The sequence below is a fragment of the Ahaetulla prasina genome, chromosome 1 (genome assembly GCF_028640845.1).
Source record: "Ahaetulla prasina isolate Xishuangbanna chromosome 1, ASM2864084v1, whole genome shotgun sequence".
NCBI classification, from domain to species: Eukaryota; Metazoa; Chordata; class Lepidosauria; order Squamata; family Colubridae; genus Ahaetulla; species Ahaetulla prasina.
The window spans coordinates 342,094,651-342,238,829 of record NC_080539.1 but is presented as its reverse complement, the minus strand read 5'-3'; the positions used below and the strand labels follow the sequence as shown (position 1 = coordinate 342,238,829).

General features: G+C 40.7%; 1 protein-coding gene across 7 annotated transcripts; it reads right to left on the bottom strand.

The window, feature by feature from the left end:
• Positions 1-32,274: 32,274 nt before the first annotated feature.
• On the bottom strand, positions 32,275-125,296 carry INF2 (inverted formin 2). 7 transcript variants are annotated; one of them, XM_058162833.1, is made up of 23 exons: positions 125,033-125,296; positions 77,612-78,020; positions 76,340-76,455; positions 74,624-74,783; positions 73,415-73,448; positions 72,155-72,296; positions 70,210-70,351; positions 65,428-66,402; positions 63,606-63,745; positions 58,782-58,843; positions 57,616-57,718; positions 57,163-57,248; positions 56,153-56,253; positions 50,460-50,530; positions 50,196-50,303; positions 48,997-49,067; positions 48,538-48,658; positions 47,955-48,119; positions 43,694-43,796; positions 41,957-42,109; positions 38,368-38,796; positions 37,522-37,599; positions 32,275-34,851 (listed from the first exon to the last, which is right to left on the bottom strand). In XM_058162833.1, the coding sequence occupies exons 2-22, from the start codon at positions 78,003-78,005 to the stop codon at positions 37,523-37,525; spliced, it is 3,753 nt and encodes a 1,250-aa protein (XP_058018816.1). In that variant the 5' UTR covers positions 78,006-78,020; positions 125,033-125,296; the 3' UTR covers positions 32,275-34,851; position 37,522. The 7 variants fall into 7 exon arrangements, with proteins under 7 accessions (XP_058018816.1, XP_058018813.1, XP_058018814.1 ...); XM_058162830.1 differs by having other exon boundaries at positions 38,368-39,147; positions 125,033-125,294; XM_058162831.1 differs by having other exon boundaries at positions 37,522-37,596; positions 38,368-39,147; positions 125,033-125,293.
• Positions 125,297-144,179: the final 18,883 nt, after the last annotated feature.

The following is a 144,179-nucleotide window of genomic DNA, read 5'->3' as shown; positions in this document are numbered from 1 at the left end:
ACCTCAAACTGGACCCAGAAGCAAATTGGCAAATTGACAGGAGAGATGACATGTACACATCTAGGCTTGCACAAAAGTATGCGGGCCAGGAGTGAAATGCTCCCGGTTCAGACTGGATTGCCTGATCTGGTAGGAATGGTGGTGGGTGGTTCAGAGAACCAGAAGCAAAAATCCCTGCCCCCCTGCCCATGCCCACCCAATCACCCGGTTGCCCGCTTGCCGCTTCTTTTAAAAAATGTTTTTAAAAGGTAAAAAAAGGTTCTGACAATCACAGCTGAGCTGCTTGATCATCAGAGCCTTTTTTTAACTTTTAAAGGCATTTTTAAATAACCTATTCAGCTGAATAGATTGTAAAAATGCTTTTAAAAGTAAAAAAAAAAGATTGTGCGCCACAGCTGATCACCCCCTTGTGCGCGCTATTCTACTTACCCCATGCCTCCTTTTGGCATGCACTGCATGTGGGCACACCTTGCATTTGGTGCATGGCACTCACTGTGCATGTGCGTGCAGCGCGCAGCCAGCGAACCAGTAATAAACCAGTTCAGATTTCACCACTGATGCGGGCCACTGCATTTTGAATCAATTGATGCTTCTGGATCATGGTATCATGTACATTGGCCCATGTAACCCCATTCTCTTTCAGGGATAAGCTGGTGTTTATCTAATAGCTGTTGAATACCTTCTTCAAGGCCATCTCTGTATTCTAAAACAGAAAGGTGAGAACCCAGTCCAATGACTAACATGGAAAGAACTAGGGATAGCCATATGGATGTTAAAAAAAGGGGGGGGTTTTTTGGAATGGAGGCTACAACTTTGTGATTGAAGTCAGTCTTAGTGGCACGTTAATTACCCCAATACCTGGATAAAACTGTCTATCTAGACCCGTTCCAGTCCGGCTTTCGGCCCGGATACAGTACGGAGACGGCTTTGGTCGCGTTGGTTGATGATCTCTGGAGGGCCGGGGACAGGGGTTATTCCTCTGCCCTGGTCCTATTAGACCTCTCAGCGGCTTTTGATACCATCGACCATAGTATCCTGCTGCACCGGCTGGGGAGTTTGGGAGTGGGAGGCACCGTTTATCGGTGGTTCTTCTCCTATCTCTCTGACCGGTCACAGACGGTGTTGGCAGGGGGCAGAGATCGACCGTGAGGCGCCTCACGTGTGGGGTGCCGCAGGGGTTGATTCTCTCGCCTCTCCTGTTCAACATCTATATGCTGCTGGGTGAGATCATCAGTGGTTTTGGGGTGAGGTATCACATGTACACTGATGATACGCAGCTGTACTTTTCCACCCCAGGCCACCCCAACGAAGCGGTCGAAGTAATGTCCCGATGTCTGGAAGCCATACGGGTCTGGATGGGGAGAAACAGGCTCAAGCTCAATCCCTCCAAGATGGAGTGGCTGTGGATGCCGGCACCCCGGTACAGTCAGCTGCAGCCGCGGCTGACTGTTGGGGGCGAGTCATTGGCCCCAATGGAAAGGGTGTGCAACTTGGGCGTTCTCCTGGATGGGCGGTTGTCTTTTGAAGATCACTTGATGACCGTCTCCAGGAGAGCTTTTTATCAGGTCCGCCTGATTCGCCAGTTGCGCCCCTTCCTTGACCGGGATGCCCTATGCACGGTCACTCATGCTCTTGTTACCTCTCGCTTGGATTACTGCAATGCTCTCTACATGGGGCTCCCCTTGAAGAGCACCCGGAGGCTCCAGTTAGTTCAGAATGCAGCTGCGCGGGTGATAGAGGGAGCCGTTCGTGGCTCCCATGTAACACCACTCCTGCGCAGACTGCACTGGCTACCTGTGGTCTTTCGGGTGCACTTCAAGGTTCTAAGCGCTCCATGGCTTAGGGCCGGGTTACTTACGGGACCGCCTACTGCTACCGATTGCCTCCCACCGACCCGTGTGCTCTCACAGAGAAGGACTCCTCAGGGTGCCATCCGCCAAGCAATGCTGGCTGGCGGCCCCCAGGGGAAGGGCCTTCTCTGTGGGGGCTCCCACCCTCTGGAATGAACTTCCCCCAGGACTCCGTCAACTGCCTGACCTTCGGACCTTCTGCCGCGAGTTGAAGACTTACCTATTTATTCGCGCAGGACTAGCATAGAAATTTTTAGTAGCTTTTAATATTTTGATATAAATTATATGGGGTTTTATGGTTTTAAATGGTTTTAATTTGTCCTGATATTTAATAAGTTTTTTAATAATTGTTTTATTGTGTATATAATTATTGTTTTTATTCTGGCTGTGAACCGCCCTGAGTCCTTCGGAAGAAGGGCGGTATAAAAATCTAAATAAATAAAAAAAATAAAATAATAATAATGCATGTAAAAAATGGAATTGCTTTGCTTGCATACTGATTGCATCTTGATTTTTTTCTTTAAAAAATGTCTCCTCACCCCCCCCACCTCCCAATGGATACCCTGATAAGAATGTTATACATTCCTCTTGGTTGGTATTTAAAGCTTTACTGGAAGCTATGAGAGTCTTGCAACCATTCTGTTCTCAGAATGGGGAACAGAGTGGGCAGCTGTGAAGGAAAGGAAATTAGCCTAACTTGAACCCATGGAGCTACTACCATAACATCTGGGCATAGATTCATTGCCAAGCATGCCAAGAGCTAGGCATGGGTGAGTACGGAGGATGAAGTACGTGGTTCTGGGAGAGCAGCCATCATAGCATTGATGGGGAGGAAGAGAAGGAAGATTGTCAGAATAAAAGGTTTTCCAGTGCTGACTCTGATTACCTCAGCCAGAAATTTGGTCTCTCACTACCTGGCTTATTCTGTTGCTCCCCTTTGTATCCTTCCTCTGCATTCTCCGTTTCTTTTCTTGGCATGAGGAAGCTGCAGTGGAGACTTGGAAGTCACATTTCACTTGAGTCCAGGAGCTGGAAAGCATTGTGAAGCAAGAGCAAAGCCAATAAAAAATGATTTGCCCGCAAAGCTCAGCACTGGGGAAAAAAATCCAGCTTTCTCTGGTTTTGAATAAAATGGTGCAGAAGCAGAAAAAAGCTGATTCATCCATCAAAATATGCTGATGCCGTGGGACTGGAGAAGACCAGAGCTACTGCAGGAGCAACCCTCGTTGACTTGCTTGGTAATTACCCATTTATTAGAATGTATGTTGACCACAAGAGTCTTTCCTGAAGTGAAATAAGCCTATGTCATCATATCATTAAAATATTATTCATCTGGACCATCTTTTTAAATTATTGCCCTTCTGTTTGGTTTCTTGTTCTTCTTGATTTTTTTAATCCTTTTTTCTCAGATTTCAAAAAAGACTCTTCTTAATTCTCATGAAGATAAATGGAAGGAGGTGGAAAGTGCATTTAGACATGCTAGATTCTGCTACTATAAACTTATAATAGAAGTAGTTAGTATTAGGTGCATGACTTTGGTTTCCTGGTTTGCTCCACCTTGGATGATTGAGAGAGAATGAAGATCCTTAGTGATCTTCTGAGTGAGAATGCATAGAACAGTTCTCTTAGTTCTATTTCAATTCCAGAATAACAGAGTTGGGAGGGACCTTGGAAGTCTTCTAGTCCAACCCCCTGCTCAAGCAGGAAACCTATAACATTTCAGACAAATGGTTTTCTAATCTCTTCTTAAAAACCTCCAGTGTTGGAATACCCACAAATTCTGGAGGCAAGTCGTTCCACTGGTTACTGTACTTTTTGGAGTATATGACACACTCCCCCCCCCTAAAAGAGGGTGGAAATGTTGGTGCGTCTTATGCACCGAATACAGCCATTTTTGGCCCCCCAAAGCCCCACCCCCACGCTTCCCATTTTGGTAAAAAGTGGGCCTGTTTTTCATGAAAACAGGGCAGGTAGAGGCTTTGGGAGGCCTACAGAGTGATCCTGTGGGTTGGGTAGGGCAAAAACGTCTCCATTTTTGCAAAAAATGGGCATGCAAAGGCTTTGGGAGGCCTGCAGAGTGTTCCTGGGGGCCAGGGAGGACAAAAACTTTTTCTTCTTCTTTACTTCTTTGAAAACTTGGTGTGTTTTATAGTCTGAAAAATATGGTAATTGTTCTGTCAGGAAATTTGGTAATTGAAAAATATGGTAATTGTTCTGTCTGGAAATTTCTCCTTAATTCTAGGTTGCCTCTCTCCTTCCATCTATTGCTTCTTGTTTTGACTTGGAGAATTGGATGACTCCCCCCCACCTCTTCTTTGTGGCAGCCCCTTAGATATTGGAATACTATTAGCATGTCATTCCTATTCCTTCTTTTCATTAAACAAGACATACCCAATTCCTTCAACCGTTCATATGTTTTAGCCTCCAGTCCCCTTGCTCTTCTCTGCACTCTGTTGTGGTGACCAAAACTGGATGCAATATTCCAAGTGTGGTCTTGCCAAGGCATTATAAGGTGGTAATAACATTTCACGTGATCTTTATTATATCCCTCTGTTAATCCAGCCTAGTACTGCATTGGCTTTTTTGGCAGCTGCAGCACATTGCTGACTCATATTTTCAGTAAGTGATTGTTCACTACAATTCCAAGATCCCTCTTGCAGTTACTATTATTAAGCTAGGTGTTAAGTTCTGGAAGTAACGAGGCTGGAGACCAGGGTAGTGACAACAGCTCTTTAATATAGGGTGAACCCAGCAACAGGCTGGGGGAACAAACCTCTCCTTTTATACAGTTCTGCTGGAGGCTTCGTCCAATCAGCAACGTGCTGATTTCCCGCTCAAATATTTAAAGGTACAAACGTTAATACATAACACTCCTCCCCTCCCAGAAAACACTTTGTCTCTATTTACATATTTATTTACATGTTATTTTTTAACTTTTGTTGCAAACCTTAGTTCATTCTGAGTCTTTGGTTTCCTGACCTCATCTGTACAGATTCAGGCTACTGGCTGATATTCTGCCTTAGTTATGTGCCCCTCTTTCCACCTTTCATACTTGTCCTTTTGTCTTTCAGTTTATCAGAAAGTTCTTTGTGCAACCATATTGGTTTCAATTCCATTGAAATCTATGGATGGTAAACTAGCCGCAATAAAAATTCTCATTCAATACTGTCTACGTCTCATCCCACCTGAACTCTGAGAAACAGTTTCAAGTTGACCGACTGTCAACTTCAAAATGCTATGAACAAGAAGCAAGGAATATCAGGCACTGCCTCATTTTAAGCAATTGCAGCTTAAACCAAGAAGGTCATGATTCTACTCCCGCTCAAAAAAAGAGGTTAAAGTGGGAACCAAAAGAAATGGCTAGCACCACCTTTCCATATTCTCAGTACATATTGTAAAAACAACCAAACACACAACATTGAGTAGTTGCACTACAAGGCTATTGAGCTAATATTCCTTGTGAAAGATTTACTAGGATAATTGCAATTCAGACACCAGGATGTTGATTGAGGTAGAAGTTAATCTGTAATGAGAAAATGGATCGCTACTGAGCTCCATAAAGTTGCCACATTTTAGTGTGTTGTAAAAGAAAAAAAAACACACACCACTGCAGTTTCAATCATGCTATATAGCTGAGTCAGAAATTAATCAATTCAGCTCTCCAGCACTCTTCATGGGTAGAGAACTTTGGAACTGTTTTTAACCTGGTGGTAAAGAACCATTATTTGAAATTTCCTTAGCTTTTAAGACTCTTGGATCCAGCAATGTTGAGTTTTGCTTTTCAAAATTAAGACAATGAGGGCAATTACAAAAAGGCCAAACAAAAGTGAACTCAGCTATCACTTCTGCTTTCATAAAATCAGTCCCATGACACATGTTTATTTTCAATGTTATTTTGGGAATAATCAACTTTCAGCCGCCAATCAGGAGATGCAGATAAACAAGACCTTCAACTTCCATGGATGAATTACATTAGTGTTCAGTAAGCAGGAAAAATATACATATATATATATTTGTTTTTCTGCAGCAACAAAGTCAACTACTGTCTGAGCCTCAACCCTGTTCTTATAAACATTTTTATGCTTTGTTAAAGAAGGAAGATTTTCAATCTGGTATCTGTTCAATTACTCAAATGATAGGATCTCTCTACTTCCAAGTTTTTAAAGAATTTAATTTCTCTTTGGGATGAGGGATTTGGATTGATTTCCTATGATGCCCAATCAGGGATGACAGACATGTCTGGGGCAGCACTTGGAGGTCATATGATGCCCAATCCAGGCATGGCAAGCATTTACGTCTGGGGTGACACTAGAAGTTGCCCTGAGCAGAGAGGACTGTAGGATGATGCAAAATATTCAGATGTGAACCCTGTGTGTGATATATTGTTTATTACCAGTTATTTTTAGGAGGCAGTTCAGAGGCCATAGCTTAAACTAAAGCATGGGTGTCAAACTGGTGGCCATGGCCTAATCAGCCTTCTGCACCACAGCAGGGGGGGCATTTTTGCTTTCCCCAGGCTCCTGTGGCTTTTCTTGAGCCTCTGGGAGGCAAAAAGGCCTCCCAGTCTCTGGACCTGATGGCGTCGCTGGAACTCTGGGACCTCAGCTAAGTCTTGCGCCTCCCCCGGGTCAGTGTCAGCTGTGGATTCAAAGTGGTATTGGTCATTATCTGTCTCTTTTGGTTCGGTTTGGTCAGTTATTCGTTTCCTTAACTGATCTATGTGGCGGCGCCACACTCGGTTGTCTGGTAGCTCTACCACGTACGATTTTGGGCCGGTTATCTTTATTATTTGTCCTGCGAACCAACTCGGCCGTCCCCATAGTTTCGGGCCCACACCCGGTCGCCTATGCTCATTTCCCTTGTCTTTTCTAGTTCCCCCTTGTAACCCTCGGGTGTGTAATGGGGGTTCAAGCGGTCAAGTGGGCACCGGAGTTTCCGTCCCATTAGCACTGGCTGGGCTTTTCCCAGTGGCCGTGCTTGGGGTTCTGTGCTGGACGGCTAGGAAAGTCTATTTTGTTTGCCAGTCACCTGGCTTGAGCCTGGACAATGCCTCCTTAGCGCCCGGACGGAACGCTCTGCAAGGCCATTCGACGCAGGGTGGAAAGGCGCAGAGGGCATGTCGGATGCCTCCTCTGCCAGGTATTCTTCAAACTGGGCTGCCGTGAATTGGGGCCCATTGTCGGACACCAGAGTGTCCGGCAACCCGTGAGTTGCGAATAGGTGGCGCAGGGTTGCGATTACTGCTTCGCCGTAGTGGATTTCATGAGTATGATCTCCAACCATTTGGAAAATGCATCCACCACCACTAGGAACGTTTGGCCGTGGAAAGGGCCAGCAAAATCAATGTGGATTCTTGACCAGGGCCCTTGGGGCTTTTCCCATTCTCTGACTGGGGCCGTTGGGGTAGAGGTCTGGACTCTTGGCAAGCTTGGCATTTCCCTACCCTCTCAGCAATTTCTGCGTCCATGAGTGGCCACCATACATAGCTTCTAGCTAACCCTTCATCCTTACGATCCCTGGGTGACCTCGTGGAGGAGGTCCAATACCTTTCCCTTAGCTTATCAGGAATTATTACACGATCACCCCATAACAGGCACCCCTTGAGCCGAGAGCTCATCTCGTTTTTAACAAATTCTTGAACTTCGCCCGGCGCGCAGCGGCCACCCTCTCTGTACCCAACCGAGTACAGTCCTTAACACAATGTCGGTATGATGCCCGAGCCACTTCCTTAGATGTGACTGGGCCAGAGTCCAAAGAGTCAATAAGTAGGATGGGCGTCCCCGGAGTGGGGTCTTCGGTCGCCCCTGGTAGTGGGCATCGGCTTAACGCGTCTGCATGCCCCACTTCTTTTCCTGGTCGATGCTGCAGCTTGTACGAATAAGCGGCTAAGAATATAGTCCATCGGGTCAAGCGTGGCGAAAGTGCCACAGGCGTTGGGCGGTCGCCAGCCAGTATCCCTAGTAGCGGTCTGTGGTCAGTCACGATTTCAAAATTCCGCCCAAAAACATACTCGTGGAATTTTTTGACCCCTGACACAATGGCTAGTGCTTCTTTGTCTAATTGGCTGTAGTTCCTCTCTGGGGAGGACATCGTTCTAGAGTAGAACGCTATAGGGGCTTCTGTGCCGTTTGGAAGTCTATGGCTGAGTACAGCCCCCACCCCATAAGGGGAGGCATCGCAAACCAGCACTAGGGGTAATGAGTCGTGATATTGGATGAGCAGGCTATCACTTGAGAGCAGGTTCTTTACTGCTTCAAAAGCCCTATTTTCTGACTTTCCCCAAGACCAAACAGTATTTTTTCCTAAGAGCCTATGCAGCGGTTCCGCAACGGTCGCTTTGTTCTTTAAAAAGACCGCGTAAAAATTAACCAATCCCAGGAATGCCTGCAGCTCTGCTTTGTTTTTGGGCGCTGGAGCCTTCCTAATTGCCTTAACCTTGCTCTCAGTAGGGTGAATTCCTTTCTTGTCTATCCGGTAGCCCAAGAAATCGACGGATTCGACCCCAATCTGGCATTTGCTTGCCTTGACTTTTAATCCGGCTGTCCGGAAAATGCTCAAGACCTTTCTTAACGCCCCCAATTCCTCCATGTTTTCCCTGAAATGAGGACATCATCAAAGTAGGGAACTACCCTGGGAGCCCTTGCAGTAGTCGCTCCATTAGGTTTTGGAACAACCCTGGTGCCACACTGACCCCAAATTGCAATCGGGTGCACTTGAATGCCCCCTGTGCGTTACAATCGTTTGGGCTTCGCCAGCGGGCGCTCACTGGCAGTTGTTGGTAGGCTTGGGCCAAGTCTAACTTTGCAAAGACTTGCCCTTGCCCCAAAGAGTGCAGTAAGTGTTGCACCACGGAACCGGTAAGCGCTTTTCTGTAAGGCTTTGTTAAGTGTCGCCTTGTAGTCAGCGCAAATTCTAATTGACCCGTCCGACTTTATTGGGTGACGATTGGTGTCTCCCACTTTGCGTGATCGACTGGCACCAAAATCCCTGATTTATGAGCTTGTCCAGCTCCTTATCGATTTTTGGTTTTAGGGCAAAGGACTCTCCTCGCCTTAAGCCTAATGGGGGCTACCTGGGGGTCTAAGTTGAAGGAAATAGGGGTTCCCTTGTACTTGCCCAGGCAGTCCTTGAAGACATCTTCGAACTCGTTAAAGAGAATGTCTTTCAAGTTGCAGTCACTTCTGTAGATGCCAGTCACTCCCATGCCCAGGGCACGAAACCAGTCTAGTCCCAACAGACTGGGCAGAGTTCCTTCGACGATCGTGATGGGCAGGGTCTTCTTGTGAGGGCCGACCGACTCGGACGGAGGTGGTCCTCGAACAGGGATGCGATTCCCCTGGTAGTCGTGGACTCGTAGTCGTTGTGCTTGCAGGTGGCGCTTCGCGACGGACGGCAGCGACTTCATCAAAGTGTCCCAGGACATGATGGTGATCGCTGATCCCATGTCTACTTCAAGCCGGCACCGCACTCCCTCTATTTTTGGCCTGGTGAAGATCTTCTTCTCCACTTTGGTCGAGGCGCGCCTATGACCACAGTTGTTTGGTTGAATCACGCTTTTTGTTTGAGCCAATCGCGGGTCGCCTTGCCGATTCCGCGCTCTGATTGGCCGATTTGAATTTTCGGCGGGAAGGTTGGGCGCCGACAAACTTGAGCTAGGTGCCCTTTCTTCCCACACACCGACATGTCGCATCTTTAAATTTGCAGCGTTGGCGCTGGTGTTGACCCCTTCCAGCATTCGCTCGGGTCCCCTTTGTCGCTGCGCGGCAGACCCTTCCTCGTCTTCACCGCCGGATTCGGTCTGAACCTCCTCCTGGTGCACCGGGTTGCCTTCGCGCCGCCTTTTGTGGAACCGGCTTCTGTAGCGTCTCTGCCGCTTGGGATGACATTTCATGTGCTCTGGCTTCGTCCCAGAGCGCTGGCCAGCGTTAGGTTGCTCTTTGCTAGCAGCCGCCGCCAGAACGGATGTCTTTGACCTCGGATGAGTTGCTCGAGGAGCACCTCATCTAGGTCACGGTATCCGCAGTCCTTGACGCCTTCTCAGGGCGGCCATGTAGTCACCGATAGACTCGCCTCCATCTGCCTTCGCTCCCGAATTCAAACCGCCGCACGATTTGGACGGCGCAGCGGCGGTTCCTTAGCAAAGTCTGTAAAGTTGGCCACGACACCGACTGCAACGGCGTTGGCTCTGCCAGGGCTTCCGCGATGTCGATGGCCTCCGGACCGCAGTGGCTTAAGAAATAAGCCCTTTTCCGGTTGTCTGGAACTCCGTGCAGTTCGTTGGCTTCTAGGAAACTTTCGAAACGGGTCATATACGTTCCCCATTTCTCCTTAGCCGGGTCGAACGGTGCGGGTGGAGTGTAACTGGCCATCTCGCCCTTTCTGCCCTGGATTTGCTGGGTTCGGGTCTATCGTGCTTCAGCTCGGTTCTGGTTCTCCTCAGCCTCGATATCCCACCCTCGTCGCCAATGTTAAGTTCTGGAAGTAACGAGGCTGGAGACCAGGGTAGTGACAACAGCTCTTTAATATAGGGTGAACCCAGCAACAGGCTGGGGGAACAAACCTCTCCTTTTATACAGTTCTGCTGGAGGCTTCGTCCAATCAGCAACGTGCTGATTTCCCGCTCAAATATTTAAAGGTACAAACGTTAATACATAACACTAGGTACCACCTGTTCTATACCTTGCATTTAGTTATTCTTGCCTAAATGTAGAATCTTATTTTTCTCACTACTGAATTTCATTTTGTTAAATAGGGCTCAATGTTCAAGTCTGCCAAGTCCCTTCTGCATGTTGAGCCTATCTTCTTGAGTGTTGGCTATTCCTGACAGCTTGGTGTTCTCTGCAAATTTGATGAGTTTCTTTTTCATCCCTCCATTTAAATCATTGATGAAGATATTGAAGAGTACTGGGCTTAAGGCAGAGTCTTGGGGTACCTCACTCATACTTCCCTCCATGTAGATGCAGTTCCATTAAGGATTATAGTGTGGTTGGTCAGCTAGTTACAAATTTGTTGGAGGTGATGATTTTTAACCTACATTTTTATATCTTGTCAAGTGGTAGGTTATGGTCTACTTTATAAAATGTTTTACTGAATTTAAAGTAAATTATATCCATAGCATTTCTCTGATTCACTAATTTTGTCACATTGCATATGTACCAAGACTAATTCTTTGGGTGTCCAATCACACTTGGCCAATAAAAAATTCTATTCTATTCTATTCTATTGTCAAAAATGCAATAAGATTTGTTCTGGCATGATCTGTTTTTTACCTTTTTACCTTATTTTGCCTTCTGGTTATGACTTTTTTTGCCTCTTGATTATTTGCCTTGCTTGATTATCTTTTCCAGGATCTTCCATGGTATTGATGTCATACTGATAGGTCTGTAGTTTCCTGGATCCATAATAGTTTGGATTGTTTTTTCCTTTTGTGTAAAAACAGATGCAAAAAATGTTAAGCATTTCTGCTTTCTCCCTGCTACTTGTCACCTTCTGACCATTTTCTCCTATTAATGGACCTATTGTTTCCTTGACTTTTTTTCTGGTTTTTTACTCGTTGAAAGAAGCTTTTTTGATGTTATTTTTTAACTTTTGTTGCAAACCTTAGTTCATTCTGAGTCTTTGGTTTCCTGACCTCATCTGTACAGATTCAGGCTACTGGCTGATATTCTGCCTTAGTTATGTGCCCTCTTTCCACCTTTCATACTTGTCCTTTTGTCTTTCAGTTTGTCAGAAAGTTCTTTGTGCAGCCATATTGGTTTCAATTCCATTGAAATCTATGGGTGGTAAACTAGCCGCAATAAAAATTCTCATTCGATACTGTCTACGTCTCATCCCACCTGAACTCTGAGAAACAGTTTCAAGTTGACCGACTGTCAACTTCAAAATGCTATGAACAAGAAGCAAGGAATATCAGGCACTGCCTCATTTTAAGTAATTGCAGCTTAAACCAAGAAGGTCATGATTCTACTCCCGCTCAAAAAAAGAGGTTAAAGTGGGAACCAAAAGAAATGGCTAGCACCACCTTTCCATATTCTCAGTACATATTGTAAAAACAACCAAACACACAACATTGAGTAGTTGCACTACAAGGCTATTGAGCTAATATTCCTTGTGAAAGATTTACTAGGATAATTGCAATTCAGACACCAGGATGTTGACTGAGGTAGAAGTTAATCTGTAATGAGAAAATGGATCACTACTGAGCTCCATAAAGTTGCCACATTTTAGTGTGTTGTAAAAGAAAAAAAAACATACACCACTGCAGTTTCAATCATGCTATGTAGCTGAGTCAGAAATTAATCAATTCAGCTCTCCAGCACTCTTCATGGGTAGAGAACTTTGGAACTGTTTTTAACCTGGTGGTAAAGAACCATTATTTGAAATTTCCTTAGCTTTTAAGACTCTTGGATCCAGCAATGTTGAGTTTTGCTTTTCAAAATTAAGACAATGAGGGCAATTACAAAAAGGCCAAACAAAAGTGAACTCAGCTATCACTTCTGCTTTCATAAAATCAGTCCCATGACACATGTTTATTTTCAATGTTATTTTGGGAATAATCAACTTTCAGCCGCCAATCAGGAGATGCAGATAAACAAGACCTTCAACTTCCATGGATGAATTACATTAGTGTTCAGTAAGCAGGAAAAATATACATATATATATATTTGTTTTTCTGCAGCAACAAAGTCAACTACTGTCTGAGCCTCAACCCTGTTCTTATAAACATTTTTATGCTTTGTTAAAGAAGGAAGATTTTCAATCTGGTATCTGTTCAATTACTCAAATGATAGGATCTCTCTACTTCCAAGTTTTTAAAGAATTTAATTTCTCTTTGGGATGAGGGATTTGGATTTATTTCCTATGATGCCCAATCAGGGGTGGGCTTCAAAAATTTTAGCAAGGGGTTCTCTCCCTGGTTGCTGGGTGGGCGTGGCCATGGTGGCCATGGCCTAATCAGCCTTCTGCACCACAGCAGGGGGGGCATTTTTGCTTTCCCCAGGCTCCTGTGGCTTTTCTTGAGCCTCTGGGAGGGCAAAAAAGACCTCCCCAGTCTCTGGAGGCCGGAAACGGGCCCGTTTCTTCCTGAATTTCTGATAGGACTGGTTTTCACCCTCCCCGAGCTTCTGCGTATGCCCTGCACTTACCTGCATCCAAAACGGGCCACGTGGGGATTTCTGGGAGAGAAGGGGTGGGAGGTGGGAGAGGCCAGCCAGGAGTGGGATTTGGGGGTTCTCCGAACTGCACAGAATCTTAGCTAGAGGTTCTTCAGAACCCCTGCGAACCCCCAGCAGCCCACCCCTGTGCCCAATCCAGGGATGACAGACATGTCTGGGGCAGCACTTGGAGGTCATATGATGCCCAATCCAGGCATGGCAAGCATTTACGTCTGGGGTGACACTAGAAGTTGCCCTGAGCAGAGAGGGACTGTAGGATGATGCAAAATATTCAGATGTGAACCCTGTGTGTGATATATTGTTTATTACCAGTTATTTTTAGGAGGCAGTTCGAGAGGCCATAGCTTAAACTAAAGCATGGGTGTCAAACTGGTGGCCCGCAAGCCGGGTGCGTCACACGCTGGTGATGCCTATCCCAGGTTTAGCGAAAGGGAAAAAAGTTGTGACATGTCACGCGACAACAACATGACGCCACAAGTTTGACACCTCTGACTAAAGGATAGAAAATTATAGCCCCAGTATTTTCTTTTAGTTGAAAACATAACTGATTCTCGGATTGACATGGGCGGTACCTACTTTTGACAAATAAATACAAAAAAATAACATAGCTTCCTATTATTTTGAATACAGTCTAAAACAGGTACATCACAATTAAAAATTATGTTTAACTTCCTGCTTTTGTGTGGCCTTCAGTCTCCTGCTGAATCTTGAGGTCTGAGAGGAAAATCTTGCCAAGTGTAATCCCAATAAAGCTTGGCATGTCACACAAACCAGCTCATTTTTATTAAAACAATATAGATGATGGATATGCATCAAGTCTTCGGTGCCCTTGAAATATAGGCATAAGAGGCATCCATACTGACAACATATTTATAAAAGTCTTCAGTGCTTAAGAACTTCAGAATTGCTTGTTTGCATCTCCACCTCCTAAATCTCTTTACAGGATTAATCATCCCAATCTTTGCCAAAATTATGTCATCCACCAAATTGGAAGAAAAGACATATACCACAGAGGTGGGTTTCAGCAGAGTCTGACGAGTTCTGGAGAACCGGTAGCGGAAATTTTGATAGTTCGGAGAACCGGTTGTAAACATTCTTACTGGCCCCACCCCATCTATTCTCTGCCTCCCAAGTCCCAGCTGATGGGAAGGAAATGGGGATTTTTCAGTAACTTTCCCCTGGAGTGGGGTGGGAATGGAGATTTTACAGTATCCTTCCCCTGCCACGCCCACCAAGCCACGCCTACCAAGCCATGCCATGCCCACCAAGCCACACCCACAGAACCGGTAGTAAAAAAATTTGAAATCCACCACTGATATACAGGTAGTCCTCGACTTATAACAGTTTATTTAGTGACTGTTCAAAGTTACAATGGCACTGAAAAAAGTGATTTATGACCATTTTCCACATTTATGACCTTGCAGCATCCCCATGGTCACATGATTTACATTTGGATGCTTGACAACTAATTCACATTTATGACAGTTGCTGTGTCTCAGAGTCATGTGATCCCTTTTTGTGACCTTCTGACAAGCAAAATCAAGGGGGAAGCCAGATTCACTTAACAACCATCTTACCAGTTTAAGAACTGCAGTGATTCACTTAACAAATGTTGTGAGAGAAGTCATAAAATGGAGCAAACTCACTTAACAAATTTCTCACTTAACAACATAAATTTGGAGCTCAATTGTGAGAGTAAGTTGAGGACTATCTGTATTAGGATCCTCTTTTTCAACATGGGAGTCACTAAATCAAGTAGAAACCAAAATGTTTGCCTGAAAATCATGAGAACTGTAGTCTAAGAGATTCAAATCAAGGAAGGCTGTCACACTATAACTTTGCAGTATGAAGTGAGGTCCAGGAAACATTTCAATCTGGTAAAGGAAATTGTCAGGTTAAAGGAGATCTCTGACAGTAAAAATGTTCAAAATGACTCCCATAACTAAAAGCAAAAAGAGAAACTCTTACTCTAAGCACTCAGTAATAGGAATCTCCCTTATATCAGATCACTCAGATCAGGGATCTCCAACCTTGGCAACTTTAAGACTTGTGGACTTCAACTCCTAGTATTCTGGGAGTTGAAGACCACAAGTCTTAAAGTTGCCAAGGTTGGAAACTCCTAACTCAGATGATCACTATAGTGTTCTCTTAATCACTATAATTGATCAAGGGAGTATAGTGTCTGATTAAATGATTATAGTGCTCAAAATCACTATAATCACTATATTCTGAGCTTCCTGCATTAACTCAGAGACTGCTCCCAGGAGCTGTTGAGACAGTTCTACAGAAGAATTATTGAGTCTGTCATTTGTACGTCTATAACTTCCCTAGTGCCGCGTAATGGGGTGAGCTCCTGTTACTTGTCCCAGCTTCTGCCAACCTAGCAGTTCAAAAGTACGTAAAAAATACAAGTAGAAAAATAGGGACCACCTTTGGTGGGAAGGTAACAGCATTCCGTGTGCCTTTGGCATTTAGTCATGCCGGCCACATGACCACAGAGACGTCTTTGGATAGCGCTGGCTCTTCAGCTTTGAAACTGCCCCCTAGAGTCAGGAACAACTAGCACATATGTTCAAAGGAACCTTTACCTTTTTGACTTCTATAACCAAACAGGACAGGTACAGGCTTCAGTGATTACTTAGAATTGCAGAAAAAACAATTGCAACTAGCCTGCCTTCCATTGAGAACCTGTATACTGCACAGGTCAGAAAGAGCGCTGAGAAAATATCTACAGACCCTTCACATCCTGGACATAAACTGTTTCAACTCCTCCCCTCAACCTGCTGCTATAGGGCATTGTATGCCAAAACAACTAAACATAGATATTGTTTCCCCCCCATGCTGTCACTCTGCTAAACACCTAATTCCCACAGCACTGTTTTATGCCTAAGGATATTTTACCCATGTAGTAGGATAATTTATTACTATTATCCATCTCATATTTCCTATTACCTACTCCTATTGGTAGCTTTTGATTTATCATTTTGTTATTTGCATGTACACTGAGAGCTTATGCACCAGAGACAAATTCTTTGTGTGTCCAATCACACTTGACCAATTATGAATATTCTAATTGGCAATAGTCTCCAGAAAGTCTGGTAGATACTTTTTCCATCTCTTCTCTGATGGTTATCATCAAATATTCAGGTTAAAATTTGTGACATTTTATACATAAATCAAGTTGTCTCCTCCAGCTTCATGATAGGTAAACAAAAAGAATTGTGACAGAAGTTAATTTGCCATCATGTTTAACATTTTATCTTCCCATTCAGTGGTAGGATTCAAATTTTTTTACTACCAGTTCTGTGACTGTGGCTTAGTGGGTGTGGGTGTGGCTTGGTGGGGATGGCAAGGGAAGGATACTGTAAAATCTTCATTCCCATCACTCCAGAGGACGGATACTGTAAAATCTCCATTCCCTCCCCACTCCAGGGGAAGGTTACTGCAAAATCCCCATTTCCTCCCAATCAGCTGGGACTTGAGAGGCAGAGAATAGATGGCCAGTCAGAGGTGGTATTTACCGGTTCTCCGAACTACTCAAAATTTCTGCTACCAGTTCTCCAGAACTGGTCAGAACCCGCTGAATACCACCTCTGTTCCCACTGCTTATGAGGAAGAACATACTCCATCCTCCCCTGCTCCTTCCCATATCCACTTCCTTCTGCCACTTGCCTTCAAACAACTGCCTCAAAGACATCCTTCTGGGTGCCTTTGGTAACATGCCATTGGGACCATGAAATGGCTGCTCTAGGTGTGCCTTTGATCACAGCCTCTTGCAGTCCAACATCTATAATAGCTGCTTTTTTATTTGATGTAGAATTGAAGGACCTTTGGCCCAAATTTCCCCATAGGATTTTTCTCCCTAAATGTCAGCAGTTTAATTCGTTAGTCAGCAAACTAGAGATTATGCTTTGTTTTGTATTGGATACCAAATACAGATTTTTCTGGAACTGATGCAATGTTTTGAAATGTTTTTAACATTTTATAATGAAAGGTTAAAGTATTTTATATTTGTTGGACTAAGCAGCTGATTAGATTTCGTTCTTGATCCCTGACAAAATCAAATCTGATGGTAACATTTGAAATTTGGGCATATATTCATTCAGGGGCCATGAAAAACTATAGGCTCCGCCATACAAGCAAGGAAAATAAATTAAACTGTAAGAGGTCAGGAAAGAATTTAACACCAACAAGGACTTCTCAGAGAGAAGAAGAAAATTAATACATATATTGACTGTGTTCATACAGCATAGAACATCATAGTTGTTTAACCATGATTTATTAAATAAATCACAATTGGCTGTGTTCACACAATATATTAAGTTATAAGGTATATAGTTTGCAACCACAGTGGCTCAATTACAAAACATACTAAGCCACAGAAAAACCAGACCATGTTAATGGTTTGCCATGTTTCAAATCAAGCCACTGGGATGCACAAATGAATGAAATACTGTAATTGCTGAAAGAACTGGGCAGAAAGAGACCTTCCTATTTCATCTACTGGGTTTCTCTTTTCACTTTGTCCCTCTATTCCACAGCCCACTCAATTTAGTGGGGTCCTGTGATGCCTAGAAGAAACTTTCTTGGGACATCTTAAAGGTTGCTTCCTTCAGTAATTTTCAAGAACCATTCACACAACTCTAGATGGAGTCATAACGAATATAATGTAGGAGATGACCAGGCTGAGCTTGAGGGAGGTGTAAAACATATAATAAGTCACAAGTCCAGGGGTGAAATCCAGCAGGTTCTGACAAGTTCTGGAGAACCGATAGTGGAAATTTTGTGTAGTTCGGAGAACTGGTAAATACCACCTCTGGCTGGCCCCAGAGTGGAGTGGGAATGGAGATTTTGCAATATCCTTCCCCCAGGAGTGGAGAGGGAATGGGAATTTTGCAGTATCCTTCCCCTGCCACGCCCACCGAGCCACGCCCACCGAGCCACGCCCACCAAGCCACACCACGCCTACCAAGCTGGTAGTAAAGAAATTTGAATTTCACCAATGCACAAATTCTCTCTTATCTCTCACTCGTTTCACTTCACTGCTAGTTGGTCAGATTCTTGTAGAGAGCTTAAACTTGCAATAAATCTTTATACTCATTTGAACTGCCTGAATGTCCTGATTTTCACAGTGCTTGACATATAAAGTGGGTTGATTTGATCAAGATTAAAATAGATAATTGGTTATTTGTGGTAACTCTTAATAAATGTGCTGACCAGGATGGAATGACTAGAATTTAGAATAGAATAGAATTCTTCATTGGCCAAGCGTGATTGGACACATAAGGAATTTGTCTCCAGTGCATAAGCTCTATAAACATATGATAACTTATCTTTAAAAACATATCCATAAACAGATATAAAATATAAATATAATTATAATAATTTTAATTTATAATCTTATAAATTTATAATCTATAAACTAAGATTTATAATTTATAAATGTATTAATTGTCATTTTAATAAATTTTAATAATTTTATAAATATAAAATAAAATATATAAAAACGTATATATAAACAGATTAAGGATTTGTTTACAGAGCCACGGAGACACAGTGGTTAGAGTGCAGTACTGCAGGCTACTGCTGCTGCCTGCTGGTTGCCTGCAATTTGACTGTTCAAATCTCAGCAGGCTCCAGGTTGATTCAGCCTTCCATCCTTCCGAGGTGGGTAAAATGAGGACCCAAATTGTTGGGGGCAATATGCTGACTCTGTAAACCGCTTAGAGAGGGCTGTAAAGCACTGTAAAGTTGTATATAAGTCTAAGCACTATTGTTATTGCTATAAGAGAGGAGATATGAGGGGAAAAGATTATTTGTTGTATTTTAAGAGAAGGTGATAGGTTGTTGAGATTGTTTATACTTGTGATGAAGGGAAGTTTCATTTCCTTACATATTTCTTTTCTTATTTGTGATACTCTTATTTTCCTTTCGTTTTTGTTTTTCTTTTCATATTATTTCTTCTTTTTTCCTGTGCTATTTCTTATCTTTATTCTTTTATATTTTGTAGTTTGTATTAGTTTTTATCTCTTTAACTGTAATGCTCAATAAAATAATTATGTTAAAGGAATACCGAATAGAATTATAGCTCCCTTGCATTAGATGTGGAAACACACAATCAGAAGAGCCATCATTTTTGTGAAAAGGCTCTTGGTTTTTCTTTTGTTGCCTAATAATCCATAAGTCACTGTATCAAGAGATTCCTAGTAAAGTTTTATTTTATTATTCCAAAGACTCTTGCCTATTAATCCCTGGGTATACTTTTGGCAGTCTCGGGAAGAGTATTTTTTTTTTTTTTTATTCAAAAAGTTTTACAAAATTTTTCCCCCTTTCCCCCTCCTCCCCCTCCTTCGCAACCCTCCCCGACTTCCCGGAACAAGCACAAGGTATAGTTAAAAGTAAAACAAACATATGCTAAAAATTTTCGTCCCAACTTAATTATACCCCTACAATCATCAATTCCTAACTTCCCCAAAGCAATCAAAATAATACATCATAATCATTCAAAACAGTCTGATAACTCTTAGTCTGATATCTACGTTGAATATAGTCAATCCATTTTTCCATTCCTTTAAGTATCTTTCTTGCGTATTGTCTTTCAAAAGGCTGATATCTTCGCCATCTCAGCCAAATTGGCAACTTTCAATATCCATTCTTGTATTGTTGGTACTTCTTTTTTCTTCCAATATTGTCCTATTAGTAATCTTGCTGCAGTTATTAGATTTAAAATCAATTTAGTCTCAATTACTGTACAATCCGTAATAATTCCCAACAAGAAAAATTGCGGCAGGAACTTTATCTTCTTTTCAGAACATTTTGTAAAATCCACCAAATTTTTATCCAAAAGGCCTTTATGTCCTTACAAGTCCACCAAATGTGAAAATATGTAGCGTCATCACAATTACATCTCCAACATTTTGCTTGCATTTCTGGATACATACACGATAATTTTTAGGATCTAGATGCCATCTATAAAACATTTTATAAAAATTTTCCTCAGATTCTGTGCCTGCGTGAATTTAACATTTCTAACCCAAATTTTTCCCACGTTTCCAATAATATTGGCTCCTGAAAATTTTGTGCCCACTTTATCATACAGTCCTTTACCAAGTCCCTTTCTGAATCTATTTCAAGTAACACATTATACAATCTCTTTATATGCTCCTGAGACTGATTTCTAATTTGGTTTACCAAATTTCCCTCGTTCTGCTCTATACCAATTTTCTGATCTCCCTTCCATCTAGCACGTAATTGCTCATATTGAAACCAAGTATAATTTTTCCCTTCCTCTCTTAATACTTGCAGAGATTTTAACTGCAAATTACCTCTTTCAGTATACAAAAGATCTTTATATGTAATCATTTCCTGATTCTGTTCTATGTTTATATTTTCTACTGTATGTCTAGGACATGCCCATATAGGAACCTTATAATTTAGTTTATAAGAGTATTTTTCCAAACACGCAGAAGGGCATTTCTTAGCACATGATTTTTAAAGGCCTTATCCACTTTTTGTCATAAATTAAATATGCATGCCATCCATATAACAAATCATAACCTTCTATATTCAAAATTCTGTCCTCTGTTAAATTAAACCAATCACTTATTGCAGAGAGAGCAGCTGCTTCATAATATAATTTAAAATTAGGCATTTTAAACCTCCCTTTCCGAGAATCTTGAATTATTTTCATTTTAACCCTAGCTTTTTACCTTCCCATATAAATTTGTTAATTCCTTCTGCCATTCCTCAAGATTCTTATCTTTCTTAATTATTGGTATCATCTGAAAGAGGAATAAAAATCTAGGTAAAACATTCATTTTAATAGCAGCAATTCTCCCAGCAAAGATAATTGCAATTTTTCCAAACAATCAACTCCTTCTGAACTTTTGCCATAAAACCTCATAGTTATTCTTATACAATTTCACATTTGATGACGTAATATAAACCCCTAAGTACTTAACCTTCTTTACAATTTCAAATCCTGTTACTTCCTCTAGTTTTTCTTTCTGTTGTCTGGCCATATTTTTATTATCACTTTTGTCTTTTCTGATTTACCTTAAACCCTGAGACATTCCCATATTGATCAATTATTTCCAACAAAGATTTACTAGAATTTATAGGGTTTGTTAAAGTAATCACCAAATCATCTGCAAAAGCTCTTAACTTATATTCATACTGTCTAACTCTAATTCCTCTATCTCCTTTACTTCTCGTATTTTATCCAATAATGGTTCTAGAGTTAAAATAAACAATAATGGTGATAAAGGACATCCCTGTCTTGTTCCTTTCGCAATCTTAAAAGGTTCTGTTAAGCTACCATTGATTATAATCTGTGCTGTTTGCTCTCCATAAATTGCCCTAATTATTCTTAAAAAACCATCTCCAAATTGCATCTTTTCTATTAATTTAAATAAAAAATCCCAATGCAATCGATCAAAAGCTTTCTCTGCATCGAGAAAAATAAATGCTGCTGGAATAAAATTTTTCTTTTCTAAGTACTCCAGTAAATTAACAATCTGCCTAACATTATTCCTCATCTGTCTCCCTTTTATAAATCCAGATTGATCATTATGAATTCTTCGCTGCAGAATCAACATTAATCTATTAGCTATTATTTTAACAAAAATCTTATAATCATTATTTAAAAGTGAGATTGGCCTATAGTTCCCAGGTTTAGAACAATCCTGTTCCTCTTTTGGTATCAATGAAATAAAAGAGGTTCTCCATGAGGGGGGAATTCCCCCTCCTAGTTGTATCTGATTAAATAATTCCTTAAGTGGACCTAACATCTCATCCTGTAAATTCCTATAATAACTAACTGCAAGCCCATCCGTACCAGGAGTTTTCCCATTTTAATTGTTTAATTACCAAGATAATTTCTTCCGAGGTTATAGGCCGATTCAATTCATCCGTTTGTTCTAAAGTTAAATTTTAACCTTATATTCCTTCAAATATTTATCAATATCCCTATTCAATATATTATCTTTAAGATATAAATTTGTATAATATTCTAAAAAAGCTTTTTAATTTTATCCTGTTGATATCTCTTTACCTTTGTATTCTATTTTTCTATAGTACGTTGTTTTGTCTTTTCCTTAAAGTGTATGCTAACCACCTACCAGGTCTATTTGCGTTACAAAAAGTATTATGTTTGGCATATTGTATATTTGTTGCCACCTGATCAGCCATTATCATATTAAATTGATTCTGTAGTAACTTTATTGCATCTTTAAGTTTTTGATCATGTGGGTTATGTATTAATAATTGTTGTTTCTTATAAATTTCCTCTTCTAAATACCTACGCTGTCTTTGTTGCTTATTTCTCTGTCTATTATTAAGATATATTAATACACCTCTCATAAAAGCTTTACTGCAGTCCCAAACCATTTCTATCGATGTTTCATTATTCAAATTATAATCAAAAAATTCTTTCATCTGCTTTTTACATTGATTTACATTATCCTGATATCTAAACAAATTTTCATTTAATCTCCAAGTTCTTCTACCCTCTTTTCCATATTGCAATTCCATCCAAACAGGACTATGATCAGACAAACATCTTGGAAATATCTTAGTTTTCTTCACCCTAAAAAGCAAATCATTAGAAATTAAAATAAAATCAATACGTGAGAAGGATTGATGCCTATCAGAGAAAAAAGTATAGTCTCTTTCCTCCAAATTCCGCAGTCTCCATACATCTCTTAACTCAAAATCTTCTATCATATCAAAAAAGGATTTAGGCAGCTTTGCATGTGCAGGTATCTTCTTGGAAGAAGTTCTCTTGTCCTTTCGTGTATCTATTACTCCATTCCAATCTCCCAATATAATACACGATTTATAATCCCATAGAGTCAACTTATCATATAACATTCTATAAAATTTTTCTTGTTGCTGGTTGGGTGCATATATACCAAGCAAGAGAGTCCTTTTTGTTTCTATTGTAAGTTCAATAGCAATATATCTTCCATAAATATCTGCCTCTATTAACTTGGCTGGTATATCTTTTCTCAAATAAACCACTATGCCATGTTTTTTCTCCAAAGCTGAAGCAACAAAATGTTTACCTAACTTTGAGTTTATTAGGTACTTTTGATCTGATAATTTAATATGCGTTTCTTGTAAGCAAATAACATCATTTTTAAATTGTTTCAAATAATGAAATATTTTTCTTCTCTTCTGAGCTGAGTTCAAACCATTGACATTCCAAGTCAAGATTTTATTTGCCATTACTGGGCTGCTGAAGCCTTTGGGCAATCAACTGAAGATCGTCCTCCCGTATCTTCGGCCGTGCTCCTCCCACCGCTTCTGTAGCAGAGTCCTGAACTTTACTTTGAGTTTGTTGCTCCTTTTCTTTACGCTTAAGGGCTCCCCTCGTCAGTCTTTGTTCTTGTGGTTGTTCCTCTGATGGTAACATCACTGGAATCACCTCAGCTTCCACACCCATTTGAGTCTCTTGAATTCTTTTTTCTATTATTTTATTTCAAATTTCAGCACTGTAGAAAGAAAATCGTTGGCCTTAAGCACTGTGTCAATACGATATCTTCTTCCTGATAATACACTGTCAAGCCAACTGGAACCTCCCATCTAAATTGAATCTGGTATTTCTTAAGTTCTTGTGTAAAAATGTAAAGTCTTTCTATCCCTTAACATCTTGGGAGGATCTCTTTCAAAACCTTCAACTCCTGTTCCCTATTTTCAAATTTTTCTGAAAAGCAACTTGCAAAATTTGATTCCTCACTGTTCTTTTCAAAAATAAACCACGATGTCTCTAGGAAGTTTCTTTTGCCTAGCAATCCAAGAATTAACTCTATAAAATTTTGTCAATTTGATAAGCAACCTCTTGTGGATCAAGTTCAATAAATTCAGCCAGAGCTTCTGATAAAGTTTTTTTTAAATCTTCCCCTTTTTCCTCATTCAAACCCCTAATTCTCAGAGCTCCTTCCATCATTCTATACTGCATCACCACCACTTGATCTTCATTTTTATCCAATTTGATTTGCATTCCCCCCATTCTATTTTCTATTTGTTGATTTGACTGAACAATTTCTTGCACCTCCTCCTCCACCACCTCCAATCTTTTTGCCAAACCTTGAAAAGCCATCAGGATATCTTCTCTTATTTTTTTATTATTCTCTTTTATTTCTTCTCTTATTTTCTCATTATTATCCATAATCTCCTTAAACCTTTCTTCAGACACTTTCCCTTGCTCTTTAATCAGATCTTCTAAAGCTAGTTCAGAACCCCTTCTACCCCCAGTCTTATTTATTTATTTATTTATTTATTTATTAAATTTGTATACCGCCCTTCTCCCGAAGGACTCAGGGCGGTTCACAGCCAAGTAAAATAGACAATACAATATAAATACAATTAAAATACAATTAAAAAACTTATTAAAATTGGCCACAATTAAAATTTGAGACTAAAACCCATTAAAATACCTATAAACTTAAAAACTACCCCAGGCCAGCGCAGATAAATAAGTAAGTTTTAAGCTCGCGGCGAAAGGTTCGGAGGTCCGGAAGTTGACGAAGTCCTGGGGGGAGTTCGTTCCAGAGGGCGGGAGCCCCCACAGAGAAGGCCCTTCCCCTGGGTGCCGCCAGACGACACTGTCGCGCCGACGGCACCCTGAGGAGTCCCTCCCTGTGAGAGCGCACGGGTCGGTGAGAGGTATTCGGTAGCAGCAGGCGGTCCCGTAAGTAACCCGGCCCTATGCCATGGAGCGCTTTAAAGACGTTCACCAACACCTTGAAGCGCACCCGGAAGGCCACAGGCAGCCAGTGCAGCCTGCGCAGGATAGGTGTCACTCGGGAGCCACGCGGGGCTCCCTCTATCACCCGCGCAGCTGCATTCTGGACTAACTGTAGCCTCCGGATGCCCCTCAAGGGGAGCCCCATGTAGAGAGCATTGCAGTAATCCAGACGAGACGTCACAAGGGCGTGAGTGACTGTGCACAAGGCATCCCGGTCAGAAAGGCGCAACTGGCGCACCAGGCGAACCTGGTGGAAAGCTCTCCTGGAGACGGCCGTCAGGTGATCTTCAAAAGACAGCCGTTCATCCAGGAGAACGCCCAAATTGCGCACCCTCTCCATCGGGGCCAATGACTCGCTCCCGACAGTCAGCCGCGGACTCAGCTGACTGTACCGGGATGCCGCATCCACAGCCACTCCGTCTTGGAGGATTGAGCTTGAGCCTGTTTCTCCCCATCCAGACCCGTACGGCTTCCAAACACCGGGACAGCACTTCGATAGCTTCATTGGGGTGGCCCGGTGTGGAAAAGTACAGCTGGGTGTCATCAGCGTACAGCTGGTACCTCACACCGTAACCACTGATGATCTCACCCAGCGGCTTCATATAGATGTTGAACAGAAGGGGCGAGAGAATCGACCCCTGCGGCACCCCACAAGTGAGGCGCCGCGGGTGACCTCTGCCCGTCAACACCGTGTGCGACGGGCGGGAGAGATAGGAGGAGAACCACCGATAAACGGTGCCTCCCACTCCCAATCCCCCCAACCGGCGCAGCAAGATACCATGGTCGATGGTATCAAAAGCCGCTGAGAGGTCTAATAGGACCAGGGCAGAGGAATAACCCCTGTCCCTGGCCCTCCAGAGATCATCCACCAACGCGACCAAAGCCGTCTCAGTGCTGTAACCGGGCCGGAAGCCGGACTGGAACGGGTCCAGATAGACAGTTTCCTCCAGGTGCAGGGGGAACTGATATGCCACCATACTCTCTACAACCTTCGCCGCGGGCGGGTTGGAGACCGGACGATAATTACCTAAAACAGCCGGATCCAGGAAGGCTTCTTGAGGAGGGGTTCACCACCGCCTCTTTCAAGGCGGCCGGAAAGACTCCTCCAACAAGGAAGCACTTGTAATCCCCTGGAGCCAGCCTCGTGTCACCTCCTGAGTGGCCAGCACCAGCCAGGAGGGGCAGGGGTCCAGTAACCACGTGGTGGCATTCAATCTACCCAGCACCCTGTCCATGTCCTCGAGTCACAGGGTCAAACTCATCCCACACAACATCACCAAGACCGCCTCAGATACCTCGTCTGAATCGCCACAATTTTGGTCCAAACCGTCCCTAAGCTGAACGATTTTATCGTATAGATAACGTTAAACTCCTCAGCACGTCCCGCGGGTCATCCCGCTCCCCTGGCGAAGGAGGAGCGGGTCACCCGAAACAGGGCAGCTGGGCGGTTATCTGCCGACGCAATGAGGGAGGAGGCGTAGGAACGCCTCGCTTCCCTCAGTGCCACTAGGTAGGTCCTGGTATAGGATCTAACTAGTGTCCGATCAGCCTCTGAACGGCTGGACCTCCAGAAACTCTCTAGGCGTCTTCTCTGGCGTTTCATCCCCCTCAGCTCCTCGGAGAACCAAGGAGCCGGTTGGGATCTGCGCCGGGTCAGAGGCCGCAAAGGCACGACACGGTCTAAAGCCCCAGCCGCAGCCCATTCCCAGGCTGCAGCTAGTTCCTCTGCCGTGCCGTGAGCCAGACCCTCAGGAAGTGGCCCAAGCTCCGTCCGAAACCTCTCTGGGTCCATCAGGCGCCTGGGACGGTACCACCGTAATGGTTCCGTCTTAGGTGGTTTAGTAGCCATTTCAGTTTTAAAATTCACAAAATATAAGTCTAGAAACTTCTCTTTTCCCCTTTAAGTATAGGAGAGCTCAGTTCACTTCATTAAAATCCACACATAACTTTTCTTATCTTCTTATTCGTCATTTTCACTCCCGTTCAGGCGCCATCTTTAAGAGTCAATTAAAACAAAGGAGAAAAAAAAATTTCTCTTTTTTAAAAGGTAGAAGTCCGGAAATCAAAAATACTTGCAATCCAATAATCGTCCGCTTGCACTCATTCCGTCTGCTTAAAGAGATCCATAAAGATAAGACAATTAGCAGAGATGGACACCTTCTTCTTTTCCTGCTTTTGCAGACACGCACTGAAGTCGGAGATGGCAGGAATATTTATGGGACCCGTCGACCCTTCGAGGCTCTGCTTAATTAAAACAAAGCCTCTGGGGAGGTCTACCAACATTTCCTGCGCTCTTATCTTCCCCCTTTCATCCAGGGAAAAAGATTAAAGCCGGCTTTTCCTGGCTTTTACGATGTTCAGTGCGGAGCCCCTTTAATTAGGGCTCAGCGAAGAGGTGGAGCCACCCGGAAGTCTCGGGAAGAGTATTTTGTGGTAGCCAAGCCACAGCATCAAATTGTCACAGGGTCTTGCTATTCCAATTGGCCTATAATTCTACCTCTTGCCTTGAAAAGTCAAGATTTCAACTGCTACACAGTTAAGTGGACTTTGGGATTCAAACAACATGGTTGTTGAGGAGAAGGTACTTTGTTCATAATTGTCCTGGGACAGTTTGGGGGGGTAAAACTGCCTCCTTCTCCTCTGCTAGTATTGACAGAATTAGTAAGTTCAATACAACACTGTATTCTGAATGTATTGTGTAAATCAGTCCAGAGTCTACATTTCTTTTACAGAATGACTTCTGAGAATCTCACTGCAGGACACATAGAGCCATCACCTGGACAAACCGTGTGATTGCATTTATGTATAATTTTCCAGGTAGGTAGTCATGTTAACCTTTCACAGCCAATTCAGTGGAATAGGGCTACCAGAACTGAATAGTATACGTCTAGAAGGCCACTACTGGGTAGCAAAGAGTTAACCTTTGATGGGCCTCTTGATTCTGTGGCAGTTATCTGGATCTCACAGCCCAAGCCTGGTAGGCCCAAGAACTCTTTTCAACAGCACCTAAAGATGGCACAGTCATGCACCAGCAATCTTTTTGTTTTTTGCTACTGCCCTTAAAGTTGTTTTCATCCGTTTCTCAAGCCTCACAAGGGGCAGCCTTAACAATGTGTTTTAGGACAGGGGCAGTGGTGGGATTCAGCCAGATCGCACCACTTCGGGAAAACCGGTTGTTAACTTTCTGAGCAGTTTGGTGAATTGGTTGTTGGAAGAAATCATTAGGGCAGAGAACCGGTTGTTAAATTATTTGAATCCCACCACTGGACAGGGGTCTCCAACCGTGTCAACTTTAAGACTTGTGGACTTCAACTCCCAGAATTCCTCAGCCAGCTTTGCAAAAGTTGACAAAGTCCCTGGATTTAGGACACAATATAGTGATTTAAAAAAACACACACCCCTAGATCTGAATCATATTCTGTTTTCTTCAGAACTTACGCTCTCTTCTGCATTTGGGTTGCTTTGCCTTTGTGCCTGATCTGACACACCTTTAGAAATAGGTCACAGGGAAACATGAACTAGATCGCCAGCATAATTCTGTATTTGTTTTGTAAGCCTTGTTGCAGAGTTGCTTGTAGAAACATCCCAAATACAGTGGGGGGTGTCTTCCAGAGCACCTTTGAAAGTGATTGATTTTTTAATGTTGCAGAAGATGTAATGAGACTATTTAAGTAATTGAATATAAACCAAATCATGGTTAATTTTTCACTACTTTCACCAACTTTTTGGAGTGTGGACCCTGGTATGTCCTTCAAAGTCCCAATGCACATTTCATGTTAAAAAAAAAGGTTATATACCAGAATTAAAGGTTTGGAAGGAAGTGCAGAACTGCAAAAAACAACAACAACAACAACAACCCTCACTATCTTTATTATTACTCTCTTGGGGGCCATGGTGACATGAGGACTAGAGATGCCAAGCTACTTTTATCGATCTATTTGCTACAGGAGGTTATTCTGATCATTGCCATTCAGCCATTCATGTAGAAAAGGCATGGCAGGCAGGACAAAAAGGTGCTATGTAATCTTTGTTTTCTATTGAGACATTTGGGAAGAGTCTTCTTTTATGTCAGTGCTTTAACCCAGGCATTGTTGTTTAATGTCACATTTCAGATTTTTACAAACCAGAGTTTTCCATATGCATTGAATTACAGCAACCATGTTCAACGAACATGGTCATATGCCAGTCTGTTCATGCATCTGGCAATGCAGAGGATCTTTAGAGCAGGGGTCTGCAACCTTGGCAACTTTAAGACTTATGGACTTCAACTCCCAGAGTTCCTCAGCCAGCTTTCAGACCTCCAGAGGGCCTGGGGTGGGTGGGAAAGGCCATTTTTGCCCTCCCCAGATTCATAGAGGCTCTGGAGCCAGGTGAGAGAGAAAAACGGACCTTCCCCACCACTACTCAGGCCCTCCGGAGGCAGGAAACAGCCTGTTTCCCTACTTCTGGTGGGCCCAGAAGGCCCGAAAATCAGCTGGCATGCCGGAGCTGAGCTCACATGCCCACTGATACGGCTACGTGTGCCACCTGTGGCACGTGTGCCATAGGTTCGCTATCATGGTACTAGAGCTTATGTATACGCATTGCCAATTGGCGTAATATTTCTACATTTTTGGAATTTCACCTTCCATGATACAAAAGACCACAAGCTGGATTCTAGACACAAGGCTACAAATTAAATCAAGATGCTGGATTGGGGTGTCAAACATGCGTCATCACGGTGGCATCATGTGACGTATTGCGACTTCCCCCCCCTTTGCTAAACTGGGTGTGGATAGGGTCAGCATGTGAAGTATCTGCCCCACTGGCCACGAGTTTGACACCCCTGCCCTAGATGATAAAGTAAAGCAGTCCTTCTGAAGTGGAGACCTTCAGATGTGCTGGAACTCCAAATGATCTAACAGTATAACAGAGTTGGAAGGGACCTTGGAGATCTTCTAGTCCAAACCCTTGCTCAAGCAGGAGACCCTATACTATTTCAGACAAGTAGTTGTCCAATCTCTTTTTAAAAACCTCTAGTGATGAAGCAACCACGACTTCTGGAGGCAAGCTGTTCCAGTGATTAATTGTTCTGTCAGGAAATTTCTTCTTAGTTTCAGGTTGGTTCTCTCCTTGATTAATTTTCATCCATTGCTTCTTGTTCTGCTTTCAGGTTTCTGCTTCGGAGAATAGGTTGACCCCCTCTTCTTTGTGGCAGCTCCTTATATAGTGGAATACTGCTATCATGTCAGCCCTTGTCCTTCTTTTCATTAAACCCAATTCCTTCAACTGTTCTTCATATATCCCCTAATCCAATCTCCTTATTATCTTTGTTATTCTTCTCTGCACTTTTTCTACTCTCAACATCTTTTTTATATCATGACAACCAAAACTGGATGCAATATTCCAAGTGCAGTCTTACCAAGGCATTATAAAGTGGAATTAACACTTATGTGATCTTGATTCTGTCCCTCTGTTAATTTAGCCTAGGACTGCATTGGCTTTTTTTTGTGGCTTCAGCACACTACTGGCTCATATTTAAGTGACTGTCCAGTAGGACTCCTAGATTTCATTCAGTTGAGAGTGATTAAGCCAGGTACCTCCAAAAGAGGGGTGCTATTCAGCAGGTTCTGAAAACTGGTAGCGAAAATTTTGAGTAGTTCGGAGAACCGGCAAATGCTACCTCTGGCTGGCCCGAGTGGGGTGGGAATGGAGATTTTGCAATATCCTTCTCCCAGGAGTGGGGTGGGAATGGGGATTTTGCAATATCCTTCCCCTGGAGTGGAAATAGAGATTTTGCAGTATCCTTCCCCTGCCATGCCCACAGAACCGGTAGTAAAAAAAATTTGAATTCCCCCACTGCTCCAAAATCTATACCTGTGCATTTGGTTTTTCTTGCCTAAGTGTAGAACCTTACTTTTTTCACTATTGAATTTTCATTTTGTTCGATAAGGCCCAGTGTTCAAGTCTGTCAAGACCCTTCTGTATCTTGAACTTATCTTCTTGAGTGTTGGCTATTCCTGCCAGCTTGGTGTTGTTTGCAAATTTGATGAATTTATCTTCTATCCCTGTTTAAATTATTGATGAAGATATTGAAGAGTACTTCTGTATTTTGTGCTTAACTTTTGGAGTATTGGTTATTCCAAGCCAATGCTTTTAGGAATTTTGGTAGTTGGAATAAAAACACACAAGGATCTATTTCACAATAAGGCATGCTCCTTATATTCCCCCTTTGTGTTCATGCTTTGACAGAGTCAACTGAGATACCACATCCCTGTGCATTTTGACAGAGATAGAGGGGACAAGTAGTAAGATCGTTGTTTTGCTTCCAGGAAGGATGGCAGCAATGGTAAAACATGTATATATTATTGCAAAGACAACTACCTGGTCATGTCCATGAAGTCAATAGGATTCAGGTGCCATTTGAAGGGAAGCTTAGCTTTGTAGAAAAGACAGTTGTAATTATCTTTAGAATCAACTTATACTTGGACTATATTATTTCATGTTGCAGGATTACTCATTGGATTGAGAAATCCTGCTACTGGGAAGCTAAATTAGTAATAATAAGTGATACAGGCCAAATATGGATTTATACACTGTTAATGTAGAGCATCTTTAATTTCTTGTAGAAAATATTGGGGCTTAGCTCAGATGATATGTTGTGAACCATGATTTGCAGAATGATTCTAATTACCCTAAACAAAAGTCATACAAACCAGATTATGGTTCAGTACAACAGTAGCTGATTAATCGATACGTCGAACATAATAATTCAACAAAAATAAATGTTAAAAAAGTAGCTAAAAGCTGTCATGACCATCACAACTGGGTATATTTCAGCACCATGAAATCTTGTGCAAGTATTAGTATGGGAGGCTAAGATCTTAAAAGTGAGATCAATGGTGAAATGTAAAATTTGTTACTACTGGTTCTGTGGGCATAGCTTGGTGGTGGTGGGTAATGTGACTGGGTGGGTGTGGCCAACTTTTTTTTTACTTTTAAAAGCATTTTTTCTACAACCTCTTCCGCCAAAGAGGTTGTAAAAAATGCTTTTAAAAGGCTCTGACGATCCCAGCTGAGTTGCCTGATTGTCAGAGGCTTTTAAAAGTATTTTTTGGCTGAAGAAAAAATGCTTTTAAAAGTAAAAAAAAAACAAAAAACAACCCTCTGATGATTGCGGGGCTCTGCTGGGAATGGGGGGGGGAGGGATTTTTACTACCGGTTCTCTGAACCACCTGTCGCTATTGCTACTGGTCCGAACCAGGAGCATTTCATCCCTGAGTGAGATCCTACATTTTAGAACATTTTGGTGAATTTTAATGAAACATACATGGGGCAGGAATGTACATTATTTTAGAAGACTTTTGGTCCCTGGATTAATGCAATTAATCTGGCAATGGAGTATATTTAGAAACAGCAGCTTTCAGGCAAGCTTAAAAACTTGAGGGACACAATCTGAACATTTGATTTGCACATTTCAGCACTTATAACACAATGAAATAATCAAAATCAATGTTGTAAACTTGTTAAATGAAAGCAAGTTTATTGTGCCAAGTGTATGTGACCTAAGCATATACACACATAAATATAAACACAGACTTGGAGATGTTATGCCATAGAACCATCAGAAGGTTCTACATAAACTTATTGTAGATTTCATTGTGACAAAATACTATTGTTGACTTGGGTTGGCGGGGAAAACAATTCCATTAAAAAAAATGGAAAATCTGATAACTACAATAGCATGCAGAAGTAAGAAGACTCAACTACAGGAGCCCAGTCTCCTTAATTTATCACTTTGTGACACCTTGGAACTCACTGCTTCTATGTACAGTGAAAGTAGGACATGCTCTATTATGTAATTTCGTATGCTGGAGGAAAGTAGTATCTAGTGTTCAGAAATTGCTCTCATAATCATCTCCACAAATTGCAGCAGCCTCTCTCAACCTGATGTCCTCTAGATGTACTATACCAGTGGTTCTCAACCTTTTCTTCACAATGGACTCTTTGAGTACCTTTTGTTGCCACAGACCATGGCCACAGATTACCAAGACTTAACTCAAGATTTAAATCATAACATTTCTTCAAGCCTTTGAGGAACCCCTGTGACGACATTGCTGCCCCCTCCCAAGGGTCGGTGGACCACAGGTTGAGAGCCACTGTAGTATACTATTACAGGTTATTATTCTTGTTAGCATATGGCATTGTTACAGTAGTCAGAAAACCACAATGCTACTGCAGAGTAGTAGTTTGGCTTGCCAAGGTACCAGCCCTATTATAGGACACTGTTGTGTGTTTCCCAAGGTGCGTCACAAGAGAGCGAGCTGGCTTCGCATCATAGAGAAAGGTGAGTGGCCCTTCCTGCAGCATCACCCAAGGCCCCTCTCTCTTCCCATTGCTACCACACAAATGGGTGCCACAGGTAGGAAGGTTCAGAACCATCAGGAATCTGATTCCTGCATAAAGCAAAAGCTCATCTCCCCACCAAAGTGGTACCTACCTATGTATTTGCATAGAATATGCTTTCAAACTCTTAAATGGGCAAAAGCTCAGGAAAATGACAGGAACTCACCCTGCCGCGCAATGCTTGGGCTTGAACTCCCAGAGCTGAGACCATCTCTAGTGTCATTAAGCCACTGGGCAACTGTCCTTCCTACTATTAAAGGTGTTGTAGTGCAACATGTCTGGAGCATTTTTTCTCCATCTTAGTAATTTTAAAAAATATGGATGAACTCCCAGAATTCCCCAGCAACGTAATTTAAAGATGCCAAGGCTGGAAGAAACTGCTGTGAAGGCACCTGGCTTGGTTACATTCTTGAGTCCTGTTCAAATTCTGTGATAAACTAAAACATGGGTAAAGTTAACTTCTTGTTTCAAATACCCATGCTTGCTTTTTTAAACCTGGCATTTTCTCGACTTCTGGAGTTCATAATTCCCCATTATTCTAGCCTGCATAGGCAAAAGCTTTCATGTGGAGACCTTGAGAAGTCTGTCCCAACAGGTTTGGAGAGGAAATCAAAGTTAGCTTTGCAAAGCCCACTATAACACAGCATTAGTTTTATTTCAGCAGGATATCGCTCAATCAATACCTTCTTTCCAGATTATAATTGCTAAATTCTTATAAAGTAATTTCTACATCTTCAGTCTCATATAAGTGAATATACAAAAGGGAACAGATATTTACAAATCTGCAATTCTCTCCATAGTACTCATAAACTACAAAAAATTACTTTAGAATTTTTTTTTACGATAAAAGGGAATCACATTCCCAATATTAACGCTAAAATATTTCCATTAATGTTATACATAGGCAACAAGAAAAAGATATCCCTAGCCCCAAACACATTGACTATCACCAACACAAAAAAGTGTAAATTGATTGCATTAATAATAACATTACTTTGGGAAGAAGTTTTCTTGAAAAGAAGTGTCGCAGTGCTTGTAGTGAGAAAGAGGATGGGATAGACTAATTCATGTGTTCATATGGACAGTAATTGCATATGTAGTTGCAGTCAACTACATGGGTGGTATCAGAAGAATTACTAATTTTCTTTAAGACAAATCTCTTTTGTCTAATCCTTGGTCTTGTGTAAAAACAGGAACGTGATATGTATCTGATAGTATCACAAAAAATGTTTGCTTCAACCTGGTGTAAAGTATAGCACAATCAAATTGAAGGGTGTTGTTAAACACAGATCTTTGCAAAATCAGGCCTTGTTGGATTGCATTTCCTAAACTGACACATTATCTAAATGTGAGATTGGTGCCATAAAACTTTCAATATTTTCTGTGTTAAATTCAAAAGATGACTGTGTTAGCTTCAATTTGTTCCAGGTCTGTCTTAGATCACATCTCCTTCACCTTATGCCAAACAATTTTGTCCATTGGGAGTTGACTCCATGGTCCCAAAGTAGCAGAAAATTATTTTGGGATAAGAATTTTGTATAAGGCACAGGCTAAGGGTGCTTTCAAGTCTGGAAATAGCATATATTTGAGTACCTCCAGACAAAAATTAACTGCACCCTATTACTATGGCTTCTTTCAATAGCTGACGCCACTGAATAGCATGCTTTTTAGTTTTTCTGTCTTGCTGCGCCACCTGCAAAGGAAAGGAAAAGTCAATTTTTAGTGCCACTTCGAGATTACATTGTTCAAACAGCCATTTCGCATTATCTATAGATTCCATTCAAACTGCAATTTGCTTAGCTTTAATACTTATGTCTGCATTGTGTGTCTCTAGACCATTCCCTGGGCTCATCAGCTAAGAATTATAATGGTCCCAAAATGTCCAAACTGAAAATAATAATGAAAAGTGAAGAGATTTAATTTTGAGCTTTGATTCCAAATGAATGTGCTATTGGCAGAGGTAGGAACGAAGAGTTTAAGAGTTTTCCATCTAGCCATTCTGAGCATCTCCTATGGCCTTGGAACGAAGTCCTGCATGTTCAGCCACATATCAGTCTTGCTACTTAGCATTCTATAAGCACTTCCAGACAAATTTTCTTTAACTTTTAGATCCTTGTTCACCTAGATAAAATTTAATCAATTAAAGGAGTTGATTGAGGTTGGTTGGTTGATTAAGGCCTGACTGAGATTTACCTATTGATGCTCAGACACCAGAGTCATGACACTGAGGAAGGGAATGGACCAGTGGTGAAATGTAAAATTTGTTGCTCCTGGTTTTGTGGGTGTGACTTTGTGGGCATGGCTTTGTGGGGGCGTCATGTGGGCGTGGCCAACCTTTTTCTTTTCTTTTTCAAAGCATTTTTTTTACTAGTGGTTCAGACAAATAGGTAGTAAAAATGCTTTAAAAAAGTAAAAAAGAGCTTCCGATCATCACAGTATGCCACGCAATTAATATAATAATATAATATAATATAATATAATATAATATAATATAATATAATATAATATAATATAATATAATATAATATAATATAATATAATAATATAATAATATAATATAATATAATATAATATAATATAATATAATATAATATAATATAATATAATATAATATAATATAACAACAGAGTTGGAAGGGACCTTGGAGGCCTTCTAGTCCAACCCCCTGCCCAGGGGATTGTCGGAATTGTCGGAACCTTTTTTTTTTTTAAATCATTTTTTTACCACTAGTAAAAAAAAAATTATCACTACCAGTTTGCCCGAACCAGAGCAAACCAGTAGCATTTCACCCCTGGAATGGACACACTAGAAGTTGGATACTCTATAATCAACCTTTTGAGTTGGCTAACTCAAAACCGATCATAGAAAATTCAGTTGTTAGATCATCCAGGATCTCCACATGTGTTTGGTGCTTCCAATTGGAGATCCTCTATAACAATAATAATTCATTGAGGGCCGCATCAGGGTTGTGTTTGACCTTGGGGGGCTGGGGTGGGCATGGCCAGGTTGGGTGTGGCCAGCTTGAAATCACTTGTGTCGGGGGTGCCTATAGTGGCTCGAGCTCTCTGCCAGAGAAAATGGGCTCCCAAGCTCCATTTTCAGCTGTGACAGCTTCCTGCAACCTTGTCAGCGAAAACGGAGCCCGGAAGGGCTTCACGCTTGCAGAGGCACCAAGGGCTGTGGGCCATCCTTCATTGTTTCAGTCGCCCCCACGGGCCAGATCTGGCTCGTGCGCCTTAAGTTTGACACCCCTGTTCTATAAAGTTAAAGAGGTGAAGATGTCCCCTGCAACACTGAAAAGTTGTAGGGTTGTATAGTTGTAAATACTTTTATTAGAAGGTATTTTTGTGGCGAGAGAAGTATTGAAAAAGAAAACATCTGAACAAATTGTTGTTGAGTGGGGGAAAGAGGGGCTTTGGTTGAAAATAATGGAGAGTTGTTGGAATCCTCACTGAAAAATGTTCAACATAATTTTCATTTCTGATAACACACTGTAAGAACAAAAATAGATGAATTGGTAAAACAAGCATGTTGATTACATAGTAAAGCACTTGAAAGTCACATGTCATTTGATTGGTTTATGTTATGGCTGCTTGCAATCAGAAGACAAAGGAGAAAGTAATGCAGTTGCAGGAATGGCCAACTTCTTGTCTGAAAACAAATGGAAACTGATTCTGAGGAATAATTAAGAATTTTTAGGGTACTAGGAACATGATCCAGATCCAATGGCTAGGATGTAATTTGCAAGGCTGACCTTTGCCCTTCCATCCAAGAGGAGGGAGATCTGCAAAACCCTGTAGCCATTTCCTAAGGACCACTGGATTTTACAATCAATGAATATTCTACAACATCAAAGCCATCTTCAACAGTATTCAACAAAGACAATGGGACTGAAGGATTGTGTTAGGACTGGAATCTTTTTTTCCAAAGCCCTTGACCAGCCTTATTCTGATTCTGTAGTGAAGATGACCATACCTGAAATTGCATTTTTGTAGAATTTCAGAGAATGGAAAATGAGGATCAGACAAAAGGAAGAACATTTGCTATTAACCAACATATCTAACAACATTAAACAACTTAAACAACAGACAATGCTTTCCTCCAAATAAATGATGCTTGGCTGACACAAAAGACCCAAAGCCTGGAGTCTTGCTGGCTGATTCCAGAAGTACAGAAATTGAGCTCAGATAGCAAATCACCCAAAATAAAAAGCATCGTATTAAAAAAAAGAAATAACATAGTGCATATAATTAGCTACAAGAAGCATAGCTTTATGTAGTGATGATCAACAACTTCATTAGGTGTGTAAGATCCCAACGCAATGGTTAGTCACATACAGCAACAGCCCTGACGGTTTACATACCTCACTGTATCTCACAAACTCTTTTTGTTTTTTTATCTCCAGTATCAACCATCGCTTTTAAATCAGTGTCAACCACTGCTTTCAAATAAAAGAGAAGACAACTAAATGTAGCCACAAGATATTAGCAAATACCACTATAATAACACAGTCATGGGATAACAATCAGTGGGCAAGGACACAAGGGTCTCTCTCACGATTGGGGTCCCCAACCCAGGTCCGTGAACCAGCACTGGTCCACGGCATGCCAGAAACTGGACTGTGCAAACAAGCAAAGCCCCATCCTGGGATGCAGGCAGCACACGAAACCACACCCCCCCTCTGGTCCACTGAGAAACCTCTTTCCATGGAACTGCTTCCTGGTGCCCAAAAGGTTCGGGGGTCCCTGCTCTAGATTAATGGCATTTTAGTCAATTAAGTGTTTGAATCAACCACATGTGCATGTGACTAAAACAATAGCTTTGAAACAAAAATCAAATTCATTATTATCAAAGGTATGCATGTGCACCAGGCGCTATAGTAGAGAAGGCATTCCACTTGGGTCAAAGGAGTAGGGAACATTTTTATAAAAATGAACCATGTCATCTACAGTTTTGTAAATATTTGCATTACCATAATGCACTCCACCCCAAACATCCAGCTGATCATTTAATAAATTAAACAGTCTATTTGTGAAATTGAGCTTTCCAAATCTGGATCCTTCCAGATAATTTGGATTATGCCTGCCATCAGTGCTACCTATTGGGGATGCTAGCTCAAGTTGTAGGTGAAAATATTTGGGAGGACACAGTTGAGGAGGTCATCCTGATTTGGCCCTAATGTTCAAAGACCGCAATGAAAATGCCTTACTTGAATGGCTTTTGCTGTGCCTCTTTTTCTTCTTGCGCTTTGATGAACTTCTTTGGCCATCTTTTCCAGCTTGGGCTTGTTCTGAAGGTACTGTTGCTGAATATGAAGAATCAGTTACCGGTTCTTCTAAGAAGGACTTATCCTGGGACGTGTCGAACAAGGAGTCTGAGGAAGGGTCTTCACTGACTTTAGATGCTTCTGGCAGGGCCAAAGTTTCAAGGGCCATTTCTTGAGAGGTTGTGAGCTGTGTGTTTCCAGGTATTTTTTCTCCTGTATCATCATTTCTATCAATACTGTTTACCTGGTCATTTGAATTTAAATGGTTCCATGAGCCATCAGGTTCAGTTCTACTAGCTGGGTCCCCTGAGTCAACCTCATCGGCTTTAATATTCAGGCTGGTTGAATGTCCTGAGTGACCACTTGTAAACTCTACAAAAGAAATGGAATGAGACAACACTAAATCATGGTCATTGGCATGGTGAAAGGAACAGGAGTCAGTTTCCTCTTGCAAATTTGTTCCATTTGGGGCTTCTCTATTTTCCTCCAAAACAAAGGAATGTAACGAGGCCTTTTCATTATCTGTCTGGGCTGGAGAAGAGATGGCATTCCCAATGGCATCAGGTGGCTTCTGTAAATTCAGTGAGTCAGTAGCCATTTCAGTTTTCTCATTTGTGGTAGCCCCTTCTGAAGGCTTTGTATTTTCTAATTGATCCTGGAAATTATTTTGCGTCCTTGAATCATCTTCTTGCTTTGGGTCTTTCACATCCTGAACGCTTTGGTCTGAAAATTAATGATACCAATAAGAATGAAATCCAATACAAATAGTTGTAGTTTAGATCAGGGGGTCTCCAACCTTGGCAACTTGAAGACTTGTGGACTTCAACTCTAGAATTCCTCAGCCAGCTTTGGAATTCTGGGAGTTGAAGTCCACAAGTCTTCAAGTTGCCAAGGTTGGAGACCACTGCTCCAAGTCACGTCCCATCCGAGATGTCAGGAAAACAGAATCTCCTTGCCTTGGCTGCAGCGAGCTGAAGTCCACAAGTCTTCAAGTTGCCAAGGTTGGAGATTCCTGGTTTAGACTGAGAAAAGGTTGCAACTGAATCATCCCAACTTCCCCATCGAAAACGAAACAAAACAAAAAAGAACAGGGAGAAAATAGTGATAATGTGGGAATTACTATAATCTCAGTGTGTGGGATTACTTTTATTCTTCTCTTCTGAGAAGAATTTTCCTGCGAGTTTTCCTGTTGTCCCTTTTCTTAGCAGTAAGAAAAATAATGTTGAAATAATGGAAACTCCTCCACACCCCATTGCAGTGTGCAGCAGTGAACAGAATTTATAGGAATTGTATTTGGAGAGGGGAAGATAACAATTTTCTTTTTAGTCTTGTCATGGTAATTTCTCTGCCTCTGCAGTACAGGATATTAGAAAGAGCCCCCCCCCCAAAAGTGTCACATACAAGCCTTACATATGCTCCACCACTGGAAGTTTTTAAGATGTTGGATAACCATTTGTCTGAAGTGGTGTAGGGTGTCCTGCCTAAGCAGAGGGTTATACTAGAAGACCTTAAAGGTCCCTTCCAACTCTGTTATTATATTATATGTAAGCAATTGTGTTTACTTAGTACCCTAAAACAAAAGGTGGTGTTTGGGGCCTGTATTATATTAAAACACTGTAATGGTTAAATCTCCTAGAAACTAGTAGATAGTGAGTTGTAGTCTGCCCTTAAGCATGACAGCTGACTTTGGGCCAAGTGCCAGGAGACTGTGAGTTCTAGTTCTGCCTCAGACATGAAAGCTAGCTGGGTGACTTTTGGCCTGTCACCCTTTCTCAGCCCAACTCGCCACATAGGATTGTTGTGGGAAAAAATAGAAGGAGGAAAAAGGAACATTAAGCACCGCCTTGACTTAATTGTAAAAATAATTAAGATAGGATATAAATAAATAAATATTTGTATAAATAAATAGATGTTTAAATAAATACATAAATTTAGACAGAGACTAAGAGCATAGAACATTCTTTCATAAACAAACACCAGCATATTAGGACATATAAAACAATCATTTCAGGAGAAGTATTCAATTATGCGCTGTTGTTGTTTTTAAATGCATTTTTTCAACACTTTGTGCATATAGATTCCTGTCATTTGAGCTCCCCTCTGTGATCTTGAACTTTAGTACACTTCAAATTAAAAACAACAACAGCTTACTTTTGAAGAGAACTCAACACTGGACTGTAAGCTTACCAAACACAAGTTCAAATCATCACAGGATATAGATATACTGTGTTCATTTTCTATCTCTGTTTCACAATCCCATTGTGTGTGTCTATGTGTTTGTGCCTACATGGGTTTCTTTATCAGCTGTGGGGGGAGGAAAATTTAACAACTTCATGTTGTCATTCCATTAGGAACAGAGACTTTGAGGAGGCCAATGATATGGGTCTATCCCAGTAGGAAAGTACCTGGCTGACCTCATCTGCGCTTCCAACTAGAGAATTCCTTGTCTGATTAGATTGGGAAGCAAAAAACAAAGAATCCTAAAAGATTAAACCACTTCCATCTTGCTACCAAGAAAACGGTGTAAATGTGCCCCTCAACTTGTCAGGAATCAAGCTTGATTTGGAGGCATTTCTGCTCTTAATGATATGGACCATACTAGATGTGACCACATGAGGGCATTTTCCAACCAAATGTGGTTTTCATTTCTATTTGGAAAAGGATCAGGTGCAACTAGTAACAATAAATATCTCCAAAAACAACGTTCTAACATTAAAAAGAAAGAAAGAAAGAACTATGCTAGTTAGATTTATACTGTTCCCAGTTCATACTATTCCCTTTTCCCATAAACATTTGCAAATAGCAATAAGAAAAAAAATATAATAATTTCTGGATGCTGAGGTGATATTACTTCATGCTGTTTCTCTTTGAGAATATTTTTGAAAAGAGGTTTGAGACAAATAACAGAAAGAAGACAATGAATTCTATTCATTCTCATTCTAGATTTATTTACTATTTAATAAATTTATATAGCCACCCATTTCATTGAAAATGACTCTGGACAGTGCAGAAACAATCAGAACAATACAAAATTAAAAAAAATGTAAAATATAAAAATCCATATTAATAAATATTATAAATTTAAAAAATATCATAGAATAGTAAAATGGCCTCTTCAACAATGGAGCCATTTGAGCAAGTCTACAATTGCCAGGAAGCCCCAGACTTGATGACATAGGAATGTGTTCGGAATATGGAAATGAGCTTTAATTTCAGGGAGAAGAATGTTCCATATAAGGTTGGTGTGAGAGCAGAGAACGCATATTTTCTGGGACCCACCAAATGGAGGTTCCTATCTGAAGGTACCTGCAACATGCCTTCTCTGCCAGATCTAATGGAATGTAGACATAGACATGAGAGATAGTTCCTCAGATAGCCCACACAATAAAGAGTATTAAAGTTTAAAACCATCCCCTTGCACTAGACCTGGAAGCAAACTGGCTATCAATGGAAACAGATGGAAACAATGTGGACTTTTGTAGGTTAAGCAAGGGGGAAAAACTCATGAAATTTTCTGATATTCTGTTCTTACCAATCACTTTTCCTCTCTGAGGTGTGGTTTTCATGGGAGTGTCTGTGCCATTTTTGTTTCTGGTTGTTTTTCGTAGCTGGAATCCCTTCCTTATATCAGCCAGCAAAGCATCAATAACACAAACCTCCTCTTGTTTGACAGCTCCTTTCTTAACTAGAGTTGGAATTTGGAGAAAAAAGTGAGTTGGTCAATCGGATTGAGACTGTGGTTGGACTGGAGGCCCTATATTTCACTGCATCTTATTTTGGGTCCCATTGGCCTGCAGTTGCACATGCAAAACAACTTAACAAACAAATTGTGTTTTGGAACCTGGGAAAAAACTAATCCAAATGTTCATCCTTTGATGAGCACTTATCCTTGCAATTTCTAGCACCGACCCACCAACTAAACACATCTATGCAAATAAATCTCATCCATCCAGGGTTCACTTTTTTTTTTGACTAGTGCTTTATTTTCTGGCTCTGCGGAAGAATTACAAAAGCAACCCAGATGTTAGCACTATCTCTGTTCATAAAGTAGAAGTCCTGATAACTGGGAAAGAGGGAGCAGAATTACACATTTAAATAGCTTTTAGTAGCTCTCACTGAAACTTGAGTACAACAGAACAAGCAACTATAGTTCTGATTATTTTGAAAGTAATTACCTGGAAAGCTTAACATTATTTCCTTACTAATTGTATTATGCTTCAGTGTAGCAAATTATATGAAGAGATTATTTTTCCCTTGCATCAAGGCTGTACACTTTATTGTATTGATGCCAGATAATATATGCACAGGCGCTAGATAGCATATGCACAAGAAGAGCATTAAAACAATAAGCTGCTTTCAGTTTCTTTGTGTGTATGTATGTCTCTGTGTGTGTATCTCTTTTGTGTATATGTGTCTGTCTGTGTCTGTCCATCTACCCATCCATCCATCCATCATTTTAGTAAAAAGACACATAGTAAACAGGTAAAGGTTCCCCTCGCACATATGTGCTAGTTGTTCCTGACTCTAGGGGGTGGTGCTCATCTCCGTTTCAAAGCTGAAGAGCCAGCGCTGTCCGAAGACGTCTCCGTAGTCATGTGGCCAGCATGACTAAACACCAAAGTCACACGGAACCCTGTTACCTTCCCACCAAAGGTGGTCCCTATTTTTCTTACATTTTTTACGTGCTTTCGAACTGCTAGGTTGGCAGAAGCTGGGACAAGTAATGGGAGCTCACCCTGTTATGCAGCACTCGGGATTCAAACCGCTGAACTGCCGACCTTTCAATCGACAAGCTCAGCATCTTAGCCACTGAGCCACTATGTCTTAGACACATACCTATACCTATATATTCTGGTTGTTTTGCTGCCATTATAACTTGCCTGGTATTCAAGCTGATGTGCTTAGCATTCTTTTCTTCTTTTTGTCTTGCCTCCAAAAAAGCTATTATGAAATTGGGTGACTGAGAGATTGAACCTCACTTAAAGCGTCAAGATGGCTTTGAATTTAGGCCTTCCTAAAGCACTCCAGTATTGTAACTATGACAACATACTGACTGACATGTACCTTTCACTAAACTCACTGGAGCTTACTCTAGGCTAACTGGTATCTGGCTTAAACCATATTGACAGCAGTACTTGAAATGAAATACTTCCTCCCACAGGTACTGCATGCAGGTTCATTAGGAAGTAAATTCAACTGAATTCAATGGGCTTGTTGCCAGATACAGGCTTGTGGAACCTAAGTAAAGAAAAACTTTTACATGACTCACTGGTTTTCCCATCTTCTCCTTTCGGCTTCTTAGCTTCTTCTTCTTCCAACTGTTTCTTCCTTTTCTCAGCTTTGGCTGCTTGTTCCTTTCGGTCCTTGTTTTCCTGTGTATGAGGAACATGGGATATAAAAAGTACATCTAACTTCTGCCTGATTTCCACCTGTCATATTAAATGCTGCACATTGGGCCTACTTAATTTCCATTGCAAAGAAATTTCTTATGAAAGTAGTTCTTGACTTATGATTTGGTGAATAAGCGATGTGGTTATACAGCAAGATGTAATATGACTGTGTCACTTAGTGATGGCAATCCCAGTTGCCATCATCAACCGACAATCCTGGGTCGTTAAGTGAGTATACACCCATGCCCTAAGATAAGCATTGTCTCAAGGATGGGTTCCACATTTTTTTACTACCGGTTCTGTGGGTGTGGCTTATTTGATGGGCGTGGCCTGATGGGCACGGCCAACTTGAAGTCACTCACGGCAAGGTGGACTGGCACCTTGCTGTGAGTGACATCAAGTTGTCCACGCCCACTCAGTCACATGACTGATGCTGCAAGAGACAGGGTGATTTCTCCCGGGGGACAGCCAGGGCTTTGCCTCCTCTTTTCCTCAGAGGAGCTGCCTTCAAGTCCTTGCGAAGGGACACACACACACACACGCAAACACACATACACAGCCCTGTCGCCTCCACTGCTGCTTCTTTTGCTGCCTGTTCCTTGCCATTCTTAAAGTCTTGCTCCTGCTGTTGCTGAGGTGTCCCTAGCCTGGCTACTGGGCCAATCAGGACTTGCCTTTGGCTGCAGGGAAAAAAAAGAAGTCAAGAGCAGCCCCTGAGCTGAGGTGTGCGCCAGAAAGCCCTTCTGCACTCTACTCCAGAAACTTTTGGAAAGGGGCTTTTTGGTTTTGACTCAGGGGTTGCTTTTGCCTTCTTCCACCCCACCCCCACAGCTGAAACCAAGCCCAACACGACCCAGATGCCGGGCCTGGTATATCAGGTCAGCAATGGGAGGAAGAAGATGGTGAAAGTCCCCTGGGGTAGCAGAGCACAGGGTGGCAGGGGGCCAAATGAATGTAGATGGAAGGAAGATAGGCTGATGGGGGAGTCAAAGTCCTTGGTCATCAGCGTGGGCAGGCTGCCAAGCACTAGAAATTTGATCACCTGTCCAAGAAGGTGCTGCTATAACTTTGGGCACAAGTTGCAAGCCCTTCATTCAGCACCATTATAACTGCAAATGGTTGATGAATGAATGGTATAAGGAGAACTATCTCTAGTCCAAAGAAGCTATATCTTATTTTAGCTTTGCTGCAAGAAATTCCCTTTACTGAATCATTTGCTTAGGTCAGACTGCTATTTGTAAGTCCAGGGTTGAACTATGTATTAAGTGCTCCCTTCTTGGATGCCCAAGTATAAAGAATTTCTAATTCATTAAACCACAGTTTCTTCTCATGTCTGTGGAAGGAAACTGTGGCTGAAGTCTGCCATGCAACAAATCACAATTAGATCAACATTAAGACAAACTATATCCTATCTGTCTTTTGGAATCCTGAGATTCAGAGTGTCTAATTAAGGAATCAGAACTAAGAAAAATCAGTGCATAAAACGAAATATACGTAAGGAGAAAGAAATAGTGCAACATAAAATAATTTATATATTTTTTAATAGAGGTGAGACACTAAAACTCATCAAGAGGCCACAAAAAGGGGACAATGAGATGAGAACCAAATTGTAGCTGAACTACCAAGAAAGACAAACCAATCTAGTGGCGATAAGGGTGGCGAAACGGGGATATTTCGCCGCTCTCATCGCATCGGCAGATAATTGCCCAGCCGCCTTGTTTAGGGTGACCCACTCCCTTCTTTTTCAGGGGGCCAGGGAGGACCCCTTGCAAGGTCGTGCTGAGGATTTTGGACAGTATCTGCACGATAAAATCGCTCAGATTCAGGAGGGGCTGGACACAGACTGGGTAGATTCAGACGGGGGGATGGGGGCAGGTCTTGAGGTTATCAGCTGGGAGGAGTTTGACCCTGTGGCTCCCGAGGACATGGACAGGATACTGAAGAGGTTGAGAGCAACCACATGTTTACTGGACCTATGTCCCTCCTGGTTGGTACTGGCCACACAGGAGGTTACACGAGGCTGGCTTCAGGAATTATTAATGCTTCTTTGAGAGAGGGTGTCTTTCCGGCTGCCTTGAAAGAGGCGGTGGTGAGGCCCCTCCTCAAGAAGCCTTCCCTGGACCCAGCTGTTTTAGTGAACTACCGTCCGGTCTCCAACCTTCGCCTTGTGGTGAAGGTTGTTGAGAGTGTGGTTGCATATCAACTCCCTCTGTACCTGGATGAAACTGTCTATCTGGACCCGTTCCAGTCCGGTTTCCGACCTGGGTACAGCACAGAGACGGCTTTGGTCGCGTTGGTGGATGATCTCTGGAGGGCCCGGGACAGGGGTTGTTCCTCTGCCCTGGTCCTATTGGATCTCTCGGCGGCTTTTGATACCATCGACCATGGTATCCTGCTGCTGCGGCTAGAGGGGTTAGGGGTGGGAGGCACCGTTTTTTGGTGGTTCTCCTCCTATCTCTCTGACCGGGATGCCCTATGTACGGTCACTCATGCCCTTGTCACCTCCTGTCTGGACTACTGTAATGCTCTCTACATGGGGCTCCCCTTGAAGAGCACCCGGAGGCTTCAGCTGGTTCAGAATGCAGCCGCGCGGGTGATAGAGGGAGCAAGTCGAGGCTCCCATATAACACCACTCCTGCGTAGGCTGCACTGGCTCCCGGTGATTTTCCGGGTGCAATTTAAGGTATTGGTTACCACCTTTAAAGCACTTCATGGCATGGGACCTGGCTATTTACGGGACCGCCTACTGCGACCGACGGCCTCCCAGCGATCAGTGCGCTCCCACAGAGTGGGCCTCCTTGGGGTACCGTCGGCTAGACAATGTCGGCTGGCGACCCCCAGGGGGAGGGCCTTCTCTGTGGGGCTCCAACCCTCTGGAACAAATTACCACCTGGTATTCGCCAACTCCCTGATCTCCGGACTTTCCAATGTGAGCTGAAAACATGGCTGTTTCATCGCGCAGGACTGGCCTGTTTTAATTGAGAATTTTAAATGGGTTTTAAGGAGTTAGCCTAAATTTAAATATTTCATTTTAAATTATTATTTTAATGTTTGTAATATTGTTTTTTATACGGCTGTAAACTGCCCTGAGTCCTTCGGGAGAAGGGCGGTCTAGAAATATAAATAAATAAATAAATAAATAAATAAATAAATAAATAAATAAATAAATAAATAAATAAATAAATAAATAAATAAATAAATAAAGTGCTTTCAAAATCTTGCAGGAAAATGCTTGGGAAAATACAGACTCAGTAAGAAGAAATGTGTATATTTTCGTTAGGCAATCAGTTCCCCAAGAATCATTCTGAAACTAAAGCCCTGGTATTATTTTAATGTCAACTTTCCAATGATGCACAGAGATGGAAGTTCAACTCAGTAAAAATAGAACAGCTTTAGACTTCAGGAATTCCTTCCATTTGTGTTATTTTCATGTCCACATCTGCACTGTGTGCATGTAGGAAGAAAAATGGAAAATGGAAAGAAAGGGAATGGGGGAGGGGAGAGGAGGAGAGGTGGACCTAAATCTTCTGTTATACTGTGCACAGTAGTGCCAACTCCAGTTAATCTGCTATGGATTTTATGACTTCTTTTCCCTCAAAGAAGGAAAATTATGAACGATGCTGACAAGTGTTACATCTGCAACTTCCGGTGCCATTAGGAACTGTTTTGGAATCAAATCCAAAATGCTGTGCACTTGCAGCCCTCTAGTTTGATTCTGTGTTAGTGTGTATGTGTGGTCTAATAGTCTAAAATGATATTATCCATCCAGTGATGGGTTTCAAAAATTTTTACTACCAGTTCTGTGGGTATGGCTTGGTGGGCGTGGCTTGGTGGGTGTGGTATGGGAAGGATATTGTAAAATCTCCATTCTCTCCCCAATCCAGGGGAAGGTTACTGCAAAATCCCCATTTCCTCCCAATCAGCTGGGACTCAGGAGGCAGAGAATAGATGGGGGCGGGGCCAGTCAGAATTTTTACTACAAGTTCTTTGAACTACTCAAAATTTCCGCTACCGGCTCTCCAGAACTGGTCAGAACCTGCTGAAATCCACCTCTGTATCCATCTAAGGACTTTAACAATATTTTTGCTGTGCATAACAATGAGGTTTCACACAGTTCTGATCTTATTTTTTAACGCAAACCTTTAGTGCTTTGATGTAGAGATCACGGAAGGTTTTCATGATGTTAAATATCTCCTCCAAACACAATTTGTTCGGATCTTCACAGAGATAGTTCGCAAGCTCTGTTCTCTTAGTTTCAACGAGTTCAAACACATCCTCCAGCTTTCTGTTAGCAGTTAAGCTACCCTGGAAGAGATTAAAATTGAAATTCTAAAAGGATCCGCTAACTTCATAAGAGGCCGCTGTGAATCAGGTGGCTAGGATACTGAAGACCATTGAGAGGTTGATAGCTTGACGGCTCAAAACCCTAGAGTGTGAGCCATGTGACAGAATGAGCTTCTGTCAATTTGTCCCAGCTCCAATGACCTAGGAGTTCAAAAACATGCACGTGCAAGAAGGTATAGGTGAATAAGTATCACTTTGGTGGGAAAAATAGCAAGGGCATGAAAAGCCCTTGTGCATCCCTTGGGCAATGGTGATGTCTCAGGATAATCCTTTCAACTTGGAAGTGCCTTGCGTTCGACACAAATGTAGTAGTAGTTAACGACATGGAATCAGTGGAAGTATCGTCCAAGGAGAGTTTGAAGAGTTGTGTTATACCAACCTGAATGGCTGTTTCATATTGGGATTTCACTTCTTCTGTTGAGGATGACAGCTTCCGTTCAAGTTCCAGCAATTTCTTTATATTGGAGCTGGATTCAGAACGAATCACGTCTAGATTGATTCTGAAAAGAAACAAGCCATACATGCTGTTTCTGCATCTATTGATTCATAGGAACCAAGTGGGAATTCTGTGGATGTGATGGGATTGTACAACCCTAATTGTGCAGAAAACAGCTTCAAAGGTTTTAGGCTATTATTATGGAGGTTCAAACAATTACATTGCTGTGAATGAGTTTTTGATGAGGAATATCATCGTGCTTTAAAGTATGATTAATCAAATTATTTACCTATTAAGCATGGCCTTATTTATTTGCTAGGTCTTTTTTCAACAATAATGCAAGAAAGAAGTATTTCTACAAAAATAGTTTTTGCCAATAATAAAATATATAGCGATCCCTACCCAGCTGCCTTTGAAACACACTCAAGATCTTTGGGAAGCTGAAGCAAATCGGTGTGATTTTTTTCCACTTCCTAAACCAGACAAAAGAAAAAAAGGGGAGAAAATAGAAACATTCCAATTATACACATGCACAATTTATGATAGCTGCAGTTTCTCTGTATGTCAACTCATTATTCAGAGATTATTAGCACAGTAATACTGGCTGCCTATCAGTCTTAGTTAAACAGAGATCTATCAAAGAGATGATCTCTCTGCCTAAGAATCCCCGAACATCCATGGATGACCTGGAGGCAGGTGATTTTCTGCAGTTGGGTGAAACTAAATGGAACTACTCCATTTAATAGTCTGCCTTGAACCCTCTGTATTCAACTTAACTATTAACCATGGACAGCTCAATGAGTGGGAATTAAAAACAAGTTTCTAAAGGGTTGTTGCAAAAACTTCCAAGCATCTTGTGTGAACAGTAAAATGGGGATCACACTAAAATAGACTGCAAGTCAACCAATTGGGACTCCCTTCATCTAGACCAAAAGCATTGGGCCAGTTGTATATCAAGGCAGATTGTTCCAAGAAGGAGGGGCTGCCACTACATTTGATGAACTGGACTGTATTATATACTAAAATACATTTGTTAAACTTTGTGAAAATTCAAAAGAATCTGTTTAAAAAGCAACCAGAAAGATCTACCAGAAAGATAAGGGAAAAAGAATCGTGTCTAGGCTGGATGGATTCTAAAACAACGAACTGCAATAATTTAAGCCCTTCTTCTGTATCTAATATTTTGCAAGGACGTCTAATATTCCCTTGGAATAATTTGAGCAGTATACTTAATGCCAGAAAATAAGATTAAAAAGTACAAATAACAATTTGACCAAAAATTGGCATTAATAAGAAAACAAAGGAAATCAATAAAGCTAGATGAGCAAGAAAAACACTAAAAAAAAGTCAAGGAGTAATATTTTATGCAAGCAAAATACTGTGCGTATGTTTTGGCCAACACCTATTTAATTAAATACCATCTCCCTAAAATATTTTTGCAATAAAATTATTAGAGAAACAAAAAAACAAAACAAACTAAAGGAAGACACCATCTTAAATAGATGGTTTCTGGCTAGTAGACATTTCAGCTGCATCAGTTTTTTTCTATTAGTATTTTACTATTATTGTGATATTTGTCAATGAAAAACAACAGAAACTACCTCTAATATATGGTGGAGCAGTGTAATGCGAGTCTGGTTTGCTTTCGTTTCTGTTAACTTGAGCAAAGTACCAATTTTAAAGCCATCGGCATCTCCTGTGTGACTTCCCTTTCAGAGAAAAAGAACAACAAAAAGAATGAACAATATTATAGTTGCTATTTTCATAATGCTGGTTTGAACAATATTTGTAAAACAGGCAAGAACAACAACACTGTTTTACTTATTGCTTTTTTAAAAAATACGCATTTTCTCAAGTTCACTTACATAGTTCAGGAAGTTTCCAACGTTGAGGACCAATTGACAGAAAATGGGCAACCGACGGCTTGAGCGGAGATCTAAGAGGAAAGAAAACCTATTCCATAAGTGAACACAGATGGCCTGGTGAAAATATCAATATCAATTTAATAAGTCTTTTTAATTTTTAATTAACAAATAATAAATGTTGGAAGAACGTTGAAGAATAATAATGCTGCAGGTCTAGATGGTACAAATGAAGAAATGTTTAAATATAAAGCTTTTTTCTTATGGAGTGGATGTGTGATTTGTTTACTGTGTATGTGTGTGTGTGTGTGTGTGTGTGTGTGTGTATATATATATATAAAATTTTACACAGGAGAAAACCCGAACAACCAAAGACCTATATACAAACACCCGTGAAAACCTCAGAAAACAAATATATATATATATATATATATATATGTAGGTCTTTGGTTATTCGGGTTTTCTCTCGCGTAAAATTGGAAGTGTCTTGAATTGAAACCCCCATCCATTCAGAGCACAGCCAAGCTCCCACCCAATCAGTTCAAACCCCCACTAGCAGTTAAAAAGGAAGAAACAGCTGCAATCACACATTGCTCCCAGAAGCACGAAGCTGAAGCCTGAAGATGACGAATGAGACTTCGTTGAAACGTCGCCAAGACACTTCCAATTTAACGCGGGAGAAAACCCGAATAACCAAAGACCTACATACAAACACCCGCGAAAACCTCAGAAAACATATATATATAACCAAAGACCTACATATATATATATATATATATATATATATATATATATATATTTGTTTTCTGAGGTTTTCACGGGTGTTTGTATATAGGTCTTTGGTTATTCGGGTTTTCTCCTGTGTAAAATTGGAAGTGTCTTGAATTGAAACCCCATCCATTCAGAGCACAGCCAAGCTCCCACCCAATCAGTTCAAACCCCACTAGCAGTTAAAAGGAAGAAACAGCTGCAATCACACATTGCTCCCAGAAGCACGAAGCTGAAGCCTGAAGATGACGAATGAGACTTCGTCGAAACGTCGCCAAGACACTTCCAATTTTACACGGAGAAAACCCGAATAACCAAGACCTACATACAAACACCCGTGAAAACCTCAGAAAACATATATATATAACCAAAGACCTACATATATATATATATATATATATATATATATATATATATATTTGTTTTCTGAGGTTTTCACGGTGTTTGTATATAGGTCTTTGGTTGTTCGGGTTTTCTCTCACGTAAGATTGGAAGTGTCTTGGCGGCTTCGAAGTCTCATTCGTCATCTTCAGGCTTCAGCCGTGCTTCTGGGAGCAATGTGTGATCGCAAGTGTCGCCAAGACACTTCCAATTTAACGCGGAGAAAACCCGAACAACCAAAGACCTATATATATATATATATATATATATATATATATATATATATATATATATATATATATATATATATATATGTAGGTCTTTGGTTATTCGGGTTTTCTCTCACGTAAGATTGGAAGTGTCTTGAATTGAAACCCCCATCCAATCAGAGCACAGCCAAGCTCCCACCCAATCAGTTCAAACCCCCACTAGCAGTTAAAAAGGAAGAAAGAGCTGCAATCACACATTGCTCCCAGAAGAAGGAGCAATGTGTGATTGCAGCTGTTTCTTCCTTTTAACTGCTAGTGGGGTTTGAACTGATTGGGTGGGAGCTTGGCTGTGCTCTGATTGGATGTGGGTTTTGTGCTCTGATTGGCTGGGGTGTGTCCTGTTTGGGTGGGGGCTTGGTTGTGCTCAAATTAGTCTGAGTTGCAGGGAATCTGAGCTAGTGAGCTGCACTGCTGCTGTTTGGCTTCGTGTTAGTGCTACATCTTCATAGTGGGTGTCAGTCTGCTGCATGTATGGATTGGAGGGTTTGAAATGGCTAATGTTGCAGCTGCGGTCTGGCTTCTGGTCCTTGGTCGTGCTTCCTGATCAGTGTGGGTTTGGGTGTGCTTTCTGGGTGGATGTGTGGTGGTGACATCCTGTGAGTTCTCATTCAAAAAAGAGGAACCAACTTCTTCCCTGGTCCAACACTTTAAAGTCACAGGACACGATATTGACTTTAAAAAGACCAGAACTATCGCCAAAACTGAACACTTTAACAACAGAATAATCAGAGAAGCCATCGAGATAGAAAAACGCCCACACAGCATGAACAAACGAGATGATACCTCCCGCCTACCAGCCATTTGGAAACCTGCCCTTATTGACAAACGTGTCCCTAACACGAGGAATGACACCAGACCCACACTCACGAGGTCCACACAGGATGTCACCACCACACATCCACCCAGAAAGCACACCCAAACCCACACTGATCAGGAAGCACGACCAAGGACCAGAAGCCAGACCGCAGCTGCAACATTAGCCATTTCAAACCCCTCCAATCCATACATGCAGCAGACTGACACCAACTACGAAGATGTAGCACGAACACGAACACGGCCAAACAGCAGCAGTGCAGCTCACTAGCTCAGATCCTGCAACTCAGACTAATTTGAGCACAACCAAGCCCCCACCCAAACAGGACACACCCCAGCCAATCAGAGCACAAAAACCCACATCCAATCAGAGCACAGCCAAGCTCCCACCCAATCAGTTCAAACCCCACTAGCAGTTAAAAGGAAGAAACAGCTGCAATCACACATTGCTCCCAGAAGCACGGTTGAAGCCTGAAGATGACGAATGAGACTTCGTTGAAACGTCGCCAAGACACTTCAATTTTACGCTGAAAACCCGAATAACCAAAGACCTATATACAAACACCCGCGAAAACCTCAGAAAACATATATATATATATATATATATATGTAGGTCTTTGGTTATTCGGGTTTTCTCTCACGTAAGATTGGAAGTGTCTTGAATTGAAACCCCCATCCAATCAGAGCACAGCCAAGCTCCCACCCAATCAGTTCAAACCCCCACTAGCAGTTAAAAAGGAAGAAAGAGCTGCAATCACACATTGCTCCCAGAAGCACGAAGCTGAAGCCTGAAGATGACGAATGAGACTTCGTCGAAACGTCGCCAAGACACTTCCAATTTAACGCGGGAGAAAACCCGAATAACCAAAGACCTACATACAAACACCTGCGAAAACCTCAGAAAACATATATATATAACCAAAGACCCACATATATATATATATATATATATATATATATATATATATATTTGTTTTCTGAGGTTTTCACGGTGTTTGTATATAGGTCTTTGGTTATTCGGGTTTTCTCTCACGTAAGATTGGAAGTGTCTTGAATTGAAACCCCATCCAATCAGAGCACAAAAACCCACATATATATATATATATATATATATATATATATATATATATATATATATATATATATATATAAATATATATATATATATATATATATAGAGAGAGAGAGAGAGAGAGAGAGAGAGAGAGAGAGAGAGAGAGAGAGAGAGAGAGAGAGAGAGACTACATCCATGTCTGATGAGAAAAAGATTGTGGCAACTGTTCTTCTCTGCAAATGTAAATGGAGCAAGAGTAAACTGAAAAACTACACACCTGCCATAATTTAAACTTCTAAATAGAAATTATCATTGGCTCCATTTGTTGAGAAAGGTATTGTTTATTAGAGATCATGTGTATCACAGTATTGCAAAGCCAGAGACTTTTTGCCACAGTGTGTGGCAAAATGAATACTAGTCTTGTAGTGGTATGTTTTGCATTAATATGGAACTGAAGTGTGTTTGTTGAGGGTCATAATAGAGGTAGTAAGTGACTGAAATAAACATTGTGTGAGAACAAACGTTATAGCAGATTGTGCACCAAGCCAAGGCTTGGATTGGCTGTCATCTGAGACCCCTTCCAACCTGATGATCCTATAGCTGCATCTAAGTGGGGGAAAAACAGCAGACAGCAGAATATTTACTAAAGGTGTGAAATGAATGGAGAAATGTTATAATGTGCAAATTCTGAGAGAAAGCTACACTGTGGTCTATTTTCAGGAACGAATGCTTATCAAAATAACTTTTAAAAGGTTACATATAAAAATACCTCTTTGTTGTAATGTATACTGTAAAAGTAAAAGTTCAATGTCAAAAGTTATCTAAATGCAATGAGAAGGGATTGTTTAAGGAACGTGTGTGGGGAATCAAGAAGAGATACAGTCAAGAATAAATGGATGCTGAATAAACATTGACTCATGCAGTATAGAAGTGATCGATCAGTATGAAAGAATAATTGAGGTGGTTTGGTCATAATGATAGAAGGACCGAAGATCAAATCACAACAAGAGCAACAATTTATTAAACATGAATGCTGCTTGACACCCAATGACGTTGGATAACTCACAACAAAGAAATTATAGTAACATCAATCAAAGATGGGAAGTTTGACAGACTAGATGGAATGGAGTGAGGGGTCTCACTATCCCTAGACAAAGGCCTGGGTGAAGAGCCAAATCTTCACAAAAGCAGAGTAAGATCCATCTGGATCTTGCAGGAAGGATATGCAAAGCAAGAGTGAATGCAATGAGAAGGTGGGGCAACTGAGGCATGATTCAATGAAATTGACAAAAATGTGTGTATGGTGTATGGTGGTGATAGCATAAAGGATAAAATCAGTGGTGAAATCTGAACTGGTTTACTACCGGTTCGCTGGCTGCACATGTGTGCTGTCCGCCAAACATGTGCATGCACAGTACACACCACGCACCAAATGTGAGATGCGTGTGCACACGCAGTGCACACCAAAAGGAGGCATGGGGTAAGTAAAACAGCACGCGCGGGGGGGTTGTGATCAACTGTGGTGCGCAATCTTTTTTTTATACAACCTATTCGGCCAAATAGGTTGCAAAAAATGCTTTTAAAAGTAAAAAAAAAGCTCTGATGATTGGGCGGCTCAGCTGTGATTGTCAGAGCCTTTTTTTTAACCTTTTAAAAGCATTTTTTACAGAAAAGTGAGCGAGTTGGAAAGAAGCGGCAAGCGGGCGACCAGGCAATTGGGTAGGCATGGGCGGGGTGGCTCAGGGATTTTTGCTACCAGTTCTCTGAATCACCCACTGCCATCGCTACCGGATTGGCTGATCCGGTCTGAACCGGGAGTATTTCACCCCTGGATAAAAGGCTATGTAGAGATATAGTGACTGCTGTTTGTGGAAATTAGGTTTAGTGGTTTCCTTTTCTGTCTTTTGTTTCATCTCTTACTCCTTCCCTTTCCTTTGCCTGCAGTTATTTACCCCTAAGGGGAATGGTATGATGGACTTGTATGTAAGAATGGAATGTGATAAAAGCACAGACATACCGAGGTTTTGCTCTCCACCTTGCATGTTTTAATTACTTCAAAGGGGAACGCTTGAGCAGGATTTCTGCTACTAGGCAGATGGGATTAGTACATTGCATACCAAACTGATAATGGCTTCATTCCATTCTCAAAGATTGGCTAACTAATCTGGAGAGATTGAGAACGCAAATATTCTATACCTAATGCAGGGGTGGACACGGATCTTCTAAGCAAACACAGATCTATGCATTTACGTAAGCACTGACCAAACCATTTAAGTCTTGGTTCTCTGCAAAGGTACTAACCAGACTTCAATTTCTCAGCAAATTGTGATTTTTAGAGTGGGAAAAAACTGGCCGTTCGTCAGACAACTCAGAACACCCAAACTGTACTTAGGTCTTAGACAATCACTAACCTTCACAAGCCCTCCTTATTGTTTCTGCTTTGGGTTGCAACATCTCCAGCAGAACAGCTGTCTCTTCACACATCAGCATACATTCAATCCTCAATTGGTAGCTTAAATGGAGAAATCATACAAATACCACATTGCACACCGTGCACCCAAACAGAGCTAGAATGAACATTTTCCAAGCCAATCACTATTATGGAGCAAATCTGTTAAATGTATCTTACAAATATAAATGCTTAACTTCCCAATAGACAATAAAGGAAAAGTGGGAATATTAAGCCCATTATTAATATATTGATATTATTTAAACATTAATAGCACAGTGAAGGTGGTTGATCGAGTAACAACAGATCCCAGTTCTCCCTATTCCACCCCCGCCCTCCCCACGTATCCTTAGATTTTGATCTTTGGTCTTAATTTATTCATGTTTTAATGTAGATATATTTTTATGACTATTAGCCGCCCATAGTTACCTTATGGTAAGATGGGAGGCAAATGAATTTTATAAATAAATAGTTAGGATTAGGGTTAGGTTGAAAGTACATGCCAGTTGCTAAACATCCAAATTTTGATCACATAATTGTGGGGATGCTGTGATGGTCGTAAGATTGTTGTAACTTTGAACAGTGTTAAATGAATGACTGTAAATTACCTGCAGAAAGATGTAGCTGGCATAATTTATTTGTGTAAAAATATTTTGTATTAATCTTATTCTAAACTGTCAACTGAATACATTCAACCATTATTTTTATTTTATCGAATTACCTTTTAATCCATTCATTTAGATATTGAAGTATACTTCTTTATACTAGTACTTCTGAAAGTGCAGATAACTGCTGTCTGAAGAAAGATTTCCCCTTCCTCCCATCTATATCTCTTCTGTGACTACTATTATGCTGGAATCATTTAAAAGAAATGATATTTCCTCCTTCAGAAATGTTTGAGATGTGTGTATTTAAATTAACTAATTAAATGTATGTTTCTGTAACAGCTATTCTCATTAACATTTCTCTTACCTAGGAACTCCAAGGAGTAGAAGATAGAACTGATCTGCATTTGCTAATTTTTCCTTTTCTTCTTTGAAAGCTTTCAAATTTTCTATCTAGCGAGAAAAGAGAAATGTCATGTTCCAGTAACATTGCTGTTTCCAAATTACAAAGACTTGTGGTTCTGAGCATCATGATGGGTTAAGAAGCTAATAAATCATTAATTTATTGGCTACATTTTTGTTTGGATGTAATATTAAATTTTTATTAATTTAAATCTGAGGAGACAGCTTCTGAACTTCTTTTCACAGCCACACTGATGAAGAGGCTACAAAATACACCCCCCCCTTTCTCTCAACATCCACCCACCCACACATGCATACACCAATATATATTGATTATTGAATCATGATGTATAAATGCAGCAAATGCAATACAAAGAAAATTGAAATAATAGACTTTTTCTGTTGTTGTTTGTCTTACTTCATGTTTTTCCGGTAGGAGTTTAAGAAGCTGCTTGAGCACTTCAACATCAAACTTTGTTCTGTCATCTTCCTGAATCATTTTAACCACCTCCTCATTTGTGCTGTGGATAAAAGAGATTGTGGATTAGATGCAATCACTGTTATGTAATTATGGGGATGGGCAAAGGCAGAGCTCTCTTCTCTTCTTATCATAAGGTGTCCTGGTGGTGCATTGGTTGGAATGCAGTATTGCAAGCTAACTGTAATCCCACAGTCTGGAGTTTGATTCTGATGGGATCAAGGTTGACTCAGCCTTCCAACCTTCTGAGGTTGGTAAAATGAGCACCCAGATTGTTGGGGGCAATATGCTGACATTGCAAATTGGTCAGAGAGTGCTGCAAAGCATTATGGGATGGTATATAAGTCTTAAGTGCTATTGCTATTGCTATAAGGTTAGAATGTTGTTGTCCACCCAATGAAATTCCATTAACAAGCACGTTCAAGTCAGATGGGAAAAAGATCTCTTCATTTTATGCCTACAGTTGACATCTGGAATTCATTACAACAAAATTCAGTACTGGTTGCTAGCTAAATTAGGCTTAAAAAGAAATGGGTATACTTAAGAAAGATAAACCAGTTAGCAATGATTAGTCATGGCAGGTATATTCTGAGTTTGGCTATCAATGAATGTGGATGCTAGTTAGGGTAATGAGGACCCTAATCTTTAGGTTAGGGTAATGATGACCCTTCCCTGATGAATGAGGACCCAGATCTTTAGGTTCAAGCAAAAAAGCTACCCAGGTCTAATTTTAGGGTGCATCTATCCAAAGTGGAACCAATCCCAAGTATGTATGGCAAAAGTATATCAGACGTGAGACAAAGATACCTCCTGACAGCAGGTCCCAGAGTATAGAAAGAATTTTTCTCTTTGTCTCAATGCAAAAAGAAGCTTATTAAAGCAAAATAGCTACTTGGAGAAGCTTCATGTATACATGTGTGTATAAATCAGAATCTAAATGTTTGATAAACTCTGTTGTAATTCTTGTGTGTTTCAATGCAGTTTAAGAGTATAGGTATGTAGACCTATAGTAACTACATAAAACAAGCACAGGATGGCAGTCTTAATTATTGCAAATATTTCTAATGATGTTAGCATTACTTTATCAATATAAAAATACCACTTACCACTTAAATTGCTTCAAAAATATGTTCAAATTAAGACTCTTTTTGGGATCTAGAAATGTAATCTGTTTTGGAAAATTGAAACATTTTTGGTCAGTTTTATAAATTCGTTACAAAGTATAAATTAAAACCACTTGCCAGTTATTTTTATAGAAATTTGTAAAATAAAAAGACTTATGGCACTGTAAATGGACTTTGCCAAATCTATACAATGTTATCATCAATTGGCAAGTGTGAATAATGTCAATGTTTTCTTTTAATAATAATAATAATAATATTTTAATTTGTATACCGCCCTTCTCCCGAAGGACTCAGGGCGGTGAACAGGCAGATAAAATACAAACATACACAATAGTTAAAAACAACCCTTAAAAAACTGATTTAAATTTGCCCAAAAATTTAAAATAACAATACACCCCATAAAATTACAAAAATTTAAAACCCCATCAAATTCAATTAAAATTTTAAAGTAAAATCAAGCTAGTCCAGCCATACGAAATAAATAAGTTTTAAGTTCGCGGCGAAAGGTCCTAAGGTCAGGTAGTTGTCGAAGCCCGAGTGGGAGTTCGTTCCACAGGGTCGGAGCCCCCACAGAGAAGGCCCTCCCCCTGGGGGCCGCCAGTCGACACTGTTTGGCTGACGGCACCCTGAGGAGTCCCTCTCTGTGGGAACGCACCGGACGATGGGAGATAGAGGCCGGCAGTAGACGGTCCCGTAAGTAGCCCGGTCCTAAGCCATGGAGCGCTTTAAAGGTGGTAACCAATACCTTGAAGCGCACCCGGAAAACAACAGGTAGCCAGTGCAGTCTGCGCAGGATAGGTGTTATGTGGGAGCTCCGAACCGCTCCCTCAATAACCCGCGCAGCCGCATTCTGGACTAGCTGAAGTCTCCGGGTGCTCTTCAAGGGGAGCCCCATGTAGAGAGCATTGCAGTAGTCCAGGCGAGAAGTTACGAGAGCATGAGTGACTGTGCATAAGGCATCCCGGTCCAGGAAGGGATGCAACTGGCGGATCAGGCGAACCTGATAAAAAGCTCTCCTGGAGACAGTTGCCAAATGGTCTTCAAAGGACAACCGACCATCCAGGAGCACGCCCAAGTTGCGTACCTTCTCCATCGGGGCCAATGACTCACCCCCGACAGACAGCCGCATCTGCAGCTGATTGTACCGAGGTGCCGGCATCCACAGCCACTCCGTCTTGGAGGGGTTAAGTTTGAGCCTGTTCCTCCCCATCCAGACCTGTACGGCTTCCAAACACTGGGACAGCACTTCGACAGCTTCACTGGGGTGGCCCGGGGTGGAAAAGTACAGCTGAGTATCATCAGCGTACAGTTGGTATCTCACCCCAAAGCCACTGATGATCTCACCCAGTGGCTTCATATAGATGTTGAACAGGAGGGGTGAGAGAATCGACCCCTGTGGCACCCCACACATGAGGCACCTTGGAGTCGATCTCTGCCCCCCTGTCAACACCGTCTGCGTCCGGTCAGAGAGGTAGGAGGAGAACCACCGATAAACGGTGCCTCCCACTCCCAACCCCTCCAACCGGCGCAGCAGGATACCATGGTCGATGGTATCAAAAGCCACCGAGAGGTCTAATAGGACCAGGGCAGAGGAGTAACCCTTATCCCTGGCCCTCCAGAGATCATCCACCAGTGCGACCAAAGCTGTCTCCGTACTGTATCTGGGCCGGAAGCCGGACTGGAACGGGTCTAGATAGACAACTTCATCCAGGTGCTGGGGTAGCTGACATGCCACCGCACTCTCTACAACCTTCGCCGTGAAGCGAAGATTGGAGACTGGCCGGTAATTCCCTAAAACAGCTGGGTCCAGGGAAGGCTTCTTGAGGAGAGGTCTCACCACCGCCTCTTTCAAGGCAGCGGGAAAGACCCCCTCCTGCAAAGAAGCATTTGTAATCCCCCGGAGCCAGCCTCGTGTCACCTCCTGAGTAGCCAGTATTAACCAGGAGGGGCACGGATCCAGTAAACATGTAGTGGCATTCAGCCTACCCAGCAGCCTGTCCATGTCCTCGGGAGTCACAGGATCAAAATCATCCCAAACCACCTCAACAAGACGGGTCTCGGAACCCTCACCTGGATCTACCCAATTTTGATCCAATCCGTCCCGAAGCTGAACGATTTTATCGTATAGATAACCGTTAAACTCCTCGGCATGCCCTTGTAGGGGGTCCTCCCACCCCTCCTGTTGAAGGAGAGAGTGGGTAACCCGAAACAGGGCGGCCGGGCGGTTATCTGCCGACGCAATGAGGGAGGAAACGTAGAAACGTTTCGCATCCCTCAGTGCCACTAGGTAGGTCCTGCTATAGGACCTAACTAGTGTCCGATCAGCCTCAAACTGTTGCATTGCACTTTTCATTCTTTTATTGTGGGATTAGTTTAACATTAAGATTAAAGTTTACTGGAGTTTGGTAGCCAATAAATTTAAATATGTAAATAATTAGGACTTCATAGGTGGATAAAAATGTCAAATCCAGTCTAAACATCTGGCTGACTGTGTGACCAACCATAATAATAATTTTCTGAACTTCAGAGAATCATAGGGCTGGAAAGGACCATGGAGATCTTCTAGTCTAACCTCATGCCTAATGCAGGAGTCCTTATACCATCCTGGACAAATGGTTGTCCAATCTTTTATTGAAAACCTCCAGCATCTACAACTACAGGAGGCAAACTGTTGCATTGATTAATCATACTCATTGTCAGGAAATTCCTCCTTATTTCCAGGTTGAATCTTCTTGGATGAGCTTCCACCGATTGTTCTTGTTCTGCACTCAGCTGCTACGGAAAATAAATCAACATTCTCTTCCATGTGACAGTCCTTCAAATATTGAAAGACTGCTGCCATGCCTTCTTTTCATTAGGCTAAACATAATTCCCATAGCAGTTCATCATCTCCAGACCCCTTATAAACTTTGTCTTTGCACTCTTTCTAAGGCCTCAGCATTGTTTTTGTAACGTGGTGATCAGAACCAGACACAATGTTTCCAGTGTGACCTCATTAATGCAGTATAGAGTGGTACTATCACTTCCCATGATTTTGATGCTGTCTCGCTTATTTATTTATTTATTTATTTATAATTAAATTTCTATACCGCCCTTCTCCCGAAGGACTGTTGATGCAGCCTACAACTTTTTGGCAGTTGCAGCACACTGCTGACTCATACTTAAGTGATGATCCATCAGGATACCCAGATCCCTCTCACAGTTACTTGTGTTAAGCTAGGTACCTCCTATTCTATATCTATGCATTTGATTTTTCCTGCCTAAATTTAGCCTTTTATCCTTCCAAGGGTGGTAAAATGAGGACCCAGATTGTTGGGGGCAGGCTCTGGAAACTGTTTAGCGAGGGTTGCAAAGCACTGAGACGCGGTATATAAGTCAAAGTGCTATTGCTATTGCTAAATGCAGGACCGTACTTTTCTCACCACAGAACTGCATGTTGTTGGATAGGGCTCAATGCCCAAGTCTGTCAAGAACTTTCTGAATCTTGAACCTATCTTCCAAAGTGTTGGCGATTCCCCCCAGATTGGTGTCATCTGCAAATTTGAAAAAAATCCCCCTTCTATCCTCATCAAGTCCATTTCTGAAGATGTTGAAGAGCACTGGGCCCAAGACTTGATATCTTGAGGTATCCCACTGCGTGCTTCCCTCCGTGTAGATGTAGCTCCATAGAGGACTACATGCTGAGTGCAGTTGGTCAGCCAGTTGCAAATTCATCCGGTGGTGGTACTGTCTATTCCACATTGTTTTGTCTTATCAAGAAGTAGGCTGTAGTCCAACTATAGTGTATCCAAAGCATTTCCCTGATCCACTAATTGAGTCACTTTATCAAAGAAGGCAGTAAGATTTGTTTGGCATGATCTGTTTTTTAACAAACCCATGCTGGCTTCTAGTAATTGCCTTGTTCATTTTTAGATGCTCACAAATCTACTACTTGATTATCTTTTTCAAGGATTTTCCCAGGTATTGATATCAAGCTGATAGTCTGTAGTTTCCTGGATCAACCTTTTTAACCTTTTTGAAGGCTGAAACCACATTAAATCTTTTCCAGTTCTCTGGCAGTTCCCCCATGCTCCAGCATTAAATCTTTTCCAGTTCTCTGGCAGTTCCCCCATGCTCCAGCAGCAGTGAAAATTTTCATTCATTGGTTCTGAGATCACATCTGCCAGCTCCTTTAGTACCCAGAGACGTAAAGCATTTGGTCCTGGAGATCTGAACTCAACCAAAGCAAAAAATTCCTTGTCTATTCTGACCCGCAATCCTGTTCTGTTTCCCATAGGGCTGCTTTTGATAGATTGGGCTATTTTTTTCCTTTTGCATAAAGATAGATGCAAAGAAGGAATTAAGCAGTTCTGCTGCCCATCACCTTCACTCTGAATTCTGTTAATAATTTGGAATATTAGTAATGAATTATCTGTGTTTGCACTAAATAATGAACAAATTAAAATTGCTGTATTGGAGCAATTTAGAGTGGCCACATCATTTTACAGGCTTGCATGTTCACAAGTAAAAATAATAAAATAATAAAAATAAAAAAAATGTACACAGTACAAGCTTTAATCAAAAGTAGTGACTTCTTGTCCCATACTCGCATAACATTTGAAATAGTCCTGGCAAATCATGTTTAAAGCCTGTGCAACCCTCACACTAGCATGAAAAAAAAATCCCATGTTCCTTCTAACCTCAAAAATCTCCTTGCTTAGTCAGGTAACAGGATGTTCTGCAGCAAGCTCAACATCTGATATATGGGAACTCTTGGATGGTTCAAACAATCGTCCAAATGAATAGGATTAATTCAAGTCAACATACCTCTTTTGGTTCTGTCTTCACTGGGGCAACTTCCTCTGGTTTGGGCTTGGTTTGTGGAAAGCAAAACAACTGTTCTATTTTAGAGTAATCCGGCTCAACATATTCTTCACTTGTTGCCGATGCCCACATAGAGTGATTCTCTGAAAAACACAAGGCAGGATGGTGAGTTGCATCTCATAGCTTCACAGTCCACATCTATGCCTTTGAAAGGAGAGGACCAATTAAGTATTTGTAATGTGGGCCAAATAAATTGTCTTGAGTTTCTGAAGGAACAGAAGGATATACGTATTCAGGAAATCCTTGATTTATGACCATAATTGACCCCAAATCTTTGTGATGCTAAGCAAGGCATTTGTTAAGTGAATTTTGCCCCATTTTACAACCTTTCTTCTCACAGCTGTTAAGTTAGTAACACAGTTATTGAGTGAAACTGGCTTCCCCATTGACTTTGCTTGTCAGAAAGTCACAAAACGTGATCACCCAACCCTAGGATGCTGCAACTGTCAGAAATATGAGTCTGTTGCCAAGTGACTTGAATTTCGATCATGAGACCAAGGGGATGCTGCAACACTTGTAAGTGTGAAAAATGGTTATGATACTTTTTTCCAGTGCCGCTGTAACTTCAAACAGTCACTAAACAAACTGTTGTAAGTCGAGGACTACCTGTACACAACACACACACACACACGAGGAAAATGCATAGCAACATATGTACAGAAACATATCCTATAATTAAAATGGTAAATTATTTAGTTGACATAGATTTTCGATAGAAAAGTGGAAGAACAGTTGCCTAAGAAGAGCAAGGAAGAACACCTTGACCTTTCCCCATCTGCTGCCTTTAACTCCAATATCCTTAGTTTATAGGATGATTACTAGGGTTACAATAATAAAAATTCAATGCAATGATTGGCTCCATGGTCCTGGCTGAGCCCTATGTACATTCCCGCCCCCCCCTCTTTGGGAATGGCAGGAACTGAAATGTAACTTCCCTGAATGTCTGAGCAATACTGAGATTATGTGATTAGTGGGAAAGTCCATTTGTTGCTAAAACACTGTGTACTCTTGATAATATACTGAATGATAATGTCTTTCCAAAACAAGAAACATTCTTCCCTGCTTTTTTACTTGCAGATGACACATATAAGGGTAATTTTTTTTTAAAAAATGGCAGTGCTTCAGCTTAAAGAGAACCATTAATCAAACATGGATAAGTTTATATCATGGACTGTACTGATACAGTACATTTTCTCTCTTTTAAAATTAATGTTAAATATGTCAGTTACAGTATACATTGAAATATTAAAATTCTGCTTTCGCCTGATTCAAAAAAAAACTGCGCACGAGAGGGAACATGAATGTAAAAGCTTGGCTTAGATTATTGGTATCACTAAGAAAAAGCTCCTTTCCCTGCTTCCATCACTTCAGACGCAGCACCTAGCACAGGGACAGACTCAATTGTGAAGGAAAAGAATCTGCTGCAACAAACCAAGAGCTTTTCTTCAAAGCCTCCCTGGAAGGGCGAGTAAGGATGTAGCACTTAAAGACTTCAGAAGTTCTGGTGGCTCATCAGACTAATGCAGTCTGTTATTAACACAGCTGCTTGCAATTACTGCAAGTTCAAGTCCCACCAGGCCCAAGGTTGACTCAGCCTTTCATCCTTTATAAGGTAGGTAAAATGAGGACCCAGATTGTTGGGGGCAATAAAAGTTGACTTTGTATATAATATACAAATGGATGAAGACTATTGCTTAACACAGTGCAAGCCGCCCTGAGTCTTCGGAGAAGGGCGGGATATAAATTAAAAAAAAAAAGTTCTTACCTCTCACCACATTGGAGGGGAGCTTCTGCCAATTCAGCTTCTTCATCCTTAGCGTTGGCATCTTCATTCTTTTAGGGGGTGGTGTGGTATAGCTAACAGTGTTGACCTTTGCAGGGACAATTTCCTCTACATTGAATCCCAGAGGTGGAGGAGGTGGGATGCCTGGCGGTGGGGGAGGGGGTGGTAGCCCTTCCATCCCAGGCAGTGGGGGAGGAGGTGGTGGCATGCCTGGGAGTGGTGGGGGTGGAGGTGGCACTCCTGCACCACCAGGAAGAGCGGGAGGGGAGGGATGCCTACCATGCCAGGCAGTGGGGAGGAGGTGGTGGCATGCCTGGGAGTGGTGGGGTGGAGGTGGCACTCCTGCACCACCAGGAAGAGCGGGAGGGGGAGGGATGCCTACCATGCAAGGCAGCGGGGGAGGGGGAGGGATGCCTACCACACCTGGCAGCGGGGGAGGTGGTGGTGGCATGGCTGACTTTTGAGGTAGGCATACTGGGCAGTGGGGGAGGATGCCAGTCATCCCAGGCAGAGGAGGAGGCAGAGGAGGAGGGGGTGGGATTGTTGATACATCGTGCAACGTGGGAACCGATGCTGGCATTTGTATCCCAGATGGAGAAGATGGCTGTTGTGGCAACATGACTAATGGTCCTGGGAAGGGAGGGGGAGGGGGAGGAAGAGAAGGCGGCATTGGAACAGCTGAAGACAGATCCCATTCTGGTGATGCTGAACTGACCAAAAAGCAGGAGGATGCAACCTTAGACACATCGTGTAGCTCTACTTTAAGTGAAATGTTGGAAGAGCAAATTCTTGGAGGAGAGCTCTGGGTGATGTTTGGGCATTGCCCCAAATCTTCATTGGTCTGAGTGCTTTCATTCACCTTCTTAGCTGCTCTTCTGGAACCTAAATCTCTTTTCTTGCGGTGTTTCTTGACAGACAACAACCTGTCCATTACTTCTTCCACACTATTATCTTGTACTGCAAAACATTAAACAGCATAGAGCAAAACAAACTAAATCCTATTCTTTTTTTTCCATAGAAATGTCATAATGAACATTTTTAAGATAATATCTTTCGCAAATGAACAATGTTTTCAAACAGATTTAAACAGATAAAAATCAGGAAAAAATTATTTAAACCATACAAATAAGCATATTAGTTTGCTTATTAGTTCAAACTTCACTGTGTGCTAGATATAAGAGGGTGGGCGAGACTCTTACAGTCTTCTTTCTCAAACTAGGCAATCATGGAACCAAGCAGATCTCCTTTAAGAGAGAATGTCAGTTGGAGAGCTATGCATAAAAAAAATACGCACTTCGTCTCCAAAATTTTCTTCATGTGCTCATGCTTGAATAGAATAGAATAGAATAGAATAGAATTTTATTGGCCAAGTGTGATTGGACACACAAGGAATTTGTCTTGGTGCATATGCTCTCAGTGTACATAAAAGAAAAGATACTGTATTGATGTCTGAACCTTTTATCTTCTGTTTGACGTTTATATTGCTTTCTGCTTTTTCTCGACTTCATACTAGAATGTAACATTGATTGGTAACCCTTTCCATAACTGAAGACAAGTATATTACATATTATGTATTTCATATTATTATATTCTGATTAAAGAGTAAAATTGGTCTATTTAAATTTAAATATTTATTTTGATTTCTTGAAAAAGCTTTTTATTAGGAGAGTGTACAGCAGGAAAAATGTTCATAGACTTTTTCTTTACATTATTTATAAAACACTGGAAGATGCAGTGTTTTCTCTGCTGCTCATGATGATCTAACACTTGGAAAGCTACTCTGAAGAAGCCAATCCTAAGTAAAAAGGAGCCAAGAAGGCCTAGTTGGAAATGCCGAAAAGTTAAAAGCAGAGATGGACTGGTGCCAATGAAAATCAACTTTAGCTTCTCTGCATTTTTCCAGCCAGACTTCAAAATCTTGCAGCCAACTGGTCATCACAGTCTTCAATCTGCATCTATAAATGTTCTTATTTTTTGTATATTCTTATTTCTCATGCTTACTCTGTAATTTTACAAGGTCATTTACAAAATTACTTGTACAGTAGTGACCAAAATTGTTGAAAACTTTTAGGAAAAGTATGTTTTTGAGGTTTGATGGCTAATAACACCACTTTTTTTTTTGAGTTTCAAGATAATTATATTCCACTGCTGGAATGGCCTAGGAATAGCCCAGATCTTAACCCAATTGAAAATCTATGGAGCTGACTAAAGAAACTTGTTAGCCAGAAGCGACCCAGCAATAAAACCCAGTTAATAGAAGCAATCATTCAATCTTGGTTTCACATTATAACAGCTGCAGAACTGAAAGACTTGGTTCACTCCATGGGAAGATGTTGTAAGGCTGTAATTCATGCTAAAAGTTACTCAACTTAGTTTTAACTGACGTGATAATTTTTGTATATCTCATTTTTTCACTTTTCTTCTTTATACTGTAACTGCTATTCTAATAGCAAATCCTTCATCAAAGTTATTGCATTACATTCTTGATTAAATTATCTTTCCATTGATATATAATTTTACAGTACTACTAAAAAAAGTGGTGTTATTAGCTAGTTTTAAAAAATACACATTTCCCAAAAGGTTTCCACAATTTTGGCCACTACTGTAAATATATGTAAACATGTTCCTTGCTTGTGTTTTGCCAGTTGACCACATCAATGTATTTATAAAGAAGAGGCATTTACTACTGCCTGAAGAGAGGTTTAAATTAATGATTGAGTAGAGGGAAGGGTAATTTCTAGTCCATGCAGGGATTTATGAAGCAGAAAAATCATATACAAGCTCTGAACCTTAAACTTTATGGTGACAATTAAGATTAATAAGTGAAATAGGTTCGACTGAGGTTTACTCTGTATTCAAGCATTTATTGCAATGATCACATAGTTATATACTCTGGGTGTAGTAATAACCCGAAAGCATAGGAGGTCTAAAGATCAGTCTTTTTTAGCAGCAAATTACCTTTTGCATAAGGATTATTGACAGTGGGGCCATCGTATGAGTTGAAGGAAGCCTATTAATAAAGGTCTCATGCCTTGCATGAGTGCATTCACTATGAACTGGAAATCTTTCAGATCTAACTAAAGCAAGATCATTGTGGTAATATCATCTTCTCTAAGATAATGACCAGGTGATATATCAGCCAAACTTGGGCTGTACCACCTGTGAACACAACTGTGGTCCAACTTGGAAATATCCTAAACTGCAAACCAAATCCACTTTCCTGAACAACGAATGGAACCTCTATCTTTATTTGTTCCCTATGACTATCATTAAGTGTTGTAACTTATGATTATTGACGAATGTATCTTTTCTTTTATGTACACTGGGAGCATATGCACCAAGACAAATTCCTTGTGTGTCCAATCACACTTGGCCAATAAAGAATTCTATTCTATTCTGTTCTGTTCTGTTCTGTTCTATTCTATCTTGCATGGATTGAACCTCTATTGCAGGGGTGTCCAAACTACGGCCCGCGGGCCAACTGTGGCCCGCGGGTCAGTTTTTATTGGCCCGCAGCAAATTCTGAAAGTATAACTGAATATGGCCCTTTTCGGCCGCCTCCCGGTGCTTGCCCGGTGGTTCGCTGCGAGGCTCACGGCTCCTCCCCATGGGCGGGGAATAATGAAGGGAGGGGACGGAGGAGGCGGCAAGCGGGAAAGAGGCTACTGGCCGTGCCCGACCCCAGCAGTTCTACCCTCGCCTTCCTTGGGCCACCTGGTGAGGCTCCTCGTGCCTCCCCATGTCGGACACGCGTGGCGGCAGTGACAGCCATCGAGAAACAGGTGAGGAGGCGGCGAGCGGGAAAGAGGCTGCTGGCCATGCCCGACCCCAGCAGTTCTACCCTCGCCTTCCTCGGGCCGCCTGGCGAGGCTCCTCGCGCCTCCACCCCTTGGGCAGGGAATAACGAAGGGAGGGGGTGGAGGAGGCGGCGGCGAGTGGGAAAGAGGCTGCTGGCCATGCCCGACCCCAGCAGTTCTACCCTCGCCTTCCTCGGGCCGCCTGGCGAGGCTCCTCGCGCCTCCACCCCTTGGGCAGGGAATAACGAAGGGAGTTTCAAGTTCATACCAAATACAAAACAAAAGCCAATCTATGCCCATAGCCACATCCACTCAGTCACATGAGCAGTTAGCCATGCCCACCCAGTCACATGAGCAGTTAGCCATGCCCACCCAGTCACATGAGCAGTTAGCCATGCCCACCAGTCACATGACCACCAAGCCACACCCCAAAATAAGTCACGCCCACAGAACTGGTACAAAAAAAATTTAGACCCCCCCCCGTTCAATGGTGTGGCCCGGGCCTTTGCTTATTTTTCTGTATTTGGCCCTCACCAAAAAAAGTTTGGACACCCCTGCTCTATTAGCTCTCTATAAGCCAATGCAGCATGGTTCCCAGTGATAACTCCCTTAATAAAGAGTGCTTTGTTCTGGATGAAGAATTCTCTGGCAGCAGGCTCCCTATAGAAGGAAACAGGAAACAGGAAATTGGGTGGGAAATGTTTACACATATTCTTTCTGAGCAACACAATCTCTCATCCATAATTTCATAATTTTCTATTGCCACCTGTCCTGGAGTGCCGAAGTAAAGTGTTTCCTTTATTCTGTTGATCTAGGAAGATGTTGTAAATGGAGCAAACCTGGTGGGTCACAATCCCAGAGCCAGATTTCTTAAAAACCAAACATGAAATCTGTATTTTGGCTTGCTTTGTTGTTGTTTTTTGGGGAACACGTATTGCATCACGGTTCATAGTGCATTAAAACTTACTGTCATTAGCAAGCAAGATGGCTCTGCTTACTAAAATTTCTAAGGATTCCCAGAGCAATAGGCTGGAGCGATGAGAAGGTTCGAGATGCAAGAGGCTTTGGAGAATGGACAGCAATTGAACAGAGACTGGGGAGCTGCTCACCTGAAACAGAAAATTTAAACTTTGAAGCTATTATCTCTTTATATATTACAGTACTGATATCATTGTAATGATCCTACTCTAGTATTACAATTTGTGCTACCAAAAATCCAGAGCTGCAAGAGCGCTCTGTGACATCATACTGGTCACCGGACTAGCATTTCTTTGGACAGCGCTGGCTCAATGGCCTTGAAATGGAGATGAGCACCAACCCTTAAAGCTGGCAACAACTGGTGGAGTAAAAACTAGGGACTACTTTACCTTTCACTATCTCTATCTCCATCTCCTTCTCCATCTCTACCTCTACCTCCATCTATCTCACCTATATCTATATCTGTCTGTCCGTCTAGCTATAATACTTTTTAATCACATACTTTATATTATAATTTATTATAAAGAGCCACAGTGGCGCAGTGGTTAGAATTCAATACTGCAGGCTACTTCTGCTGACGGCCGTCTGCCTGCAATTTGGCAGTTTGAATCTCACCAGGCTCAAGATTGACTCAGCCTTCCAAGGTGGGTAAAATGAGGACCTGGATTGTTGGGGGCAATACGTTGACTCTGTAAACTGCTTAGAGAGGCCTGTAAAGCATTGTGTATATGTGCTATTGCTATTTATAAACTGTTTTGCTTGTTGTGATATATACATAGTGTATCACAGAAGTGAGTACAACCCCTCACATTTTGTAAATATTTAAGTATGACCAGTATGAGAGTGTGAGAGCGATAACAGCAAATTTAACACATCTGAGACCTTGTAACACTAACACATCACATGACACCAGGGAGGGAAAACAGCTACTTGGGCCCCATTTGGACATTATCACTTAGGGGGTGTACTCACTTTTGTTGCCAGCAGTTTAGACATTAAATGGCTGTGTGTTGCGCTATTTTTGAGGGGACAACACATTTACACTGTTGTAAAAGCTGTATACTCACTACTTTATATTGTAACTAAGTGTCATTTCTTCAGTGTTGTCACATGAAAATACATACTTAAATATTTACAAAATGTGAGGTGGGGTACTCACTTCTGTGATATACTCTGTGTGTGTGTGTGTGTGTTTGTGATGTTCCTTTGTTTTTCTATTATTATTTTAAAATAATAATAAATGGATGCAATAGCTAATCAAGTTTGTAATTGTAGGAAGAATCTCAGGATGTAAATTCAATGAGTATGTATTCAGACGAAATGCACATGATTGTACTAGAACAGATAACAATTACAAATAATATATAAAACCCTCTTGGGAAAAAAATGCCACTTTGCTTTTTCAAACTAGTGAAATGATGCACTGCAACTGTGCAGCGCGTTTAAGCATCATGTTTATGCATCATGTTTAAGCAGCAGGTTTGCATGGAGAATCCAATAGATTATATTAAAGCAAGGCCAATCTTAATAGACTTGCCCTAAAATTTAGATGATTATTTCCCAAAACAAAAACACCAAAGTTGTGTGACGAGGGGGTGGGATAAGAGCTGTTTAAAAAATTCAGGATGACCCTAGGATCATTCTGTTTCCTCCTAAGCTCAAGACACTCCCCATCATACTAATTGGCCCTGGGTCATTCAGTCGATTTCTATAGCTGAAAGCAGATTCAGAGCAAGTATAAGAAGATCATTGTATGCCCATACTGTGCCTTTAACTGGTTGTGTGGTTGATTTAAGTTTTATTCCCTAACTTTTGATATGTAATATTTATTTAGTTTTAAATCAGTATTTAGGAATGCTGAATTCTATGGAATAACAAGGAGATACAGAAACAAAGAGGAATTATATTTGCATTAAAAAGAAAATATTACTCACTTTGTTGAACAGAGATGAGAAAACATCTTGATGACTGTTCATGTCAATGCCATCACATATTCTCAGTAACTCTTCATCATCTTCAGTCTTAGCCTCCTCAAATGTCTCACACTGGATAAGCAAGTCCTCATCTTCTATGTCTCTATATAAAGCCCACAACAATAAATATTAGCAATTCATTAATAATTTTTAAAAATTTTTTAAAATCCCATCAGTTAATAACCCTACAGCAGAAGCTAATATTTCCACCTTGCATCTATATATCTGATTGATAAAAAAGCCTCTAAGTTGATGAAATTGCAGGTTAAAGAAATGTGGGAGTAAAAATACATCCTAAAACCAAACTTACATATAAGAAATACTGAATGGGGATGGTTTGCTTGTTATCATACTTATAGATATATGTATGTATCAGTGATGGGATTCACTTACCTTCCCTACCGGTTCGCAAATATAAGCGTGTGCGGGTGCTCGCTTCACTTGCATGCGCCTCATATGCACATGTGCAGTGCTCGCACATTATGTCTGGATGGGTGGGCGGAGCATTCCACAGTTGCCGCTACCAATTCGCCCGATCCGGAGAGAACCGGCTGAATCCCACCACTGGTATGTACGTAGGTAAGTAAGTAAGTATGTATGTATGTATGTATGTATTTTTCACATTTCTCCCTCTAAAAAGAACTTTTTTGCAGGTAACACACAGAGACACACCAAACAGATGTGGCAATCATCACAATGTAATCTAGATCAGCTAACCCGGACTGTCTAAACTTCAGTGTGAATAAAGATGACCACTGCAAAACAGCTTAAGGTAGTTTCTGGAGAGACTGCTAAGACATGTCAAATTTTGAGCATAATGAATGCTTAATTTTATGGATCCCAAGTTGATAGAAACAATTTGAAAAAGTATATCTAGATTTTTTAAGCTAATGAAGTGTATAGGAAGGTGATGAAGATAAATGAAAGAGCAATTATTACTCGATCTGATGGATAGAAATCTTGCTGAACCAAAACTGATGATCAATAAAACCTTATTTTCTAAAAGAAATACTATTGTGGTCAACTATATTTAAGGTCATGTCTGTTTCCTTCTACAGGAAGGAACTAGATACTAGGGATACAACAGTAGATTCAAAGAAGTATTCTGATAAGGAAATGGCTCTCCCTTAATCATGTGATGTATATAGTACAAAATTGTGAAACAATTATCCTATTTCAAATATAACAGTTACAAATTCCAAAGCATAATGAATCACTCACCGCAGTTTGCTTAGAATATCCAAGAACTGAAGACCTAGAAATAGAGAAGAGGAAACACCGTCCCCGCATCAATATATGGTCTAATAAAAACAAACTACTTTAGCATCAGTAACATTAACAAATATGCCATACAGAAAATGACTACAGGTAGTCTTTGACTTATGTCCTCAATTGAGGCAAAATTTTCTGTTGTTAAGTGAGACATCTGTTAAGTGAATTTTACTCCATTTTGACTTCTCTCACCACAGTTGTTTAATGAATCACTACAGTTGTTAAATTAGTAACACAGTTGTTGAGGGAATCTGGTTTCCCCGTTGACTTTGCTTATTAGAAGGTTTCAAAGGAGGATCATGTGACCCCCAAGATACTGCAACCATCATAAATATGAGTCAGCTGCCCAGCATCCAAATTTTGATCATATGACCATGGGGATGCTGTAATGGTCATAAGTGTGAAAACGGTCATGAGTCACTTTTTTTCAGTGCTGTTGAATGGCTTCGAATGGTCACTAAATGAACCGTTGTAAGTTGAGGACTACCTGTAAATGGACTACCAATTTAGGTACAGAAATCTTTTTGTGAAACAGATGTGAATTTGAAAATTGCTAAATGATGCACAACATGGAATTGCTAATTTTTTAAAAAAATATATAGTTTAGCAAGAAGGATCTGTCTTCTTGGAAACCAACTTTTTGTTTTATTTTATTTTCTTGAGTTTAGATAAATTCAGGGTAGGTAAATCTGTCTTGGATGGTTCCACTAGAATAGAGGTGTCAAACTGGCGGGCCGCTGGCCAGATGCATCACAGACAGCTCCACAAATGGGAAAAACATCATGAAACATGACAACAGTGGTGGAATTCAAATTTTTTTACTGCCGGTTCTATGGGTGTGGCTTGGTGGGCATGGCAGGGGAAGGATACTGCATAATCCCCAATCCCTCTCCACTCCTGGGGGAAGGATATTGCAAAATCTCCATTCCCACCCCACTCTGGGGCCAGCCAGAGGTGGTATTTGCCGGTTCTCTGAACTATTCAAAATTTCTACTGGTTCTCCAGAACCTGTCAGAACCTGCTGAATAACACCCCTGCGTGACAGCAACATGACGCAGCGAGTTTGACACCTGTACACTAGAGGCTTTCTGATAGGCCAGGGGATTTTGTGACAAAGCTAATTTCATATGGAACATCTGAACTGAAAACCATTCTTACCGATGAACTCATTCCGGAGCTGCATCCTTCCTCTCAGTTCCTCTGTTCCCAGTATAATTGCATTGATGGCACTCAAGAGCGTTATCATGTAGGGCACATTATCTGTGACTGAGAGCTCATTCATAATGACACTGAACCGATACTGTTGGTTTTTCACAGTCTGTGGCAAAGGAAGCAAATAAAAGATGCGCTGGATTGAATGCTAGATTTCAAAACCAAGTTTATCAGCCTACTATTATCACCTCAGTTTAGCAATGACCTTCAGAATTTTAAGCAGAAAATTCAGAAATCTGGTATGCCAGGGCTGGGAAGTGGCTCACCAGGCTAATGCAGCCTGTTATTAACACACAGCTGCCTGCAATTACAATTACTGCAGGCTCGAGTCCCACCAGGCCCAAGGTTGACTCAGCCTTCCATCCTTTATAAGGTAGGTAAATGAGGACCCAGATTGTTGGGGGGGGGGGCATAAGTTGACTTTGTATATAAATATACAAATAGAATGAGACTATTGCCTTACACAATGTAAGCCGCCCTGAGTCTTCGGAGAAGGGCGGGATATAAATTCAAATTTTAAAAAAAATGCCAGAAATCCAGCTGATGAAGTTTCATAAGTTGAACTATGGTCCTTTGAAATAAGAAGTCCCTCAATTCATGGGAAATGGCAAGATGAAAAAAAATATGCTTCCATCACAACACTTTTACTTTTCTTAAGTATAATTAGTTTTCCCTGTTTCAGATGTGAGGAACCTGTAATTCTTTAGATGTGACTGAAGTTTAATTCCCAGCATTCACCGGGGATCAAAAAGGCTGGATAGCTGAGAGTTGTAGTTAAGCAACATTAAGGAACCACAGCTTCTCCATCCATGGGATGACAATGATTTTAGTTATGAGAAACTGGGCCACTGAAATGGACTGGCATTTCATAGATTAAAAACAGAGGGTTTTTGACACAATTCATTATCCACCAATGGAATTCCTTACTATATAATGCAGAGGTCTTCATACTTGGCAGCTTTAAGACTTGTGGACTTCAACTTCCAGAATTCTCCAGCCAGCATAGTTGAAGTCCACAAGTCTTAAAGTTGCCAAGTCTGAAGACTTCTGCTATAATGTGTTAATAGGAGCCATTGACAGTATAGTCGACAGGTAGCAGAAAGGATAGACATGGGAAAATATACTTGAGTTTCTTATCAGAGGGCAAGGGTTTGTGTGTATATATGTTCTAAACAGAACCTAAAACTGAGGTCAACAATCTTTTTGAGCCACTCGGCACATTTAGCATTTTAAGGACTCTCCATCCTATCTCATTGTGTTTTTTTTTTAAGGTAGATGGGTACAAAACTCTAGTCTATAGACAGGCACAATTTTTCTTTTCTAAGAATTTCTATGAGGTCCGGAGGCAGTTTGCTTTCATTTTAGGGGCAGGGAAGAATGATGTTGGAGAATGACATTTTGCTTTGCAGCATGTCAGTTTTTAATTAATTAAATTTTAATAACCGCAGAGAAAATAAAAAGGTAGTCTGGTGAGTGCCAAGGAAGATTCCTGTTGTCTTAAATACCAGATTACCTAATTCTGCTCTGCAAGTTCAGAAGAGACTTAATGCTTGTGACTTTCTGGATGAGGACCAATGAGATGGACTGATTGGTTTGACTCTGAAGAGCTACATCGATCGATGTAGATTATGGTATTGGTTATACATATGATTTTATACTTGCCTTGTAATGGTCTAGAGCATCCAAAGCCAGTACATGGCCATCAAATGAATAAATGCAGAGAGCAGCCAGGAGTTCAAACACTTGCTTTTTGACCATGATATTTGAAGTGTCCAGTGCTACGAAGACAAAAAAGGACAATTATATTTCAGAGTTATTCTATGCATTTTATAGATGATATAGCTTGAAAAAGTTCTTTTCTATTCAACTCTAAATTCAGGGGACCCAATCTAGATTGAGGCTCTAATTTGTGGAGGAAACAGCCTTAATTCTTTGTTCCCTGTCCCAATACAAATACAACTCATTCTAATGGGCTGCCTTCCCCTTACGTAGGATTGCAACTCTCCAGTTTACAAGCTAATTCAACACCCTATACTATACCAAAATCTTGTACTCCAATTTTCTACATATCTTTTTTTCCCTTCCTGAGCTATGTAAGATAATTTACAAGGCATTTTCTGTGAGACATCTCTTTATATACAGCCCTTTGTAGTGTACCTAACAATCGAGTTCTATTGTTGTGAAGAAGGCCAAGGGGGGAGTTCATTTCTTGTTATGAGTTATTTCTTGCATTTTTGAAATAGGTACTCATGCTATTTTCTCTTGGCATGTAATTTGAAGAGTGGAAGGAGAGAAAGGCTGCAGACCACTGGAGAGATGATTGTACAATACAAGACAGGACAGGACAGGACATTCTTATATACCCTTCAGCCACTTCTCATGTTCCCCACTGCTGAGCTGAAGAGCTATTATCCATCATATCTTGAGTCAGCAGAAACTACACTGACATGATATCTCCTGCCCTGTTCCCGCTTCTATTGTCTTTGTTTCAAGTCACAGCGCTCATCTGACTTCCCTGCAAGGGATGACAAAGCCTTCAGATTTTTCAATGTCATGATTGCTAGTTTATTCAGTTACACACCCCCCCCCTAGTTACCCTCTGTGCTTCCTAGGGATTCCTGAAGAGCTCTAAAATCCAGGAATAATGAGCCCCAACTATGAAATCATAAAAAAATCAAATCATAAATAATCCAAAGGAAGGAGGGAGGGACAGAGAGCAAGAGAGAGAGGAAGGGAGAGAGAGAGGGAGGGAGGGAGGGACAAAGAGAGACAGAGGAAAGGAGGGAGAGAGAGAGAGAGACAGACAGACAGACAGACAGACCGAGAGAGACAGAGACAGAAAGAGAGAGAGAGAGAGAGGGAGGAAGGAAGAGAGGGGGGAGGGACAAATAGAGAGAGAGGGAGGGAGAGAGAGAGAGACAGAAATGCCCTTACCTTGAGAGAGTTTCCTGACATAACCTTCATTGCTCACGATATATTCAATGCCTTTCTGAGAGTTCATTACTGCCCGCACACAGTTGATGCATGTCAGCTGCAGGAGGGCATCCGAGATCCTAGAAACTCCTCTCCCTGACAGCCTGTCTAGGGCTTCTAACAGAAGATCCAGTCCACAGAGTTCCAAAAACTGGACCATCCAGCTATCATCACTACTTTCCAGCCGTTTCTTGAGCCCCGAGTAATTCACCACCGAAGGGATCTGCAAGAGACGAATGCAGAGCTCTGGCTCTGCATTTTCCAGATTGGCTTCTGTTTGATCCGAATCCTGGGACCCCAGCCTTTCTTTCAAGACGCTCCATTTCTTGTGCGCATTCTCTTTCTTGCTAGACATTTTGGCAGGTTGCTCCTAAAAGAGGAAGAGGGAAAACAGACATCAAGATTTCATTGATGTTATTATATTTGTCTGTAAATGACTTCCCCACAAATTATGGTCCAAGTCATCAGACAGATAAAGCCTTTACTGCCTTACTTCGATCTTCCAGAAGGTATAATTAAGCATATATCAACTCAGATCTTTTCTCCTCTTTTCCACAAATTGTGCAATCAACACAGCATCATAGGAACATAAGCAATCCCCTGATGCATCATCAGACCCTTGATGCAACAGACCCTAGTCCAACAGTATCTTCTCACAGTGGCCAAGAAACTGCACAAGGAAACTCACTAATGTCCAGAAAATGGCCCTTAGAGACTGTCACATTGCCATCAAGAGCCACTGAATCTGATGAGTTCCATGAATTTATCTAATCCTTTTTTTTGAAGCTGGCAAGCAGTAGCTAGCACCACATCTTATAATAATGTGTTCCTGAGTTGAAGTACACATTAGGTAAAAAAACCCACCCTACTTTTTATTGTTAAACTCTCCTGATTCTTCCAGAATTCAGTCAAACCACATCCTTTATCTTCAGCTTCATCCTCATGAGAACCCAATTTGTGTATTCTGAAGCCTCATTAGAAGTTTGTTGACCATTCTCAAACTATACTAATGATTGGACTATAACAGGTATACCCTAAAATTCTCAATGTACCAATTAGCAACTGCTTCCTTCTTTATCTCATGAATATCCAATTCTACAAACTTTCAAGCCCCTTTACACTGAAGTTCTGAACAAGCAGGAATTGGCGTAGAAGAGGCTTAAAGTCTCTTCCAACCCTTACGTTACATGATGCTATGTTTCTATGATGCTATAGAACAGCGATGTCAAACTCAAGGTCCACGGGCCAGATCTGGCCTGGGGGGTGCTTAGATTATTTATGTATTTTTATTTATTTATTTTGTCACACAGTATATATAAGCATAAGCATGAAATAACTATACAATATATAAGCATATATATAAGTATAAGTATGTAATAACTATATTAATTGGATATAATGAAAGGAAACAATAGGACAGGAACGGTAGGCACGCTTGTGCTCTTATGCATGCCCCTTACAGACCTCTTAGAAATGGAGTGAGGTCAATAGTAGACAGTTTTTGGTTGAAGCTTTGGGGATTTTGGGAAGAGACCACAGAGTCAGGTAGTGTATTCCAAGCATTAACAACTCTGTTACTGAAGTCATATTTTCTGCAATCAAAATTGGAGCGGTTCACATTAAGCTTAAATCTATTGTGTGCTCGTTTATTATTGCAATTGAAGCTGAAGTAGTCTTTGACAGGAAGGACATTAGGTCTGGAAATATCAAAGGACCGGTCCGTGCTGCCAAAAATGGGCCATGGGAGGGCCTTGCGTGCTCCCCGCAGCCATTTTCGGCTGGTAGAGTGCTGCAGTAGACCATGGAGGCCAAAAATGGGCTGCAGAGGGGCCGTGCACAACCCCTCATGCCCTGTGTTGGTCAGTCTGTCCCTGGCCGGTCCATGGAAAAGTGATTTCCCTCAAAGAAATCCAGTTTGACAGCCTTGATGTAGAGGCAGGATAATGCTTTGGTTAAAACATAGACCCGTGATGGCAAACCTATGGCACACATGCCAGAGGTGGCACTCAGAACCCTCTCTATGGGCATGGGCGCCATTGCCAGCTGCGCTTCTGGTTCCTGGTGTGTGCATGCATGCTGGCCAGTTGGTCTTTGCATGCGCCGGAGCACTGGAAACCTACCTTGCTGGTGCGCATGCATGCACCGGAAACCCGAAGGCCAACTGGTTTTCAGGTTTCCAGTGCTCCGATGCACTCCGTGCCGAAAACGTTTGCCACCACTGGCCTAGGGCCAATTCTCTTAAATTGGGTAGAAGACAACTTTCTTAGATCAAGGTCACCTCCTGAAAGCTTCATAGTTTATAATTCATATAATTTTCTTGGCAACAATATATTTCTTCTCAGTCAAATCTCATCACTGAGATATCTTGGTGGCCAATCATCATAATACTAATCAGCTCATTAGTTAACCAGGCAGACATAGCTATCCTGAGAAAACTCAAGAGATTAATTAAAAGCCTGCACATGTATAGTCGCCGGCCACATACAGAACATGAATATCCTTTGCCACCTATCAAGGTATCATCTCATCTCTTTTAAACTGTAAACATTTACAATTCTATATATACATATCTAATGCAAATATTATAAATATGTATATATTTATAATACCCTTATAAAACTATTGTACTTTAATCTACTGGGTTTGTAGAAATGAATCTCATGTTTCGTTATACTTGTCAATGTGAAGTCTACATCTATAGGCAATCCACTCATAAGTGGCAAGTGCAGTCAGTTCTTCAATCCACTGAATGAAAAAGAGCCACCCATTTAACTTTCCAATCAGTCTTTTGGCCATAAAAAATCTAGTTGCCAAATTCCATGTACTTGGTATATAGCTCAAGAGAATATTATCCTGTGAAAATTTTAGCTTTTGGCACACAATCATATTTATATAAACTGCTATTTCCTCCCAAAATATAGTAAGAATAGGACATTGTAAAAACATGTGTTTTAAAGAAACATTATCCTTATTATAGCTCCATGAACTGTAACTGTTTACTGTTAAAATAATTCATCATTCTATGTTTCTTTCTCCTTGTTAGTATTTTCCCTAAGCTTGTTAACTTTTCTCCAGCCCTTCCTACTACTTTTCAGCTGAGTTGGATTTGTTTTTTGCCAGGGGAATAATTCACTTCTTCTTTAAAAGTTCTCAGAAAAAAATAGCTGAGTTTTCCATCCTATGCATACTTTCTACACCAGGGGTCTCCAACCTTGGCAGCTTTAAGACTTGTGGACTTCAACTCCCAGAGTTCTGGGAGTCCACAAGTCTTAAAGTTGCCAAGGTTGGAGACCCCTGTTCTATACCATAATTTTTGCTCATGCTTTCCCCAATAACATTTGCAGGATCTGGCCTATTTTTTCAAAAATAACACTTCAGCTGCCTTTCCTGAAACTTAGAACAGAGCTCTTCTTATGCTGTGAAGGCCTTTCCTACCAGAAATATATCACCAGAAAGGAATGTATGATAGGTCGAATGAACTGTAGCAGAAAAAACTCCTGACCTATGCTTTGCCAAAGAGCTCACAGACATCTTAAATTAAAAAGTATCTGCGGTGGAGAAATAAATATTCCAAATGTGGTATCCTAATTCTTAATACAGGGAGTGTTTTTCTTTACTTTAAATAGCTGCGGGGATATTTATTCCCAAGACAATTAAAAGAGGCTCCTCTCCAAAATGACACGGTACATTATATATAACAAAAAGAAGCAAAGGCTTCTGAAGACAGCCTTGCCTTCTGGATAAGGATGTGGTTTGCTATGACTTTCTTCCCTGTTATTTTTAAACTTACTAATTTAGTCCGCAAATTAAATTTCCCTGGTTCCCTCCCCATTGAATTGCTAACTAGGTTTGAGTTTGCTTAGCCCTTTGAGATCAACCAATGTTGGCTAGGTATTGTCATCTGCTGGAGCACATATAAGAAAAGCAGTTTGATCATGGAACATTCTTCTCATGGGGATGCAAGTGGCAACGCCATTAAATTAAGCAGCAAATTCAAAATAATTTCTTTTCGCCAGTATTTTAAACTACTATATTATGCTGATTGACATGACATTTGTGGAACTGCTATCTCCCCTTGTCTTTGCATGCTCCTCCAGCTCTAACATGTTTAGGGTCCCTTCCATTAAGCAATACTACCTTCTTGTATCCAAGAGTTGTGTCTGTGGCAATGCAACAGCATCCCTGCAGTGATCTGGATGGCCCTGACCCAGTTAGTTTTTCTGTAAGGTATTAAGGACCTGGTTGTTCCCCGAGGCATTTGGACTGGGAGGTGAAGCAGGTTCTACAGGTTAATATTGTTTTCTTATGTGCTGGGATAGTTGTGCTCGCAGATATTAAGGCTTGGGTTGTTTCCTTTGTTGAAATTGTTTTTAACTCTATATACCTCCCAGAATCATTGCTATAAGATAGGTGGTTATATAACATGTTTAAATAGAAATAAATAGCATTTTGAGTCACTCTTTCATTGCAATTCACCTCAGAAATTGGTGTGGGGGAAAATGGGAGGAAGAAATACTATTGACACCATCCTGAGTGCCTGAAGAAAAAGCAAGATATAAATTTAACCACCAAATAAATAAAATGTCCTTATTTGCTATTTGCTATTGTTCTATTTCTTATTATATATTTGCACTACCAAACTTTTCCATCATTATTAATTATATACAGGATAAGAAGGGTACAGACATTTTGAACTTTGGTGTTGAGAAAATTCCTAAGAATACTGTGGATGGTCCAAAAACAAAAAACACGGATTGCCAAACAAATTAACCCAGAGTTCTCACTCAAGCACAAATAACCAGACTCAAATTATCTTATGTTAGAAGCTGTTGTGGAAAGACGAGACACAAGCCAGCTCTTCTGGGAAGGAAGGGTGTATTGCGCAGGTTCAGGAAACAGAACAAAGCTGAGGGTCTGAACAAAGTCAGGGGAGTTCTAACGGGGCTTTATATACTGTTCTGTTACGTATAAGCAGCATATACATTTCTTAGCATGTTACATTCCATATATGGTTATAATTTCAAGAACCAAATATTGGGGAACTGATACCAGACATAGGGGAGGCAACACAATATGTTCGTAGCAATATCAGGATGCAGTTATTGCTTGACAGCAGAATATGGTTATCTGAACTCAGCATATTTATGGGTGTATCTTGGCCTCGCTATGGTCATACATCAAGCTGAGAAAGCAGTTTCCTTAATATAGCTGACAAGGCATTTCCTCAGTCTGGGGAAGTCATCCTTGACCAAAGCTTTTCCCAGAGCTTGGGGCCTGTATGAGTACCTTTGTTCTTAACAGGGTTTTGTAGGCCATCTTAATACAGTATATAAAGCTCTCTGGAGAAGGCTTTGATGCAGAGAAAGGTGGAATAAAAGAGAAGTAGGAAACTAGCAACAAAATGGATGGATTCAATGACAGTGGTACACCATTGGAAGATATGAAAAGCCAGGTTAGGGACGTTGTCCTGGAGAACCATACGGTCCCTAACAGTCAATACTGAATTGATATCACATAATCAATCAATCAATCAAACCAATCCTATATTATATTAAATGAAAAACAAACTAGCTACCACATCAACATATAAAAAATTAATAAAATAAATAAATAAATCTGATTTTCAAAATCCAGACAGCAGTAAAGAGATGTCACAACTCTTTGTGGCAATCTAGTAGTAGTCTAGATTTTTATAACAGAGTATGTAATCTCAAATTATGGGAGAAGATCAGCCATGAGAACATAAGCATTTTTGAGGTAGTCACTATTAAAAAAAAATTCTGATTCAAGTTTGCAAGGTTTTGTAGGAGTTCCGTCAAAACTCACTCTAGGCTTTGCTCCCTGCTTTGTCTGGGCAAGAAAACTATGGGTGTTCCTAGGCAAAGCAGGAGTGAATTTTGACAGACTTCCCATTTTGCCTGGGCAAGTCTTGATAGGTGGCTACAAAACTGTGAAAAAATACACACACATATGCACACAGATCAACATTTAATAATTAAGTAGTACATTTATTTATTGCCCAATCCTGACCCCAATGAAAAAATGTTTTATACATTATACACAACCTCATGTATTATTTATGGAGTCACAGTACTGCAAAGCTGGACAAATCTTCCCCTGAAGGATTGTGTAAAACTATTAATAAATAATAATACAGACAGACAAGAATCAGCGGGTAGAATTAATACCCTTAATCCTTCTCTGCCCATTGGTTTGGTACTTCCAATGTTAAGTAATTTCTCCACAATTGAGCTGAAAGTGCAAAAGTAAAATGAACCAGGAAAGATGGGGTTAAACAATCTTAGTGTCATTTGCAGAGGAATTGAATCTGCTGAGTAAGGGATGAAAACATCTTACAGCTGATTTTCCCATGGTCTGATTGATGCAAACACATATACTTGATATTAACCCCTAGTCTGAGAGCTAAGTAAAGCGCAAGCAGTAATATTCTAGCAAATTCATTTAAATTGCAACATATGCCCCAAAGTTACTCATTTGTAAAACAGAATCCAATCCTGAACTTCTTCTATTGTGGAAATATTACATCTTTCCAGCCATCAATATTGCAAAACAGTATTTTTGCTTTGGTCAGAATTGGTCCAGTTCTCTGGCAAGTTCATCTAAAATATTGCTTTGTCTTCTTAGTACAGCAGTGACTGTCACATCCCTTGTAAGAAGCAGTTTTGTGTAAGTAACTCAGTTAAGGAAGAGAACACCCGAGGAAAATACTGTTGGTGGGTGGGAAAGAGAGAAATGTGAAGATTACCAATGTTTTTCAAATGTGGCTTGCGCCGCTATCTTGCAACCAAATTGTTTCTAGAACAAAGGGTCATAGGGCATGTTTAGAGATTTCTGATCATCTGAGAACCAATTCCCTTAAGTAAGCCCCACTGAGTTCCATGAGATTTACTTCTGAGTAGACAAGCCACATATTCTGTAGTGAATCAATTCAGTTGTCTGGTTACAGCAACTGAAATTTCTCAGGAGGATTTGTACTTCCCTAACCAATATTTCACATATCATGCTAAACCACTGAATTGTTTCTTTTGGGGTTTCACAGGATGTGAATCCAACTACTTTGGCATGTAAACTATGATTTATAAGAGACCATAATTGGCCTTTAATGGTGCATTATGGATTGTAATCCCAAAAGGAGGCAGGACAGGTGGGGAGAATTAATTCTAGTTTTATGTAATTGTGCTTTTATCCAGTGACTTGTTAAACAAGCTGTGCCTTAGGACAGTTTTTAATTCAGAATGTGTTTGCATTTGTAAAAATATAATTATTACTTATACATTCTGAGCCTAGAGAGTATAGTAGACATGCTATCTGAGGATTAGTTCTGAAAACAGGTCAGCAAATTTACTTCTCTTTTCTAGCCTTCAATCTCAACTTTCCACTTCTAGAGTAGTTCAATGAAAAATTTAATAAATAATAATAATAATAAATAATAATAACTATTTAAAAACAAAACAGCTTTCTAAAAATACATTATAGGGAGTTGGAATTAACATAACTTTATTTTCCTTTATCTTTTTAAAATAAAATGTTATATATACTCTTTCTCATTACCAATCTATTACTCGGGACCTAGCTGTTGTGCTGAGTCTTTGATGACTTATGGCTGCCCTAATTCATACTTAGTACTTACGGTGACATAATGCAATTTGCTCAGGCAGATGTCAAAATAAAATGAAGGGAAAATTTGAAATCCGAAGGAAGTACATCTCAGTAGTTTTCTTTATGTACACAACAGCAAGACTTACACAATATATACATAATGGTGGAAAGATTTGGCATTGCTCACAATGGAAGAGTGGATGGTGCAGAAGATGGAGCTTGTGGAAATGGCAAAATTGATTTATTTGATTAGCGAAAACACGCTGATTAATTGTAATGCTGATTGGAAACCCTTTCTGGACTTTTTGTGTGAAAAAGAAAAAAAAATGATATATGGCCTGGATTAGAAAAAATAGTAGATGGGGGGATGGAAGTTACATTGTAACCATAAAGTAAGATGTCAGTTTAATTTATAATTATAACTATTTTAAAGGAAAATAGTTTTAAAGGATCTTTATTTTATTTTACTTTCTGCATTTTTGACCTTATTCCCTTTTTCTTTTTTTATTCGTTTTCTTCCTCTTATCTTAATTATCAGTTCTTGTTAGATTTTATCTTTCCTGTTTAAAATAATTAATAAAGTTATCTTTAAAAAAATATAAAGCAGAGCATACCTGGAATAGTATGAACTGCACACATGTTAGTTAATTAATTAATTAACATTAATTATATTTGTTAACCACTCCAATGGTGTAACTTTTGGTGATGTACAGAGAAGTAAGAACAAAAAAACACCACTACCGTTGTAAAATAAGCTATGTAAGATATGAAACCAATAGCAAAACATGGAGCTGAATAGCTGATTAATATGAGAAGGGGAAGTGCTGTTTAAGTATCCAGAGGAAGTATGTTCCTCCTGGGGCTGCCATAAAGAAAGCTTCTGGCCCAATATCCAGAAATCTCAAAGAGGAACAATTCTTAGCAAACCTTGTTGAGATGATTGGATGAGTGAAGTTGACTTTGACTCATCAAGGAACTACACTAAAATTACTAGGGTGGGAGGAAGTCTCATGACTATCACCCTGTTTTCCACCCTGCTACTAGTGCTCATCCTAATTTCTTTTTTGAACTTTACTCTCAACAAACTTAAGTTTTGATTATGTATTTTCTCATATAAGTAAGAATGCCATATACCAGGGCATTCGTGTCACGGCAGCCTCACATGACATATCAGGACTTTTTCTCCTTTGCTAAACTGGGCGGGGGCGGAGCCAGCATGTGACGCATCTGGCCCGTGGGCCGCAAGTTTGACACCCCTGCCATATACAGTTTTGTTTTTATGTACAAAGAGTGCTGAGGAATGAGTGGAGGGCAGAAATCTTGGTATTCTGGAGGAAATCTGGGAATTCTGAATCATTCTGGAAATCTTCATAAACTAGAATTTTATGCACATTTACCAAGTAAAGTTTCAAGACCAAATTCCTATTGAACTATGAAATTCACTTGGAGTAGGTAAATTTTGATTGCTGCGCACTCCGATACAAACCAACTTTCACCAACTTGGACATCCTTTACAAATTCACTCTCCAACTTTCAAGATTCCCAGCCAGCATGGAAATTATTGCAAATTCTGGAATTGGGCCACAGATCTGGGTGGCAGTTAAACTGAAGAAAGCTAGCCTAGCCTACTCACATGATTTTGTAAGAGAAAATGGTGCAAAGAAAGAAAACACGTCATATAACCGCCCTGAGTCCTACGGGAGATGGTGCGGTATATAAGCTTGATTAATAAATAAATAAATAAATAAATATTGAATTCTTTGCTGAAAAGGCTGATTAAAACTGAAAAATACCCAGCAACCCTTTTTCTTTCTTTCTTTTTTTTTTGTTATGGAACGATTTTGGTAACAGCCCAGTTGTTAAGCTATTCTGTTGGCTGAAAGAGGGAGAAAACTAGAAAGCAGTGTTCCAAAATGGGAACAGTGAATAAGCTTTTTGTGAGCATAGTGTCCAAGAAAAAGAAACACTAAACTGTTCAGGGCCAACAGACTTTGAGATGAATGACTATTTCAAGCAGAATGGCTCTATCAGACTTCTGAGGGGGTCAAAATTCCCAAGAAATTTTGAGGATTGCCCTTTTTTCCTTATTTCTCAAGATCCTTTCTAGATCCTCAATAAATTGTCCTTGGCGGAAAGAAGGAATTTGGGGTGGGTGGGGGGTGGGGAGACACAACAGCATCTTATTTCCTCTGGAGGCTGCAAAATACTTTATTGAGCAAACACATTTACACATTGTTTCCCTTTTGACACACCCAGAACTACCACAGTGCAATAAAATTATATTTTCATATATTCCAATTTCCTGAATTAGGGTTTGAAAATAATTTTACAGGTCCAATTTCCTTAGAAAAAGACACACCTGGCCATAAACAGCTTATTCTACATGTGTGCATGCATGGATACTTTCTATATTCTTTGACACTTTTGACACTTTGACACTTTTATCTTTAAACAGTAAAATTGACTACCGGTTAAATAGCCCCTGGATCTCAGTATGCTTCCTTATGAGACACTCTAGGCTGAACAGTGAGACTTCTTAATTCCTGCAGAAAATCAGAAGGTAGTGCTTTGCTATTAAAGATTGCTTACATTCCTGTTTGGAGACATCTACAGTTATAATAGACAGTAAATAAGTCAGGGTTTGTTGCTGTTCTAAGATTAAGAATCAAGATCTTTCAAAACTATTGTAATAAATAAATAATAATGTAATAAAGCAATAACAACAACGAGGCCTGTGGCGATTATATATAGAGAAGTGTTGATGGCCGCAGATGGAGTCATGTTTGAATCTTCCTCACTGAAAGAAATGAAACCTAACTAACTTTAGAAATCAACTAGTAAGTCTTTCCAGTCTCTGCCTCCTTTTTCTATAATAATATTTCCTCCAGGTGTTCAAATGTCTCTCTCCTTTCTGACTTTCACAAAGTTTCTAAAGTCTTGGTTATTCCCTTTAATCTAGGACAGGGCTGTCAAACTCCCGGCCCACAGGCCAGATGTGTCACGCGCTGGCCATACCCATGCCTGGTTTAGCAAAGGGAAAAAATATATGTCACGTGATACCGATGTGAATTTGACACCCCTGATCTAGGAGGAAAAGTTGTTGGGATTATTCCTCTGGATGATGAGGAGGTTGTTTTAGTTTTGAATATTTTGATTCCTGGTTTGTATGGTACTTTATAAGTGGGGATCTCAACCCTTGACACATAAAAGAAAACTTTAGAAATAATGGAAAATTTAAGGTGCAAGATTTGGTTCCATTTTTTCTGTACCATCATTTCCTCACATTTCTTCCACTTCTTTCAAAAACGTTTAATCCTCATCCACCAAAAAATGTCCACCCCGGGATACCGAAATTAAGTACAGTAACCTTGAACATTTTTTTAATCTTTTCGATAAGATTTTTTGATATTTATATCACCAACTGGACAGCATGCTAATCCTATGTAGGGAAACTCGATTCATTCAGCTACCTAACTTTGCAGCAATCCTCTTTAAAAGCCTGTAAAATATCCTAATAAAAAGAGACAAACAATAGAATAGAATAGAATAGAATAGAATAAAATAGGAGTAGAGTAGAGTAGAATAGAATAGAATAGAATAGAATTTATTGGCCAAGTGTGATTGGACACACAAGGAATTTGTTTTGGTGCATATGCTCTCAGTGTACATAAAAGAAAAAGAAAAAAAAAGAAAAAAATATCTTCATCAAGGTACAACATTTAAAACACAAATGATGGTCATAGGGTACATTTTAACCCTTAATGATAGCAACAAAAAGTTACAGTCATACAGTCATAAGTGGAAAGAGATTGGAGATGGAAACGATGAGATTAATAGTAGTGTAGTTTTAGTAAATAGTTTGACAGTGTTGAGGGAATTATTTGTTTAGCAGAGTGATGGCTTTCGGGAAAAAACTGTTCTTGTGTCTAGTTGTTCTGGTGTGCAATGCTCTAGAGCGTCGTTTTGATGGAAGAAGTTGAAACAGTTTATGTCCAAGATGTGAAGGATCTGTAAATATTTTCACGGCCCTCTTCTTGATTTGTGCAGTATACAGGTCCTCAATGGAAGGCAGGTTGGTAGCAATTTTTTTTCTGCAGTTCTAATTATCCTCTGAAGTCTGTGTCTTTCTTGTTGGGTTGCAGAACCAAACCAGAAATTATAGAGGTGCAAATGACAGACTCAATAATTCCTCTGTAGAACTGGATCAGTAGCTCCTTGGGCAGTTTGAGCTTTCTGAGTTGGTGCAGAAAGAACAGTCTTTGTTGTCCATTTTTGATGATGTTTTTGATGTTAGCTGTCCATTTTAGATCTTGCAATATGATAGAGCCTAGAAATTTGAAGGTTTCTACTATTGATACTGTGTTGTCAAGTATTGTGAGAGGTGGAAGTATGAAGGGTTTCTCCTAAAGTCTACCACCATTTCTACAGTTTTGAGTGTGTTCAGCTCCAGATTGTTTTGGTCGCAACACAAGGCTAGTCATTTGACCTCACGTCTATATGCAGATTTGTCATTGTCTCGAATGAGACCAATCACTGTTGTGTCATCTGCGAACTTCAGTAGTTTTACAGATGGATCGTTGGAGATGCAGTCATTGGTATACAAAGAGAAGAGAAGTGGGGAGAGCACTTGGGGGGCCCCTGTGCTAATTGTACAGGTATCTGATGTGATCCTGCTTAGCTTCACCTGCTGCTTCCTGTTTGTTAGGAAGCTTGTGATCCACTTACAAGTCTGTTCAGGTACTTGTAGCTGGTTTAGCTTAGTTAGAAGAGTGTCTGGAATGATGGTATTGAATGCTGAACTAAAGTCTACAAAGAGGACCCTTACATAGGTCTTTGGAGATTCAAGATGTTGTAAGATGTAGTGCAGAGCCATATTAACAGCATCATCTGTTGATCTATTTGCTCGGTATGCAAATTGCAAGGGGTCTAACAGCGGATCCGTGATGGTTTTCAAGTAGGAAAGCACTAGCCTTTCAAAGGCTTTCATGACTACAGATGTTAAAGCAACTGGTCTGTAGTCATTCAGTTCCTTGATGGTGGGCTTCTTTGGCACTGGGATGATGGTAGAGCGTTTGAAGCAAGAAGGAACATAGCACATCTCTAGTGATTTATTGAAGATATGGGTGAAGATGGGGGCCAATTGGTCAGCACAGACTTTTAAGCAAGAAGGAGTTATCTTGTCTGGGCCTGGAGCTTTTCCTGGCTTTTGTCTGTGAAATAGGTCCTGCACTTCCTTTTCTGTGATCACTAGAGGTTGTGAACCCAATGGGATGGGGTCAGTTGTAGGAGGCTTGGCTGTTGTTGGTGTGTCTGAGATGGGGGTTAAGGAGATAGGTGGCTGTAGTTTCCTTTCAAACCTGCAGTAAAACACGTTCAGGTCATCTGCCAGTTGATTTCCTTGAGCCTGGGAGGGAGGTTTGCCATAGCCGGTGATATTTTTAAGAGTTTTCCACATGTTTGCTGGTTCATTTGCTGAAAACTGATTCTTTAGGTTTTCAGAGTAGCTTCTTTTTGCTGCTCTAATCTCCCTTGAAAGTACATTTCTGCCCTGATTGTACAGCATTTTATCACCTTTCCTGTATGCTTCCTCTTTGGAATGACGTAGCTGCTTAAGTTTAGGTGTGAACCAAGGTTTGTTGTTACTGTATATTTGCAAGTTCTTTGTCGGTACACATAGGTCTTCACAGAAGCTGACATATGATGTTACAGTATCTGTGAGTTCATCCAGGTCTGCAGAGGTATCTTCAAAAATGTTCCAATCAGTGCAGTCAAAGTAGGCCTGCAGCTTTAATTTTGACTCCTCCATCCAGATCTTCACTGATTTAATTGTTGGTTTTGTGGTTTTAAGTCTTTGCCTGTAAGCAGGTACAAGGTGAATCATGCAATGATCAGAGTGTCCTACAGCTGCACGTGGTAAAGACCGATAAGCATCTTTTAGTGTTGTGTAGCAATGGTCTAAAGTATTATTGCCTATAGTGGGACAATTGACATGCTGAAAGTACTTTGATAGCTCTTTCCTTAAGTTTGCTTTGTTAAGATCTCCCAAAATAATGGCCAGTGAATCAGGGTATTTGGCCTCCACTCTGGCTTCAGCTAGAGTTCGTAATGCCTTGTTTACACAGGCTTAAAGTGGTACATAAACAGCAATTAGAAGAAATGAAGAAAATTCATGAGGCGAATAGTATGGTTTGCAGTTGATAATTAAAGTCTCTAAATTGTTGTCGCAGAATTTGTAAATTATAGATAAATTTTGACACCAGCTGATGTTAATATATAGGCATAAACCTCCACCCTTCATTTTACCAGATGCTTCTGTAATTCTGTTTGATCGTATAATCTGAAACCCTGGAATATGCAGGCTGCTATCTTCAATTGATTCATTTAACCAGGTTTCAGAGAAGCATAGGACTGCTGAGTTGCGAAAATCAGAATAGTATTTGTTTAAAAGGAGTATTTCATCCATCTTATTTGCAAGTGAATGTACATTTGTTAGGAAAATTGAAGGCAGAGGAGTTTTATTTCCTTTCTTTTTTAATCTGTTTAAGATCCCAGCCCGATTACCTCTTTTCCGCCGTTTATGTCGCCGTTTGGTTTTTTTGGTAATCAATGTTTCGGGGAAATTGCTTCTTCCTTTGTTCTTCCTGTCTCCTCTGCATTTGTAAAAATGGTGTGTGTGTGTGTGTGTGTGTGTGTGTGTGTGTGTGATCACAGAAAGCTGCTCCTTAAAGAAATGTTGCTTAATTCTTAGCAGATGGTCTCGTGAGTAGGAAATCCGTTGTGAGTCGCAGAGAACAATTAGAAATAAAGAAATAAATAAAATCATTTGAGAGCATTTCACTGAGGCAGCCTTCGTCGGCACCATCTTGCGGAAGCTTTTAATATGAAGCTAACAGGAAAAGCTTAGGATCTATTCTTGATTTCAATGTGGGAACATTGTTCCTGGTCAAAGTGTGAACATGCTATAACATTGCCCAGAATCCTCTTTCAACAGAAATTCCTCATAAGGCTATTCATGTCAAAAATATTCTCTGAAGACAGAAAAAGATAAGGAAACTTAAGGTATTAGCAAACTTGCTTGTTCAACAGGTGTGACTGCTGATATGTAAACTAGAGTCAGAGGAACATTCTTTGGGGTGGGGGATGTACGATCCTAGGAGACATCAAAGCAGGGTAACACAGCTAAAAGAATGCCAAGATTTTTTTAAATAGCATGGCTAGATTATGTTTAACTATTTGGATTGTGTGCTACTTAATAGGTATAATATGGGGAGGGTGAAATGGCTTTTGTTTCAGAAGAAGCAAGACTATTTGTTAAGAATACGCAGAAGCAATTGTTAAAAACTGTTAAAGGACAATTAAACTGGGGACTCCATTTTCTTCTGATTCATCAAGAATAAAATGTTTCCAAGATGAAATTTGGTTAATTACGAAGAAGGGTGCTTACAAAAGTAGTATCTGGGTAGCCAAATTCAGTCTGTCATTGATCCGAATGTAAGCAATCAATAATTGATGAGTACTGAATGTTGGGATGCTAAACAGTTTCAGATCATGTATTGCTAAAAAAACAACAACCCCAAACAAAACAAATAACAAGTATCGGTGCTTCCCTATAACTGTTTTACAAATATTTTTGTGTAAGAATTGCACATTTTTCTTAAAATAGCTTCAACTCCCTCAAATCTCTTTACAGTACTGTACTCCCTTTTTATATGATACATTTTTTCCTTTGAGTCAAAAAAAGTTTATTTTAAACAAGTCTGAAAATAAATTGTAATTTCTTGCTCATTAATATGTACACAGGGGATTAATATATAAAAGGAAGTCAATTTCCTCTCTGACTTGAAATAAAGTTATTATGTTAAGAACTTCCTTCCATCTATATCTAATGATCTCAATAGAAAATATTCTTTGGGAAAAAAATCCAGTAAAGGTCAAGTCTGCTCCATAGTGGCGCAGTGGTTAGAATGCAGTATTTGCAGGCTAACTCTGCCCACTGCCAGGAGTTCGATCCTGACCTGCTCAAGGTTGATATGAGGACCCAGATTGTTGGGAACAATATGCTGACACTGTAAACTGCTCAGAGACTGTTGTAAAATACTGTGGAGCGGTATATAAATTTAAGCGATATTGCTATTGCTACAAAGGCATAATAACATCCGTTTATTTCACTTTGCTCATTTTTATTGATTTATTAAATTTTTATATTACCCATCTCCCCTATAAAGTGACTCTCTGAGTCATATAAGAGTCTTAAAAATTCTACTAGTACAGACCATGGCAGTACTTAACCAATCATGGCTAATTATAGAGGGTTAGTATTTGGATGGCGAACTGACTAAGAATTTCAGACCTTTGGCTAACCCAGTGTTTCTCAATCTCCACAACTTTAAGATGTGTCGACTTCAACCATACTGGCTGGAAAATTCTGGGACTTGAAGTTCACACATCTTAATGTTGCAGAGATGGACAAATGCTGGGCTACACTAAGAAGTAAACCAGCAACATGGAAGATGGAAAGAGCAAATCACTTCCATTATGCTACCAATTAAACAGCAGGGAACCAGTCACCAGGAATGTCTAATTTCTACACTGTATCACCACTGCCACCACCAATGCTTGTGTACTACTTTTCCTAGTGCTACAACATGGTCATACAAGACTTCTGAAAGGTACACCATTAGTATCTAATACACTAATAGCCTATTTATTTTCTAGTGGTTTCCTTATGCTGTCAAAATAACATATACAGCGTTTGTGGCAGAGGGAAGATTTCAGTCAGACTTTTTGAGTCCATCTTTCAGTTACAACTAACAAACTGCCAAGAAGGAATCAAATCATTAAAATACGAAATCAAATCTTGATTATAGAGCAGAATAAATTATTAAAATAATAAATAGAATTGTGAGGCACAATCGTGTAAGGTACAGTACTGTTAAAATTAACTCTCCCTCCTCACAGTAGGCCTATGGTTATTTAAATCCATCTAGCCTCAATTTTTAAACGGAGGTTTGTACAAATTTGTATGGTAACTGGCCACAAAAACAAGATTAACATGGAAATGGCTAAATAAATGGGTTGTGCACAATAGGCCATTAGTAGATAATAAGCACCTTGCACACAACTGAAAGAAAAATAGCAGTATATTGATTAACTGTTCTTTGGCTTGCAGAAATGTCAGTACAATGTTGAATTGCTGGATACTCTTGGAAGAAAAATAAAATAAGTTGGATTAAAATCAGCCTTTTTTCTTGTTTATGTTTCAACTGCTAGATCAACGAGAATTTCTTAATCATAAGACATTATAGTTTATTTTTTCCCCTTTCTTTTTTGATATTAGAGCTGCTCCAACATTTCAGAACAATTTTTGGGGAAGTGAGAGATTGAAAGCTGGTAATGGTGTATGATTGGGTAACATTAGAATAGAAGTTTGCAATCCTTTGGGGTGGGTGGGTGGGAAGGCTGCAGCCAATTGGGAACTGGGCCATACAAGTGGTGGTCGAGCATGTGCACATGGAGATGCATTTGCACAAACTGTGTGCAAAACCATCCCTTCTCCCCCTCCCACTGACACCAGTCCGCAAAGCCAGAAAGGTTGGGGCATTGCTTCACTAGAACAACAATTGAATTCTAGTGACAAAATCGCAAGATTAAAATAAATTTTAAAATGGCAAAAATGCCACCAAATAGTTTGATTTCAAAAATGTCAATATTCTTAAATGGGCTCCTGTGAAAGGTAACACCAGACCTCTGGTGACTAACACTAAAGGCTATATTTTCTAGGACACAAAGGCTCAGATAAGTATGAGATAAGTAAGGCTCAGATAAATGACCATATAAAACATTTGCTAGACCAATTCTTGAATACATCACGACTGTCTGGAACCCATACCACATTTCTGACATCAATACAATTGAACGTGTCCGGAAATATTTTACAAGAAGAGTTCTCCACTCCTCTGAATACAACAAAATACCTTATGCCACCAGACTTGAAATCCTGGGTTTAGAAAATTTAGAACTACGCCGCCTTCGACATGACCTGAGTTTAACTCATAGAATCATCAATTACAATGTCCTTCCTGTCGAAGACTACTTCAGCTTCAATTGCAACAATACACGAGCACACAATAGATTTAAGCTTAACGTTAACCGCTCCAATCTTGATTGCAGAAAATATGACTTCAGTAACAGAGTTGTTAATACTTGGAATACACTACCTGACTCTGTGGTCTCTTCCCAAAATCCCCAAAGCTTCAACCAAAAACTGTCTACTATTGACCTCACCCCATTCCTAAGAGATCTGTAAGGAGTGTGCATAAGAGCAGAAGCGTGCCTACCGTTCCTGTCCTATTGTTTCTTTTCATTATATCCAATTAATATAGTTATTACATACTCATGCTTATATATATATGCTTATATATTGCTACATATATATTGTTATTTATATATATATAGTTATTTCATGCTTATGCTTATATATACTGTGTGACAAAATAAATAAATAAAATAAAATAAAAAGTGAGATAAGTTCCCCAAGGATTGGCTTCAGCATGAGTCAAAAGTTTGGAAGAATAAACCTCTGGTCCCAGTGACTGACTCAGATTGGATCCTGCAACATTATCCTGGGACATGTATATTTGCCTTCATTTGTCAGATAAGTAATTTTTTATAGCAAAACTATGAAATCAATATGAAAGAATTCCAGAGACTGCTGTGTATCAAATGCAAGCTCTATTTATAACAATAAATGTCCTCATTTTGGTGCCTCTTCCACCTGTTCTGTATAAAAGGGATAAAGTGAAACCCTTTTGGAAAGGAGACAGTTACTATTTGTTCTTTATTTTGGCAACAGACTTATCTAGTGTCAAATTGTTTACATTTGACAGTGTGAGAAGTTTCAGACAGTGAGAAAACTATAATGAAACTTGGTGATATCACTAAATTTATCCTCATTCATTTTATTTCAGTTTGCTATTATGCTATATGATACCACTAAGTGTTGTATCTTTTTATTCTCAATGAATGTATTTTATTCTCCTTATATATACTGAGAACATATACACCAAAGACAAATTCCTTATGTGTCCAATCACACTTGGCCAATGAAGAATTCTATTCTATTCTGTTATATTCTATATAATGATATTTCCTGCCTGAAAAAAATGATGAACTCTGCCATGTTATCCCTATTTGTAACAGGTGGTCCTCGACTTACAACAGTTCATTTAGTACCATCTGAAGTTAGCACAGCACTGGAAAAACTAACTTCTGACCACTTTTCACACTTATGACCATTGCAGCATCCTCATAGTCACATGATCAAAATTCAGATGCTTGGCAACTGATTCATATTTATGACAGTTGCAGTATCCTGAGGTCATCTGATCACCTTTTGCAACCTTCTGACAAGCAAAGTCAATGGGGAAGCCAAATTCACTTAATAACCATGTTACTAACTTAAATGCGGGGATTCGCTTAACAACTGGCAACAAAGGACGTAAAATCGGGGAAAACTCATTTAACAAATGTCTCACTTAGTAACATAAATTTTGGCCTCAATTGTGGCCGTGAGTTGAAGAGGTGTACTGCTTTCAGGAAAAACCTGACTGTAAAACACTCTCAATTAGGTTTGTAAAGGAACCTGGTTCTATGAGCCAATGATGAAACTTTTTAGCTCCAGTAGCAAAGCATTAAGATAAAAAGGAATTAGGCACTTGCAGCTACACTGTATGAATTTGCCATCGGGAGAGAAGGGCAATCAGCTGCTAAAAAAATAGCTTGATTTTCAGTTGAAAAAATAACCAACTATTAACTTATTATTAATTTATATTTTGTTCTGCTTTGTGCCTCAGATAGGAGTAGAACTCCCAGTCCCCTGGTTTTAAATATGAAGCCTTAACCTTTACGTACCAAACTGGTTCCCTTCATTGCCTTAATATTTTGTTAAAAACACTTAAAGAAGCAATAAAAAGAAAAGTAATACTACAAGGGAAAAAAAGCTTCATTAATGGAACACTAACTGATTAGATACAATATCACGAAACAGAAAAGAATAAATGACCAAAGCCTGAAATGGGAAATGACAGTGTAGGAAGGTAGCCTCCACACCTCTCCTAGAAGAATGAAATATTCTAGGAAATATTAAAAAGGCAGAATATTATACCTCCCTGGATGAAAAATGGAGAAACATGTTTTTAGGCAGGAAGCAGACTCACTCTTAATAGCCCCCACCCTCCTCAACAGCCCACAGCAGATGTCAGCATCTAAGAGATAAAGAGATAGCTAGGTCTACTCATAAGGAAATGCCTTCACCCAAGAGCCAACAAAAATAAGATTAGCTCTCTATCCAGCTAGCAACAGAACTCACCACCTGCATCACCCAGCAAGGCTCAACCAAGCCTGGGACTCAAAAGACAACTTACAAAGTTTCCCCTGTATGGCCCCATGGGAGTCTGATAACCAATACAAGCTCAAATTCAAAGCCCAACAGAGAGTATAAATCTCTCTTTCTCTCTCACCCATGTTCTTTTTTGCCCAGGACCTCAAAAGCGTGTGGTACTGTCCACCATTAAACCATCTTTCCAAGCAGTCTCCAGGTTTCCAGTGTCTTTCTCTCCACTTGGAACTGAACCCAGATGGACCTTTCTTCCAACAATACTATCTCCCAACAAGTGACCAGCTCCTTTAAATTTGTCAATGAACACCTGACGTGATCAAGTCTAAAGACTGTGAATGATTTAGAACAGGAGTCTCCAACCTTGGTCCCTTTAAGACTTGTGGACTTCAATTCCCAGAGTCTGGGAACTCTGGGAGTTGAAGTCCACAAGTCTTAAAGGGACCAAGGTTGGAGACCCCTGATTTAGAATGATTAAAACAAAAAGGGCCAGCAATGAACTGACGTAGGACCTCTCATAACTGGGGAAAGGCGTATAAAATGGCCATTTTAATGTAAGCATTTATATTCATGGTTTTTGGCCTAGCAATGCCTCATTAGGATGAAGTAGACAATTTCAATGTAAATAAGTCTCCTGCATGATTTGATGGGTTAAGTGTCATCAGGTCATGTCAACTCATAGGGATACGTTTTCTCCATAACAACCTGTCTCTAACCACACCTTTCAGATCTTCACCAGTGATGCCTATATGATTGGGAAACTCAGTGCACCATCGTCACTGAACTCAGGAACAGGGAACATAAGGGTGTTAATATTTGTTGAGTAGTGACTGTAATAGTAATTAAATGCTCACTATATCTTAACTGTGCTAGAGAGGGTGTAGGCATCATAAGTCTGATATAACACTATACTTAACTCAGTGATGAAATCCAACTTTTTTTACTACCGGTTCTGAGGGCGTGGCTTGGTGGGTGTGGCGTGGCTTGGTGGGCATGGCAGGGGAAGGATATTGCAAAATACCAATTCCCTCCCTACTCCTGGGGAAAGGATATTGAAAAATCTGGGGCCAGCCAGAGGTGGTATTTGCCAGTTCTCTGAACTCCTCAAAATTTCTGCTACTGGTTCTCCAGAACCTGTCAGATTGCACCATCCTGCTGCTAAAGGTAAGTAGAACTCACCCCTGATTGGCATGCAGTTTAACTCTATGTCCACCACCTAAGCTTTTCTTCTGATTTCCTGGGACTCTTCTATACTGTATGATCCAACATGTTCTCCTCTCTATTAGTTATGACTCACAGATGGCATGTTTATTCTTCATAGGAGTGGCAGATGGGTGGATGCTATGGCAATGGGCTTTTTTCATTCTCTGCAAATGAGATAAAGCTGCATTTCCATTCGTTTGCTCCATATCTAAGAGCCACATTAGAAAATATTGTCCTCCAAAAGGAGAAAGGAAGTCTCCTACTGAAAGGCTCATTACAACAGATGGCAAGGATTAATTAATACTTTATAACTATTTTTCCAAGGCGTCATTTTGTGAATGAACAAATGTCTCCCCAGCAGCTATTTTGTGAATGTACCCATTTCCCCCAAATTTTCACCTTTTCAAATGTATCCATTAGACCCTGTAAAAATGGCAAAGCTGATCAATTGGGTCATGGGAAAAAAGATGTAAGCATTTATATGGACTTCTTTCTGAAAGAAGAAAAGACTAAACTGATGATTTATGGATTTGGGATTAAAAAGGGTAAACGAGGGATGGGAAAGAGTCAGATTGGAAGCACCGATAAAAAAGAGTGGAAGTAAAAATTCTACATTTTCTTTCCTTTGTTTCACTTGTTTTTTTCCTTTTTTTAATATCTTTTTCTTCCTTTTCATTTTTATTTGTTTATTAAATTGTAAAATTTTAATAAAAATAGCAACAGTGATAGTTCCAAATTGAAATAGGAAGATATAGTTGAGGGCCAAAGGAAGCGGAGGCAGAACTACCGTGTTTCCCTGAAAATAAGACCCTGTCTTATATTTTTTTGAATCCTGAAATAAGCACTTGGTCTTATTACCATGTGCTGAAAAGCCCGATTGGGCTTATTATCAGAGGAAGTCTTATTTTGGGGGAAACAGGGTAATATCAAGGTTCCTATAAATTCCATAATAGAAGTATTTGTAATTGGGAAATCAACTCTACCAGAAATTCAGGATATTTGAGTTGTCTATTATCTTCATGGAAAAGAGGATACGTAGTATAGATGAATAACGTTTCTTTTTCTTTTTTTAAAAATTAATTTAACCCAAATTTTGAGAGGGGAAAAAAAAAGGCTTACATCCATTCTCCAGCTGAAATCTGTTCAATAGTTCCCACCATCCTTATTTTGTTTCTTAGCTAGGAGGATATGTACAGTCTGTACTCAGCACTCCTGTCCTTTTTAATATCAGTGTTCATCCGGATCCAGGAAACATTGCTGAGGCCTTCTGTTTTACTGCAAGACTTAAAGGACACATGAACAGCTCTGCTGAATCCAAACAATTGTCCACTGAATCAAACATTCTGTTACTGCAATTGCCAGCAAAATGCTTCTTCAAAGACCACAAATGTTCTACCTCCCGCCATTGCTCTACGAAAGTGGATGTGTATTTGCTCTACGAAAGTGGATGTGTATTTGCTCTACAAAAGTGGATGTATATTTAATTTAGAGATTTATCACCTGCTTTATAGAATCATTTTAGAATCATTTAGTAGAATCATTCCAAAGGTGGCATATAAGTAGAATTTAGTAGAATCATTCCAAAGGTGGCGTATAAAGGTCATTGCATCACCCTCAGGGCAATCCAAACTTCAACAAAACTTAGCTCAGACGAACACCTAGGATCTGTACTTTGCCTATAGATCCAGCTATGACTCCTATATAACCCATAGGAGACTGACAACAGCCAATATAATACATGTTCTGCACAGGAACAGGAAGCTCAAGTGCAAAGCCCAAGAGAAAATATAAACACCTTTCACTCTCAACTCCATGCGGTCAGGTGCCCAGAATCACACATGCTTGGTGGTTCTGCTTCACCAATAAATGGAGCCACTTTCCAGTCAGCTTCCAGCCTCCATTTTGTCCCCAGTGCGTTTCTCCCGACTTGGAACTGAACCAGATGAATATTTCTTCCCACACCTTCAACAAGCTTCTCTTTCTTTCCATTCATTGCTTATCACTAGTTCTTGAGTTCAGACTGTAGTCTCATGTAATTAATTTTATCTGGCTATCAAAATAAATCACAATTCCTTGATATTTTGATAAGACAACTTTACACATTCAATTACGGCAGTGGTAGACAACTTTTTGGAGTCATATTCAATATTCTGAGGTTCAGCAAAAGCTACACTGGGTGCAATAATGCAAGTGGGATGGGAATTTTTTGTTTCCTTATTTGATTCAAAAAATCATCTTGTCTATTTCAGATCTTTCATAACCATTTCTGACTCTCCCACAACAAAATGGCGCAATATATTATCACTGAAATCAGAGGTTCAAGAATTTAAAAACAAAACAGGATTTAGAGATTCCAGGTAACTATCTCTGGGTTGTGGGAGGAGCTAAAATGTAATGAACTTTAAATAAAATATGTTTACTGCAAGTACCATAATGCAATTCTATATGTTTATCCAAAAATACGCCTCATTAACACATTCTATGATTTGAAGATGTACTTTCTTCAGCTCTTTAAATCTTGTGGGTTTTTTTAAAAATGCGTGGGAAAAAATCATTGGGATTTAAAATAGTAACATAACTTTCATTTCATCCTTTTCATTACTCTGAGAGGAGCCATTTACTTGCCAAATGGAGGAAAAAATTGCTAATTTATTATCCTGTCAGTCAACTGTGCTGTGGCAGAGAGTTCAACAGGATATTGGTGTTAACTTTGTATGTCCAGATCAGTCATGCTGTTTATGCTGAAAACAAGCAAGCGCTTGTTATACAGGAAAGGATTCACTAGGAGATTTTTGGTGTGCCTCTTGTACTTAAATACAGGGACACTTCAGTAATAATATCTTCTGTATTTCATTCTCCATTTCAAAATGACTTGGAAAAAATACTGGAGTTGTGTTCAGCTTGATCAAGGGTGTCAAACTCGCGTCATCACAGTGTTGTCACATGACGTAGTGGGACTTTTCCCTCCCTTCGCTAAACCAGGCAGGGGCGGGGCCAGTACGTGATGTATCCAGCCAGTGGGCCGTGAATTTGACACCCAAGTTTGATTATAATTTTTCTTATGGACTGTTGAACACTGTGTCTGCTTCTTCACAGATTCAGATTTAACTCCTCCTTTTAACTGAGAATAAACAGTCTCAATGCACTTAGGATTTCCTCTGAAATATGTTTATCGTGGACCAAATGATTTACTCTGCTATTCAGAGCTGGTCCTAGATATTTTGCTGATGGGGCAGAACAGTAAATGGCATCTCAAAGTGTGTAGTTACAAGATATTTTGGCATCTTAGGCAGAAGAACCTATTGGTTCATTTGTTCCTCCCTGGCATTAAAAATATGATAATGATGATGGTGATAATAACAGTTACAGACAGCTGCCCCATTTTGTTTAATACCCTGAATTATTTGTAAAACCAATAAAGGCAGGATATAAATAAATAATACATGAAGGGATTAAAATGTCATGCTAAAAACCCTTTCTCCAAGTACATCTGCAGAAAGTAGGTAAAACCAAACATCAAGATGGCATCCATCTTGTGTGATTGAAGCCTCACTCCTTTTTAGGTAGGCTAAGATTCATATAAAAAAAGGGTATGGTTACCCTCACCATTTTGATTATTTTGAACTGCCCAGTAGACACTCCTGCCTGCCTCCGCAATGCTCAATGGCCACATGTGCAGGGGAGAATTCTGGGGCAAACAAAATTCACTTTTATGAGAAAGACTTCTGTATGCATATATCTCACTGGCTACCAAATGCCAGTGAGATGTATTTTTATATACATTTATGGGGATCTAAATACTCATCTAAAGTATATTTATGCCAAGTCTGAGAAGTACAAGGTACAGAAAAGTCACAAAACAGCTTATTTGCGACAGCTTCTCCAACTCGGGGTCCTTCAGATATGCAGGACTCCAGTTGCCATCATCTTCAATTTTTACTGTTGGTTGCATGATTTCAGACGATGCAAACATCGTCTATCACAGGGGTCTCCAACCTTGACTGGGAAATTCCAGCAAAGCTGGCTGGGGAATTGTGGGAGTTGAAGTCTGCCAGGCTTAAAGTTGGCAAGTTTGGAGACCCCTGGTCTAGCAGATATTCTAGAAAGCACCATTCTAGAAAGCTAAATTGTAAGATGTTCAAATGTTACATTGATTTTTACCAGCAAATTACTTGAGCAAAGGGTTTGAATAAATTAAGTGGTCTCCCTGCCCAAACTTAATGGGCAACTAAAGCTTCATCCTGGCTGACTGCTGTGTTTGTCGATCTGGGAAATGAGTTGGCAAAAAAACTATTTCTCCTTATCCCTCTGGGGAGGAAAGGAAGACCAAAGAGCTATTTTTGTAGCCCAGCTTACGCAATATTCTATTATATGGATTTCACATCAATAACAGCAATTTATGTTCAGGTGATTTGGAAAGTATAAATCCTAAACCCTCTAATAAAATGAGCCTCTGAGCTTAGTCTCAGAATGAAAAAAAAAATTGCATAATATGATTTCTATGAACAATAACAAAGGATATACTAGAAATAATGCTGACACTGCAAATTCCAAAGCACAATAAGCCATTGGAACCCAATGCTTTCTGCAATAATTTGTGGAATTTTTCCTAATAAATTTGTGGAATTGGTCAAGCAGATATTATTGTTGATACAAATCAGTTGGACTCTTGCATTCAATGGGATGTATTCCATACATGTAGACAGAAATAACAGTAATTCATTGCTAATTATTAGGTGCATAGAAGCTGCCTTCTATCAAATCAGCTTATCTGATTCTTAACTTTCCACAATCTATTAGTCTCCATATGTCACTCCAGAGTTTCTGTATGAGGGAGATGGGAGGTCTCTGAATGTATTATAAATAAATAAGCAAGCACTGAATTACAGTACATGGCTATTAGCTGGGAATTCTGGGATTTGTAGTCCACCATACTTGGCAGGCACCAGATTGGCATCAGCTGTCCACGGTTTAGGATAGGAGTCTTTGGCAGTTTGCATATGCAAGGGACTCATGTTATGTTCTTTTGCTGGATAATAGCCCTCCTGGTCCTGCTGTATCTATGCACAATTCAGGAGATTCTCAGTCATCCAGGTCATGGTTGTCTCAAAGGTGCTTTTTCAAGAGACAATTGGACTTTCTGGTTTTTCTTTGAAGACATTTTACTTCTCATTCAAGAAGCTTCTTCAATTCTGACTGGATGGTAGGGAATAGAAGGATTTATACTCCTTGCAGACAGCTGGTCATTTGTGTTCTTTTTAGCAAGTTGTTAAGGTTTATCAGTGCCACCACGGTCACCTGAGTGGTGCAAATGGGTGTGGAGCCTTCGTGGAACTGTTGAAAGGACTGTGTTGTAGATTGGAGATAGATGATGTAGACTGGAGATAGATGGATTAGAAGCAAAACATCTTCAAAGAAAAACCAAGAAAGTCCAGTTGCCTCTTGAAAAAGCACCTTTGGGAGAATGGAAGAGAGTTTTTCGGCTTTCTTCCTCTCAGTGATACAGCAAATCTCTTGTAAGGAGAAAGTCCTGGGATCAATACTTGGCATCACTGACTGTTAAATGTTTTAAAGGATCAGGTAACAGGCTATTAGTAGAACCTTTCTCTGCCTGAGAGCTCGGACACCTTCACTGCCAGACAGAGGAACTGATGTGGGTGGAATCAATGGATGATTCCATTGGGATAAGGGACTGTAAATAGTCTTCAAGGAGACACTTTGAAATCTGAAGCCTAACAAGGTTCTTTAGGGCACTGGAAGTTATCCAAAGGTAAGGGAAACATAAACAATATTATGCCCTGGGGGTGAACATTTGTTTGGTTCCCCTTTGAATGAGACTTCATCTAATTTCACATGTTTGAGTCAGTACATAAATTGAGGCTTAGCTATCCTTCAAAATGTGCTTTTTGTCATGCAATAGACTATTTTTAAAAAGCACATATTAAAAAAAGAGGATAGAGAAGATTATTGAAAAATAATGAACAAATATACTATATGTTAAGGGAAATTATAAAAACTTAAATGGCAAATAAACAAGTATATCATGGGGAAAATTGACCTTTGAATATGATCGTTTACATTTTTTTTTCAAACTAGTATGGGAAAGGGACCCACCAAGGTTATAAGTGAAAAAGTAGGTGACAGATTCACATTCTTCTTTCTTGTTTTATTTTTGTCAGAATAAACTGCAGAACAAAGCACTTAGGAAGTACTCTGTCTTGATACTTGGAAATGCCACAAATTTCCAGCAGTTTCTAATCCAAAGGCAGATGCTTAGCATTCCCCAGTAAAAAAAAGTTTAAAAATACAGAAAGGAAACAAAGAAAGGCCATGAATTTAGGCACCGAACCAGCCTCTGCAGGGTGGTGAGCAACAAATGAACTGCACTTTGGAGTGATTGATGATAAAAGAAACATTAGCATTAGGAGGCGTTGTTGTGGGAGGTCAGGGTAAAGCCAGTTGAAAGCACATTGAGCCAAAGCATTAGTTACTTGCACAATCTAGTTCAGTGTTTCCCACCATGCTGGGAATTCTGGAAGCTCTGGACGAAGTCCTGGAAGCTTTAAAATGAAGTCCACATGTCTTAAAGTTGCCAAGTTTGAAAAAGATTTGATCTAGACTGATCTCAGGAGCTCTAAACAAGGTGGGCTTTAATTAAAGCTTAGATCCGGGCCACTTGGGAACTGAAGAGTGGTTAATTAGATTGGAAGTTAGACTGGAAAATGAGTACTTGGAGATTACTTAAGAATTGCAGGGCTGTTAGGCTGGAAAATGGTAAACCATCCAGAAAGAAGGCATTGCTAAATCACTTCTGTAATGTTAACAATCAAAGTCCACAGCCTGTCACAAAGAGTCAAACTTGACTTGAAGGAGTCCTTGAGTTCAGCTCTTGGGATAAGATCGGGAACTCGGCCCTCTTCTCCTGATATTATTTAGATTGCAGAAAATATGACTTCTGTAACAGAATCATCAGTGCTTGGAATTGTTGGAAGAAATATCCATCTGGGTTCAGTTCCAAGTGGGGACAAAGACACTGGAAACATGGAGGCTGCTTGGAAAGATGGTTTAATGGTGGCCAGGATCACATGGCTTGAGTTCCTGAACAGAAAAAAGGGCTGAGATCCTGTGCGCTCCCTGGCTTTATGCTTTTTCTGAGCTTTGAACTTTCTGGGGCACAGGAACTGTATCCTGATTGGTTGTCAAACTCCCAGGTGGTCTAGGGGTCTTAGTTAACAATGTAGGTTGTCCCTCAAGCTTGCCTGAGCCTTGCCATGTGGTGAGTTTCTGTTCTATTGTGTTGCAAATGATGGTCCATTAACAAAGGTGGGGGGATTGAATTTCTACCTCTGACCCATTGACAAAGGTGGGGGGGAGTCAGGAAGCTGCTTTGTCTTTAAAACATGTTTCTCCATTTCTCATCCAGGGAAATATATTCTGCCTTTTAAAATATTTTCTAAAATATTTCATTCTTCTAGGAGGGGGGTGGGTGCTAAATTCCTACAGAATACTTTACCTGACTCTGTGGTCTCTTCCCATAATCCTAAAAGCTTTATCCAAAAACTTTATACCATTGACCTCACCCCATTCCTAAGAGGACCATAAAGGGCGTGCATAAGCGCACAAACGTGCCTACTGTTCCTGTCCTATTGTTTTTTTCTTCTTCTTCATATATGTATATATATATATATATATATATATATATATATATATATATATATATATATATTTGTTTTCTGAGGTTTTCATGGTGTTTGTATGTAGGTCTTTGGTTATTCGGGTTTTCTCCCGTAAAATTGGAAGTGTCTTGGCGACGCTTCACGAAGTCTCATTCGTCATCTTCAGGCTTCAGCTTGTGCTTCTGGGAGCAATGTGTGATTGCAGCTGTTTCTTCCTTTTAACTGCTAGTGGGGTTTGAACTGATTGGGTGGGAGCTTGGCTGTGCTCTGATTGGATGGGGTTTTTGTGCTCTGATTGGCTGGGGTGTGTCCTGTTTGGGTGGGGGCTTGGTTGTGCTCAAATTAGTCTGAGTTGCAGGGGGATCTGAGCTGGTGAGCTGCACTGCTGCTGTTTGGCTTCGTGTTCGTGGTCGTGCTACATCTTCGTAGTGGGTGTCAGTCTGCTGCATGTATGGATTGGAGGGGTTTGAAATGGCTAATGTTGCAGCTGCGGTCTGGCTTCTGGTCCTTGGTCGTGCTTCCTGATCAGTGTGGGTTTGGGTGTGCTTTCTGGGTGGATGTGTGGTGGTGACATCCTGTGTGGACCTCGTGAGTGTGGGTCTGGTGTCATTCCTCGTGTTAGGGACACGTTTGTCAATAAGGGCAGGTTTCCAAATGGCTGGTAGGCGGAGGTATCATCTCGTTTGTTCATGCTGTGTGGGCGTTTATCTCGATGGCTTCTCTGATTATTCTGTTGTTAAAGTGTTCAGTTTTGGCGATAGTTCTGGTCTTTTAAAGTCAATATCGTGTCCTGTGACTTTAAAGTGTTGGACCAGGGAAGAAGTTGGTTCCTCTTTTTGAATGAGTTCTTGTGTTCTTCAATCGTGCACTTATTCTTCTGTTGGTTTGTCCAATGTATGTGGTGGGGCAGGCGGTGCATGGGATTTCATATACTCCTTGATTTTCTAACTCAATTTTGTCTTTGGGGTTTCTTAGGATGGTGGATATTTTTGGTTTGTGCAGAATGCTGTCTTGATGTTATGTTTGTGGAGGATCTTGCTGATTCTGTCTGTGGTGCCTTTTATATATGGGAGGAGGGCTGTGCCATTTTCTTGCTCTCTGTCTTGGGTTTTAGTGGGGGTTCTTTTGGATTAGTTTGGTAATCTTATTTCTCTGGAATCCATTGGATGTTAGTACGTTTGTGAGAGTGTGTAGTTCGGTTTTTAGGTGTTGTTCGTCAGCTAAGCATTTTGTTCTAGAGATGAGTGTCTTGGCTACGGAGTTGATCTGTGCTGGGTGGTGGTGTGAGAGTGCATGCAGATAGCGGTTTGTGTGTGTTTTCTTCTGGTAGATGGTGTGTCCTAGGGAGCCATTGGGTTTCCTGTAGACTAAGACATCTAGGAAGGGAAGTTGGTTGTTAACTTCTGTTTCCATGGTGAACTGTATTTTGGGGTGTAGGCTATTGAGGTGTGTGAGGAAGTTGTCAAGTTTTTCTTTCCCGTGTGGCCAGATTATGAAGGTATTGTCTACGTATCTGAGCCAGAGTTTGGGTTTGTGATCAGATTTTTCTAGTGCTTGGGTTTCAAAGTGTTCCATGTAGAGGTTGGCAATGACAGGTGAGAGGGGTGATCCCCATGCACCACCTGCCCCACCACATACATTGGACAAACCAACAGAAGAATAAGTGCACGCATTGAAGAACACAAGAACTCATTCAAAAAAGAGGAACCAACTTCTTCCCTGGTCCAACACTTTAAAGTCACAGGACACGATATTGACTTTAAAAAGACCAGAACTATCGCCAAAACTGAACACTTTAACAACAGAATAATCAGAGAAGCCATCGAGATAGAAAAACGCCCACACAGCATGAACAAACGAGATGATACCTCCCGCCTACCAGCCATTTGGAAACCTGCCCTTATTGACAAACGTGTCCCTAACACGAGGAATGACACCAGACCCACACTCACGAGGTCCACACAGGATGTCACCACCACACATCCACCCAGAAAGCACACCCAAACCCACACTGACCAGGAAGCACGACCAAGGACCAGAAGCCAGACCGCAGCTGCAACATTAGCCATTTCAAACCCCTCCAATCCATACATGCAGCAGACTGACACCCACTACGAAGATGTAGCACGACCACGAACACGAAGCCAAACAGCAGCAGTGCAGCTCACCAGCTCAAATCCCCCTGCAATTCAGACTAATCTGGGCACAACCAAGCCCCCACCCAAACAGGACACACCCCAGCCAATCAGAGCACAAAAACCCACATCCAATCAGAGCACAGCCAAGCTCCCACCCAATCAGTTCAAACCCCACTAGCAGTTAAAAGGAAGAAACAGCTGCAATCACACATTGCTCCCAGAAGCACGAGGCTGAAGCCTGAAGATGACGAATGAGACTTCGTCAAACGCCGCCAAGACACTTCCAATTTTACGGGAGAAAACCCGAATAACCAAGACCTATATATATATATATATATATATATATATATATATATATATATATATATATATATATATATATATATATATACATATGCTTAAACCTCCTAATATTTACTCATATATATGTTTATATACTATATAATCTTTTTGTACGATACTTACATATATTGTTGTGACAAAATAAATAAAATAAAAAATAAAATAAACATATTTAACCTATCCTGCCGAATGCAAATGAACCCTTCCATTGGGTTGTCGTAATACAGGGTTGTCAAAAATCCGGCCCGCGATAGGCCCAGAGTTGTCCCATGGGGCCATCTCAGAGATGGTGAAGGACTGGCCCATGCTGCCCTGGCCCACCCTAGCCCCAACTACCCAGTCAGCCGTGATGACCAGTCCATGCCCACCCTGGGCCCCCAAGGCAAACAAAATCCTGATACCGCCTGTGATGGGATGGAGTTTGATACCCCTGTCGTAATAGATGAAGCAAAACCAAAGCAAGAAAGGGAAGGCAAAGGAGAAAAAAGACAAACATATCCTTTCCTGGGCTGCATCCCAGTGAGATAAGCATGCAATAAGAGCTAAGAATAGGACTCCCAACCAGCATTCAGCACAGGAAAAAGTGCAACGTTTATTAAAACATCGAACTGAAAAAAACTAGGGTATTTCCCACTATCAAGGCAAACCAGAAACAGCTGGGCTAACTTAAAAATGGTTGTTATCTCAGCAGGTGCAGAAGGAAGAGGATGCATGTTAAAATAAAAGATGGTTGTTTCCAGAAGCACATCTTTAATTTTTACTGTAAAAGGGCTTCATCACTTAATAAATTACTAGGTGGCAAGTTTTCCCCATCCTGTTTACATTTTACGTTATTATTCAAAAGTGATACTTATACGCATCAAGACAAATTTCTTGTGTGTCCAATCACACTTGGCCAATAAAGAATTCTATTCTATTCTATTCTATTCTATTCTATTCTATTCTATTCTATTCTATTCTATTCTATTCTATTCATGATGAGGTGAAATAACAAGTAGCTACTTGAATGCTAACATGAATTTTTTTCTTCAGCCGGTAACCAATACAATTGTGCAATGTTTTGGCTTCAAAGGGAAAATTCTGGTTTGGAGAATGTACACAGCATTTGTCAGAAACATCTTAAAGGATGTTTCTGTGCTTGTGTGATTTTACATCTTAAAGGATGTATTTTTTGTGCTTGTATGATTTTTTTCTGCAGCTGCTGTGCAGTCCCAGGAAAAGATGTATCCAGGTGAGCATGAAATTCACTGCTTATATACCGAGACAGAATACCCTCCATATGCAATAAATTAGAAAATTATATTAGAAGCCAATACCTGACCAACAGGATAGGTGTAGGGATTATGCAAGTTCTGGCAAGATGAGTACTTGGAAGATATAATTTTGAGATAATTGATTGAAAACCTTTCCCTCCCAAAAACAAAAGGTTGCTGATTAATTGCTGAAAGTTAAATAAAAATCCAGTTCACTGGTTTCATCAAGGATAAGGCAAAAAACATTATGAAACATTTTCCATACCTTGGCTATAAGTTAGCCTGGTCAGTCTGCCTTTCCTGCGCATTTAAGGTTCGTTCACCCACTCCTATCTTTGCTTTGAGATGGGCTACTCGCCATTTATGGGGGACACACTCTGGCAATGGAGCCTTCATCTTGGATGCAGCCTGCCATTCATGGAGCAACGATAAGAGCCCTTGGTCATATTTTGCATTCTAAACCGAAGAGCTTTCTAAAGTACCTGCATTTTTAGAGTTGGATAAATTCATATTTATATGGACCCATTGTTCTCTATGGTATAATTTTGCTGAGAACTCTAAGTAAGGGTTGGTTTTTGGCAAAACTGTTGTAAAATGCAATTACATAAATGCAGGATGCTGCAAACAGCTACAAATTACAAGTGCCCAAAGTGTGGTTATGTGATCATTGGATTTACAGTTCTAAATCTTTTTCAGGTAGTTTGTAACTTCGAATAACCGTTAAGCGCTTGGTCTTAAGTCGAGGACTACCTTAAAATAATTAGGGCAGAATGCATGTATTTCTAGATACTACCGCTTTTTTGAACTTAGCGCTTCAGCTGTTTGAGATTTTGGTATTTAAGAATTTTTTTCCCCTATTACATTGTAGAAATGAATTGCTATTATTGTTCTCTGAATCAACCCATAAACTTGCTTACGTTTTATTTACCCAGGGAAGAAAAAGGACAAAGCTGACAAATTGTGCTCTTTAACCATATCTGTGCTTCCAGTCAGCAGCAATCACTCCAACAGTTGCAATGACTGAATAGTGGGTGAACAAAGGCACACACATACCCTGTTTTATTCAAATTTCTATAGCAGGCTCTGTAAATCAGACACCCATCCACCCTCACTGGCATTTGGAAACAATTACTGAAAAACTATGTTATACAAGAATAGTTTTTTTCTTTCCTAGGGAGAGTTTACAATTTTTGGGTCAACAAATCTCCCTTGTGCCCATCTGCAAAAGTACTCTTTGTTAACATTCCAATAGTGTTACAAACTAGATCAACAAAAAATGGATAACAGCCACCTGCAAATTCACAGTGGTTCTGCTAGGGAACAGGTCAACTTAATTAATTAAAAGAAACTGAGAATGATTAATCTCAAAGAAGATTCTCCTCTGATACAGAGCTTAATCCTTCAAATAAATCATCCACATTCTTTACATCAAGGGTCTCCAACCATGGCAACTTTAAGCCTGGAGGACTTCAACTCCCAGAATTCCCCAGCCAGCAAAGCAAATTCTGGGAGTTGAAGTCCTCCAGGCTTAAAGTTGCCCAGGTTGGAGGCCCCTGCTCTACATGTTCATGTCCCTCAGCAGTGCTCTGAAATACTGCTAATCAAATGACATACTACTTTGTTTTTAGATAACTATTTGTGTAAGTCTTACAAACAAGGAATTATGGTTGTGCTTTTGTTCAGAGAACAAGATCTCAAGATATTTGGAACTCTTCATCATGCAATGTAGAAAATGTATAGGTAAAAGTAAAGGTTCACCTCGCACATATGTGCTAGTCGTTCCCGACTCTAGGGGGCGGTGCTCATTTCCGTTTCAAAGCCAAAGAGCCAGCGCTGTCCAAAGAGGTCTCCCTGGTCATGGGGCCGGCATGAATAAACGCCAAAGGTGCATGGACCACTATTACCTTCCCACCAAAGGTGGTCCCTTTTTTTTCTAGTTGCATTTTTATGTGCTTTCAAACTGCTAGGTTGGCAGAAGTTGGGACAAGTAACAGGAGCTCACCCCATTACGTGGCACTAGAGATTCAAACCGCTGAACTGCAGACCTTTCAATCGACAAGCTCAGCGTCTTCGCCACTGACCCACTACGTCCACTTAGAGAATGTAGGTAAGGGACTGCCAAGAAGACAGAGGGGCCTCCTTTATTGTAGAGATTCATCATCAAATACAATTGCAAGAGCCCTGAACAAAGCAGAAGATCAGCCTATGTAAGCTTTCAAGTTTAAACATCTTATCTTATTGCCTAAATAGGCAATAAATAGTTTTATGGATTGATTAGATTTACAGGCTGCCTAACTTCATTGTCACTCTGGTTGGTGTATAATAAAAAACAATGTATAAAATTCAGACAAAAGAATATAAAACAAACGTCCAGAGGAAAAACAGCACAAGATCTAGTAAATCAGTCATCGTACATAGGGGTGCGCCAGATGTTCTATCACAATACCTGGGACAACTGCCAAGTTTTAAGGGTTCATTTAACAAAAGCCAAAGTGAAGGCCATTTGAATATCTGGAAGATGCTATTTCAGGGGGGATGCATGGAAGGCAAAGAAGGCCCATCTGGTGACTGCTTCATCAATAGGACTTGAAGCATGCCAACTCTGTCCCACTGGAATGTGTAGCTCCAGTATGTTGTGGAGCTTTGCTTTGCTGGCTGAGGAACTCTGGGAGTTGAAGTCCACAAGTCTTAAAGTTGCCAAGGCTGGAGACCTCTGTTGTGGAGTGTAGCTTCTCTTTGTTTTCATTTAATTTTTGACCTGTTTTTAGAACATGACATAGGTTTGGAAAGTCTAAAAAATGAGTTCTTGCCCCATTTTGCACAGGCAGTTACTCACCATTGTCATAATCAACCAGGTGCTTCTTTTCTTTTGGATGTGCTGGCTACATACAGGAAAGGATCTTATTACCCATTATCATCCTCCACTCTCTATGGACACCTGAACTCATTCCTAAAGTAATTTTGTGATCCAGTTGTGATGCAGTAACTTTATTACAAGGAGCATAGAGAGGAAGACAGGTTCTCTTTGCTCCTATTTTATCCACAGAAACCACTGTGATTTTTACTTCACTGCTTCAATATCAGGACTGATGTCAAACCCACACATCTCCTGGCTTTTAACATCCAGTCTAACTGTCTGAATTCCTTCTCCTCGTCTCCTGCTCTTTCATAAAAATGAAAAAAATGAAAACTCTGAAAAATTGAATTCCTTTGTTGTGTTCATTTAATTGATTATATTTACAGTATATAGTTTCTCTCTCCATGAACCAGTAATAGTAAGGCAATTTTTGCATGAAGTCTTTTCTGATCTATTACAAATCACTTGGAATGTGAGTCCACTGGAGTTGGGTGTCCAATACGTTTAAATACATACATACATATTGTACATACATACTGCACATACATAGGTAAAGGTAAAGGTTCCTCTCGCACATATGTGCTAGTCCCGACTCTAGGGGGCAGTGCTCACCTCTGTTTCAAAGCTGAAGAGCCAGCACTATCCAAAGACGTCTTTGTGGTCATGTGGCTGGCATGAATAAAGGCCAAAGGCATACGGACCGCTGTTACCTTCCCACCAAAGGTGGTCCCTATTTTTCTACTTGCATTTTTTACGTGCTTTCGAATTGCTAGGCTGGCAGAAGCTGGGAAAAGTAACGGGAGCTCACCCCATTATGCGGCACTAGGGATTCAAATCGCTGAACTGCCAACCTTTCGATCAACAAGCTCAGCATCTTAGCCACTGAGCCACCATGTTCCTTGTGTACATACATACCTACATGGTTTGTTATCTGGTCTAAACTGACTGGTAGCATCTCAGACAGGGACTGACCATGAATATTTATTTTGGTATGCAAAATAAATGCTTGTCAACTGAGTCACGGTTTCTTCCCAGCAACAGTTTTGCACTTTCTTTCAATATTGTCATTCCATTTGCAGATTGTTCAGGTGTGCAATGGTATCACTTTATTTTCTGCATTTAATGGGGATGAAATCAGCACGGCTCACAAGAATCTGCCTCCCTTGAAAATAGAATGCAAGCTCAGTACCATAGTGGTAGCTTAGGTATTACATTAGGGAAATCCAAATCCAAATTCATATTCAGTCATAGGAGCTCACTGGGAGACTTTGAGCTAATCCCTATGTTGTGACTTGTCCTCCCTCCTCTCCTCAGCTGGGCCCCTCCCGTCTCCAACCAGGCCTTTTATCAGACTCCGAGTCTGATAATGAAGATGAACTGCCTGTCATGCCTCCAGCCCCTGGCCCTGGCCCCATGCCCGGAGAGGATTCCAGGAGTGAAAGGACAAGCCCGATAAACCTCACTCATACAGTGTGTGTTCCTTTGGCTCAGCCTTCAGAGCAGGAAGCCAGCCAGGTGCTGGAATCACTCGGCCCTACTCCCTCTGACCCCTCCCTTTCCCAGAAGCTGACAGCAGATCCAGCTGAAGACAATTCAGGGTGGGAGGACCCTCGCTTCCGGAGATCTGAGAGGTGACACCAGCAGAAGGAGGGGTGGGGCAGGCCTGGATAAATGCTGAGTCATGGAGCCACACCCCACAGCCTATATAAAGGACCTGCTTTTGGCATTCCAACCTTGAGTCAAGCAAAGTCTTATCTAGTTTGCTGATACTGGACCCTATCGCTGAAGTTACAACTTGGACTCCTGCCTGCCCTGATAAACCTCGAAGGAACTTGGCAAGCTGCAAAGGCTTTGTTGCCAAGTTTGTTACAGACTCCCTTGACTCGTTTGTCGGAGTGGGAGTGGGACACGACACCCTATCTCTTAGCCCATGGAATGTCAAAAGGTTGTTGTGAGTATCAATGATATCCTAGAGCAGGGGTATCAAATTCAAGGTCCGGGATGCAGCCCATGGGGTGGTTAGATCTGGCCCATGGGGCCATCCTGGAAACAGCAAAGGATCAGCCCGCAGTGCCTCTGCGATGACTCAGTTTTCACTGGCAAAGGATTGCAGGAAGCTTTCACAGCTGAGAGCTCGGGAGCCTGTTTTCACTGGCAGAGCACTTGGGCCACCACAGGCACCTCTGCATGAGTGATGTAGAGCTGGCCACACCCACCCTGATCCCCCGAGGTCAAATACAATGTGGACCTCAATGAAATCGAGTTTGATACCCTTGTCCTACCCCTGGAAGGACAGACTATAAATCAAAAGAACGAATGAATAAAAGTAATATGGGTGTTCTCTCTGTAATGTTAGATCTATGAGAAACCATTCAGCAGTGAACCTCAACCATGGAATTTCATGGGTTGGAATTAGTAGGTGTGAAAAGGCACACCCTCTCTTTGAGCTTGTCTCAAGAGACTCATTCCAGAAATTCCAATATTGCACAGGAGAAAACCTCTTCAAAATATAACAGATACCAAGGAAACTCCTGATCCTCCAGCATGTTGCCTCTTTAGACCTCAGAACCAAAATCTCTCTAGGTTCTTGGAATGTCCTTTGAGTTGGGTTTCACAGCCTGAAAGAGTAATTGGATTCATTGATCAACTGGGACCACGCCAGTCAAAGGAGGAATATGGCAATGCCTACCTTCTGAACTAGGCCCATTTGGGCCCAGCCCAGAGATGAGACAGTGAGATTCAATCAAGTTCAATCCTTTTTATTTGCTTATATTTGCCAAGATTCTGTTGGCAAGACACAATCTTGCCAAATTAAAGTTATAATTTTCTAAACTACTAGATATAACCTGAAGGGACTAGAGTTGGGAACGACTAGCACATATGCGAGGGAACCTTTACCTTTAGATATAACCTGAGATACTGTAAAATGTGGTTACCCTGAATATCTTCTCCCCCTCCAGCCTCCAATTCTGGACTACACAGTCTGTGCAGTCTCTTAATCTGGATTTCTTTCTGGGAAAGCTCTGATTTGGCCAAATCCTCCCCCTCCGCTGCTTCAGGTACACATTCCATCACATTCCATCCAGCTCCTAGGGCAGTGATGGCTAACCTTTTTGCTGTTGTGTGCCAAGAGCGGGGGTCGTGCGGGGTGTGTGTGTGTCGCATGGGGTTTCATGTGTGTGTGTGTGCCCACACCCATAATTTAATGTGCCCCGTCCCCCCATACATGACCCCCACGCTCTCCCCACTTTTGGCACGCAATGACACAGTGGACTCGGTAGGCCTGTTTTTTGGTCCTACTGGAAGTTGGCAAACGGGACGTTTCCAGCCTCTGGAGGGTCTCCAGGGTAGGGAGGCCATTTTTGCCCTCCCCAGGCTCCTAGAAAGCCTCTGGAGCCTGGGGAGAGTGAAAAACGGGCCTTTCCCCCCCTCGGAGGCCCTCCAGAGGCCAGAAACAGCCTGTTTCCTGAGTTCTGGTGGTCCTGGAAGGCCTTAAAATCAGCTGGCATGCACTGGAGCTGAACTAGGGCAATGCTCGCATGCCCACCACATGTGGCTCTCATGCCATAGGTTCACCATCACAGTCCTAGGGGATTGTGGCTTTAGGAATCCTAAACCTAGGTCAGCCAAACAGCTGTAGTTGGTAGCTTTGGATAAGGACCCCCTACCTTTCTTGCCCTCCTTTTAGGAACATCTGGAGGCATCATGCAGTGTCAATCCTTGAGAACTGACAAAATGTCCTACCAAATTAATGTATTAAGTCCTCTTTCTTTTCCCTGTCCTTTTTCTCTCATTCCTCTCCTGCTCTGTCTGTTACATACAGGTGTTTTTTCAGTTTTCTTTGCATTCTTCTCTTGTCTGAACTCCTGTGTCCCAAAGGTAAGGCATGTATACCAGGACTTCTCTGTCCTTATCAGAAATGCATGCTCTCTCTCCCTCTCTTAGGTAGAGAAAAAAGTTTGTACAGAACATATATGGGATTCACTCTCTTCCTTAAAAACTGTACATGTTACATGCTGTTGCTAGATCTCAGGGACGGCTGTTCACTGCTATACTTTCCCTCCTATTTAATTGCTGTTTCCCCAGCAATTGCTGCATTCTCCTTTATCGTCCTTTGCTTAGTGAAACCTGAGTTTTCAAAGGCATGTATGATTGCTACTTTTATATTTTACATTTCTAAACTGCCCATATCCTTAAGAGGGGGATTCTTTGAAGTCCATATTTAACAACTGTTTTTTTTTTTAAGTCTTACTTGTGAACTGGTCACTGCTGAACAGTCCCTGAGGAACAATTTGGAGCTGATTTCAATCTGAATGTGAATCAGCAATGTGACAGGATTGAAAAAAGGCAAATGTAATTTTAGGCTGCATCAACAGAAGTATATGGACAAAAAATCCTAATGTATGCTTTAATAGCTAGATCCCATTTAAGTAATGTGTTCAGTTCAGGGCACCTCAATTTAAGAAAAAGTCAGTCAGACTGGAATGGGTTCATAAAAGGGCAACGAGAACATCAAGAGATTAGAAACTAAGGTCATTTTCCATGTTTGTGATTTATAACATCTTCTGGAGTCATCCAGCCATAATTTTGTCAGCATAATAATGTGAGCCGGCTTTATACTGCTTCAATGATGTCTGGGTGATGCTATATGTCACTACTGTGGAAATGACCAGGGTCATTTAAGGACAGATTGAGGAAAACTGGGTACATTTAAGTCTTGAAAAAAGACCAAGTAAAAAGAAATATTTTCATACAGAAGAAAGATATGGAACAATGGAGTCAAGATATACGAAGAGAGATTCCAGCTGAATGTTAAAAAGACTTTCCAACAGTAAGAGAAATTAAAGTTGAGAATTGTGTGGGCTCTCCTTCTTGTCATGTCTTAATTTAGTTTAGTTTAGTTTACTTTATTGTCATTGCACAGAGTAAAATGAAATTAAATGCCATCTTTAGTGTACATTATAACTATAAAAATAAAAACACAAACATACATCCTTTACATTCTAAGCAGAGTAGATAATTTCATCTACACTCCTGCATTGAGCAAAAGTTGTATTCCAACATCACCATGACTGAAATCACAGCAGCTGCATTTTGATTCTTTCAATTTGTGTTGCCCTGTCTGGATTTATATTTTTAAGAGAAAAAGATAGTGCTAACAGTACACTAATCATCTTTGGAAAAAGTAAACGTCATCACAAAAATTATTTGGATTGTATTTCGTGTTTAAATAAAGTGCAACTTGGTACATGCATTAAAAGATCAAGTTAGAAGAAAAGTAAATTGAAAGATGATCTGGGCTTTTATTTAGGATATAAATGTGCAGAATGAAGAAAAGATGACTGTGATCAGCCAAAATGGGGAAAAAAGAGCTCACCTTCTCAGATTACATATGCATTCACTGCAAAGAAATTGCTCAACTGAGAAAGATGGCTCACTATCTAAGGGAGATGGTTCTGTTAATTATAATAAAGTATTTTTGTCCACATTGCAGTAATTTTTAAAGTGGACAATATGCCTGAACAATAGTGTCTGACTTTGTTTTTTTTGGAAACAAAGTCATAAAATTGGGTCTGGTTGTGTGGATGCCTTGACCTACAATCATGATGATGATGATTTATCACCATTTTTATTTATTACAGTTTTAGTCTCCTGATTGGTACAAAAAGCAGCAGTGTGGGTGGTTGTGGGCATGTCTTGTTATGCTCATGCAAGCTTCCATGTGTGTTTCAAGCAAGGGTGCTATTCAGCAGGTTCTGAGAGGTTCTGGAGAACCGGTAGCGGAAATTTTGAGCAGTTCAGAAAACCAGCAAATACCACCTCTGGCTGGTCCCAGAGTGGGATGGGAATGGAGATTTTGCAATGTCCTTCCCCCAGGAGTGGAGAGGGAATGGGGATTTTGCAATATCCTTCCCCTGCCACACCCACTAAGCCATGCCCACAGAACTGGTAGTAAAAAAAATTAGATTTCATCACTGGTTTCAAGGTGCTGGTTATTGCCTCTGAAGGTACAGCTTCATAGCATAGAACTGGGTTACTTGAAGGACCACTTTCCGTCATGAACATTCCCTACGAGCTCCCAAAGGGAGGGCTTACTCCAGGTTTCTTTTTAAAAATCTTGGCATCTTATGAAACCTAGGAAGTGTGTCTTTTCTTTGGTTTCCCCTGTTCTGAGGGGTCTTTGGTGCTTTCTGAGCTTGGTTGTTTCCTTTTCAGATGTTTCATAACCCAAACTAGGTAACATCTTCAATGCTCTGCTGATGTTATCTAATGTGAGTAATGAAATGTCTGCAAGAAAACTTCCAAGCTCAAAGAGCACCAAGGACCACTCATTTCAACTCTGAGCAACAAATATTCTCCTTTATTGGTTTCCTTGTTCTTTAGAACAGGGGTCTCCATCCTTGGTCCCTTTAAGAGCCGAGGAACTCTGGGAGTTGAAGTCCACAAGTCTTAAAGGGACCAAGGTTGGAGACCCCTTTAGAATGGATTCTCCCCATTCAACAGGTTCCAATTCACTTAAGGAAACCCTTAAGACTTAGCTATTAGGGACAGTTGGTTGGGACTTCCCTCCTAAATATTGCTTTCTTGTGTATTTGGCCATCATTTTATATTTTGAATTTACATTTTGCATTTTTTTCTTTTTCTTTTGTTTATTTTTACGCTGTATGCTTCCCAGAGTCAAATTATTTTTGTTGGATGATTTTATAAATCTTATAAACAAACAAACCAAAGTTTTCTGGGAAAGTAGAAGTCTGTTTAAAAACATTAAAATCTGAAAAACAAATAAATTAAGTGAAATATTAATTATTAATTAATACTATTAACACAATACAATTGACATGGAAGACAACAGCCCTGAATGGATCTTGATTAATCTCAAAAGTGCTAATTAATGTCTGACCTAATTAGTATTTTACTGGAAGCAAGAGCACCCATTTGTGGTGGGGACATATAAACAAAGTCAAGATGGCAGTACTGATCAACTGATTTAAACCCCTCCGGTTTTAAAGGTATATTGCCATTTTGACTTTTTACAGCAGCCATCTTGACTTTTTGACTTGCCCTGCAAATGCCATTGATAGCTGTACAGAAAATTGATAGATTATATAGGAAAGATACAGAACCATCCAATGAGTCAATGGCAAACTCCTTGTTGCCACATGTATGAAATCACCAAGAGTTGAACTTGATACAAGGCGACATTATTTTTTTGATTATCTAAGCTGGTTAGATTTGCCAGAAAAATGAAATGTAGTCTATGTGCAGAAAGTTAAAATGCAGTCCTGGACATCTCAAACACTAGGTTTGAAAAACACTTGTAGCTGGTAACCAAGAAGGCTATGTCAGAATATGACTACTGAGCCAGATGAAGGATGGACAACCATGACCACGGACTGCAAGCAGACTCTGATGGTTTTGGCATGTGTTACTAAAGTGATAAAACCAATGATGAGACTTGTGAGGCTTACACCAATTTCAATACACTGCTCAGGCTTTAACAAATGGAAAAAAGGGAAATTTTTGTAATGCCCTTGGGATTCATTACTACATCACCAGATTTTATATGCCCTTTGTAAATCCCTGGAGCCTGAAATAATAAGAAAAAAATAATGTATCCTGTACCATTAAGAAGTTTCTCATCCCTTGATTAAACCGCAATTCAAGGCTGTTCAACCAATGTAGTGGTTAAGATGATGATTTAGGAGCAGAATCCATCCTCAGTCATGGAAACTCACCCATTCACCCAAGTACTTTGACCAGTGGGGAAATGCATTTTTTTTTACTACCAGTTCTGTGAGCGTGGCTTGGTGGGCCTGATGTGGCTTGGTGGGCATGGCAGGGGAAGGATACTAGAAAATCTCCATTTCCATCCCACTCCAGAGGAAGGACACTGGCAAGATCTCCATTCCCTCCCCATTCCTGGGTGAAAGATATTGTAAAATCTCCATTCCCACCCCATTCTGGGACCAGCCAGAGGTGGTATTTGCCGGTTCCCTGAACTACTCAAAATTTCCGCTACCGGTTCTCTGAACTACTCAAAATTTCCGCTACCAGTTCTCCAGAACCTGTCAGAACCTGCTGGAGTTCATTCCTGCTTTGGACCGGCAATCTCCGCCCAACCTGGGGGATTGGTCTGGGGATAAAAGGAAGTGAAATGAGCACTTTGAGCTACTAGAAAAAGGGTGGGATATACATTTAATGAACAGTAATAAACTTATGAATATATGTTGCAGACAGGATATCACAACAGGTGTTTATCATGTTTACTAAATGAAACTTCCCCATCCAAAGGCAGTGAACTCTGAAACGGTAGCAAGAAATGGAGAAAGACATTACTGCTTCTACTGTCTAATCCATCTGCCTCTGCCTATTACGCTAATCCTCATTTAATGTCCACAGGTGGGGCTGGAATCTCAGTCTTTGAGTGAAATTAAGTGACATGTCACATGACTGCCGAGACTGCTTTAGTCAATGACTGCAATCCCAGCACTCCCAGCTATTAAAAGATTGTGCAGATGGAGTCTCAGGGAAAGAACCCAAGGCTCCTCTTGTGGGGTGGGGGAGACTCCGGAACTGAAAATCTTTCCTGGTGAAGTACGATTTTCATCCCGAGGGAGAGACACATGAATTGTGGCCTGTGTTGGGCATCCTAGGGCCTCCCACACCCATGAGAGCCATCCTATACTCTTTACCTTACTATGCTGCCTCTCTGCTTGGATTTCAGCTCCCTCTTGTCTTTAGGAACTGGTTGAAAGAGTTGTCTGCTGATGGAGTTCAGCGTTTCTCCAAGCATGGAAAGGAATATCTTTATCAGGGTGCAGAACATGAGCTTCATTTCTTCACCCCATGAGAGGATGTCAGTTCTCCTCTGTGCATAGAAAATAATGCCTTTGGGGGTGCAGGATCTGAACTCCATTCCTTCACCCTGCTGAAGGAATTCAGCTCTATCCATCAGGCACCTATTTCAGCCAGTCTCCAGAGATTAGAGGGAGCTATCCTGGCAGGCAGCAGCAGCTTGCAACCTTTCCTGATGGCTTCCCCATTGATATTTTGGGAAAGATGGCAGAGAAGATTGTAAATGGTGATCATATGATCATGACACACTTGGCAACTGGTCATAATTGCAAACAGGTTGCCAAGCAGCCAGATTGAGATCACATCACCATAGGAGGACACTGTCATGACTTTTTATGACAACTGGAAGTGCTTTATGGGCCACAAAGCACCCTTTCCAAGTTTGTTGTAACTTTGAATGGCTGTTAAACAACTGGTCATAAGTTGAGGATTATCTGTATGATTGTAATGTTTTAATCCTGCCTTTCTATTTAAAAAGTACACAAAGCACCATTTGTGAAGCTTGTTGGGTAAGAGATTCTTCAGTCCAGTCTTCTCTATCTTCTGGCTGGGAATTATGGGAACTGACGTCCTATATATCTGGAAGACTTCAGGCCTTCACTCAGATGTATTTATTCCCCATAACCAATACAGGAAAAGCAAGGCATTTGTGAGATAGCAGACTGATCAAATACAGAGTCTTTCCTTGAAGAAGGAATTGTGAATAGGGTGACTGGAGGAAAATGAAACTGCAGAATGAACAATAAAAAAAAAATAGCCTTCACAGAACAGATGTGGTTGATAACACAAATATGCTTGCACTGTGTAAGCCACAGAAGACAATGAAGGAGCAAATCCATGCACACTTGCTCAGGAGCAAACACTATTGTGCTCACTGGGAATAAACTTCCACTGGAATGTGAGATTCCAAAAACAACACACATACAACCCTCCCTATTGCAGTTCAAGGCAGAAGAGCTACAGGAAACATGACAGCATTGAACTTTTCATGGCTAGCAACTTCCTTCTCTTCATTATTATAAAATGTTTTTAAAGTAAGCAATGGCCTGGGAAATTAGTTTCAGTTAAAATATGGGATGAAAATATATCATTTCCAGGGGCTGAATATTTCAAGAATTGTCATTAAAACAAATAGGAAAATTCTTTGTCATCAGATGCTTTGGGCTGTAATCCATGAAATTTTGTGCTGTAGTAAGTTTTTTAAGGCGCACAACATTCTCGGTGCTTTAAATTCCATTAAAAACTCTCAGTGACATCTTTAATCTGTGCTAATGTGATGATATGCAGATCGAATGGTTATGTAGCACTTAAAAGTACTTCCCTAATTGAATGGCCATGGCTAGTAGTCTGGAAGTAAACTTTTCATGCTGGTCAAGTAGGGAAAAGGTGTTGGTATCACCAGAGACAGAAGAAAAACTCCCCAAAACTGACAGCTGGTAAACAACACACCCAACCTGCAAATACAAAGGCGGCTTCAAAGCCTAACTTTCCTCCTTCATGTTTGCATAATCTACCCTGGAGGGAAAGAAAGGCAGGATGGTTGCAGTTTTAAGGAGGAGTAAAAATTGGAAATGAAATTGAACTGGAATTGAAATGAAAGTGGAAATTGGAAGGAAATGCATATAAAGTAGGATTCAGTGTGTGGGGAGGAAAGCACATTATACTTATTCATTGACTCTGTGTACACAAAATTATACCTTTGCGCCCATTTTAATGAAGTTTAAGCAACTACCACCAACTGATTTTGCAGACATTGTCACTTAGCAACCATGGAACACCAGCCAATTCCATTCAGCCGCACATAAAAAGAGCAGAATATATGTTAAATATTGGAGATCTGGTTGGGCTGATACTAAGTATTATATATAAATTTGATGGATTATACAAAATATTTTGAAGAAGAAGATAATGTTTAAGGGCGTAAATTGATTTTAAATTAAATATTAGTAGCTAGATTACCGGCAGCGCAATATTGGAAGATGGAACATTTGCCTATCATTGAAGACTGGACGCTAAAAGCAATGAACTTACTGGAGAAGGTGGGAATCTCAGCGTACCAGAAAGACTATCCACAAGAAAGATGTATATTGGAAAGGAGAAGATGGATCGACTATTTTTAAAACAAATATTGGATTAAGAACTATCAAATAGCCTATGAATGAATAGAATGTACTGTATATTTTCTTTTTTCTTTTTTTTCTTTTTCTTTACTATGAAGAAGGGGAGTTAAGGTTCTAAGGGATGGATGGGAGTCTATGGATAGTTTGTGTATTCTAGCTTATGATTGTAAGATATTATACTCTGTATATTGCTCTGGGAAGTCTGGGGGGGGGGATTGGGTGAAGGGGGAGAGGGGAAAGGTTGAGGGTTGGTGGGTGGAGGAGGGGATGTATGGGTAAAAAATATTTGTAAAACTTTTTTAATTAAAAAAAAAAGAGCAGAATATTACACCGCTTTTTTAGTTCCCTTGCTCTGCCTGAAAGCATGTCGAAATCTTTCCCAACCTGGTGCCTGTCAGAGAAGCTGGACCACACTCCCATACCCGCCAGCCAGCATGGTCAAATAGCTGGGGATTTCAGAAGCACATCTGGAGTACAAGCACATCTGGAGGGCACCAGACTGGGACCCATCCTGTCTACCCAGCCATCGCAGAAGGCACAGTAGGAAGGCGGGTGAGGGGAGCCAGGAGGAGGGAATCAAACTTTCCACTATTGCCCAAAGCCCGAAGGCTTCGAAGAGGAAGGGAGAGAAAGAATGAAGACAATGAGGCATCTCCAAAATGATAATAATAATAAAATGCTCCCAATCTTAAACTGCTTTGGGACTCATCGCGATGCTACAAAAGTTTTGATCTGGGGGAAGCAAGCAAGGTAGGAGAAAATAAATAAATAGGAATATGCCCAGTATATCGTTAGAAGCAACAAAAGAAGCATAACATTCCTGCTCCCCCAGTAGCCCCACATTTCTCTTTCTCTCCCTCCCTCCCTCCTCAATTTGATTCCTTCGGCAGCCCCCGAGACACTCTAGCGGGTCCCTTCCTTACCCGGCGCTTCTCTTCTTTCTTTTCCGACCTTCGCTCCTTCTTTTTTTTTTCACGGCCTGCCGCTTCCAGCCCCGGATCACCAGACAGGCATCCCTTCGCGGCCAAACCTCTCCCTTTGGCTCCGAGGATAGAGGCGGAAAAGAAACCCGGTCGCTTTACCACAGACAGGCTGCTCAGGACTGAGACGCTCCCGACCGCGCCTGCCTACTTCTCCCACCCCCGAAGGAGCACTGGCGCTAGAAAGTGGAAGGAAGCCCAGAAGACAAGCTCTGCCTGCGCTCCCACATGGGAGGCGTGGGGGGGCGTGTGGGGAAACGGGAAGGGCGCCGGGTTGAATCTCACGCAGGGCGGAGCCGGCATTGCCGTCCAGTTTGGCTGTTACGCCGCGTGATCCAGCGTTTTCTGGGGAGGGGAAAGCCGCGATCCTACGCCCCGCTGCCCCGGGAAAATACATCTTCCGCCTCTCTTTGCATTGCGAGAGTCTTCGCACGAAGGGATCTAGCTAAACGTGGACTAGATCTGCTGGCTAACGGCATTGGGAAAGTGGCTGGAAGGTCCCCGGCTGTGTAGAGGGATAAGCTGGAGGGGGGCTCTGTGTGTGCGTTGGTGGGGGGACGGACGGACAGTGGAGCATCGGTTCCTCTCATAAGACAGAACGCTTTCTGAATTTGTAGAGCTGCTGCCGATCCGAAAAATATTGTTATTGTTTTGGGGCTGGGGAGGGAAGTTGCGCATCACTACAATAAACTTCTAAAGAAGGGGTCTCCAACCTTGGCAATTTTAAGACTTGTGGACTTCAACTCCCAAAATTCCTCAGCCAGCTTTGCTGCCTGAGGGATTCTGGGAGTTGAAGTCCACAAGTCTTAAAGTTGCCAAGGTTGGAGACCCCTGTTCTAAAGTAACTTTCTGGAGTGTTGCATGCCTTGGAGATCTTGCTCGACATATCTGTATATCTCTGGTCCCGTTCGAAAACTAAAACATTTAGATACTTTTTCTTAGGTTGTTATGAGCCCATCTTGTCCAGAACTCTGACACCATAAAGGATTTTCCCCATCACTTACCACCTGAACATGTTGATCAGGAGGCCAACATATTAATTTGCCAGATTTAAAAGTAGAATAGATTTTTTTTTTATTGGCCAAGTGTGATTGGACACACAAGGTGCATATGGTCTCAGTGTACATATGGTCTCTTGGTGCATATGGTCTCAGGTTACATAAAAGAAAAGATACCTTCGTCAAGGTACAACACTTACAACACTTAATGATAATCCTAGGGTACAAATTTAACTCTTAATGATAGAACACTTAATGATAGTCATAGGCTATAAATAAGCAATCAGGAAACAATATCAATATAATGTACTCTATTGCGGAACCAGTCATCCAGGGGAGGGTAGAGGGAAAACTGCAGTTCGTTAGCAGAGACAAGCATTTCATGCAAAAATCTTAGGTCCAACTTCTGGCTTCTCAAATATGATTTAAAAAAATAACATCAAATTACCAGCTTTACCAGTTTTTTTTGGGGGGGGGGCAGGATCACTTTCTCTCTGAGCCTTTAGGGGCTTTAGATTATAAAGTGACAACACTGGGCTGCCTGTAGCTGAAATTTGTTGAAACTTCTTTCCATTTTGCCTTTAGATAGACATTTTGGTAGACAAGCCAAGAAGAGTTTTAAGCAGTACTGTGGATATTGATAATTCTTAACCCATTTTGCTTCTTAAATTTCACCCAACCTTTAAAAATCAAAAGGTCTGAAAATGTCAATTCTGCCTAAAGAGGTTGGGGCTACAAATTAGGTACTGAGGTTGAGAATATGTCTGTAGATTGCCTTCCTCTAGTTTAAGCAATAGCAAAGGTAGGTTTATAAATAGTCTCTATGGAGACAGAGCCAGTATATGTAGTCATACATCAGGCTGGAGTTCTAGTTCTGCCTTAGGCTGGGTGAGCTTGGGCCAGTCATTCTTACTCAGCACTGAGAAGAAGGGAATTGCAAGCCACTGTTGAAATGTTGCCAGAAAAATTTGCACACACCTGTCCAGGTGGTGTATGTATGTATGTATGTATTGATTCCTTCCTTCCTTCCTTCCTTCCTTCCTTCCTTCCTTCCTTCCTTCCTTCCTTCCTTCCTTCCTTCCTTCCTCCCTTCCTCCCTCCCCCTCCCTCCCTCCCTCCTTCCTTCCTCCCTCCCTTCCTCCCTCCCTCCCTCCCTCCCTCCCTCCCTCCCTCCTTCCTTCCTTCCTTCCTTCCTTCCTTCCTAAAATTTAGATGGCTGCCCAACTCACACACAGGTGATTCTGGGCAGCTCACAACATTAAAAGCCCCACCCCACCCCACACCCAATGGCAGCAGCAACACAATCAAATCAACCACTTGATCAGCTCCATCTCCATTTGGGGTCCCCAGGCCCGCTGACAAAATTACATATTCAGGTCTTCAGAAGAGCAACAAGTCAAATGAAGTGGCAAATGACGTGACTCAGAGGCACACACACAAAAAGGATACAGAAGTTTCCTATTTTTTTTGTGCCTCTGTGCCTCTTGCTCACAAAGCAAGGGCCCAATGAGTCAACCTATACATAGGTCACAGGGTAAACTGACCATTTTATCATTCTAGCCTTGTTTGCTTTTACAAAATCGTTATTTTTAGGGCTGCTGCTGGGAGTGACTCACAATAGATTCCCACTTTAATCTATTCAAAGTAAAATATTTCTGTAGTGCTTTTTTGGGGGACAATGCAAGAGCCAAAATTCACAGTGTGAATATTTTGGAACAACATAGAATTCCCTTCTCTTTATATTGAATAAATCATTTTTTAAAAAAGAAAAAAGCAATTATTTTAAATAGTAAAATAATTTGTAATAAGTAGTAACTAAAAAAATGGATCAAGATAGATATTCCCAGATTGTGCAGTAATGTGACTCCCTAAGGGTTAAATGAATCTCTGCAACCTCTCTCTGAATCACAAAATAACGGATAGTGATTAATTAGCCAAAAATTAAATGACTAAAATAATAAACAACACTGTGACCCATGTTTAATTTTGACAGATGCTCAAATCCATGGCTTTAGCCCTCTCAAAACCCCCAAAAAGTATTTGTAACTCTTAAGTTGCTAGGTCAACCTGGAAAATCACAAGCTACAATTGTGAATTGTATCTTTAAAGGCTAACAGATTTCTTACCCCAGAGATATGTCTTTGGTTGAGCTAAATTCAGCCCCAAAGCTGAGTTAACATGTGCATAGGAGGGTGGTATACTTTTAATATGATGGGCTGCACCATATTTTAGCAGAATGGCCGTATGTCAGTCTAAAAGAATAAATGCATCATTCCTCTACTCAGAAGCAGCACAGAACTGCATGCAGTTTGCAGATGATCAGTACAGGGAGAGATGATACACATTGAGAAATAATAACTGTAGGGGTTAAAGCTGGTGAGGAGAGGATCAGCAGTTCCCAGGCTAAAGAAGGTCATAACAAAAACATATAACAACCTTTAACTTTCAAGGTCTCAAACAATCTGTAAAGAGGAAGGAGGAAGAGTTGAGTTTAAACTGTAGAGAGCATATGTCCCTGCTACCCTTGTACTCTGATGCACTGTTTATATTGTATTTGCATTTATTTGTGATTGTAAATCAAATGTTTGCAATTTTGGCCTGCAATAAACATTCTAATCTATCCAAGCTGTGTTTGTGAGTTTTCTGCCAAGGCAAGCCAAAAAGTGAAGTTAGCCTTGAAACTTAATCACAAACTGTGATTGACAGCCATATCTTGATTGGAAGAATCTGACAACATCTATAATTTAAAAAGTATTGCAAAACACCCCTCTGAAGTCTGGGGATAATTGTGATCAGGTCCTCATGTGCATGCTTGGTCTGCTACATAGGCAGAGGACAAGGGTTCAAGGGTTCAAAAAAAGTCCAAAAGCATGAAAAAAACCCCAACCTCCTGAATGATGGTGTGTGTGTTTGTGTAGGGGGTAATGACATCGTTGTTCATTTCAACTTTACTTTCTGGGTTCCCAATTCATCTCCCCCCACCCTTTTTACATTATATGTAAAAGTAATGCTATCCAAATGTTAATTATTCATTTTTAAAAAATAAATGTTCTCTTGCAATTAAAGAGAAAAGAGACAGAATTAAAATGTCTCCTCAAAGGTGTTGATGGAATTAGATTCATTTATTTTATGCACCGAATATATTTATTTAGCAAACCTACATCTCACAAAACATGACACTGGGTGGCATATAAGCAACAATTAAAGCAATTGAAAGATTGCTCTGAATGACCAGAGAAGTAACCTGGGAATGTATCTGGCACCTTCAAAATAACAAATGAATTTCTGCAATTTCCCTCATGAATAAAACTAAACAAAATAACTTAACTACAGTGACTTGTTATGCATTTGGGCAGATGTCTAGACCTCTGGGCTTAGCCATCTCTTAAATTTGTCCTGGGCTTTGCTTTCCACTTTGTACAAACCTACTTTGCCAGGCTTGCAGAAGTAAAATCAGAGTAGTATCCACAGAGGGAAGGGGGTTTGGCAAAACTTTAGCTTTGCTTGTCCCAAAGGTGCTTGTTTCAAGAGGCACTTTCTGGGGTTTTTTTTGAAGACATTTCACTTCCCATCCAAGAAGCTTTTTCGACTCTATCTTTGAACGTCTTTCTTTGAAGACGTTTTGTTTCTTGGATGAGAAGCGGAATGTCTTCAAAGAAAAACCAGAAAGTCTAGTTGCCTCTTGTAAAAAAGCACCTTTGGGACAACCATGACCTGGATGACTGAGAATCTCCATAGACATTTAGCGATTCAGCTTTGCTTGTGCAAATCTCAGCTTTAAAAATAATCCGTGACCCACCCGTTGCTTGCAAATACCAGTGTTGCAAACCACATTTTGAAGGATTAAGTTTCCCATCTCTGCATAAAATGATGCTGATTCTGGACTAGGCCCTCCTGTACTTAACATTCAAATATACGTACATTAAAATAAAATAAAGCAAAAACAGAGCTTTAGCTCTTCAGATACCTGATGGTTGTCCAGACCATGTAATTGATCCCCCAGTGTGCAACTTTTGTAAGCCAAGCGAATTCCACATAGCTGCTGAACTCACACAATATTTGTATCCAATGAATAGCTGGACAACATTTATTTTATTTTTATTTATTTATTTATTTATTGAATTTTTATATTAACATATTAAGCTTGATTCGTTTTCTCTTGTGGAAAGACACCAAGATCTTTGGGTTGATTTATGGTTCACTATCTCTATTATGGGAACTTAGAAAGTGGGTTAACTCCATTACTAATATGTTATACAAACCCAGGGAATTGTGCTTTATTCCCAAAATCATGATTATAATGAACTGCAGCATAGTGTATTGTGTGAGTTTTGTCTTTGTTCATAAAAGCATAAAAGTGCCAGTAAGAAAAAAGAAACAGTCTGATATCTAAGCTTGAACATTAATCAGAAGAATGGATTGATTCCCACCATTGTTATTCTTTTTCGCTTTATTTATTCTGTGAGATGTGTAAAAAAACCAATGGGTATTATTTGAATAGTCATTGTTAGAAAAGGAATGAAATGAAAACTATGGCAATAGCAGACTGGTTCTTTGCAGTTCTATTGTTCTGACCTCAGAATATACTGTATTTTTCGGACTATAAGATGTAACCAACTTGGATAGCTTTAAAGGGGAATGAAACAATTTATGGAAGAAATATAAAGATAGATACCAATAAAATTAATGATTAGTAATTTTAATAATTAGTAAAATTATGATAGCTCTGAATTACATCCAGGGTAAGAATCTGCATGTCTCTCAATATCAGTCTCATGGGGAATATGAAAAGGAGGTGCTAAAGAGCTGATGTTTGCCTGTAGACAAATATTCCAAAATTGTTCCAAGTATTTGTAAGGTACTATGACTTGCATGATATTTTATAAAGTGTCTTTTTATGTGCCATGCTATGCGGCATGAAAAATGCCCTATTGAGAGTGTCATGCCTATCAGAGATATGCTATGCAGGAACGCAAGATACTTGAGATTCGTGATTCAATTGCCTTAATCATGGAATTCCCTCCCATCCTACAAAGAGTAAGGAAGATGATTTTGATGAAACTGTGCAGGAGCTGTTCCCTAGGTAAAAATGTGTTTTTAAAGTTCAGAACAGCCAGATAATATTTGGAAATAACTCAGCAGCTATCTTCTTAATCATTACAATTAGCTTCATGAAGTGATCCATTTGGTGGGGCTGACACTTGCCTCTTGGCTCTTCATGAAGTGATCCATTTGGTGGGGCTGACACTTGCCCCTTAGCTCTTGGCTTATGGTTGCCCTGTTAATGCATATTGTGCTGTCTACCATATATTTATGGCTGATAGAGAAAATCTATCTTTATCTATCACTATAAGTCACCATCATCTTGATGATACATAATGTGTCTGGCTATCAGCTAAGGATGCTTTCCATTTCTGGACCATAGTGATAAAGGAGATTCTGAGGAAACTGACACGTGGATGAGTTCAGGATTGCCAGATGAGTCACAGCATTAGTCGGCAATTGTCATCATTTGCATACATCATTGCTTCCTCTATGTATGCAATTCTTTTCAATTATGCCAGAGAAATAGGCGGTATTGAATGAAAACACTGAAGTGATGCTCTGGATAAATATATGTTGTCCAACTGATATGTCATGCATAGGTCTGTGGTTACGCCAGACTTTGAAAATTAAATATTGAATCATACAGTCAGTTATATAGAGTAAAAAAATGCAGCACCTTATTTTGAGGATGATTGAACTGTCTGACCCTGAATTTGATAAATAGAAGGAGGTGTAAAATCAAAAGACAACCTAGTCTAGCTTCTTCATTCACAGCTACAGCTGCTACAATGGCACTGGGAAGTTTAACTGTATTCTTCCTTTATCTAGGCAGAAAACTGAAGGACCAATTCATTCGTTCATTCATTTTATACAGTTGCTCAGCCCAAATACATGACAGGGGCAGATAAAAAAATAAAAATAAGGTAAAACATTATAACAACATAATAAATAACTTATCCAGCAGCTGAGGTTTTTTTATTTTTTTAAAGGAGGGTAGGAAAGGAGGGAGAGAAAACTGGCTTTGCTGCCATCTAGTAGTTATCTGGATGTTGAATTTTAAATATGGTAGCTCTGTTAAAAAAACAGAGAAGTAATTCTCCAGACTAATTGCCATCAGCAGTCTTTTGAGAGCTGGAATAGTTGTAGTCCAGGGTTAATAAGCTTTCCAGATGGGGAGACACAATTGGACTTCTTGATAGCATATCATGCATTCACTCAAAAAGTAGCTGCCATGTAAGACTTGTACAATCAATATAGAGGTCATGAATAATATGATAAGCTTCAATTCGCCCATTTATCCAAAGAGAAATATGAGGCTGCTCCTAGTCATCCCCTCTAGCCCTTCATTTGGTTTTATAATCCCACATCTTCATATTTTTCCTGAGCAACTGAGCAACAAAGCGCTAGTCTGAAGCCACCCACTGCTTTTTCATTTGGCAAATATGTATATAGTGATCATGTATGACTCAGGGGCATTCTGTTAATATTATGCTAGATGCTTGTGCTTTGCAATATACCTTTCTGATTTTTTAAAATTATCAGCTACTCTTATTAAGTAACCTTTGAAAAAAATCAGTGTGAGGCAGGGAGTGGCAGGAATTAAAGTAAGTTCTGCAGGCACATTGGTGTTCGTAGCCTACAGCCTAAAATTCCAAGCTGCAAATCAAGGCTTCCTGATAGCCAGAAAACACATCAGGATTTGGCTGCGGTGTTAAACAGCCTTGGATGACTGAAAGGGTGCGGTGATTACAGCAGCAATCTTATCTGTTTTGCTTGAGAAAGTGTGATAATTCAAAAACTCAGAGGGGCAGGGCCAAGTTTGCTTCATATCAACCTTTTCTTAATAGTTTAGCTATTAACTGCTGGTTTTGCTATGTTTACATACAGTGCATAATAAAATCACACAGGTGCTGATTAAGTTAAATTAAAATTTTAAACTGAAGTTCAACATTTTGTTCTCCAGGTGATAAATCTGTGTTTGGTAAAATATGACTGTGTAGAAACCCCTGTGACGAAGAGAAAAGTTCTCATCCAATTTTCCACCTACCATGATATTTTCAATGTACAAATTCAGATTTTCGTAGGACAATTCAGACGTGTAAGTCCTTAGTGGAAGACTGAAATGGTACAGTCCAATCACATTTCTTTCTCCTGATATCTCAAGTTAAGCTCAAACTGGGAAGAATGTTTGTGGGATAAGATTGGCACCACATTTTAACTTTAGTGTAGGGTCTATTCTAATTTGTGATTCTGAACATTTGTCTAATTACAGTGGGGAAAAATGTTTGGCTGGAGGACTTGATTTCCTTCCCACATGACTTCCTTATGGTGCCCCTTTTATCAAAACAGTTTTTAGACCTGGCAAGTTTTGAAAGGTTGAAAAAGTGAATACATACATACTTACATACATATATTATCATCATGCAATATTAGCACAACACAGAAAAGGACTCAGAAAGATAAGTTAAAAAAAATTAAAACATGATACACAAATACATCATTCAACTAACCTTTCCATATCTATTTATTACAAACCATCCTTTATTCTATTCAATGTCCATGCGTAGCTTTATTCACTGCCTTTTATTTTTTTAAAAACGTCTCAACTCTCTTTTCTTCAGAATCTTATCAATTCCATCTGACCATGACTTTCTCTGACTTCTCCTTTCTCTCAATCCATTCATTCTCCTTTGATCTAATATTCTTTGGGTGATATGAGAGGATGCTAATCCAGCAATTTCTTCAACTGGTCAGTTGTACCTTTTTTTGTTTGTTTGCAGCCACCCAAGACATCTCCCAATCTGGAACCAGCATATTTATATGCCTTTTGTCCTTTTGCCTGTTCTTCAGCTGAAAACAAAAGCAGCTCTTTTGTTTGTCAGGTCACATGCCTTCTAATCATTCTTTTGTATGCAAAAGAGGGCCACTGTTTATTTCTACTTTAGTTTAAAACTGGATTTTTAAAAAACAAATACTTCCCTACTGCAGCTGCTCCCTGACTCCAAGTTTCATCATAATGGGTGTCTGTCTGATGTACTCACACAAAACATTGACTCCATTTAGTAAAATCTGGCAAAGGACAACATGAGGGACATGCCTGGAAGTTCAAAGTTCAGGGCCAGTCATTTCTATTGCAATTCAGTGAAAAACAAAGAGATTGGAACAACCTTATGAAAACAGTCAGAAAGGAAATGAAGATTTTGCAGTGGAAAGTCATAGATGTAAGATATCTAGTCCGATGTCCAATTGCCCTATGGGGTTTATTTTGTTTTAGCTAAACAACTGGTGTGAACTTGCCCTTATGGTTTTTCAATTCATAGTTTGTAGTGGAAGTGTTCAGCCAAAGTTCCAGTGTAGCAAGTAGAACCAAAAACTTGGAAGAAGCTCCCAGTCACTCAAAAAGTTGTTATTATTTGTTCATCGTACCCATTACACTATTCCTGTTTGGGGTAAGCAATGCCAACTATAAAAAAGGGGGAGTAATAGTAAGTGAATGTATTATGTTTCTTAACAAAACAAATATAAGTACTGTTGGAAGAAATGTCCCTCTGGGTTCAGTTCCAAGTGGGGAAAAAGACACTGGAAACATGGAGACTGCTTGGAAAGATGGTTTAATGGTGGACAAGATCACATGATTTGAGTTCCGGAACAGAAAAGGGGTCGAGATGCTGAGTGTGCCTTGGTTTTATGCCCTTTCTGAGCTTTGAGCTTCCTGGGGCACAAGGAAGAGTATCCTGATTGGTTGTTGGACTCCCAGGGAGTGGAGGTCGTAGCTAGCCTTGCTGGTTGATGTAATCTTCCCAGGTGCCATGTGGTGAGTTTCTGTTGCTAGATTGGTCCTATTGTGTTGCAGATGATGGTCCATTGACAAAGGTGGGGGGAATGAGTTTCTGCCTCTGGCCCATTGACAAAGGTGGGAGGGGAAGGCAGGAAGCTGCAGGGAGCTGCTTGTCCTTAAAACATGTTTCTCCATTTCTCATCCAGGAATATATAATATTCTGCCTTTTTTAATATTTTCTAAAATATTTCATTCTTCTAATAGAGGGCTGGGTGCTAACTTCCTACAGTACATATTGATAGAATTCCGTCAAACTTTTCATACTTTCTATCTTTGCAAATCAATGCATATTCTTTCTTGTCTCATCTATTCTCTAACTTTTTATACTTCATCCTGCAGTAATTCTTTGACTCTCCTCCCTCCCTCCCTCCCTCCCATTTTTCCTCCATTCTTAACATAAACATAGAGGAAAAATCCCTCAAGATGAAGGTGGAGAGAGATTGCATTTTCCTTTTCAGAATGCATGAGATGTCAAAAATCTGCTTTTGCTTAATTTTTAGCATTTACAGCATTTTAGTAGGACTTTTTACACAAAGGCTTCCCTTTCTGGCACTTTCTGACCAGACCATGCAACACACAACCTGCATTAAATATTAAGGGCTTAGTACTAATTTTTTCTTTAGAAATTCCTCTGTCACCACATGTATTTTAATGTGGTCTTTGCATGGCAAGATAGGTACATGCAACCTACCTTGCCATGCAAAGATCCATTAAAGGATAAATCCTAACTCCATAGATTCCTTTGTAGAATCTCCCATCCCCCAAATCCATCTTTAGAATTTGTAAAATTCTTTTACGTTCCTAATTTATGCTGTACTCTGTGTTATTTTGAGTTTATGGCACCAATTTGCTATTGCATATTTTTTTTTACATCAATTTCATATTTCTCTGTTTTCCAATAAAAAAATCTTTCCAGACTTAAAACTTTTTTTCTTTTTTTGAAGAATCACTGTTTTTAAAATCTTACATTAAATGCTGTTTCTACAGTGGAAATCATTTATATGAGGAGGCCCAGTAATACTTGATCATTGATATTTGAAGGGCTATTAAGAGGAGTGTTTGGATTTATGGTTCATAGTGCCTGAGGGTAGGACAACAGCCATTGGATGGATAGATGGAGCTAGAGTAGAGATCCTGTCCATGAGAGCTATTAACCAATGGAATTCTCTCTCCCTCTCCCGTTCTCTCTCTGTTGTGGATGCTCTAACAGTGGAGGTTTTCATAGAAAGATAGAATAGTAATTTGTCTCAGAATAGTATGAGAATTCCTACCTTTAGCAGAGTGTTGGAACAGAGGATTTTCAAAGACCCTTCCTATCCTATGAATCTATGATTCTGTGACATCATGGTTGAAGGTGGATCTAAGCTCTTGGAGAGGCTTAAAGGTTTTGGAATACCAGAATTGCTTTCAATCAGTACTCAGAAAAAGATCTAATATTTCACTCAGCTCTTGGCTCAGTGAATTGTGTTCTTGAAATCTTGTTGAATATTACATTGTTTTATATTACATTGTTACAATATTATGGGACTTTTATTCAAGCTTGGATGGTTTTGAAGTGCAGAGCTGTGTAATTGTACAATAGCACTTGTGAAATGTGCATAAACTACTTTTATATATTGCTTGGCATGAAAGTCCAAAGACGCCAAAGAACAGATGCTTCCTGGCTTGAAGAGGCAAAGCTTTGCCAAGGTTTCATTTTTTAATGAGGAAATTAAAAATAACAGAAATCAGAGTATCTTATTGGTTTGTTCTACAAGTAAGAAGGATTTTTTTCTTTAACTTTTTTTTCCCCCTGGCATTTTCCTGCAAATACTACTTCCACTACATTTTGGGTCAACTGAGTCTTGATACATTGGTTGTGACAGGAATTGATTGAGTGGCTTGTTGCCTGACTCTTATGTTATGAACTGAGAGAAAATAACTGTCTCAAAGTCACCCATGCAGCTTTCATGTCTAAAGCAGGACTTGTCTCCTGGTTTCCAGCCTGGTGTCATAACTACTATCTTCCATGATCAATTTTTTTCAAATTAAGAAACAAAGAAATCAGATGAAACCTTATGTTTATTAGCAGAAGATAATAATAAGAATAGCTTTGGTAAATAGCCAAATTAATTAAACAGTGTAATATTTTGGGATCCAGAAACCACTTGCCTCTGCAATGAAGTTCCCCTGAGATCCGAAAAGCCTTAAAGAGCTGATTTTTCTACAAACCCTGTAACTAGAATAGTTGCAGTCCTTTGTAGAATGTGTTTGTATATGTTTTCTGTTAGTTTTGGACAGTTTTCCCATCTTCTTCTTAATTTTCACTTTTTCTTTGTCTGAGGTAAATCAGGACTGACAATATGACCAAGGTGCACCTGACATATTAGTATAGAATTGGGGACTTTTCCTGTCTATGTAGTGTTATTAATTATCCATCACGATTGATGAGCCTTTTCTATCTCCTATATAATCTACTGCATTCTAATCACTGCACCACAGTGGCACAGTGGTTAAAATGCAGTATTGCAGGCTAATTCTGCCAACTGCCAGAAGTTCGATTCTGACCTGCTCAAGGTTGATTCAGCCTTCCATCCTTCCAAGATCAGTAAAATGAGGAGCCAGATTGTTGGGAGCAATATGCTGACTCTGTAAACTGCTTAGAGAGGGCTGTAAAGCACTGTGAAATTGTATATAAGTCTAAGTGCTATTGCTATTGCTTTTGACAATCAGTTTGGCTGGGAGCCCAGTAATCAAGCTTAGAGGGTAATTGAATAAAGACACTTTCTTTCAGAACTCCATTCATGTCTGTAAATGAGATAGAAAGGCCAATTATGCTAGAATAAAATCTGAGGTTACCAAATGCCAAATCTTTTGAAGGATGAAAAAGCAAAAGCAGAAAATAGTCTGAAGTCTCCTTAAATAAACTAACTAGTATGGGGCACTACAAAGACAAAGAGGCATATATAGTGGCAACCACTCTCATCAGCTAAAACAAATATTTCCAACTCAGAGTAGACCTAGAGATTTCTCTTCCAGAAAAAATGAGAACATGGTCCTTCTCTGTTCTCCCCAGCATCCACTTATATTCTTGTTCTGACCTAGGCTTCCTGAGACAGTAAAAATCACACAATTAGTCCCAAAAATCCTCTCTTTATTTCAATGGCTGTGAATTTTGTTCATTCACCGCCCCATAATGAGTCACAAATAGTTTGTAAAGAGTCCGATAGAAGACTGCCAGAGTCCTTCGGGATAAGGCTGATAAGCACCCACCTTTATCTCCCTTGACACACTGCAAAAGACCTAATTGGCAATTAGCTTTGTAATACCACATGGAGCACAGAGTCAAAATGGAGCTTCAGAATTTAAACCGACCAGAACGAACAAAGTTGCTTCCTGCAAAGGCTCATGTGCCTTTGCACCTCCTTTATGTCTTATGGGAAGGGCCAATCATCTCTAAGCCCTACTCCTGAGTCGTACCTTTTGTCTTAACTGTTCTTGCCTTCTGGCAGCTCTATGCATGCGTGCACTGAGAACAGGTGCCACCTGTTCCTCTGCCTCACTGTCGTGTCCCACTCCTCCGCTGACGGCCGGGTCAGGGAAATCCGAATCAGGCTTGCCTCTGCAGCTCTGCCCAAAGTCCTAGCAAAGTCCTCAGAGCAGGCAGGAGACCAGAAAGTGACTTCAGCAAGATAAGTTCAACTTTGCCTGACTCAGAGACTGCCAGAAAGCAGATCTTTTATATAGGCCATGGGGTGTGGCTCCATGACTCAGCACTCATTAAGGTCTGCCCCTCCCTTCCTTCTGTTGCCTCCGCCTATCCAGTCTTCTGATGCGAGGGTCACTCCAATCAGCAGCTGTTGGAAATAAACTTTCCTCAGGCTCACATGCTGTGGAGGAGGGGGAGGGGTCTAGCTGCTCCGTTTGCCTGGGCATGGAGCCAGGGCTGGGGCCGGGGGGTGCTCCCTCCTCTGCAGCCTGCTTGGGCATGGAGCCAGGGCTGGGGCCGGGAGATGCCCCCTCCTCAGCCTGTCTGGGCATGGAGCCAGGACTGGGGCCGGGAGGACATTCTTCAGCGTTCGGAAGCAGATAAGCAGACCCCGGCTGCGGTGAGAGCGGGCAAGACACAACACTCACTGATGTCTGACTCTGGAGGCTCTGGAGGCAGCACATAACTCCCAGATGGCCCTGGTCCCCTCTCTGCTTCCAACGCAGAGCCCTCATCCGAGCCTTCCCCAAACTCCAGGTATCAGCATAGACTAGAATCCCCTTGAATAAATGTTCATGCAGCACTTCGTTAATCAATTGTATGAATACTGCAGGGGCTCCTTGGAGAACAAAGGGCATGACTTTGAATTGGAAGCAACCTAATGAGCAGCTGAAAAAAGTCTTCCATTCTTCCCCTTCCTTTATGTGCACCCGGTAGTATATGTGTCCAAAAAATCACCACACTGTACGATTGAGTTTGAGCCCGGGGCCAAACTCCCTAAACCAAAGATGTACACAATGATCCCAAAAGAGATGGCTGAGCTGAGGAAGTACATAAATACTAACCTAGCCCGAGGGTTCATCCAACCTGCAAAATCCAGAGTAGCCGCCCTGGTGCTGTTTAAGGAAAAGAAAGATAGGGGGATGAGGCTATGTGTGGATTTTCGTGGAATAAATGTGGTATGCATAGAAAACGCCTACCCTCTTCCCCTCATGGAAGAGCCCAATGAACAGCAAAGGCTTCCTTCTCCCATACTGCCCATCTCCGCTCAGTGTCCATGAATTTTTGGGACACATATGCACAGGGAAGCAGCCATCCTTGGAGGCTGGAGGAGCAGCCTGTCACTGTAATGTCACTGGCGTCAGCCTAGACAATGAACTGTCTATCTGGGTCTGGGTGCTGAAGGATGGGCTCCTCTGCAAACCACTGTTTCAAGCTTTCAAATGCTTTTTGACAGCCCATGTTCCTCCCCAACCTCCTCATTGTCCAACTCTGCTGCCAGCTCTGCAGACTGCTGGCAGATCACAACAATTCTAAGTCTAAAAGTTTATCAGAATTGCAAGGGTTTAACATGTGTGTGAAGCTTTTGAAGACTACATTTGTGCCTGATGATTGAAAGACTGCGGTTAATGTTGTTGTGAGAAAATTGGAGGAGGGAGTACCATAGAACAGTTTTTCTCAACCCTGTGAACTTTAAGCTGTGTGGACTTCAACTTCCAGAATTCTTCAGCCAGATCTGCTGGCTGGAAAATTCTGGGAGATGAAGTCCACATATCTTAAAGTTCTCAAAGCTGAGAAACACTACAGAAGTTGACTTGAGCTCCTGGATGAAAGGTGGGACATAAATGTAATAAAGAAAACAAACAGGTCTAAGTAAAGCACAGGGGCATAAATGTGTAAACTTAATCCAAAAGATGAGATATTTTATAATTCCTACTACATTCATTCAGTATTCATTTTCTGTATGTTTTTTTACAGATGCTACAATCCTTTCTGTCTGACCTGGAGTGGTCCCAAATTTTGAATTAGCGAGCTGTCTTTTCTTTTGCCAGGTTTTTATGAAATGGCATTAATATTTGGTCTGAGGGCTTTCTCCCATTATTAATCTAATTGGGAGACAGGGGTTGTGTCAGAGCCAGAGGTTGTTTAAAAAGTCTGTTTTAGAGTGAAGTAGATAGAAATTGCAGCCTTGTTTGCATAAAAGACAATGATTAGAATGCATTTGGCCTTTAGTTTTACAAAAAACTGTTTTTGTTTGTCAGCTGAGAACAGACAAAGGAGCAAAAGATAAGTGGTTTTGGAAGATTTATGCTTGATTGCAAACAAAAAAGCTACAGTTGAACAGCTGAAGAAATTGTTTAGGAATGGAAGATAAGGGGAGGGGAGAGGAGAGGAGAGGACAGGGGAGGAGAAGGGAAGAGGAGAGGAGAGGAGAGGACAGGGGAGGAGAAGAGGAGAGGAGAGGAGAGGAGAGGCATAGTTACTTTGAAAAGTGCCTGGAATCTAGTTCAACATATTTAGACATAAAATTGTCACTTCCATTTTTCCTCAATTTCTCATTTCCGTACCATAAATTCTTTCCAACCCATTTTTGCATCTGTTTGCAAATTCAGTACAAAAGACTGAGGACAGTTCTCCTAAAAGATATCTTTTAATGCCTTTAGCTAGACTGCCTTCGTTTTTGTGAGGGTTTTTCTACAATTTAATGCATTGATCTAGGTACTTTCCCCTGAACATAAATATCTTTTGAGTGTGTTTTGAGTTAGAACTACATTATAGCTTCTGGAAGATTTTGGGGGATGAGCGCTTTGTGGTCAGCCAAATGCAGCTCTACTTTAAGACAAGTAGAAGAAGAGAATGAGGGACAGATAGGGAAAAGGGAAGCAACTGAAACGGATACTTTGCCAAATAAAAATTGTTTTGGAAGGAAACTATTCTTTCACAATTGGCATTTTAGCAAGACTCATGCAATAAGTTTTGTCTATCTTCAGCAGCTGTTGGCATGGATACGAGAATCTGGTGACTCATAAACTCACACAAGTCCAATGAATCAAAGGCAATTTCCAGGCATGCATAGAGGGAAGGGGAGTTTTTTTTTTTTTAAAGTATTACTGCTATTAAACTAGAATCAATAAATTCCACGGAGGTAAAATTGCATTGTAAACAAAACAAAGTACAAGCAACACAACCATAACTATCCTAGAAGTTTAGTTTCTTTTACCAAAGGCATCTTCTCTAACAAATCATAAATGAAGGCTGCAAACATTTGACAAACCTATTTTCACCCCAGAAATCACAGTTTGACATGCAGGCTGTTTCTTATAAGCTGCATGTACTCATACTCATGTTATAACAATTTTTGCCATCATATCAGAACTGGCATCGGTTGTTAAAAATCTTATTAAGAAAGCAATTGTCAGCTGATGAATGGTTCAAATACTTACGGCAATATCTATGCCTGTGATGGTGAACCTATGGCACGGGTGCCACAGGTGGCACGCAGAGTCCTCTCTGCAGGCACGCCAGCTGTTGCCCCAGCCAGCTCCACTGCACATGTATGTGTGCCTCCCGCCAGCCAGCTGGTCTTTGGGTTTCTGCTGCGCATGCGTGGGGTGTGTGTTGTGACTCCGGTTCCCGAGCCTGTCCTCATGGAGAAAGATGACTCTGAGAATGAGGGGGAGGAGCCAACAAGGCCTCCCGCTCCAGGTCCCTCCTTTCTGGCAATGCCTCAGGTGCCAGCTGAAGGCCAGGAAGAAGGCGTGTCAGAGCCCCCACCGACAGAGGGTGGGAAGGATCAATCCTGGATTGATCCCAGGCAGCATCGGAAGGAGAAGCTGTGCAGCAAAGGAAGAGGTGTGGCAGGCCCAGAGAGTGCTGAGTCACTGAGCCACACCCCACAGGGGATAAAAGTGGATGGAGTTGCTCTGTAGCCCTGGACAAAAACTACAAAGCATGAACTTCGGATCGGTTGTTTTTGAGTTAAGGCCTGGACTGTGTGAAGAAATTATTCTGTGAGCTCTTGGCTGCCCTGGCAACGGCCTACGGACAAGTGGACTCCCGTCTCTGACAGAGATAAGAAACTTGGCGGGCATTTGAACTGTAGCTGCCAAGTCTTTTATCCACAAAGGAAATTCAGGTCGGTGGTAGAGTAAATGACTGTTAGACGCACGCTTCTGCGTTGTTCTATGTGAGGTGGGGAGGGGGACAGAACAGGGGGCGGGGCGCCTGCAGGGAACACATACACGCATTGTATTTTGGGGGTGCATTTGTGCACCCTGTTTTGGGCATGGAAGGCTTCCTGCACCAACCTGGAAGCCAAAACAGGGTGAAGGGAGTGGGGCTCATTGGTGGGGGGACAGGGCGGATGCATGGGGGTGCTTGCATTGCATTTTGGGGTTTGTGTGTGCAATCGCACCCCATTTTGGGCCTGGAAAGCCTCCTGCACCAACCTGGAAGCAAAAAAATGGACAATGGGGGCTGGGGCGCATGTACAGGGGGCTCGCATTGCATTTTGGGTTTCGCACACGCACTTTGGGCACTCGGCACCAAAATGGTTAGCCATCACTGATCTATGCTATGTCGAACAAAACATGGCAGTTGCAATGCTAAATAGGGCTGTTTAAATGCAATTTTCACTGAGGATATGGTTCACAGTTCCCACCCGCTAAATATATTATTGCTAGAGACTCTGGGGAAGGATCACAATTTTTTTTAAAAAAAATTATAGCGTAACAGCTTCTACCAACAACTTTTAAATTAATCACCCGAAAAGCCATAATGGCCTTATTTAGTAAATCCAGATGTAGAAATAGATATCCAAAAGTCTAAAGCACTATGAATTTTTACTTAAAACCTAAGCATCATCATATTTATTTTGTGGAAGTATGCACTGAATTGAGCTATTAGGTTGCTTAATCGATTGACAGCTCTTGTTTTACATGATTTTTTTAAAAAAAGATGTACAGAAAATATTTACCATGAATGTCCATGTGAATTGCATATTGCTATCCCATTCTTCCGGTAATTTAAGGTAAATCTGTGACTCAAAACATACTAATAGTCTCTACTACCCTCCTTCCCCCAGAAATAAAAGCTAAGCTGATTTACCGGTAGTTGCAATTTAGTTGCATGCTGGAAATGGTTTTTATTGATTTTTGTCATTTGACAGACCATGCTAGTGTAGAGAAATAATTAGGATAAGTGTTAAATTATCTGTTTTATTACAGAAATACTTTTATACATTTATAGTATTGAAAACATTTGTTCACTAAAACAGATGGAGATTCACTGCAGTATACTGAGTCATGGTGGCACAGTAGTTAGAATGTAGTATTGCTCAATGCCAGCAGTTTGATTCTCACCGGCTCAGGGTTGACTCAGCCTTCCATCCTTCCGAGATTGGTAAAATGAGAACCCAGATTGTTGGGAGCAATATGCTGACCAGGGGTGGGTTCTACTTACCTTAACTACCGATTTGCAATGGGAGTGTGCGCGCACGCATGTGTGTGCTTCTGCGCATGCACAGATCATCAATTATGACATCCGGATGGGTGGGCGGAGCCTCCTGCCACTTTTACTAGCAGTTCTAAAGAACTGGACAGAACAGGGAGCAACCCATCACTGATGCTGACCTCTAAACTGCTTAGAGAGTGCTGTAAAGCATATGAAGTCTAAGTGCTATTGCTTTTGCTGCAAATGTGAGTATTTTAAACAAATAATAGAAATTGTCTATTCCCTTAA

What these genes read in the sequence shown, in the direction of transcription:
- INF2 (XM_058162830.1), bottom strand. Translation starts at nt 78,005, where the DNA reads ATGTCTAGCAAGAAAGAGAATGCGCACAAGAAATGGAGCGTCTTGAAA. An exon ending in GCTCCGGAATGAGTTCATCG is followed by an intron (nt 73,449 to 74,623) that starts GTAAGAATGGTT and finishes CTCTATTTCTAG; the next exon opens with GTCTTCAGTTCTTGGATATT. An exon ending in AATATGAAACAGCCATTCAG is followed by an intron (nt 48,120 to 48,537) that starts GTTGGTATAACA and finishes AATCTCTTCCAG; the next exon opens with GGTAGCTTAACTGCTAACAG.